Below are 144,179 nucleotides of genomic sequence, written 5' to 3' on the forward strand. Positions count from 1 at the left end.
TTGGGGGTATCAAAACCAAAGCAAAATATGATGAAAGTAAAAATAAAATAGATAAACCCCATAATTTTATTATACCATACCTGTTCATACTGAATATTCTGTGGATATATATTAAAAAAACCTTGTTAAACTTTGTGACATATTTCCATTCTATGGAAACTGAAACATAATTATCAAAGTATACTTATGCAGATAGATATGAAAAGTCTTTATTAAAGTTTGTGCCTATTTCCATTCTATGGGGGCCAGGCGTGAACGCAGACCCCACAATTTTATTATACCATCCCTATTTAAGTTAAAACATACTTATCAAAGTATTATTATGTACATCTATATCAAAAACACTTGTAAACTTTTTTTTTTTTCATTTATAAATATTTTATTTCCCATACTTTGTGGACCAGGCGCGAACACAGACCCCACAATTTTAATAAACCACTGTTCTGCCAAATCAAACATACCCATTTCTTTGTCTCGATACATCTTCTATCATTATATGTGATCAGTTTTCTATAACAGTTAACCATATAGGAGCCTATTCGTGACCAGACACACACACACACACACAAACACACACACACATATACATACACAGACATTCAGCTTTATATTATACTAGCGGGGGGTACCCAGCGTTTCCCAGGTATTTGGAGGTGTGTGTGGTTTTGGGTAAATCAAAACTCCGGGGAGGGGGGGGGGTAAAATAAAAAAAAAGTTTTGGTAGGTGAGTATGAGGATCGAACCCGAACCTTTGAGGCAAAGTTTGAAATTAAAGTTAGAAAAATACCAAGCGACATTAACCACTGGGCCACCGCAACATACAACGGAAACCCGTTTGAATTTATTTATTTAAGTATTGACAGGTGGCCGCAATAAAAGTAAACTCTGCTGCTTCTATGTGACCTAATTAATGAGGTCAAATAGAAGTCACACAGTTCCCCATCAGATGTTGGGGAGGGAGAAACCAGCTCCCCATTGTCCAGATTGAATAGCAATTGTCTGATATAAGAGGAGTTTCCCCCACATTGACCAAAGCTGATTGCTTCTGGACATTTCCCGGCGCGGTGCCGAGAACACCTCCGTTTGAATTTAGTTTCACTTCATTTATACTAAAAAGCAGGACAAACAGGCGACAGAGCGAAATAGCACGAATCTCATAAAAGTCGATGTAAATAAATGTAGAGGCGACCCACGTTCCCAAATCGTAGATATTATTATCTAGGGGCTATATAAACAGTTGTAAGCGATCGTAACGACTCCGGGAGCATGTGCGAAAGAAGCCTTTGCGAGACATACACGAAATTGTCACACACATTTTGCCTTTTATATATATATGCTAGCAGGGGTACCCAACGTTGGGTGTTTGGAGGTGTGTGTGCTCTTAAATAAAAAAGAAACCGGGGGGGGGGGGCGAACCTGAAGCCCTGAGGCGAAGTTTGAAAATAAAATGTGAAAAAAACATGAACCGTTCGGCTAGCCAGAATGAGTTACTGAAAGATGTTTGAGTTTATTTAAGTAAGAACCAAATTGACAGGTACCCTGACAGGTACCCGTACGGAAGTGTTACGATGATGACGACGATGACGTAAGCAATAGCTATTCAACAAATGAGGTCAATGACCAGATTTGTTTGTTATAAGCGAAGTAAAAAAAGAAAACTTAAAAACGAACGTTAAAACTTAAGCGGGGGGAGGGGGGTAATCAAAACATCGAAAAAACACAAAAAAACTAACATAAGGCAAACAAACGATGTTAAATGTAAAACTCGAAAAAACAAAAAAGAAAACAGAAAAACGAACGTTATAACCAAAAAAAAAAAAAACATGTGAAAAATGTCTTAAATAAGCCTGTTTCGATATTAAAATTTAAAAAATTGGTGCGTACGAAGTAAAACAAAAAACAGAAAAACGAACGTTACGTGAAAAATGGCTTAAATAACACTGGTTCAATATTTAAATTTAAAAAATCGAAAATAAAAAAAGACATCTCACACCACGATTTGAACCTAAAATGTTTAGATAACGAACCAACGCACTAACCAACTGAGCTAACGTGACGTACATGAAATTTAGTCAGTTCTTTAACTATTTAAAGTAAATCAGGTCATGACGTCATCTGACGCATGCGTAGAACCGGCCGTCGTCACGAGGGGACGGTTTTTGTTGACCCCCCCCCTGTCGAAAATTGTTGATTTCGGGGTGAAAAAATTAACGTTTTTGGCCAATTCTTTCGATATTTTTCGAGCGAAGGATGGGGCTTCAATATGATACCGAGTTTGTGAATTTTTGTCGTGTCTGTCGAAAGTTTTTAGCGGACACACAAACACACATACAAACATACAAACATACATACAAACTACATACACACATTTTTGCTTTTATATATATAGATATATAAGATATATATAATATATATATATATATATATATATATATATATATATATAACCTCGTTTGTGTGTGTGTGAAAAGTCCTTACCAAACTCCTTTCACAATATTTGGTCCACAGACTTGAAATTTGATATATAGGGTATTTGGACGAGTGGCTCACTTTCAATTTTGTTTTTCACCTGTAAAAATAGCTGTTTAGAAGTCAAAATGGAAAAAAAAAGTTAGCCTTTGGTGGGAGTAAATCGACTAACTTCAGAGCATGCGTACATACACATTTTTAACTAAAGTCGCTTAATTTTTAGCTTTTTTTGTCTATCTGGCGGAGGCTCAGCCAGTAACGATGGTGGCTGTAGTGTTAACTAATGACTAAGACTGGAGCACTGATTGTTTTTATTTCCATTCCAGATGAATGCATCAAAGTCAGTTTTTTTTTAACTTTTCAAATCATTACAATATATATTGGGTCTGATATAATAATCAGTAGAGGATTGCATACATTAAAATATCATATTTAAGTGTATTTACGACTGGGAAACGCCAGGTGGCCTGCTAGTATATATATAAAAATGAACATGTGTGTGTGTGTGTATGTGTGTGTGTGTGTGCGCGCGCGCGAGTGTGACTGTCTCTATCAAACTACTCTGTCAATTCTTGGTCTGCAGACTAGAAACTTGTTATATGGGCTATTCGGAGCTGTGGAACAATTTCTAGTTGGTTTTTAGCTGAAAAAAAAGCTGCTAAGTGATCAAAATCGAAGAATTGGAACTTGGCTTAAGTCGACTAGTTACTTCTATGCATGCGCAAATATACATTTATACTTTTAACAACATTATTTTTTAAAGTTTTTATATGTGTATGGATTTAGTTAAGATGCTAACCAATTATGCTGGAGAGCTATATGTTTTGGTTTTGATTCAATCTGATGGCATTGAAGTCATATATTTTTTTAAACTTTTGAAATCACTAGTATATAGTGGGCACAATATAATAATCAATAGAGAATTGGCTCTATAATAATAAATACAAAATCTGCATAAATTAAAATATCATATTTAAATGTATTTTATAACTGGGCACCACCAGGCGACCTGCTAGTATATATATATATATATATATATATATATACTCCTATAAGTTCGTTTGTCTTTTGTGTGTATTGATATTCATATTAAAAACCCTCTTTTCTATTCATTTAAAAAGAAAATACAATTTTCTTATATATGGGTTGTGGAATTGCATTCACTGGCAAAAGATCTAGCTAATTTGCATATTCTTTTAAACATTCATTTTAATTAATTCCCTATTAGTTGCTTCGGTTTTCTAATGGGATAATCATCTTTAGTTAACTATTACGTGTAATTATATTCATGCAGATATTCTACATGATTTATACTTGCATAATATTAGAATAGAAAGTTTATAGTAAACACAAAATTGTTTCCATATATATTTATGTATACGTATATATTTTTCTTTAACAATTTTTGCCTACCAAACTCCTCCTAGAGTTTTTGGTCTACAGACATGAAACTTCATATATAAGGTATTTGAATTCACGCAAAACATTATATTTGGGTTTTAGTCCAGAAAAATCGGTGCAAAAGTGTGAAAATTTTTTTAAAAAATGAAATTTTCCAGGTGTAGGTTGAACGAATACATAACGTAGTAGCTATTGGTTCATGTTTTAATATTTAGCCTTACAGTAAACATGTTTTCATAGACCAGTCATTTATGGCAGAGGCAAAATAAATCATGAGCTGAATGTTTTGTTTTTGATTCTCGATGGTGGCGCATGAGTCTTTTTTCTTATACTTTTTAAATCATTACTATATATTGCATCCAATCTATCTATCCATCTATCTATCTATCTATCTCTCTCTCTCTCCCTCTCTCTCTCTCTCTCTCTCTCTCTATATATATATATATATATATATATATATATATATATATAAAAGTGAAAATGTCTGTCTGTCTTTTCTCTATGGTGGTTAAGTAAGACTATCATACAGAAAGGTATTACTTTACATATTCACACTTTTTAATATATACATATGCACATAACTTTTTGAATTATACATAGGGCCCCCGCAAAGCCAGGCGGAATTGCTAGTATATATATATATATATGATTATTACTATAATATTTTTTAAATACCTACAGACAAAAGTGTTTCATCCTTTTGAAAATTATCAATGCAGGGTGTCACAATTACAGCCAGTCGGGAGATTCAAACCCCGGCCATGAAGCCATCTTTGACTCCATTAGCAAGGAACAAACCACATGGCCAATTTTAACCATGAGAGAAATACTGTTGAAATTTAAACATTGATTTTTAAATATCAAAACGTTGGTCCATAGTAATCTAATGATTATAACATCATGATCTGCATATGAAAGCTTAAGGGACAGACTTTCATTTCAACTTTGAAGAACTTAACAATAAGAGTCGAGTTTCTTAATGGGGCTGACATAATTATTACTATAATAATGTTTAATTACCTACAAACACTAGTGTTTCATCCTTTCGAAAATCATCAGTGCAGGGTGTCACGATTACAGCCAGTCAGGAGATTTAAACCCGGCTACAAAGCCATCTCTGACTCCATTAGCAAAACAAAAACAATCAACCAACCTTCATTATCACTATTCCTGGGTCTATTTTGACTTGACTAGGAGTTAAATTATGCAGGTAAATTACACTCTGCAATAAATTTTAGGTTAAAAATAAGTAAATGCCACATAAGACCTGTTTCGATGTAAAGAAAAATATCCTGGTACTAAATCTGACTTTTACTTTTCTTTTTTTCATGTACTATAAATCATATTTTATTATTATTCGTTATGAATGAAAAACAAAGAATTGTCAATTTAAACAACATTTGTCCTGTTAATCCTCATCCCCCTTTTTTATATTCAGCAATAGTCTGCTAACATACCAGGGTTCTATTTTTTTTTTTAAACGTTTCTCCATCATTCAAATATTCTGAAAGAATCTTTCACCATGTTCATCGCTCACATTACTAAGATTCTTTGCAAAATTTTGGAAAGTGACAATATTTAAAAAAAAAAACTGTACCAAATTTGACAAAATGTAGACTTCGATGCCATTATGCATATAAAAATGGCCACATATTAATGGGAACTATTAAAGGGGATGTCCCCATTAATTTACTCCATATCATTCGTAGACATTTATGCTGATAACACTACCATCTATGGTAGCGCATCTAAGACCGTAAACAACGAAGTTCTCTCTGATTCTCTCTCCTCTGATCTTGAACACGTGGTACAATGGGGAAAGGGTTACTTTTGATGTATCTAAAACCAAACTTTTATCTTTATATCATCAACGCTCTGATCAATTGAAATGAATGGCTTTCGTCTTGGGGAGGCCTCATGTCTTGACAAACTTCTGGGCTTGACATTTACTCCTGGTTTTAAATGGAACACATACCATCAAATCTGTTGCCAAGGACACTGGAAAAATGGTGGGATCCTTCCATCGATCCAGTAGATATCTCACTGCTGATGCAATTCTCTATCTATATAAGAGCCAGGTACGTCCAAGGATGGAGTACTGTTACCACATCTGGGCAGGAGCTGCTACAAAGGACTTGTCCTGCTTTGATAGAGTACAAAATGGACTTCGTAGCCTCGTAAGAGATGTCCTTTTCTCTTCCCTGCAACCTCTATCTTACAGAAGAGATGTTGCGAGTTTGTCTCTGCTTTATCGTTATTTTCATGACAAGTGCTTGACTGAGCTTCAATCTATGGTATCCCCTCGCCAAACTTTCACAAGAAACACTCGTCTAGCTGAAAACACTATCAATAATTCCCCCCACTCTTTAGCTGTGCCTAAACCTAAACAAAGCTTCTTTCTTAGAACTGCACACCTGTGGAACTGTCTTCCGTTTTCCTGCTTTCCAGCTGATTACAATCTAATTTTCTTCAAGTCCAAAGTAAACAAGTTCTTGATGAGCCGTTCCACTTAAGTTAACAAATTTACCAAATTTCCATTACTAACGATTACTATATTGTCCAATTGACTACTGTACACTCTTAACTCTTATCCTCGAGTGGTCTCTGGGCCTCGATAAGTGGTGATGCCTATGTAAAAAAAAATTCTAATCTAAATGTTCTCAAGGCCATTTTATCTTTGTATACCCATATAGTGTTATAATGCCATTTTTCTCCTCTTCGAAATGCTATTTTTCCATTTCTTATTGACTTGATGATTTAATAAAATTTTATGTGACTTTTATTCCTCATCATTTTAATTTAATTTAAGAATTGCTTCTCTTAATCGGGTAAAGTATCTTAATAGGTTTGCTTTATAATGAAAATATTTTTTAGCTCATTTATTTCTTAGCTCATATATATATATATATATATATATATATATATATATATATATATATATATATATATATATATATATAAACAGACATGCATAATAAAATGACCTAAAATGAAACATTGAGATAACAGAAGAGTCACCAGATAACAAGTGCTACCTAAAACATAAACAGAGTTTCGTAAATGCAACAATTGGGAAAAACGAAATTTGACAACAAAATATTTTTATACAATAGAATATAAAGTTATTTTCATGTTAGCAAATGTTTGTCAATATACTGCCTTCATTATCAAGTGTTGTCATCTTGAGGCGATGCAATTCATAGTACAATAAGATTTAACTGCACATGTTCATTGAGCTCTCCAGAAAACCATGACAAAACAAGCATTCTATGTGGTTTCCTATAACACAATATTAATTAGATTATGCCCATTAGAGGTCAAAGCTCGTCTTCAGAGTATAACAGTATAATATGATGAATGGGTCAATGGTATCCAGTCTCCATTATAATTAAAGTTAGTTGTGATAGAAAGTTCATTTGACTCCATAGATGAATATATAGACAACAACAGACGACATCAAAGGTTAATAGAAAAGAAACTAAAAGTCAATCTTTATGAAGAACTCTATGCACCTTGATAGAATTATCATATCATTGCTGCCGAGTTGTAAAAGCCAATGACGTATGACTTATTGATATATTTTGGCGGAGGGGAGGACTGGATCGCTTCAGCCAAGGCATGAAGAAACTTGATTTAAGGAGCCAAAAATGAAATACTACTTTAAGATCAAAATCTAATCAACAATGATTGTTAAATGGATAGATTCCGACCCAGCAAACAGCAAGTCTTCCCACTTTGTCACAAAGATCACTCATGAAGTTTAAATACTAAAAACAGATAAAATAAGGAAGGCAAGAGTTACAAGGCAGCTAAAAGTATATGGTCTCATTTTCTTCTACTCTCCTTTGTTTTAACCACAACTAATTAGGCAGAAAAACAGACTGCAATAAATTCTAGTGTTCCTATGCCACGACGTCTGATTGGTGGGTGGTAAACCTGACTATTTACATCAAAACGAAAATAGTACATTAAAATATGTAACAACAGTAAAATCGATGAGTGCATAAAAGAGCTGTCCTATTATATTACTGCAATGTCATACTCAAGGACAAGCTGTCCACACCTATCATTCATACCAGGTTGAAATGAAAAGAATTGACGTTGTCTCTCCCAGTCTGACTACAAATGAACACAGAGAAAGAGGCGTAGTCTGAGTAAAACTCAACATAGACATTGTGCATCAAATGTTAAAGTGGGTCATGTTACCAGGATAACCAGTTCACGGTTAGTAGTCACTGATTTCGGGTAAAGACTGCCAGCAAACAAAGGCAGGAATGCATCATCAGAGAGCAGGAGTCTCCAAAGGTTTTGAATGGAGGACCTTGTTGCTGACTTTTTAGAGCTACGCAGGTCAAAATAAAATACAGTGGGTATCCATTGTCTGTTGAGACTGAACGGAAGCATTGCATGTGTAAATTGATGCATGACCTCTTGATTTTGTGTATTTGGTATTTCATCAGTTTTTCTTTTTCCTTTTTTTTTTTTCGTGCGTTTTCATGGGCGTTTAGTTGTATGAACAAGCTGAACTGCAAAAAAAAATGATTCGTATCAGCCGAGCCATTGGAGCTGTAAAAAAAGAAAACCTTATCAAACAAGCCCTGGAATGTGGTTCTCAGTTGAATTACTGTGTCTAACTCTCGAAAGTCAAAACAATGAAAAGAATATGCTGTTGTCATAGCCCTAGTGATAAGTGCTATAATAGATATTCATACTTATAATATAAGAATGCTCACAGTTTCTGACCTGCAGAGCTGCTATTTGCAAATGGTCCAAGCTGCATACCAAACAAATCTAACCCCCTTTTCTCGTGTGTACATATAATTCTGTTTAGTTTTTATTTTTATTTCTCAGGCACATTCAAACCATTCTTACTTATTCTTAAAACAATTTCCTAAATTTTTTCTTTTTACCATGACGCATCGAGGTTGTGGGGGTGGGAAAATCCCTATAGATTATTTAGATGACAGAAACCTTTTTTTAATAAATCTTGACTCTCCATCCATGCATTGGAATTATGCATACTTACTCTCATTCAAATAGATTATTTTAAATATGAACTCGACCTCTTGAAATAAAAATCCCGAATCTTAACCATATGTCGCTTAAAGTGTTTGACTTGACCCTCGTAGTCAATAAAAAAAAGACGCATGGATTATCTAACTGGTAAATATTACAGCCATGAATTATTCTTGATTTCAGATTATGCATTGCTCCTAGACTTCCTTTTTAGCCTTATTTGCCATTACTCAGTTTGTTTTTTTTTTGTTTTTTTTTCTTTAATTTAATTCGTGCCTGGCTTAGCAATGTTGTAAAATCGAAATTTGTCGACGTTTAAAATCTTATCATTAAAATATATAAGCAGAATATAGGTTTCTTTAAAAAGAAGAGGAAACCTTTCACTGGACGACCTCAATCCCCTCTCCACCTTCCAATGACCTCTGTTAATAAGGATAGAATTTCTTAGCGTCATTTGGACGCTGACCGATGGAAAGCATGCCTCGAAGATATAACTTTAAGCTAAGTACATTTTTTATCCGCACTTTCTTAAAAAGTCAAACAAATCTAACCCCCTTTTCTGTTTAGTCTCACTTTATTTTTATTTCTCAGACACATTCTTACTTATTTTAAGACAATTTCCTAAATTTTTTCTTTTTACCATGACCATCGAGGTAGTGGGAGTGGGGAAATCCCTAGCTTATTTAGATGATAGAAAAACTGTATTTAAGTATGATACTTAATATAACCAGCAATGGTAAGACGCAAAAAAAAAAATTAATTAATAAATAAATAAAGATTAATAAAAATTAGAAAATTTATTAAATAAATAGAAAGTGCCCCTTCCCCTCGCACACTGCCATCTCCTTTCGAGACACCTATTCCGGGTGTGTATTTTCCAGTTATAAAGTCTATGCTTTTGATCCGTTCCTCATCGAAACACCAGAAAGAGGAGCTCCTATTACTCAGCAATTCGTCAATCTGTACAATTGTCTGTAAGCCGATATCATCAAAAATTAGATAAGTTCTTTCTATCGAAACAACCTTACACGCTTCTTTTCTTGTCAAATTAGCTAACTGCATTACAAGCGGATTTCCCTTCACGATAGAGGGTAGAACTTAAGCAGTATACTTAATATATACAATTCGTACATACTAAACTATAACCACCTTGTTACCTAGAACTAATCGCCTATACTGGACCCTCATCAGCTCACAACTTAATTTCAGTATCCTCGGACTGTTAATTTCTCAAATCTTATATCACTAAGACATTCTTCTGAATAGATTCAAAAATTTCTCCTGAGCAGTTTAACATCCAATGATTGTATATCTAATCCTCATTAAATTCCTTATATCACTAGAATTTTACTTTAAATCCTCATTTCTATCCCTAAGATCAACACCGTCTAATACTATATTTAACTTCTAAAAAATTAGATAGACACAATTGCAATATCAGAAACTCCTTTGAAGTGTTTTGTGCCTGACCTAGTCTATGGACTCGAACAATTAAACCACAACATTATGTACCGATAATTCCTCTTCAAACCGCAAAAAAAAAATACCGCTGTTAGTATACTACGTATAGGCATGCTTCTGATTATACTCTTATCCAAAAAGTAAACTTCTAAGTAAATACTTAATTGAGCATATATCTTATCTTTCAATCGTATTAAATACTCAGTCTCGGCACCAAATTTAAATTTCTGATATTAAGTAGATCATACTTTAACATACTATCCTATTCCTGGACTTACAAAACTACATCTAACCTTGCATAAACTCGTCTCTCAAACCAATGCTGTTGCAAATTTAGTGCTTCCACTGCATGAATTCCTACCTATCCCCTCTCGCAATAACAATGGAAAGTTTAGTAATGTCGTTTTAATCACTTCGAGGAGTAAAATTTTACAGTAGATGTCAACCTAAATAACCTTTTTTTCAGTAGATATTAACCTAATAAACCGATTAATATTAACCACCCATGTGGGGTCGCAGAAATACCTGGATTAGGGCCCAGGCGCAGGGTGAACCCTCTCGGTGCTGATGGAACCGTAAATCTTCCCAGGTTATCCGTCTAGGAGATGGAAAACTCTGAAGCCAAACCTAGGGGAGGGAGGCCTCTTCAGTCCTGGATGACAACCTTCCTAGAGCTGGTGATGCCAACAAATCACCGGTTGGCAAACCTAAACTGCTTAAGGAGGAGATAAGCTCTGTCTATCACCCGGCTTTCATACTCCTTCTTTGCCTATTAGCCAGGCATAGAGGTGCTATCACAGGGCTCATCAGAATCGCCCAGTGGTTGACCTTGTTTCCTGACTAGGGCAATGAACGCCGTTTTTTCCCCACTCCTGCCACATCCCATCCCCCCAAACTGGACACTGTGGGGGTGCTTCCATACCATATATGTCAGTACAGTGGACTGGGCTGACTTTGCCTTATGGATACCTGATTGACAGTTTCCTAGCTGCTGTTTCCGACTGATAGTATAGGAGCCCTAACTCTTTGGTAGTGCTTAGAACAGCTGCTCCATCAAAAGTTGTATAATATCGGGATGTTTGTAGTGCCATGTCGCGCATAGAAAGGGACCCTGCACACATCCCCGGTGGGCTTTCCTGAGGCCACAATCCTGTGGGTGAGGACAGCTAATGGTCTACTTGTGTTGCATGGCTGATATTCTGCACAACCACTTGTCCAACACCCCTCACTCCCTCACCCTAACCGAAACTTTTAAATTAAACAAAATGAAATGACACCTCAAGCAAAAGATACGTTTAAACCAGGACCAAACTCAAAGAAAACCAACCTACCTCCTCCCTTGAGCCTTGCATTTACGAATATCCGTGGGCTTAGAACTAACTTAGATGATGTTGAATCATATCTCCTTGTAAACACCCCGGATATCTTAGCATTAAGTGAAACTAGCCTTCACTCCTCCATTCCCTCTAACCACTTTAACATGCCTGGTTATCTCCCACTCTGCCGTAAGGATTCAGACAGACATATGCATGGGCTTGGAGTCTATATTCGTAACACACTCCTCCTGACTAGAGAAATAAAACTAGAAACAGACGACCAGGCCTTTATGTGCTTCAGACTAAATATGCAACATAATATAAGCTACTTGTATTTTCTCTACCTCAACCCAGGACTGTACTCTAATTAACAAAGTCTCTGACAGCATAGATATAGCACTCTCTCTCAATACTATCGCTGAAGTACATGTATTTGGTGACTTCAATGTCCACCACAGTAACTGGCTTGGATTCTCTAATTACACAGACGTAGCTGGTAGCACAACACATAGATTCGCTATATCTCATTCCCTATCTCAGACAGTTACATTCCCGACACGTTTCCCAGACCAGCAAGACGAACATGCCTCACTTCTAGATCTATTTCTGACAACAGTTCCCGATGATTGTACAACAAATGCCCACAGCCCACTCGGGAATGCTGATCACGCTGTGATAATGGTAGAAATCACCCTAAATTCTCACCCTAAAACTGGAGACCCACTACTCAAAACAACGAGGTATTACAAAAAGGCCGACTGGGTAGCCATCAGGGAACTCATCAGATATGCCCCATGGCAAAATATCTTTTCTCTCCCAGCTGAACAGTGTGCAAATGAGACCACTGAATGGTTAAAAACTGCAATTAAGGCACATGTTCCCACATGGAAATTCTATAGCAACCCCCACTCTCCTCAATGGTTTACCTCTGCTTATGTAGCTGCTATTGCTCAAAGGCAGCATGTGTTCCACAGATTCAACCGACGTAAGTCCAGTTCAAACAGACAGAAGTATATAGAAGCCAGAAATAATTGTAAGAGAGTAATAGCGACAGCTAAGACAGATTACACTGAAATGACCAGGAAACGCATTGAAGCACAGAAATTAGGAACCCGGGATTTTTGGAAAATCTACAACAGTGTAGTAAAAAATGGGCAGTCAACGATTCCCCCACTATCAAACAATCATGAGGTTGCTTGCACGGCAACCAACAAGGCAAATCTGCTTGCTAGTCGGTTTGCCTCAAACTCCACACTGGACCCGGCACACCACTCCCTCCCCAACTTTCCTTTGCAGACAGACGCCACACTAGATGATTTGAAAATCCTCCCTTCTCAGGTGCATGGTATCATAAAAAACCTAGACACCTTAAAAGCATGTGGACCAGATCTCATCCTGGCTGTGCTAATAAAAAGATGGTCTGCTGAGATTGCTCCAGTTCTCTCCAAACTATACAATAAATGCCTTAGCGAATCTTGCTTTCCCAACCGCTGGAAAACCGCTTCTGTGGTATCAGTCTTCAAGAACTCTGAAAGAACTGACTCACTAAATTATCGCCCCATTAGCCTCCTCCCACTTTTCGCCAAAATATTTGAGTCCTTAGTTAATCAAGCCCTAGTCCAACACCTAACAGCTGCTAAACTCCTGACCGACAAACAATATGGATTCAGGCAAGCCCGTTCAACAGCAGATATCTTAATTGTAGTCTCTGAACGTATATATCGTTCACTGGACAAAACAGGGGAGGGTAGAGCGGTAGCCCTTGATATATCTAAGGCTTTTGACAGGGTATGGCACGATGGTCTTCTAAGGAAAATTAGATCATATGGTATCACTGGAAGAATACATAATGTAATTAAATTCATCTTAAGTAAGGAAAAAATCCAGGTTGTCTTCGACGGTCGTACATCTAAACAATATGATATAAATGCGGGAGTACCTCAGGGGTCTATACTTGGACCTCTATTATTCCTGATATTCATAAATGACCTTCCTGGTAAAATTGTTTCGGAGATGGGTATATTTGCCAATGACACCACCCTCTATAACAGGCATGAGGGGAAAACAAATGAACACATATCCAAGGAAATGGCAGAAACACTAGAGGATGACCTCCAATCTGTAGTGGAATGGGGACAAAAATTGATGGTCACATTCAATGCTGCCAAGACTAAGCTTGTTTCCTTCAATAACTACAAGAAACCTTTTCTACCACCAATAGTAATGGCTAAGAATACACTGCCTGAAAGTACTTCTTCTAAACTCCTCGGCCTAACGTTTAGAGGGAACATGAACTGGAATAGATACATTGAGAGCATTGCCAAGGCTGCTGCAAAGAAGGTGGGCTCTCTCTATCATGCCAGAAAATTACTTACACCTGAAAGTATCCTGTACCTCTATAAGGCTACCATTCGCCCATGTATGGAGTATTGCTGTCACATTTGGGCTGGTGCATCTGCTGCTTGTCTCTCGCTCCTGGACAGGGTTCAAAAGAGAGTCGCCAACCTGATAGGTCCTGAACTGTCATCTAAGCTTTAGCCTCTGTCCCATCGACGAAATGTTGCATCCCTCTGCCTGTTCTACAAATACTTTAATGGTGGCTGCTCTGACGAACTGCAAGCACTTGTACCTCCTCGACGTGACTACCCCCAACAAACCCGACAGGCAACTAAGTCCCACCCCTTTACAGTAGAGATCCCTAGGTGTAAGAAAGCCTTTTACTCCAATAGTTTCTTCCCCAGAACTGCAAGTCTTTGGAACTCCCTTCCGGAATACTGCTTTCCCAACTGTACTGATATGCAGAAGTTCAAGTGTAATGTTAACAAACATCTTTCTACTCATCTCCCTTCATAATGCCCCCGCAAATTGTCCCCGATAGTAGCCCCCTACTTCAAAGTGGCACTTGCCTTGTTTGGGGTGAAGATTAAATAAAAAATTTAAAAAATACCTAGTATTGGGTTTTTTTGTGGGTGTCAATTATTTGTGTGTGACGACTGCAACATGTTTTAAAAGATTCTATATGATGACGGTGAAGATGATAAGAAAACCGGACGTTGCCAGAAGTAGACGTAAAGAAGGAAGGATTAAGAGCAAATGAATGTAAAGTGTAACAGATTTACCATGTTTTATTTCCACTCTGTTACAGCATACAGCCAGTAGTAGGGATGATAGTTTTTTTTAAAAAAGTGGATTTCATATAATTCAAAGCTCTTTCTTGGCAGAATCTATTGTCCTAGCTTGGTCTACCTACTTAAGTTATGAGTTTTGTTTTATGGAAGGTGGTTGTCTGGTAATATGTGACCAACCAAAAGTGTTTCTGATATGATCGTCCTAATTCTATGCAGTCTTTATTGATTTTAAATTGCTTTTTTTTTTCGATCAGTTACAGCTGTTATCTGTTATATGTACTCAACTATCGATTCCATTTCTCTTTATTCTTATGTGACTAATTTATCAGAAACCTCATTTTTTTCAATGTTATGTAGAGTTCTTTAATCTACAGGGTGGGTAAAAAGTCAGGTAACATTTTAAAGAAAAACGATATTAGCAATACACGTATATTTAAGTACCATACATTGAAATATAAAATGAAACAAACATGAAATATGTTTATTTTGTTAATTGTCGTCCATTTCTCTCTATCAATCGCTGGAAGCGATTAACCGCTGATTGTGTAACACGTGTAATTACCTGACTTTTTGACCACCCTGTATATATTATCAACTCATACGCATAGAAATCATCATCATCATCATCATCATCATCATCATCATCATCATCATCATCAGTTTAATGTCTGTTATACATATTACATAAGTTGGACTTTAAAAAATTGTCTTCTAAAATAATCTATCTCTGGCCAGGGCTTTACTTATCCCTACTTTCTCTCAGGTACATTTTTATCTCTTCCTCCCATGTTTTCCTTTGCCTTCTCCTGTGAACTGAGCCTACTACCTTAAGTGTTCTGCTTCTGCTAACCCAAGAACTCTTATCCATTCTTTCAACGTAGCCATATCATCGAAGTCTTCTGTTCTGCATATATCTACCTATACTGTCCGGATTTAATCTTCCTCTGAAGTCATCAGATCTATTTTTGTCTCAATCACTCAGATTACTCACATCCTTTAATAGCTATATGAACCACTTTCTTTAAACATATATATATATATATATATATATATGATGATTGCAACGTCTTGTCAGACGAGTGCCACTCCCTCAGACATTTAAAATCCATGAGCCCAAATGCCTGAGGGAGTATCTATACAAAGATGATGTTACAGAGTCTTAGCTTTGTACGACAGCTAAGTCTCTCTCTCAGTTCAAAATGTTGAGATCCAGCAAAAAGGTTGCCTTCACTACGGCTTACGGGAGCCCTCTCCACCCCAATACACATATACACACACACACATATACACGGTGCTAGTTGGTCGTTGACCCAGAAAAAGAGTTCATTCGCCCTTTGGAAGGTCTTGTTTTTAATCCTCCAGGGAGACTAGCCGCCCTCCTCACCAAACAAGTCTGGTGGGGGAATCAGTTTAGTTGCCGGTGACCCGACCATGAGGCAGGTAGTACTGGGTTACATGGTACCAGTAGCATATGACATGACCTGACACACATATATATATATATATATATATATATATATATATATATATATATATATATATATATATTGATATGTAGTTTGCTTGAAGCATTGTGCGGGATAGGTATGTAGTAGAGCTTTAGAAGGCTATCACAATGTGAGGAATGAGATATAGTCGGTGTTGATGAGAGAAAACGAAAACAAGTGGCGATTAACAAATCAATAAGTACACACATATATGTCTATATATACATATATTTATTGTATTAAGTATAAATGTCTTACTTGTTGTGTCTGTGACAATATCCATAATATATTTCGGGAAAAATTCCCCTTTTCAAATGGTGGATGTTACAGTTTGATTCAGAGCATGCCGGGTGGAACGAAAGGAATGGATTAAATGGCTGTGTGGGGTCTCGCAGCAAATTTAAGGAGGGGGAATTTAGATGTATAGCGTGTTTTAGGTGATTAGCATATTGTTGAACTTGTTAGATTTTTTCTTTTCTTTTCTTTTTGTTCTTTTTTACATGATCTGTATTTTATTTTGTATTTTATTTTGTATTTTATTTTGTATTTTATTTTGTATTTTTATTTTGTATTTTATTTTGTATTTTATTTTTTATTTTATTTTTATTTTATTTTTTATTTTATTTTGTATTTTATTCTTTATTTTATTTTGTATTTTATTTTGCATTTTATTTTGTATTTTATTTTGTATTTTATTTTGTATTTTATTTTTGATTTTATTTTGTATTTTATCTTGTATTTTATTTTGTATTTTATTTTGTATTTTATTTTTTATTTTATTTTGTATTCTATTTTTATTTTATTTTGTACGTTATTTTGTATTTTATTTTGTATGTTATTTTGTATTTTATTTTGTATTTTATTTTTGTATTTTATTTTGTATGTTATTTTGTATTTTATTTTGTATTTTAATTTTTATTTTATTTTGTATTTTATTTCTTATTTTATTTTGTATTTTATTTTGTATTTTATTTTGTATTTTTTTATTTTGTGTTTTATTTTGTATTTTATTTTGTATTTTATTTTGTATTTTATTTTGTATTTTTTTATTTTATTTTGTATTTATTTTGTATTTTATTTTTTATTTTATTTTGTATTTTATTTTGTATTTTATTTTTTATTTTATTTTGTATTTTATTTTGTATTTGTTTTTGTAATTTATTTTGCATTTTATTTTGCATTTTATTATTTATTTTATTTTGTATTTAATTTTGTATTTTATTTTGTATTTTATTTTGTATTTTATTTTGTATTTTATTTTGTATTTTATTTTTATTTTATTTTGTATATCATTTTGTATTTTATTTTGTATTTTATTTTTTATTTTGTATTTTTTTTATTTTATTTTGTATTTTATTTGGTATTTTATTTTGTATTTTTTTTTGTAATTTATTTTGTTTTTTTCATTTGATTTTTATTTCATTTTGTATTTCATTTTGTATTTTATTTTGTATTTTATTTTGTATTTTATTTTATATTTCATTTTTCATTTGATTTTTTATTTGATTTTGTATATTACTTTGTATTTTATTTTATTTTGTATTTTTATTTTGTATTTTATTTTGTATTTTATTTTGTATTTTATTTTTATTTTATTTTGTATTTTATTTTGTATTTTATTTTGTATTTTTTCTATTCAATTTTGTATTTATTTTGTATTTTATTTTGTATTTTATTTTGTATTTTATTTTGTATTTTATTTTTTTATTTAATTTTGTATTTTATTTTTTATTTTATTTTTTATTTTATTTTGTATTTTATTTTGTATTTTATTTTGCATTTTATTTTGCATTTTATTATTTATTTTATTTTGTATTTTATTTTGTATTTTATTTTGTATTTTATTTTTTATTTTATTTTGTATATCATTTTGTATTTTATTTTGTATTTTATTTTTTTATTTTTTTATTTTATTTTGTATTTTATTTGGTATTTTATTTTGTATCTTATTTTGTAATTTATTTTGTTTTTTTTATTTGTTTTTTTTATTTGATTTTGTATATTATTTTGTATTTTATTTTGTATTTTATTTTGTATTTTATTTCTCATTTTATTTTGTATTTTTTGTATTTTATTTTGTATTTTATTTTGTATTTCATTTTGTATTTTATTTTGTATGTTATTTTGTATTTTATTTTGTATTTTATTTTGTATTTTACTTTTTATTTTATTTTGTAGTTTATTCTTTATTTTATTTTGTATTTTATTTTGTATTTCATTTTGTATTTTATTTTGTATTTCATTTTGTAATATATTTTGTATTTTATTTTGTATTTTATTTTGTATTTTATTTTGTATTTTATTTTTTATTTTATTTTGTATTTTATTTTTTATTTTATTTTTTAGTTGATTTTGTATTATTTGTATTTCATTTTGTATTTTATTTTTTATTTCATTTTGTATTTTATTTTGTATTTTATTTTGTATTTTATTTTTTATTTTATTTTGTATTTTATTTTGTATTTTATTTTTTGTATTTTATTTTTTATTTTATTTTGTATTTTAATTTTATTTTATTTTGTATTTTTTTTTTTTTTGTATTTTATTTTGTATTTTATTTTGTATTTTATTTTGTATTTTTTTATTTTATTTTTTATTTTTTGTATTTTATTTTGTATTTTTTTATTTTATTTGGTATTTTATTTTGTATTTTATTTTGTATAGATAAGTGGTGACGCCTATGTAAAAAAAAATTGTTTATATATATTTGTTTATATATAGTGTTGGGATGATTAACTGGAATTGGAATCAGAAATTGGAAAAATCGGAAGATTTGAGGGTATCAGAATCAGTATGTGAATTGGAATAATTGATGCCTATTTTCTGATGCCAAAACGATTCTTTTGATTGTCTTTTTTTATTTGATTTTGTTTAAAACAAAATCTTCCATTGCTGATAATAATGATAAAATAATAAATATTTATTGATTTTAAAATACCAGTAAAGCTAAAATCGATAGATCATCCTCCACAAGTGTATTTTGACATATAGGAAAATATCTGCATATTTAACATGTATTTCACGTAAATTGGGAAAATAACAATCTTATAGTTGAATAATTAGAGATTCATAAGGAATCGGAATCGGTAATTGTATCGGAATCAGGAAAAATATTGGAATCGTCCCATTACTAATATATATATATATATATATATATATATATATATATATATGTATATATATTTAAAGTGATGGCTCTGTAGTTCCAACGAGAGAAAAAAATGTATATTTAAAAGAGTGTAGCCATCAACACTTGTGGGTTTTGCAACCTTTTATCATATTTTTATTTTAAAATGTTTTTATAACGCATTTCAATCTTTGTTTCGCTCTCTTCAGATATTTTCGTAAAAAGGTTTTTTTTTTAAATAAGAGTTTGAAATGTTATTTTTACATCTGCTGATACTAAATGCGTTTTTCAGAGTGATGTGGTCTAAGACATTCTGTCCCCAACAGTAAGTGTTGGTAGTGTCCAGTCAAAGTTAAGTTCAAAGAGGGGGCTTTTGGTCCATTTGGTGAAGATTTTTATTTTTTTTTATGACTTTCTTTCCCCATGTATAGCACACACTCACACACAATCACACACACATACATATACATACATTTTGTTCGATGAAAATTGGTTTTCTTTTTCTTTTCTTTTTTTTTTTTGTTGCAGACCATCTTTCAGTTGGTCAGTTGTGTACAAATCCCAAGAGCGATAGGAGTCTTCTATCATGTCTGAAAGTGGCACAATGTTCAATGAGCAAGATTGGAGATGTGTTGCTGTACAACTCATGCTCTCTACCGATCCAAGTTATGACAACAGGACCATTGCCAACACCCTCAAAATGCAAATCCGGATGATTCAATGCTTGCAAGCACAGTTCAATGAAGTTTCCAGACAGATTATGGTCTTTGGTATGATTTCAAGTGAAGGCCACATTATGCTACCTCACATCTTCAAAGTCGGCTAGAAAGTCTACGCCAAAGTGTACCTGGCAGACCCTGGGTGTGACAGTAGGACCCAGCGCCAGCACACAAGTTTAGAGAGACTCAGGCTTGGCTTCAGAAGGAGCGCTACAACTTTATTCCCTTCTCTCACTGAGCCTCTTCTTCCCCCCATCTGAACTGGTTGGACTGCTTCGTTTGGTCATACATCAAAAACATCACCAACATGACCTCCTACAGCACTAAAGCCAGTCTGATCCCTGCTATCTGCTGAGTATTCACCATGCTCCCACCAGTGGTTATGGAAAAGGCATACTCTTAATTTCATAATCATATCAAGGCGGTGATTCAGATTAAAGATAACTACATTGAATAGATGTTAGCTCTACTACATAATCAAGTTACCTGAATTGATTTTTTTCAATAAAAGCTTTAAAATAAAGCTGTAGTGTTGTTTTCTTTAGGGCGACAAATTTATCGTTCTACCCTGTACATTTTAAGCTATCAATACCTTGGTACATATTCTCAGTATTTGCAGCAATACCGTGTTAGGATATGAAACCCTGTTGAGTGTATTTCAGTGCTATTTCAGTGTTATTTTAGTGCTACTTCTGTATCTGTAGATGATAACCTTTATCAAAAAAGCTTCCAGTAGATCTCTCATCTAAAAACATAAATTTTGTCAAAAACGGTTTAATTTTAATCCATCAGCTCCAGAATTAGCTATCTGCAAATAAAAGATGAATATCTTCTGAGAGAATTCTTTGAATTCATCTCACCCCTGCATTCCCAAAGTACATCGCAAAACTGTCTATTTTTCCTTGCAAACACTGGCTTACGCAGTAATTCCACTGCCGGTGAAGCTTATTTCAGTTAGCAGGGTTCTTTAGTTGACCTTTGACAACTAAATATTTTCATTTACTAACCAAATAGAAAAGTTACAAGCCAAACCCACATTATTTTTTAAATATGACATCTTCATTCCGTGACGAGTAGGTACATCATAAAGATTTTTCTGTATTTTTTAAAAATAAGTGTAATTTTAAATTACAACAAATTTTATGTTGAGACTTGAAAGTATAAAAAATCGAATTTCTTCAGATGTTTTTTTTTAAATAGCCTTCATTAAAAAAAAATATTGTTCTATTAAACTTTTATTGTTTAAATAATTTGACTTTGATCATTTTATAAAAAAAAAAAATAAAGGTTGAAAAGACATTTTTCATTAAGTAATTGTCAGTGAAAAGAAAACCCCAATTGCTAAAAGATCAATATTGTATAATTTCTAGTCGCCACTTAAAAAAATCATTCACAAATGCAACTGTTTCACTCGCAATGTAAAGTCCTGGTTAGAATTTTCTGGTCAAATATTATACATGAATTCACTGGCAGGACCATTCCAATTTATTCTGCAAGTGTAAAGATACATACAAGCCCTACTTGGAACCTTAAATACTGTTGGTGATTTGACCTCAGCTGCATGAACTCTATTAAGGGCATTTTTTCTCTTTTCAGCAGTTGATGCTTCTGTTTTTAAACCAAAAAACATTTATCACTTTTTACTAAAAGAACATTTTACACAGTGCAACATAGAAAAGACATTTTCGATCAAACTGAACCATTCTTTGCTCTACCGTTGCACTCTCCGTGCTCTTTCAAATGTATTCTTATGCATTGCCTAAGCAGGAATACAATGTAGCAGATAAGAATTGAGTCCCGTGAGTGTGATCACACCTCGTACTGATGAAACGATCATCAAAGTGTCTCCAAAGATCATTGGATGATGATAAAACAAAGACTGTCGGACAATCGTAACTGAAATTTGGTGGCGTAGACTTACGTTTATTTATACTAAATACGGTTGTATTGCAGAAGGGGTTGTGGATTTTATTAAATGTACTATGGGTGGCATTTTATTTCATTTGTAATGAGTAGGGGAGCCTGTATAAAACGTTAAGTGAGCGCAGAAGGTAAGTGTTTAAAACACCACAATTATCAATATACTAAACATTTAGTGATTTTCTGTGAGAATACCTGATTCCATTGTGAGTCAGAGCGGGGGTGGGGGTAGAATGGCAAAGTAAAAATAAAAATAGGAAAAAACAGAACTTGCTGAGTAATAAGAGTTATGCCTTTGTTGTAGGTTGTTAGATCAAAATAGCGATATGGATTAACAGTTTTTTTTTTTTTTCTTTGATGAATTTTAGATAATTCAGAAGAAAAGAATAAGAAAGCAAGTCATGTTGAACGGCAAAATCAACTTTTGTGAGATAAAATGGTTGATAAAATTCAGCAAATTTTCTACAATGTTGTAAAGAAACTTCTATTTTTTTTGTTTTTTTTAAGGATCAATAAACAGGAATATCAAAATATGACTAGGTAGTAAATTTTTATGATAAATTTAGAGTTACATTTTTTTTTTTTCATGAAGTGTTACAAAAAAACAAAACAAAAACAAAAAATTAGGCACAAGGCCACTCAAAAATTGGAGGTGGGGGCTATCTTCATCCTCGTCATTGTACCTAGGGTAGGTAGTCTATGCTAATCCTAGCTAGAGTTCACATTCACCATAATACTGCAAACACACTGGAGGAACGGGGTCCCCCACCCCGAATCAAATCGTTTTTTTTATTAAATAAATCGTTTTTTTATGAAATAAATAAATAATAACAAGTTATTTCACGAACATTTCTTTTCATTTGTTTCTTTCTTTCTTTACTCATATTCACCAAACAAAACCTATTGTCACTTGGGTGTAAGGGGCTACTAATTGGAACCATGCCTAAGCAAGATTAACAAGATGTTGGTTTATGTTACATTTGAATTTCTGCATATCAGTACAGTTAAGGAAGCAGGTAGCAGGAAGGGAATTCCAAAATCTAACTGTTCGAATGAAAAAGGAGCTATTAGAGTAGAAAGCTTTCTGACATTTATGCATTAAATGAATCACCACTTATTAAGGCTCAAAAACGACTCGAGAACAAGGCATTGGTCAAGCGGACAGTGAGACAACATCTTGAAGATTGGTAGCGATGGTTGAAACTGGTCAGAACTTGATTATTTAAGAGAATGGATCAATAAGAATCTGTTAGCATTGAACTTGAAAACAACTATGTTGTAGTCAGCTGAAAAGCAACCTTGTGGTATTGTGTTCCACAGGTGTGCATTTCTTGGAAAGAAATTTTGCTCATGGAAGTTTTATTTAGTTTTAAGTTATGAAAGGCAAAAAAGATTATTAATTGGATAATCAGAAATCATACATATCTACTAGAGTACTAATTCTCGTCAAAAATAACAGCGACAAAATATGTTTAGCTAATGTTCACACCTACTGATAAAAAAAATCATTGAATGGTAATAAAACAAAGCCTGTTGTGCAATCATTCTTGAAATTTGGTGGCATAGACTAAAGTTTATATAAAAATACATTATTACATCATTAATTTAATTTTTCATTTATAAATTATTATCATTTCTTACTTGTATGACCTAAAGAAAAAAAAATCTATTAACTTTTTATTTAGAGTGGAAGATTTCTCTTCGAATTCATTTCAGATGGAGGAGGTTGTCTGATATGTTATTTGCTTTCAAATGTAATTCTTTCTAATGCTTTATTTCAATGGAGCAGAATTGAACTATAGCAAGTTGAAAAAACAAAAACACAAATCATTTCTGATAACTTTAAATATAAAAATACCAACCTTGACTTCGCCTTTTTTTTTTTTTCCTTGATTATTTGGAACAACATTATTTTTAATGTTAAAAGCATTAAAGACGTTCGTGGTTAAAATTGAAAGAGTATTCTCATAGCTCACTTCAAGAAATAAAAAAAAGAAAGAAAAAGAACACCCCATAATGACAAGTTAAAGAAAACGTATAAATTGGGATAGAAAGCTGAAAGAAAGAAAGAAAAGGATGTCTGATTATGAAAATCGATTTTCGTTCTCCCTTTGTTGAGACGGATATATATTTATAAAACACATTTCTCTTTATTATAGCGATGAATATTATTATACTAAAGCTGATTTAATCAATGTTAGTTTCTCTAAGGCTTTATATATATATATATATATATACACGAATTACCATTAGCGTATAAGTGACGCTCTTTGTGTAAACAAATCGAGCGGCGGTATTTCGGACGATGTCAAAACATCGTTAAATTCACTACTCGTTCAGTGGCCGCCAATAGCGTAATGGTTAGGAGCCTTGACTGCCATACAGACAGTCGGGTTTCAATCCTGGCTTGAGGTGGTTGCCTGTCTAGCCGCACTGATGAGCTGTGAAACAGCGAAACAGTACTGTATGTGGATGTATATATATATATATATATATATATGTGTTAATTTTATTTTTATTTCGGACTATTAGTCTCATCTTTATTAGTTGTTGTTTTTTGGATCTTTTTATTGGTTCACAATATTTTGGCCAACTTCCTCTGGCCTTCGTCAGGTGGTAACCGCGACGGATAGGAACTTCAAATCTCCTAACTGCATTTTCAGCCATCACTGCCATCCGTAGTTGTTGTCGTCTCACCACATTTTTGACCAATTACCTCTGGCACGCTTTGGGTGGGATTGAAACCGCTATCTTCAGACAATGTTCATCTGGAACCGTAGAGATTCAACGTCTCTATCAACTGCGCCACGGGCCCCGAAGGGCGATCAAGGTTGGATTCTTTGATCTTATAAATCCACGTTTATTTATTATCTGATCTTCCATAGTCGGGTCCGTACCGATTGGTATATATATATATTATTGCTTAATTGGAATTCATTTTTTGAGATGAGCATTATATGTTAATTTTATTTTTATTTCGGACTATTAGTCTCATCTTTATTAGTTGTTGTTTTTTTTTATCTTTTGGCCGAAACGTTGTGAACCAATAAAAAGATCCAAAAAAACAACAACTGATAAAGATGAGACTAATAGTCCGAAATAAAAATAAAATTAACATATAATGCTCATCTCAAAAAATGAATTCCAATTAAGGAATAATATATATATATATATATATATATATATATATATATATATATATATATATATATATATATACACCCAAAACTTCTGATCTTAATGGAGGGGAAAATAAAGGTTTGTTTGTTTTTGTTTTTTTTGCTTTTTTGCTTGGTTGTCTCCCCTGTGGTCTTGCCAGGCTACCAATAGATATACCACCATTTTTTGACAATTTTATCAGTTCCAAATCTCAGCAACTACTGATCACAATTTAACAAATGAGAGCTCGTTGGAAAGCTAATAACCTGAATGGTGTAGTGGACTATATGACATTTGCCCCTAAGGTCGCACATTAAGGGGATTATCCATCATCCATCGCCTATTTTTGGCATTTTTTTACAGCCAAAAAATGTTTCAATTATAGTCATTTGTTTTCCTAGTTTTTCATATGAATTACAAAATATCTGATATTTCCCCAAAACCTCTGGTCTTGATGGAGGGAAGACTAAAACTTGCTGCTATGGTTTCAAATGATCTCAAATAACAGAAAAGGGAGACTTCGTTTCAAATATTTCTCATATGTGCTATCTCCCCTCTTTGGTTTTCATACATAAAGTAAATTTCACAGTGTATAAGGATTATTTGATACTGTAGATATTCATAATCGTACTCTATTTCCAAAAGACAGGGGATATAATATATGAGGAATATTTGGAATCAAGTCTCCCCTTGCTGTTATTTCAGATCATTTGAAAGCATAGCAGCAAGTTTTAGTCTCCACTCCATCAAGGCTAGAAGTTTTGGGGAAATATATATATATATATATATATATATATATATATATATATATATATATATATATATATATATATATATATGCCATTCCGCATTTGGGAGTATCAAATTGGTAAAAGGGAAAATTATTTCCAACTCACATTTAGGTAAAAATGCAGCTATGTGTAAATAATTGAATTCATTCCTCTTAATCTCATGGCAATTGTCCGGTGGGTGGCAAATGCTTAACATCAGAAATAGTGTACAAATGTGAGATTAAGGCTGATAATATTAAGAAGGTATATCTTGGAGTCGTGGGGTGTGTCTTTAAGGAAAGATACAGAAACCATGTTGTATCCTTCAAAAATAAACCGGAGAATGTAACTAATAGAGAAGGTGTTAATGATGGAAGGGGGGGATGGTACAAGAATCAACATTAGAAATAAAAAGATGAACACAACTGCATTAGGTGATTGGATCAGGGAACTTCATAGAAACAAAAAAGATTTTGAATTGAAATGGTCAATAGTAGATAAGGGTTGTAAGTATAGACCTGGGAAATCAAAAAGGTGCAAACTGTGTTTACTGAAAGCGTGGAAGGATGACACGACCATCTACGGCAACACGTCAAAGGTTGTAAATGACAAAGTTCTCTCTGATTCTCTCTCCTCTGATCTCGAGCGCGTGGTTCAGTGGGGGAAGACGTGGCTGGTTACCTTTAATGTATCTAAAACCAAACGCCTATCCTTACATCATTAACGCTCTGATTCCCATCTGGCATCAATTGGGATGGATGGCTCTCGTCTGGGAGAGGCCCCGTGTTTTAACAAGCTTCTGGGTTTGACCTTTACTCCTGATCTGAAATGGAACACGTGCATCAAGTCTGTTGCCAGGGTCGCTGGAAAGATAGTAGGATCCTTCTACCGCTCCAGAAAATATCTCACTACTGATGCAATTCTCTATCTATATAAAAGCCAAGTGCATCCAAGGATGGAATACTGCTGCCACATCTGGGCAGTAGCTGCTAAAAACAGCCTATCCTGCCTTGACAGAATACAAAATAGACTTTGTGGCTTAGTGGGGGATGCCCTTTTCTCTACCTTGCAACCTCTCTCCCACAGAAGAGATGTTGCGAGCCTGTCCTTGTTTTATCGTTATTTCCATGGCAGGTGCTCGTCTGAACTCCAATCTCTGGTTCCCCCTCACTAATCTTTCACGAAAAACACCCGTCTAGCTGAATCCACTGTGAAAAATTTCCCCCACTCTTTATCTGTGCCTAAATCAAAACGTGGATTCCATGAACAAAGCTTCTTTCTTAGAACTGCACGCCTGTGGAACTCTGTTCCGTCTGCCTGCTTCCCACCGGACTACAACTTGGATGTCTTCAAGTCCAATGTTAACAACTTCCTAATGAACCGCCCCCTTAAGTAAACACTTCATCAAATCTCCACACTAACGTAATGTACATGCAATAACCCTTATCCCTGAGTGGCTTCCGGGCCTTGATAAGTGGTGACCAATGTGTAAAAAAAAAAAAAAAAAAATCCTTCTACATATTGCATTCTAAAGAAGAAATATTAAATAAAAGGCTGGATGCTATGTCTTCATATGAATAGATTTTTGCTATCACGTCTTAAATGTAGCTGAAAGAAGTACGAGACACACCAAAAAGACCTGCTGGTTCAGGAATAAGATATGTTACGAATGTGGGTTCAAAGGCCACAAGGGAACGTACTGTGACCAGAAGAAAAAACGAAAGACTGACAAAGTGAATGCGCTTCGCACAAGGAAAGAGAAAAGTTGCGAAAGGCGTAAGTATGTCAGTGTTCACATAAATGGACATCCTGTAACATTACTCCTGGATAGTGGTTCGGACATCAGCATCATAGATGAAGATATCTGGAGAAGGATCGGTCGACCCGAACTAATGGAAACCAGCAAGATGGCAAGGAGTGTGTGTGGCAAAAAGTTGGAATTTAAAGGAGAACTGAGGTGCAACGTGACATTTGATGGTCAGACACGCACGTCCAAAGTGTACGTGGTTCCAGGAAGGAACACAAGTCTGTTTGGAGTGGATTGGTTTGTCCTGTTTAACTTATGGGAGCGACCAGTTAATTCTTTTTGTAATAGGCTGAACACAGAGAAAGCAAACCAAGTGGAAGACTTTCTGGACGATGTAAAAGCAGAATTTCCAAGGGTTTTTGCTGAAGGACTTGGACATTGTGTGAAAGTAGAAGCCAAATTTGAAGTGAAGAAAAATGCCACCCCAGTGTTCAAACCTAAAAGAAATGTACCGTTTTCATCGATGGACGCAATCGAGAAGGAGTTGGAAAGACTTCAACAGTTAGAGGTTATTGAAAAAGTTGACCATACGGATTGGGCCAGCCCGACGGTATATGTGAAGAAAAAAAATAACAAAATCAGGGTCTGTGCGGACTTCTCAACAGGCCTTAATGACTGTTTAAAGGACCACAATTATCCCCTTCCGTCGGCAGAAGATCTATTCTCAAAACTAAACGGAGGAAAAATTTTTTCCAAGATAGACCTCTCAGACGCGTACTTGCAAATCAAGGTCAATGATGAATGTTCAAAGTACCTGTGCATTAATACGCACAAGGGTATCTTCAAGCTAAAGAGACTTCCTTTTGGCTTAAAGGTCACCCCTGCTTTGTTTCAACAGATAATGGATACGATGCTCGCAGGGTAGGAATTTGCGATGGCATACCTTGACGATATCTTGATAAAGAGCAGTAATTTGCAAGAACATAAGAAGCACGTCAGAGAAGTACTTAAGAGAATAGAGGGGTTTGGTTTCAGATTGAGTCCGGAGAAATGTGATTTCTTCATGAAAAGGATCAAATACCTGGGTCAAATAATTGACGAAGATGGACGAAAGCCAGATCCACAACGGACCGAAGCAATTGATAAGATGCCTGCCCCAGACTCAGTATCAAAACTACAGTCATTTCTGGGATTGGTACAATACTATGCGATATACATCCCTAATGTACATAATTTGAGAGCTCCTCTTAACGAGCTACTAACAAAGGCAGTAGATGGAATTGGACAAAGGAATGTGAATCTGCTTTCCAGAAAATTAAGAAATGTTTACAAGCAGATCTGGCATTAGCACATTTCGATCCAGAGAAAGAGATTGTACTAGCAACGGACGCCAGTGATTACGGAGTTGGTGCTGCATTACTCCACAAGTATGAGGATGGAACAACAAAAGCAATCTCTCACGCGTCAAGAACTTTGATTGCAGCTGAGAAAAACTACAGCCAGATTGAAAAGGAGGCTCTCTCAATAATATTTGGAGTCAAAAAGTTTAACCGTTTTCTCCATGGACAAAACTTCATATTACAGACAGATCATAAACCACTAATCATGATATTTGGATCGAAGAAAGGCATCCCTACGCATACTGCAAATCGACTACAGCGATGGGCTGTAACTCTCTTAAACTATCAGTTTAAGATGGAGCATGTGTCATCAAAAAAGTTAGGACACGCGGATGCACTGTCAAGGTTGATTCCAAAAAGAAATGAAAGTTTCGAAGAGACGGTAATTGCAGCTCTTAAAGATGAAAGCGAATGCTCAAATTCAATATGCAATATGATCCGTGAACTCCCGGTAACTCTAGAAGAGATTAAAAGAGAAGCTGCAAAAGACGTTTTTATAAAGCAAATGGAAAAAATCATTGGGTGGACGGTATTGTTAAGAAAAGAATTGGGAACATGGTCTATACTATTCAAGGTCCCAGTTTTGTCTGTAAAAGACATGTTAATCAAATCCGTTCCAGAATTTCGGAAAATACAGAGGAAATCCCAATGGAAACGTTGTGCGACACATTTGACATTCCGAAACCGGTGGGTATACATGGACCCATGAATGTATCTCCTGAACATACCGCACGGGCTGAACAGAATTCTTTACCAAAGGAAACTCTGACCAAAAGGAAGAGCACACGTAAAAGGAAAGTCGTCAGGCGTTTAAGTCCTGATCCTAAACGGAAGCGATATTAAAGCTAAAATCGGGAAGATTTCAGCTTCAGGGAGAGGTGTTATAAGGGACATAATTACGGATAGCACCGGATACGAAACGGTGTATAAAAGAGCGTCTTGCATTGTCTTGGAGTCAGTTCAGTGGTACGCACTAGCCCGACCGTCTCGCGTCTTACACTCTCCAAGTGTAGTCAGGATTAACCAAGCTCCCAGGACGAGCGTTCCGCTCACACACGTTAAGTTACCTTTTTCCTTTACCTTCATTTACGCGTATATCAACTTCAAGGCGAGCAGCCATTTTGTATTGTGTTTTATTTCGAAGTACGAATAAACCTTTTTGTTACGCATTCCACTCGGCGTATTTTGTCATGTTATTATATACCGTCAAAACGGGATATAACAATAAATAAATCATAAATGTATATTAGGAACTTACCAAATCTAGAAACATCGAACGGCTTGAGTTACTTTCCTTTCATCGTTATTAATACATATTAGGATTTTGGTAACTTATAAACTTTTAAAATTTCGAACATACAGAGTTATCTCCCTTTCTACTTCTAAAATATCCGATAATTGTAAATCTTAATAGGAAAGAACGAAATAAAAATAAAAAATAAAAAATAGATTGAAATTCTTAATTTTAGATGAAGAATGAGAATGAACTAAGTATAATGTTAAACTTTCTTTCCTTATTGAATAAGTTTCAAACAAAAATTTTTCTTAAATCACATAAATAAGTTAGCCAATATTTTTTGTAAATAAACAAAGCAAATTCCAGATACGAAACTAACATAGAATCGCAAAAATTTAACTTAGTTGACTAGTCTGGATTAAAAAATAATTTAAATTAAATAAAGAAATAAGGAAATTTAATTTAAGAAATCAATGAATAGTATTAATAAAACATATTAAATGGACATAGGTAATTAGTGGTAACGTTGTATGATATTTTGTTTTAATTTTTTTTTTATGGAGATACGAAAATAGGTAAATATATAAATCTTTAAAAAATACTTTGCAAGGATGCGATATAGGTAAAATACTTTCCCTTGTTTTCTTTTCCTTATAAGGGAAATATTTTCCATAATGTTTGATTGTTAAAGTGTTTTTTTATTCAATAAGTATTAAGAAAGGCTGTTCTTGTGAAAATTTTCAAACGACATGCTTGGATTTGTCTGAATTGTCTTGAAACAATTGTAACTAACGATGAAATACACTATTTGTTGCTATCAACCAATTCTTTGAAGTCTTGGCTTTTGTTAAAACAATATATATATATATATATATATATATATATATATATATATATATATATATATATATATTCAATTTTATTATTAGTTTGTTCCAGTTGGGGATGGAACATCCTACCAGTTTCCACACATTTATCCGCTATCTTATATATTCCAACTGAGATGTTTTTTAAGATTCTAACCGTCCCTTTAAATGCAATTGTCTGACTCTCTCTTGCACTTGGTTCATCGGGTATATTTGCCAGATAGCTTTTTAAATTCTTTTGCATGAGTCCAGTTGCTCCTATAATTACTTCCTAAAATTCCAGTTTCTTTCCATGTAGTAAATAAGATCTTGGTATCTTTTACCTCAAAGCATGGAATCATTTTTTTTTTTACCTCAATCCAGAATCATTGGCGGCACTAACTTCTACTATGGTTGCTTCTTTCTCCTTCTTGTCCCATATCATTATATCAGGTTTTATAGCTCCGTTTTCTAAGTAGGTAGCTGTAGGAATTGCACAGTCATAGTAATTACATGGTGTATGACTTATTTCTGACTATCACGTGCATGGCTAGTTGGTTAATGGCAGTGATTTTGTTTTTGTTTGTAAGCTCTGTTTTACAGATTTTCCTTACACAGCATATATAATCACTGTCAATTTTTTTTTCTCTCATCTTAATATGCTGAATTAAATCATTCTTTTCTATGCCAAAGTGTTTGTATTTTTCCTGCTCTCCTAGGTCCTTGATGTCAAAATCTTCATCAATCTGTATGTTTGCCATTTGGACATTCTTCCCAGCTTTGATGGAGCACTTGGCACATTTTTCCAAACCAAACTTCATTCCAACATCTCTGGAGAAGTTATGTACGACCTGCAAGAGTCGACTTAAGTCAGCATCTGAGCTGATGCATGAAGAGCAGGTGGTTGACTCTTTTGTTCAGGTCTTGCTTGCAGCCCTGGCTTAGATTGTAGGCACTATGGTTTTTATTTAATAGTTTGCTTAATATGTTACATCATAAGGGCTGTCCCCTTTTCATGTAAGTATAAAAATAGAGTGATTTAGTTAAAATGAAAATGAGATAGAATAGACGAAATTCGAACCTCATAATTTGGGTTTAGAAATAGATTACAAGAGAGAATTAGGAAATGGAATGTAAAAACAAACCATTGTTTAGCTTAGAGATAAAATAGTTTTAAGAAAAAGAATGTGCATTTGTCAATTCTGTTATGAAATTGAAGTGAAGAATGCAACTATAGGATAATTTAATAAGCATGTTTTTAACATATTGGAAATATAGGTTACTGGAAATATAGGTTAAAATTCCTTTTGTAAACAAAGGAAAAAGTTTTGGACACACATTTCCAGAACACATGAAAGAAGACACATGTTTTAACATGTGTATGACGTCATGGAAAATGGGAAGTTCTCGATATAGTTAGAAACTTGAGAGTTAAGCAGAGAGAGTCTGAGGACGAGAGACGACAGTCTGGAGTCCAGAGATGGACAGTCGAACGTCTGGAAGCGAGACGGTCACCTTTGAAACATAGAATGTAAAACTTTGAATTCTTGACTAAGAAAGCCACCGACCGGTCCATGGAAATAAACCCATCATGTGTTTTTATAAACGTCGTCTTTGTGTTGTAATTCTACCAAAAGGTAAAGTGAAATTGTCATTATATGTCTTATATATCCTGTGTTTTAAAATATCTTCACATACACAATGTCTCTACATCTCATATCTACAATGTGAACACTAAGACTGTCTCAACACTGTCTCCTCACTCTAAGAGCTTCTAATACACTTCTAAGTATGAACATTTTATATATATGAATCTCTTCATAACACGAACACAGAATGCAACATCTCTCTTAATAAGACTCTCTAAGACTCACTTTTAATAAGACTTCCTAACAATGAACAACAATAACACCAACAAAAAGAATAATCATAATAATAATAATGAACATATATAACAAATAGATCTATCGCCAGACAGAAGAGTAAAAGAGATAGGCTATCCTCTTGAAAGATTCCTCTTCTGAACAGTCTATCAAACAGACCGTAGCATTAGGGATTTTTACAGTTCCATTAGTGTGACTTAATGTTATTGTTGTTTGCCATATTTTTATATGTGCAACCATGGTCTCTTTGATTACTGGACGGATTTTACATAAATCTATGCACCACAGTTGCCATGTGTGAGGGCACTCTATCATATGCCTTTTGGTAACCAATCCACACCATACTTAGGTTTCTTTGTCTCTTCTTACAGTTCCCCAGAATGGTCTTATTGGTTAATAACTTGTCCTTGGTGTCTAAACACTTCCTCCTGTATCCTGATTCCAAATATACTCCAGAAGAGAGGTGTTGATAGATGCTGTTTGCAACTAGGCTAATGAAGAGAGCTTATAGGTAGTAGTGAGACAGCAGATGGGTCTGTACTTACTAGGGTGTTCTGTTTCACTAGTTTTCGGTATGAGGGTTGTATCAATTTTCAAAGTCATGCTGGTGTGGCCTCCTCACCTCTTAATATTTGAAGCAACGGCTATAATGACTATTCAGTGCTGTTAGTTGCTTAAGCCAGAAACTGGGTAGGTTAAAAGCCATGCTGGTGTGGCCTCTTCACCCCTCAGTGGTTTTTTGAAGCAACTGCTATAACGACTATGCAGTGCTGTTAGTTGCTTTTTGTAGTTCTGGACCTCATTCAGCTTTTGGTTTATCATACCAGTTGTTATCTCTGGCCCTGACATTTCTGGATTATTTTTGTTAGTTCTTCAATATCTATAATCCATTGGGCCTATTCATTGTATGTATCTTCATTTTCGAACAGAGGCTCCAATTATCCTCCAGCTTCTGCTTTTTGGGTGTCTTTTCTGTTGTTATTGTGTCCTTTATTAGTAGTAGCCACAGTAGAATAATCGTGCATTTTGCTTAAACCGGTCATTTTCAGTTTTTGCCCTATTCTTGTTTTCTTTTTTCTTTATTCTTTAGTAAGTTCTGAGATCCTGCCATCAAGTTCCCTCACTACGTTCTTCAACTCGCATCCTTTGTGCCATATTTTACACTGAGCCTACAAATGACATTCTTCAGGCATCCTTGCACTGCAGAAGCAACAAGGAATCGTTTTATTTGAAACAATTATTTTCTGCAAAGGTTCAGTTGATTTTGAAGCTTCCATTTCAAGCATGGTGTTTGATTTTTTTTTTTTTTTTTTTTTTTTTTTGTTCTGGACTCCCATTGTTTTTGCTGTTGGAAATTAGGGACTTTTTTTTTTTAACAGTGTAGAGTCCTGGTAGCATAAGATATCTTGTTCAGCTCCATGAAGGATCTTATATGGTACAAGTCTGTGGAGAGCAACATTCACTCTTTTTATTGCTGCCCTTGTAGTTCTTGTACATTCTACTTTCGACAGATTAGGTCTTTCCTGAAACTCCATCCTCTGGACTTCCTCAATGGTTTTGCATAGCTCATTCTCCAATACTAACTACTCATTATCCAGTTCTGGTAATTTCTGATGTATTGGTGTGTGTACAGATATTGGCAGTAGTAGACTTGTTGAAAAGAAGACCTAAGATTCAATAAGGGCCTGTTATGGCTTTTTACCTGCTGAAGGTAAGAGATAAATAGGGGAGTCATTCAATAAAATCGATCCTGGTGTTAAATTAGATCCAAGTTGAAGTGTCATGGGTACAGACAGTCCTGCTGTATCAACAGATGATGGTGGGTGGTTCTGGTTTTGCTTTTGAGGTAGTGTGTATTGATCAATGATGGGAATTGTTATGCAGTTTTCAAACGGATTCTGTTTTTTTTGTTGTTTTTTTCTAATGAAAACTTTTATGTATTTTATGTATTCCATCTCATCCTCATTAAAAACCTTTAGACTGTTGTGTTGCTGAGATGTTATTTTGGGGAGTGAAACATTTCTTTAGCCTGGACAGAAGTAGAAGAATATTTCCCTCCAGGTCTCCGTCCTTTGCTTTTGTTAGGCATGTTTTGCTCGATATCCGTAGCCCATACCAATGTCCACTTCCTTCCCTCTCCCATCTAGACTTTTGTCTCCTTATAGTTTTCTACTCCTTATAGTTTTCTACGCCTTATAGTTTTCTACTCCTTATAGTTTTCTACTCCTTGATAAGAAGGTAGTCACTTTCTGTCCCCTTTAGAGCAACATTCTTAATAAAAGTGATCTCTTCTTCTGTCATATATACTCCCATCTGGGAAACCAGAGATCTTAGTCAGGCAACCAGTGTGTTCTTTTTCTCTTCAGGGAGATCAGTTTCTTTTATTTTTTCAGACAGAATTTGATTTGATGTTTTAATCGACTTTTCAAACTTTGAGCAGAAAACAGAAAAACCTTTGCTTTTCAACAACACAACATGGCTGGGCATTTAAGCCTCTTATTTTTTAAAATGTTTTGCTACTAAAAGTGATGGAGATAGGGGGTCAGGACCTCTGTTATTAAGGCCTGATGGATGATGCTGGTTTCTTCTGTCATGGCTGGAGTGTCCCTTCAAGAGACAGGAAGATTTACACCATTGTTTGCCTGGTGCATAAACGGATTGAGGAGCCCTTTCTATCTTAGGTGGCGACCTGCCAGTACTTGTTTTTATTTTTCTTCATATTTGTTATATGATTTCTTCATTGTCAATGGCTTTTTATTTTTTTATTAAAAGCTACCGTCCATTAATGGGGGGGGGGGGCTCCACAACCTGGGCGACGTGCTGGATGGCCTGAGGAGACAGCACACCATTTTTTTTTTTTCAATATTTGATCAGAGTTTACCTCTAATAAGAAATATCCTCATGTCAGGATTTCTCACAAACCCGTATATAGAGACCGAAGACACCTAAGGATGGTGTCTAGCAGGCTTTCTCTAGTTCTGTAAGAACCAGGATTAGAAGGTAAGATTGAGAAGACAGGGCCCCCGAGGAGGGGCACTCTAACCTGCAAAGAGTGCCTGGGCAGCGCCGTCAGCATTCCCGGTGAGGGCGCCTCAGACGATTAGCACTAATCTAAACCTTCTCAAAGAGAGAAAGGAAAGCTTGGAAAGGTGGACCTCCTATAATTGCACAGAACTAAAACAGGGACCAAGGTTATTAAAGGAATAGCCTAATCTGTGGATTTGGGGGGCCCAGGATAAAAATCCCTAGCCGCGTAGGATGGTGTCTAGTAGACATTCAATTTCTCTGTAGTATATATATAATTGAAGAGAGAAATTGAATGTCTACTAGACACCATCCTACGCGGCTAGGGATTTTTATTTTTTATTTTTTATTTACGGGTGTCGATTCCATGGTCGAGTGGGAGAACTGCCGACTGTCAACACAACGGTTCTAGGTTCAATCCTTGGCTTGGGAGATGCTTAGTCTAGCGGCACTGATAAGTTGTGATACAACGAAACAGGACTGTATGTCGATGACTACAAATATATTATATATATATATATATATATATATATATATATATATATATATATATATATATATATATGCGTGTGTCCAATAATATCATATATGTGTGTATGTTATGACACACATAATCATATATCAGACACACACACACTAAGATACGCACCCAAATTCACGTTTAATTTTTGTATCTAACAAATTGTTTTCAACACACTACTACTACTACTACTACTACCCCCTCCTCCCGTTAATATAAATTAAAGAGTTTTCCGTTGTATATCTGTATATATATTTAAAAAATGTAAGCATAAAATTATTCACGACGATTTTTTCCCCCACAGCTTACAAAGTTGATTTTTACACAGGTTAATCAGGATTTCTTTGTCATTACTAGTTTTGGCTTCACAACTCCGGTCAGGGAACCCGGTCTTAAACGCCACCGGAAGTAAAACTCGGTCACGTGTCAATCGATGACAAGGTTTCATTGTGAATAGTACTAACACAGTTTTGATTGCTGGCGGACTTTGTAAGAATCTTTAAATTTTTTTATAACATACTAAATGTGTAGTAACGTGTACGTTTTAACCAAAAAAAATAAAAATTCGTAAAAAAAAAAAAAAAAAAAAGAACCTACTTTTTGAAAAACAAATATCAGTAACTTGTAAAGGAAAAACTGGCACCGAGTTATAATTTTAATTTAAGTATAGTAACCGACTCTTAAAGTTGCCGGCTACTAAGAAAAGCCCGGCTTTTGTGATAGTTGAAATTTACAAATGAAAAGATATATTCTTAAATTTTATTGACAATAATTAAAGTATGCGATTTTATAACATTCTACAAGTTTTTTTTCTCCTTTAAATTTTTTTATGTTTAATACCTCATGGCAACTGTCATTCCAATAATTCGTTTATTTGGTTATTTTATTTCATTTTCATTTTTTCAACACAGATCGTCGTCAAAAGAGATAAAAAAAAATTTAAAAATGCCGGAGAAACGATCATTCCAACATCTCCCCAAATCTGTCATCCCCGTGAATTACGCGCTGCAGTTTCATCCTGATCTTCAAACGTTCATCTTCACTGGTCATGGCGAAATCGAAGTTACTGTAAGTAAGACTTCACTGTAAGATGTGCAGTGTGCAGTGTTTCAGTTTTGTCTGAATTATTGCATCACTTTTCTGTACTTTTGCAGTTTACGGACCGTGCTGAAATAATAACGTTATTATTAAGAAAGTTCTTAACGGGGAGAAGGAAGTCCTGTTAACTATTCTGTACTTTCCCCCTAGCAAAATAAACGAAAGATACCGTAAAAACTGAATGTAACTCTAAAATCCTATCTATATAGAAAAAAAAACAAAAAAAAAAAACGCGGTCCGTAAACTTCAGTTAGGGTAACCTTCATTTGGTTGCCCTGTGGATATCCGACTCTTTAAAATTCTGAAAAACAATAGTGACACCTGAATGAAACCAGTAAAAAAATCATAACGGGGGCGGAGGTACAGCTTATCAAGGCTCGAAAGCCACTCGAGGATAAGAGTTAATAAATGTAATGTGCCAGTACTTACTTCACTACCACAATACCACGTTACTAATGTGGTAGTGAAGTTACTGAAGTAATCTTTAATGACGTAAATTGGGTGGAATTTGATTATTTATGAGGACGACTTAACAGGAATTTGTTTACAGTAGATTTGAAGGCTACCATGTTGTATTCAGCCGGGAAGCATACCAGCGGAACAGTGTTCTAAAGGCGGGCAGTTTTGGGAAAGAAGCTTTGTTCATAGATAGAATCTGCGTCTACATTTAGGCACAGATAGTGAGGAAAATCATATATAGTGGTTTTAGCTAGTCGAGTGTTGTTTTTTGGGGGGAGGAGGGGAGTTTGGCAAGGGTGGGGCCATAGTTTGGACTTCAGACGAACACTTACCATGAAAATAGTGGTAGAACAGAGAGGCTGGCAACGTCTCTTCTGTGGGAGAGAGGTTGCAGGTAAGAAAAAAGGGCGCACGCACGCCACGCAGTACGTACCTATTACTAGATAGATTTTCTTAAATATGTCGTTTTAAACGAAAACAATATTATGTACTTAATTGGTCATTCCGAAAATAGTAATATATCCAAAAATTACGAAAGATTATCGAGTAGAAAGTTATTTATAATTAAAAGTAATTTTTATTGAAAATTGGGTAAAATTGCAGTTTTCTTTTATAAAGTAGACAGTGAAGAGTTCACACAGGGGACATAACTAGGAACGAATATTTTAGATTACTTGTTCATGACGGCAATATTTGTTATCTGTAGCAGCGATATGGGCTATTTTTTTACTAAAAACGCAATCGCAGTTCTACTCGATGAAATTTCGTGATTTTTGGATATATTACTATTTTCGACATGATAATTAAGTACGTACGTAATATTGTTTTTGCTTAAAATGACATATTTAAAAAATCGATTTGGTGCTAATGCAAAGAGTGATCCGATCCGCGCTATTTTTTAAACCGTATTTCCACGTTTTATGATGTTTTTTTTTTTTATTATTATTATTATTCAATTGTAAAGTTAAAGTACAGAATATGTACAAAACACCCTTCCCTCCCCATGTTAAGAATGGCTTTTTAAATAATAACGTTATTATTTCAGCACGGATCACTCTCTGCATGAGCACCATCAATTTGTCGACAAACACCTTTTTATTTATTAAATTTTAAGGTGAAAGTACAAAATAGTTAAAAAAAAAAAAAAAAAAAAAAAAAAAAAAAACACCCACCTTTCCGGCGTGTTAAGAATGAGTTTCTAAATAATGTTAGTCAGCATAAGTACCAAACAATATATAAATAAAATAGGTAGTTCAAAATAATTTGGACATTCTTTTAAAACAACTTATCAGACTATCTTGCACGTTTGTCGCCTATACTTAACTTTGATAATATTACACATCGATTATTTCTTTGTAATCGAATTATTGAGGTAAAAAAAAAATTCGTTTACCTATTCATTTGTAGCATATTTGCGTAAAAAATATCTAGAATCGATGCTTTGCAGTTTAGTGTTTTTTTGTTTTTTTTTTGTTTTGTTTTTTTTGTTTGTTTTTTTTTCGAACTGATTTTAAAGTTAAATTCAACTTGCTACGATGTCATTCGTTTATTAAATTATTAGGAGAAAGTACAGAATAGTTAACAAACCCTCCCCCCACTCCATCTCCATATTAAGAATGAGTTTCTATAGTATTATTTCATTACGTTTCATAAACTGCATAAGTACCCTATCTCTTTAGTATGCTTAATGTCATCTCCCTTCATTTTTTTCTTTCTCCCCCCCCCCCCGCAGCATTCAAATCGTAAATTGCTTCGGGCATTTCGGTACTGACTTTTTAATTTTCCTTTATTACTTGGAATTAACTCCATAAGAACTGAAATCCTCTGTGTGTCCATTATTTACAAGTACCTAAATTTTTTATCCATATGCTAGTTAACCCAAAAAAGGGAATTGAAATTTAACTTTTTTAAGACGAGGGGGGGGGGGAGTATTAAACAGCCCGACAGTAAATTTTCCAAGTTTGATTAAAGTTTTTTTTTTTTTTTGTTTTTGGGTTTTTTTTATTCAATTGTAAGGTTAAATAAAGTACAGAATAGATACAAAACACTCTCCCCATGTTAACAATGGCTTTTTAAATAATGTTATTTCAGCACGGATCAATAAGTGCACTAGTACCGAATGGTTATTGTAGTAAGAATATAAATATTATATGCAATCAGTTAATGTGAAGTACTGTGTTTAGATGGATCTTTTTTAAATATAAATAATATGAATACGTAGATCAAGATCCAATTGTTGTCAACGTCAACCATAAACTCTGAAATTATCACGAAATTAAATAATCTGATAATTATTTGAACAACTCGAAATTGTTATAACGGTTACCAAGGCAACCAAAATAAAAACAATTGTCGGCTGTTGACGACGTACTCCTTGAAAATGCTTATTATTGGAATTTGTTTTTTATCGACGAAGCAATAAATCTTCAGATTATAAAAAAGAATATTTTTTAAAGAAATTGCTTTTTAGCAAGGAGTTCAGTTTTAAGTTTAGCGCATTCGGAATGCGCTAAACTTAAAACCGAATTTTTCGATTAATGTTTAACCAAAATAATCCCTTTTATAGGGCTTTCTTCGGAATTTCGACGATGATGGAAATCATATCTTCGAATAGCTTTTGGCCTTACTAAATATTGATTCATTAATATTTTTTTTAATTAAGCAAACTGAATCAGCATTTAAACATTAAGCAGCAAGTTATTTACTGTATAATAAAGAGAAATGTGTATTTGTGTTTATCCATTCCGTCATACAAAAATTACGATACAAGATTGCCTTAGAATTAAGGGAAAGAAAATCAGCCCCCTCCCCACTGCCTTCACTTTGTTTCCATGAGTCGTTTTCTTTTTTTTTCTTTTATATCGATTTATACGTTTTCCCTTTTTTTTTTTCTCTTATTTTCAGCAAACATCTCTTTTAACGCTATTGTCATTTGCTTTAATGTCTGGCTGTCAATTAAAATTCCTCGCTTAAGCAGGCTGTCCGGCATTGCCCTATCGTAAAATACATTTAAATATATTTTGATTAATGTATATATCGTATTTATTATACTAGCAGGACCCATTAACCAGCGTTGCCCTGTGGAAGCATGCCTCCTCCTCGTAAAATATTAAACTACAGTTGTTGTTAGTGGTGGCCAATCCCCAACGTCCTAATGTTAAGAACAGGTTTTGGAATAGACGCCCCTAACCTCCTCATGTTAAGAACGTTGTATGGAATAGACACGACCAACCTTGCCATGGTAAGAACGACTTTTGGAATAGACAACCCATTTTATGAGGAGAGGGAGACTGTCCAAGTACTTGCCCCAAGTTCAACCTTGATATATGTTGTCAGCATACCCACCCGTAAAGACTATAAACCAAAAAAAAAAAAAAAAAAATTGGGGGTGGGTGGCAGTGTCGTGCCGAGAGAAGTAAACTTTTTTATCACGCGTGCATAGAACACTGAATTACATGTCATTATATTTCAATAACTACTTGTTTCTGCCAAAGATAAAATACATTGTCTTATTCAGCATAGTTTAAAACCTATAGAAGTCGTCAGAGTAAAGGAAATAGTGAACTTTGTAAAAAAAAAAAAAAAAAAAGTTAATGTCTGAGCAGTGTGGAAAAGGAGTTCTGAAAAGAGAACTAAACAAAAAACAACTATAGTAAAGAAAAAAAAGCCAATATATAACCAATAAGTATATCTGTAGGCAATGTAATAAAGGGGAAATTTGTATTTTAGCGGCATAAATTATTTGACAGAAAGGGAAGTAAAAAAAAAAAAAAAAAACAATTTATGATTTTTATCATCGGGGATCAGTTTTTAATTATAATGCTCTACTGAATTGAACACGTACTTTGAGACCATCACCACAATATTTTTGTTGCATGTGTAATGGCATGTGTAACTTAACTAAATGTTATGGTTAATTTTTGTCAGTCTGTAAAAATAAAGGAAAAGCGACCATAGTAAAGTATAAATGATTTAAAACAATGCATGGCAATTGATCGGCTCTATTGAATAAGGACTGCAGTGTTTGTTTTTTTTTTTGTTTTTTTTTTGTATGTTTGTGTACACTCCGGAATAATAGTTTCATGGTTGCAGCCAATGAGAATAGGCGGAATGTTATTGGGGAGAAATCATTATTTTCAAATAGTGAAGAGCAACAGTAGTTGTAGGTATCTAAGTGTTTAATCCAGTTAATAAGGGTGTCAGGTCGATATAGATATATATTTACCCAGTCCTTACTGGGAGAGTGGAAGGACTTTGAAAGTAGAGAGGAAAATACAAACTATTTTGTCTATCGGTCTTGGCAATTGTGATCTTGTCACTCATAGGAAGTAAGATAGGATTTTATTATAATGGATAAATGTCTGTAACGGCATTCAAAAGTTACATAAGATGGTGGGTAAAAGTTTAGACATAATAAATTACCAAAACTTTTTTTTACCCCTTCCCCCAACACATGCCTACAAACACCCATGCAACGCTGGGTATATATAGACAGAAGTTTGTGTCTACTATAACCTTTTTACGCAAATATTATACAAGTATAAATCATGTAGAATATCTGCATGAATATAATTACATGTATTCTATAATATAAATCTCACCTGTCGGTTTAAATGTATGTTTGTATGTCTGCCTAAAATTTTCAACAGAGGTGACCGATTTTCACAAAATCGGTATCATTTTGAAGATCGACCCTTCGGACAACAAATATCGAAAAATTGGCTAAAAACATTGGGCACTTTTCTACAGGGAGGGGTCGCTTTTTTCGCCAATATTTTCGAAAGTTAACCCCCTGTTCAATTGACCAGCCTTAATTTAAACATTTGTCACTTCCGGTTTGGCAATGGGCACAACAGCAAAGACGTCACATTTTTTTTTTTTTTTTCATTTCCTCCATTGCGGTACGGGTTCGAGCCTGCCTTCCTACTAGAATTTCTTTTTTTTTTTGCTTTGCTCAACACACAGCTCTAAAAACTCTGGCAACACTGGGCACCCAGGCTAGTCTGTGATATAAATCTCATCTGTCTGTTTACATGTATGCATGTTTGCCTAAAACTTTCGACAGAGGCAACGGATTTTCACAAGATCGGTATCATTTTGAAGCTCGACTCCTCGGACGACAAATATTAAAAAATTGGCTAAAAACATTAATTCCTTCACCCTCAACTGGGCACTTTTCTACAAGGAGGGGTCGCTTTTTGCTGATATTTTCGAAAGTCATCCCTTCTTTTCGATTGACTAGCCTTAATTTAAACCTTCGCCACTTCCAGTTTGGCAATGGACACAACAGCAAAGACGTCACTTTTTTTTCTTTTTTTCACATTCTTTTCCTCCTTCATGGTACAGGTTTGAGCCTGCCTGCCTACTACCACTTTTTTTTTTGTTGTTGTTGTTTTTGCTCAAATCACGAATGTTTAAAAGAATATGCAAATTAGCTAGATCTCAAACCACATATAACAAAGTTGTATTTTCTTTTTAAATAAATAGAAAAAGACACATTTATGGGAGTAAATGTATACGTAGTATGAAAATATGCCTAATATTCATGTAAAATATTTTCTTTTTTAGACTTTCCTGTTTGAGATGTTTTATTTTGCTTTTTTTTTCACTATTTAATTTTACTAATTAAGACATTATTTTATATAAATATTAGTGTGAACACTGAATTTTTTTTTTTAATTTTTAATGGAGAATTTGCATACATGAATCTGATAAATTGGTGCTCAGTCAAAATGTTTCTTAAAACTAATCCCATTATAAACGAAGTGTGATTATTTTCTAAATAGTTCAATTTATAGTGCAAGTATCACAGTAGTCATACACTCAAAAAAAAAGAAATGTTTATTATATTCTTAATGTTGGGATGATTTATTGGAATGGGAAAAATAAGAAGTTTTGGTGGTATCAGAATCTGAAAAAAAATTGTGCCTATTTTCTGATGCCTAAATAATTCTGTTGTTTTGTTTTTTGTTTATTTTGTTTAAAACAAAATCTTCCACTGCTGGTAGTATTGATAAAATAATAAATATTTATTGATCTAAAACTATCAGTCAATCTAAAATCTATAAATCATCCCCACCCAAGTGTATTTTTATGTTTCAGAAAACATCTTCACATTTAACATGTTTTTTTTGTTTGTTTTTTATAGTAATCAGGAATAAATAATAACTCTATTATTAAATATTTAGAGATTTATAAAAAAAAAATAAAAAAAATCGGAATTGCATCATAATTGGGAATTTAGTATGGAATCAGTAATTGTATCAAAATTGAAAAATATTGGAAAGTCCCATCACTAATTCTTGGCATCACTTATACTAAGGATGAAACCTTTGACCTTCAGACACTGAAGGTTGAATCCACAGTAAAATATAATAAAACTTGAGACTTCTACTTGATGATGCATGATAGAACAACAATGCTTTCATTTTTTTTTTTAATCCAGAAACAGAATTCCACATAAATTGATTGAGCCACAACTTCTCAGGTGTTTGAACGAAATCCGCTTTTATTAGAAAAGGCTAATTTTCCCTCTTATGAACATCCTCTAAAACTTGAAAATGTTCATTTTTTGCTGCAGAGGCTAACATATTAGTACCTATGCAGTTTATGGACTATGCTGAAATAATGTTATTTAGAAAGCCATTCTTAATATAGGATTATTATAATAATTAATATAGGATTATTATACACTTTTTTAATAAACAAGATACCATAAAAATTGAATTTAACTTAAAAATCCTATCTAACAAAAAAACAATAGCATGGTGTGTGAACTGCAAAAAAAATATTTCAAGCAAGGAAGTAGGGGATTTAAACAACTTTTGTTTTATTAAAGAATGACTTTCTGTTCCTTCCCACATCTGCACTAGGTGTTTTTCTCTTAATTTTTTACTTTCATAGTTAAAACTCATTGGAGTTATTTAAGAAAAAGTTTTTTTTTTTTGTTTTTTTTACTGCGCTCTTTCATCACATACATTTTTCAGGAAGTGAAAGTCATCTCGATTTCAACTTTTTTTTTTTTTTTTTTTTTTAACCCATGGCTACTCTCGTTCCTGAAAAACAATAGCAGTAGTTTGAGCAATAAAATAATTCAAATTATCAATCCTCATCTGAAAATTTTTTAAACATAAAAAAAAGTAGTTTTTATGTTTCAATGGTATTATTTCATGTTTGTGTCTAGTTTATGATAGCACACAATGCTGATTTGTTTAATGTTTGGGTTCACAAATCACCTTAAACACCAAAGTAGTGAGCATTTTGTGCTGCTGTACTTTGAACATGACAACCCAACTTTATGTAATAAATAAACTGTTTAAATAAAACTAGGTCACCTGTGACCATGTTGGATCAGTAGCTACTTAAAGTCACCTACTTATATACGTTTTTATGTGTTTTTATATACAGGATGCGTTCTTAAACTGATTAACCAATCATTATGAATTTTGGTATAAGATTGAATAATGTGAGTTTTATTTAGTTTAATGTAGTGGTTTTTCTTTTGGGGGGGGGTACAAAGAGGCAGAGTGGAGGATGGCATCTTTCATGGAAATTCCAATTTTTGTGAAATTTTTAACAATAAGTATGAGACTTATATATAATATTATATTAATAAGTTAATTATTAATATATAATATATTAATAAATATTCCCAAAATTTCAGTTTCTTTTTTTTTTTTCTTTTTTTACATGGGGATCACCACTTATCAAGGCCCGAAGGCCACTCAGGGATAAGGGTTATTGCGTGTACAGTAATCAATGAGATAATATTGTAGTAATCATTAGTATAGTATTGTAGTAATCATTAGTATTGGAGGTTTGATAGTGTCTTGCTTAAGGGGGGCAGTTTGTCAGGAGTTTGTTTATGTTGGACTTGAAGACATCCAAGTTGTAGTCAGGTGGGAAACAGGCAAGCGGCAGAGTTTCACTGGCGTGCAGTTCTAAGAAACTTTTGAGTATTATAAAGATTTTTTAGGAGCGTAATATGGGTACAACCTTCCATTTTGAAAAATCAGATATTTCAGATTTGCATTAAATTGGATTCATAATCATTAGATACTTATTAAGCAAAATTCCCTGAATTGAAATTTTTTAAGATTTCTCAAGTTTAAGCCTTTTCTTGAATCTAATCATGTAATTGATTTTTATAAATATTAAATGTATAATTTCTTAACTTTGACATCGATTGATAAAGGAGAAACAGCTGCTAGCCGCTGTTATTTTCAAACAAATATGCAAATTCACAGGAATCATCATCTGTTATGATTCATAAAAGATGAATGGCTTTTGGCAATTACCATTCATGCTTATGACCTCATCAATTTTCAAATAAAATATATAAGAAAGAAAAGAAATTAAACCTAAATTAAAATTTGAGTAAATTTATTGTTGACAGAATACTCCAAAAACATATTTCTGTGGAAATGTTTTTTGTTGGGGTTTTTTTTTTTTTTCAATTCTATTTCACTTTTTATTATATCAATCAATGAATCCATTCTGCTTTTAATTCCTCAGAAGAAATAGCAACTGCCAATCCATCAAAAGAAAATAAAATGTATTTGTGCATGACTACAAAATCTGAAAATTGGAAGAGAAGTTGCAATTACCTTTTATCTTTTATGACGCCATTTTGAATTTTCAAGTAAAGTCACTAAAATTTAAATTTCCATATAATGAAAATATCTCTAACATTATACTCATCTTATGTGCCTAACCCACCCCTCATGGGGGAGGCAATAAAAACAAAGCCACAGAATTTTAGAACTATACTAGACCACCAGGTATCTAGACTGCTCATCTAGTAGACACTCGTGACTATTTATATCATCATGGGTCATGTACATTAAACATTATAAAGTATCTCCCTTCCCAATCTTTTTGGTTTGATTATTTTAGATTCTTTAGTTTTGTATTCCCACATTTCTTTCAGTAGATGACGTCACAAAACGATGACATCATCCAGTGTGCATGATGACAAGCAAACAAGACCGACAGTTTTAATAGTATAATATATAGACAGACAAAAGCAACTTATCTAATATATAAAATACTAAACATTTTAACCTCTTTAAAAACATACAAAAGTTATAATCCATTGAGTGCTTTATGCCAATGCCAAATTGACGGTTGAATATGAATATGGTTAAATTTGTGCTCATTCTTTGCATTAAATACTAATCCCTATTAATCCTTAACTGTGCATTGAAGAGATACCATAATACTTAGTATGCTAAAGGTCCATGCAAAATTTTAGGTAGATTAAACTGTAGTTTTAGAGAAAAAGTGGAAAGGACAGACAAACAATATAATATAGAAAATGACATTTTCTCCTATTTCCTGTAGTGCAGTATGTTAATATATAAACATACTGCACTACAGGAAATAGGAGAAAATGTCATTTAAAAAAAAAAATTGTCGTTTTTTTTTTTTTTTTTTTTTTTTTTGTTACCTTAAATTGGTTCGTGTTAGAAAACTTAAGTGACGTAAATAAATATTTCAGCTTTTTTTTTTTTTTTTTTTTTTTTTTTTCTCTCAATTATTATGAAGAAAAAGTCGCAGCGTTTTCACTCTTTCCGTAACATGTATGACTACCATCACCCATTGCACTCAGGTAATTTATTTTGCAAAGTTTTGCTATACCATTTTCTAACACTACAGATGTGCATAATACTAATAATCTGTCATATTTTTTAACATATTTATATATAGGACTCCCATTTATCAAGGCGCAAAAGCCACTCGAGGATAATGGTTAATAAGTTTACGATAGTTACTGAAACAAGTGTATTAATAGTTAGAAGAACTTGTTTACATTGGACTTGAAGACGGACCATATTGTAGTCAGCTGAAAAACAGGTCAGCAGAACAGTTCCACAGGTGGGCAGTTGTAGGAAAGAAGCTTTGTTAATGGAATTTGCGTTTAGATTTAGGCACAGATGGAGTGTGTGAAGCTGGATAGTTGTTGTAGCTAAACGAGTGCTTTTTGTTTGTGAAAGTTTGGCATTAAGATTTACTAGTTTTTGTGAAAAGTTCTCTGATTATTTAAGAAAATACTGAATAATTAGGTAGTGGTAATTTTCGCATTATTTACTTTCGTAATCTTCTAAAGTTTAGACTTTTAGTTTTATATATTATTATTTTACTCATTCGTGTCTCCATACATTTATTCGATCTTATCATAGAGAATTTGGGACGACAACATGAGATAAAAATGAAAACCTTCTTTTTCTATAGAAGGTGAGGCGTCTTCATCATTTCTCCTTTTGGCATTAAAAGAGCCGTTTACATTCAAGTTTAAAAATCCTTTCTTCGTTCCACTCTGCTTCGTTATTAGAGTGAAAATCGGAATATTGAATTTCAAGTAAAACCAATGATCTCCACTTAATTGTTACGTTGCAATAATGAACGTTTCCAAAAATTATGAAAAATAAGGTAGTAAATTAATTATTAATGAAAATATGGTATTTTTTTACGACCTGCCCCAGTGTAGTATAAAGACCCCCAACTACCTCATGTTAAGAACAGCTTTCGGAATAATCCCCTCACCAACCTCCTCGTGTTAAGAATGGCTACCGAGGTTGGGAGGTGTTTATTCCAAAAGCCATTTTTAACGTGGAGAGGTTGCGGTGTTTATAATACGCTGGGACACGTCATAAAAATTTACCAAAAATAGTTTTTGAAGAAAAGTAGCAAAAATTGAAAGTTTTTCTAAAGTATAAACGGAAGAGTTCATATTGTAATGGGGGGAGGTTATTTTCTGGAAACTTAAAAATTTTAGGTCAATTTTGGAGAAGTTTTCAAAATATTCTAAACTATGAATTACTTCCCTTGTTTTTTGTTTTTTTTTACATTCTGCACCCCAAAAATATAGCAAAGCATTTTTTTTTTTCGATAAAGGTTGAAAAGTTTTGTTTTATTTAATAATGCAGCAATATTGAACTAATTGAGGCATGACAATCATGTGGATATCATTGTTTTTCTTTTTTTTATTTTTACATGAAAGCTAATTTTTTTTTATTATTACTTCTGAATTTCATTCTAATAATAAAGAAGCACCCCTATTTTTTCTTTGTCTCCTTATCCTTTTTTTTTTTTTTTTTTTTTTTTTTTGTGTTGCAGCAAATTTTTTTTCTTTTCATCATCACCTATTTAAATCATTAAATGCCATATTGTAACGTAAACAGATTGGATAAAAAATCTCATTATATAAAATGTATTAAATGAGTCTTGATCAACTTGCATTGTATCTTTCTTTTTTTTTTTTTTTTTATGAATAAATTAATAACACATAAGATGTTGAAGATTTATACACTACGTTCGCTCATAAACTTTACGTGTGAATGTTTTTAGAGTCCAACATTCTTTTTCCAACTTCTTCTGATATAAAATAAACAATTAGTATTTGCAACATAAAAAAGAAAAATCTACAAAGTCGGAAAGCAAATTAATTGCCTTTATACGATTTGGAAAATTGGACAACTAGTCACTAAATTTTGAAAGCTAACCGTTTCAATATAACCCTTTATTTAATCAGGAGGAAAATACAAATTTTACACTCCTTAAAAAATAGTCTTCTAAGTCTGGAATCTGTACAGAACTTTATACAGAGCACCTTATTTAATCCACGGGCCTAGCAGCATGCTCTTGTTCCATCAGGCATGACCAGATAGAAGTCCTGAGTAATTTGTAATTGTATTCTTAGTATCACCTATGCTGAAGATGTAACCTTCAACCTCCAGAAGATTGTCATTTAGAATTGATTATTACAATATGTCACGGGTCCTTTATAAAATATGTATATATTTATATCTATGTGCATTGTAAACTACTGAACGGATTATGAATTTGGGAATGAAATATATTCTCGGCAACCTGATGTGTAACATGGGCCCATTATTTTTTCTAAATTTTACCAATTAGGGAGTGTGCATTCTGAAACTCTTAGGTATCCTTGAAAAACTTTTAAGATATCTTTGATAAAAAAATTGATGGAGAATAAGAATTGTTCTACATCAAATTTTGAGTTAATACATTTTTAAAAGAATTTGCATGCACGTGAACATCAATATTTGTGCTTGGTAAAATCATAAATTATTGAACTTCTTATGGAATATATATTCTAGACAACAGGAGGAGTAATCTGAGTGCATTATTTTATTATTTTTTTTTTTTTTTATGTCTATATATCTATAAAAGTTAGTGTGTGTGTGAGAGAGAGAGGACACTTTTCAACCTATATACTCAACAAATTTTTGATCTACCGGCTTGAAATTTGGTATATAGGGTATTCAGGCATGTAAAAAAAAATTTAATTGGTCTTCATCCGGAAAAAAGATATGCTAAAGAGTAAAAATTGAAAAGTTGGTACTTGTGGAGCATCGGATTTTTATCCGTCTGTCAACTGTTTTACAACTGCGCATGTACGAATTGTTCAAATTGTGTTAAGAATAAGTAGGTTTGAAAAAAATGTCAAGCTGGCCTAATGGTTATCGTACTTGACTGTCTTTAGGTTTTAGTTTCGATCTCAACTCGAGTATTTTTTTTTTTTTTTTTGCTTACAAGAAGTGAACTGTTTAGAAAAAACAATATTTACATACATAGTTTCTCTTTTTCTTTTTTTTTTCTTACTTCATTTTTTCTTTTTAAATAACCTTATGTTTAATCCGATGCAACACCGGGTACATATTCTAGTGTATACAACTTGGATCTTATTACCCAACTGCTGTAAAGAACGTCCAGCATGGATTTTACCACGCAATCTGGATCTACAATTTTCATATCCTTTTCTTCAAATCCTCTTGCTACAGGACTCCTGACTAATTAATTATTTTGACTTTGACTTTCCATGTCTCACTGACTTTAGCAAATAGGGTACATCTTTATAAATATTTGCTAATATTTTCTCTCCTCTGATGAGATGGTAGATATCGAAACCCTATAGGTTAAGGAGATTAATTTTCAAAAGTATTCTTTGTCTTGCTTAGAATAATAAAAATCTTTGATATGAAACTCAACCACTTCATTTCAATAAGGGTTTTTTGAAATTCATTGAATCACAATATAATTTATTTGCTCTATCTTGCATATCGAGCAGTTCTTATTTAGATGGTAAAACCTATAGAATATTACTGCCAGTAATATTTTGTAAATCTTATAATCACAGGTTTCCATACCAACTGATTGTTAAATAAAAAAAAAAATTTTTTTAATTATTCTGAAGTATATGTATATATAATTGGTGGAAGAAGCCCTAAAACGTTATCACGTTCCTAAAATAATCACCAATTTAATATTGGATTATTATAAGGATTTCAAAATGAGAACAATAATAAAGACCTCTACCTCAGCTTGTCATGACTTAGAAAGAGGTATTATTACAGGATGCACCATTTCTGCAACACTATTCTCATTATTAATGAACCTGCTAATAAAAACGGCAGAAAAGGAATGCCGTGGGCCAGTCACTAAAACTGGGTCGAGGCAGCTGCCAATACATGCACACATGAATGACATGACCATAACAGCAACTTCTGCGTTCGGGGCAAAGTGGCTGTTAAAAGGAATAAGTGAACTCATCGACTGGGCAAGGATGAGTTTCAACGCATCTAGATCGCTAATGTTGAAGAAAGGAAGACCGGATGAAAATGTATGCTTTAAGCTCTCTGGAGAATATATTTCTATGATAAAACAAAATCCAGTTAAGAGCTTAGGAAAGCGTTTTGATGCCATCCTAAAGGATTCAGTAGCAATAGAAAGGACCAAGTAGAATCTAGAAGGGTGGCTTATTGAAGCGGACAAGTCTGGGTTACCTGACCGTTATAAAACTTGGATTTATCAGCACGTTATTTTACCCAAGTTACTCTGGCCCTTAACAATATATGAATTTACAACCTCCATCGTGGAAACAATAGAGAGGAGAATTACAGCTCGTCTACACAGGTGGTTAGGTTTACCATGATCACTCTGCAGTGCAGTGCTATACGGAATCTCAAATAAATTACAACTTCCATTTAAAAGTGTTCTGGAGGAATATAAAGTCACAAAAGTGAGGTTGGCCATTCAGTATGAGTGCTCCAGAAACCCAAAAGTTGCTGAGGCAGGCATAGTGGTTTTCACAGGGAAAAAATGGAATGCTGCTAAGGAATTTAAGGATGCGAAAGAAAGGCTTCAAGAAAAGGCCTTAATAGGGACCGTGGCTATTGGACGCGCACGCCTTGGGTTCTTCCCATCAGAAAGTCGTCACACACTCCAAGGAAATAGGAAACCGTACCTGCTGCAAGAGGTTAGGAATAATGAAGAAGAAAGACGTGTGCCAGTCATAGTGGGGCTGAAGCAGCAAGGGGCATGGACAAAGTGGGAGTCTATGATGAACCGACAAATTAAGTGGTCGGAAATCTGGAATGGTGACTCCAGATTAAGATTCCTGATACGGGCAGTGTATGATACTTAATGATACTTTATCAAGTCCCGTTAACCTCAATCTCTGGACAAATTCTGAATCACCATAGCTAGATCCACATTACAGGGTAACATTTTCAATCCTGAATCGGGATTTATAAAATTCGTGAGAGCATTGCGTGAAGCTTATTGGAAAAATAAGCACAAACCCAATAGGGTTATCCCAATCAACAGACTGGGAATTAAGAGCTGACATAAACCACAGACTATTTTTTCTTTTTTTTAATTAGCTATTCGTTCTTTTTTTTTTTTTTTTTTTTTTTTTTACAAAGATGATTTGCCTATGTCTATCTGTGCATGTGTGGTTGATCGTATGCATATATATATATCCACCTTTATTATTATTGGGAAGGATTGGATTTATTTGTAATTCTTCTTCTTAGGTTGTCTTAAGTTTTTGTTTTTTTTCTTCCATTGCTATATTATTTGTATACTAAAACGCGCACAATTAGAATTCAGCCAATCCGAGAAGCCAGGAAGATTTTGTGTGGAGTACAGCCGCAATTTAAACAGTGTCTGAAAGCACACTTATGGAGAGTGGACTAGAGACCGATCACTTCTGGTCGGGTCATGTGCGGAGAGGAATGTCTGATGTTGAAAGACCCAAATCATTTCCATGATCCACGCCAAAACATCACTGACGACACATTCCAACGTTCCATTATGGGGACGTATAATTGAAATTGAACTATCTATATATATATATATATATATATATATATATATATATATATTGTAAATCTTAACATTTAGTGGGGTGCATCCAAAATCATACAATATATCCCCCCAATAAAAATTAAAACTTGAAACTATTCTGTATTTATTGCTTATCTCTAAACACAGTATTTTAATTTGTTAAATTTCAGGCATATTTCTCTGGAATTTCTTTTAAATAAGTATTTCTTGAGATAACAAATCTTTATAACTATTATAGTAAATACGGCTCTAATTTCATGCTGTTGCAAACCTTTAATCATTTAGAAAAATAATATTCCAAGTTTTAGTGAAAACATTTTTAAGTCTTTTTGCAAATCAAAGCTGGCATCTTGAACATTTTACTATGATTTCATCTGATAAAGTTATTGTAAATTACCACCTCCAAAAAATAAGGAAATTTGAAAATTACCCCCCAAAAATAATTACTTTTCTATGCAACAAATTTACTGAAGTTAGTGGAACTTTTTATCTTGAGACACACCTAAATCGTATGCATGCCCATTTTATTTCTCTTTTTTTTACCTGAAATTCTCATGACTGACTCTGTTCTTGAAAAGAAATAAACTCTGAAACTTCTTTCTTATGGAATCATACATTAGGTCCATTGCACTTTCTGCTTCTTGTAAAATTGGTTTCTCACACCTGAAGCCATTCTTTATCTCTACAAATCTACGATTAGACTTTATATTAAATATTGTGAGAAATAAATCTCACAAACTCAATACTCTCTGGCTGAGGAAAAAATAATTTCACAATTACAAAACCATACCTTTTAAACTCAAATTTTATTCAGTTATAACATCAAAGAAAGGTTATTGGTCCAGGTACAGTTGTTGCAAAACGGTGGGTCAGTTTTGCCTCCCAAATTGGGAGCCAGTAGTTGACTCCTTTCGTTGGAGTGGTAGCATGGTTTTCCTTTGAAAATGTCCATGATAATTCATGGTGTTCTCGGCAAGAGCTCTGGTGCCTTTAATTAGGCATAAATGGAGTCCCGCAGGACCCTAATTGAATTGAAAAAGTTCAAACATTTAGGTGATATAAACGTGAAAATGTTCAAACGATGCCATCCTTTAATTGGGATATCTTCGGCACAATATAAAGGTGTCTCAGCTTGTAGAGATTTCAAGTCCTTTTTCACCAAACATTTAGGTGATATAACATGAAGAAATTGTTGCGACTCCATTCTCGATAAGGCATTCTTCTCGGAGCTGACTATTGGTGAGTCTCGCTCTTGCCGGAGGTTTGGGTAGACTGAAAAACAAAATGGATGTTTACAAAAAAGGCGCCAAGTAATTATCTTGGCCCAAACAAATTAACCAATCACAAGGTGCCTACAAGAAATGTGCGTAGGCGGCTTAAAACATTGAAATGGCATTGTAACTGGAATTTCTCACAGTATTACTGTCATATTTGAGCTGGTGAATTTCTGTCCAGTTTGAGGATTCTTTATAAGAATCGGAAGCGTATCTATAATTTGATTAATCCCACTCTTTATTTTCTTTAGCAACCCCTCTTTCGCAGATATAATATTGCTAATCTTAGCTTTTTTATAAATAGTAATGATAATAAAAGAATTTAAAAATCCGCCAATATGAATTTAAAATTTTAAAATGGAAAGGGAGAAACAAAATGCTTGATGATTCGTCTGTTCCATGGGTTTTATTCAAGAATGAATATAATTTATTTTTATTTTTTATTTCTTTTTTAATAAAGGAGTCACCCTTTATCAAGTCCTGGAGGACACTCAAGGATAAGGGTTACTGAGTGTCAATGGGACAATATCATAATTGTAAGTTGTGGAAATTTGGTAAATTCGATTGCTTATGAGGACAACTCATCAAGAACTTGTTTTCAAATGTGAAGTGTTTCCTTTCAGAAATGTCCCACAATTAAAAACAGCTTACAAACTAACTTTTTATGAAATGAAAAAACTACAAAAAAAGAAATGACCAAAAGATACATATTTCTATCTTGATTATCCGACACTAACTGGAAGTCGGCTAAAAAAAAAAAAACATATTCAAATCTACAATCTCTGCGTAGACAAATCATTAAGCATTTTGTTTCTTGCTTTCTGTTTTGAATTCATAAATACCATTTAGACAAATGTTCTTCAGAATTGTCTGATCGAGTCCCTGCTTCTTTTGTTTCAGCTCATTTGACTTGTTAGTCTAGTGGTCTCCATCAATTTGCTGTTTTGATACCTCATTGTAGTACAGCTTCCTATTTCATTAGCTTCTTTTCAAGAACTGTAGACTTGCAAAACTCTCTTGCTGCTTATTGTTTTCCTCCTACCTATAACCTTTTAAAGACTAAGATCAATAGACGCCGCTTGTCATTGTGATAATCATCTTTTGTTCTTTTTAGCTTCTTACATCAAGTGGCTTTATGCCTTGTTTGGAGTGATTTTCAATAAAAAATTTATATCATGGTATACATTAAATCATGAAAATAACTTTGTTACAAAGTAAAACATGTTGAAAAAGTGTATACGAAAAGAAAGATTGCATGATTTACCTGCAAAATAATGGAATCAGAATTAAATATTTTTCTATTTACTACTTGGAGTTGCCTCGACGTTTTTTGTATTTTTTTACTTTGAAGTAGGATTTTGATAAGTAAATTTATGGACTTAATCCTTTCTTTTTTTTTTTTTTGCATGGTGCAGAACTCAAATTTACATATGTTAAGGCCTAAAATTGCACCGTTTGTTCAATTTCACCAGGATTTGATGTCCTAAATGGGGGGAGGGGTGCAAAGGCTGAACTTAGTCATTTTTTTTATGCCTCGTTCACTGTGCACTTAAGGAGGACCATGCATGCTTCACTTGTTCATGCTAGAAATGCCTTTCTATTCAATAATGTAAATGCTTCCAAATTCGTTTCAACTTTCAAAGGTCACAAAGCAATTTTTTTTTCTTCCATCTATTAAAAGATTAAAATTGCTGACTTGTTTACTTTTAAGGATTGAAAATAGATGCTGGTGGATTTAATTTTATAATTTGAATAGGGTTTTTTTTAATGTTTTTTTTTTATGCTATTAGAATTTTTTTTTATTTCAATATTTCATTAATCTATATAAAGTATTTAGCATTACATTTTTTCTTTTTAGATAATTGTTATTTTATCAACTTGCATTAAAAGAGCTATGTAAAAGATGCTTAAAACCGTTTGAATTATGATAATACCATCAGTAGTTCAAAAGTTATGAGAACTTTAAGTGCCAAAATTTATTTTTTTCCGTGGGCATTTTTTCTTTAGAAAAAGTAGGCTAAATTACGAACCTCAACATTTCAAGAAATTCGGTAATTTCACCACCATTTATTTATTTTTCAAGCTATTCTCATGAAACTCTGTACTCTTATATAAAATTGTGTGCTCTTTCAGATTATGCATTCAAATTTGATGTATCTCTTTACCATAAGCCGTAAATGACAAAGATCTCTCTGATTCTCTCTCCTCTGATCTTGAGCGTGTGGTACAGTGGGGGAAAAGATGGCTAGTTACCTTTAATGCATCTAAAACCAAGCTCTTATCTTTACATCCTCAATGCTCTGATCCTCATCTGGCATCAATTGAAATGGATGGCTCTCGTCTTGGGGATGCTCCATGTTTTGACAAGCTTCTGATTTTGACCTTTACTCCTGATCTGAAATGGAACACGTACATCAAGTCTGTTGCCCAGGTTGCTGGGAAAATGGTGGGATCCTTCTACCGCTCCAGAAGATATCTCAATATTGATGCAATTCTCTATATGTATAAAAGCCAAGTACATCCAAGGATGGAGTACTGCTGCCACATCTGGGATGGAGCTGCTAAAAACAGCCTATCCTGCCTTGACAGAATACAAAATAGACTTTGTGGCTTAGTGGGGGATGCCCTTTTCTCTTCCCTGCAACTTCTCTCCCACAAAAGAGACGTTGCGAGCCTGTCTTTGTTTTATTGTTATTTCCATGGCAAGTGTTCGTCCGAGCTCCAATCTCTGGCCCCCCCCTCACCAATCTTTCATGAAAAACACCCGTCTAGCTGAAACCACTGTTAGTAATTTTCCCCACTCTTCATCTGTGCCTAAATCAAAATGTAGATTTCATGAACAAAACTTCTTTCTTAGAAGTGCACGCCTGTGGAACTCTCTTCCGTTTGCCTGTTTCCCACCTGACTACAACTTGGATGTCTTCAAGTCCAACATAAACAAATTCCTGATGAATTGGGCCCCCCCCTTAAGTAAAACACTATCAAATTTCCAATACTAACGATTACTACGATACTATCCCATTGATTACTGAACACGCAATAACCCTTATCCCCGAGTGGCTTCCAGGCCTTGATAAGTGGTGACCCCCATGTAAAAAAAAAAAAAAAAATTATAAATTCAGATGTACAAATTTCAATTTTTTTAAAACTGGCACATGTTATCATACAGTGGGTGTCTATTCATGAACAAAACTAAGTATTATAGTGGTATTTAGCTTTATTGAGAATAGGCATTTTCTTGCCTCCTCACCAAAGGAGAGCCTAATCTTGGGTGTAGCCATCGAATGCCTAAAGAGTATTCATGACCGGTATTTACTACTCCCCTCACAGAAAAAAAAAGATGAAAATTCCCATGGTCGACCATGCATTTTGAGACCAGTCCAATTTTCAATTTTGTAAATCCTCTCTGACCCAAAATATACCCCTATTTTCTGAAATGCAACTATAAATCATACTCTACATGAATCCTTGATGTAGCTTTCACAGTACCAGGATACCAGAAATCTTGATAACAACTATATATTCACCAGTTGATGGTAATTTTTGTCATTTCTATTCTGTTGTTTTACAAAACGAAATAAAACAGTAATTTTTTACCTTGTTTCCACCTTAACATTTAAAATAATTATGTTTATATGTTTTAGGGTATGCTGAAAACGAATATCGCATTTAAATTTTCTACAAATAAGTAGTTTTCCAGATATCAAGCAATGTTATTTCTTATGTTATCATTGATGGCCATCTTGGTGTGCATGAGCACACAAACGTAACTCCGAGAAACTATGCGCAAACGCATGTACTAAGATGACCACCGGCAATAACATAAGAAATGACATTGCTTATTATCCAGAAAGCTACTTATTTGCAGAAAATTTAAATGCGATATTCGTTTTCAGCATATCTGAAAACCTTAAAAGATAGTTATTTTAAAGAAGAATGTTAAGGTGGAAACAAGATAAAAATTTACAAAATGCATCACAATGAAATTCTTTATTGAACCACCTAATTATTATTATTTAGATATCTTCAGTTAAAAAAAAAAAAACTGGTTTGTTTTACAGATTCAAAAAAATGGTCTTCAGAATGCCTTGACAAATACATTCAGGTTTCACAAATATATTTTATTTAATTGTTAGGTGAAAGTACAGAATAGTTAACAAAACACCCTTCCTTCCCCATGTTAAGAATGGGTTTCTAAATATTATTTCAGCATGGTAGCATGTGAACAAGTTCCTTTTATTTGTTATATATTTGGGTTTTTTTTTTACCACTAAAAACATTAAGTACATTTTGTTTTTTTAACGCTTTTAGTACATGTGTACTAAAAGCATTAAAAACAAAATATTGTTTGGAAATCAAATTTGAAATATTGATAATTTTTTTAAATTGACAAACTCAGAATAAAAGATGAAACTTTTTTTTCTGCTTTCGATTTGAAAGCAGAAAAAAAGTTTTCTATTTTTTAAGAGAATACAAACTCGTTAATATGCTGACAGCGATGGTTAGCGCATAGCAAGCTGTTTCCCTTTAAGCGGATTTGATTTTCTAAAAAAATAACATTTTAAAGAAATTTCCTCACAATTAATAATTATCAAATATTTACATATTATACATGAAAATAATTCTGAAACTATTATCTCTATGAAAATGGATGATATATACCGATTTATCTTATCAATTTTGAAATATTCTTCATCAACTTTGCTTGGTCGCAACTATGCATCCTGTGGTCGTAAAAATAAAAATCAAAATCCAGTAGAGATGGACTTCTATGCTTATATAGCCTGTAAAATTTCAACCATATCCAACCAAATTTGACCTCGCGCATTTGTATCCAAATGTAATGTATGAAATGTAAACATTGAAAAAACAGTTTCCCTTTTTGCTGTCATCATTTTTTACCGTTTTTTTTTTATTTTTAACTTGGAACATAAAAACATTGAACGCATAAAAGAAAAATAAATTAACATCATTGGAATGCTTATTCTATTCTTTTTTCATCAATGTAATTCTTTTAAAAATTGATGCACAAATAAAAAAGATATGACTTGTTGAAGCACATTAGGTATGTAATATTGCTGATGTCCACGAAAATACAGCATACACTTGTAATGCTATATATATATATATATATATATATATATATATATATATATATATATATAGTTCCGGTGTGTTCATGCTTTATGCCTATAATTGATGCATGTTTTCGGAAATTATCAGTCTATATTATCAACTTAATTTTCTTACATTAATGTCAACATGACTAACTCTCAAGTCTTATAAAGAGAAAATCTACCTAATTTTTACTCACACACAAACTACTATTACTACCATATCGGGGCCATATTCATGATTACTAAGGAGAGAGGGACACTTGACCTTTCCGATTTAAAAAAAAAAAAAAATATGCTTAAATATTTTTTAATTCATGCAGATTTTGTGTTTATTGATAGCGATTTTTTTTTTTTTTTTTTTTTTTCCGAATATTCAAATCACAACAAAAATATTAAAATATCATTTTAAAGTAAATTTTATTGTGAATCCAGTTATGTTTATTTTGATGAACGTAGGAGAAATGTACTTATTACTGATTTAAAAACTATACGTGTCAAAATAAGTAGTAGTGTGCGCCTTGTCCAGCGCTGAATGTTATGGTGTCTGGTATTACTATTTGAATAACTTAATAAGATCTAAAAAGGATTGACGCCATTTGCATGACTTTTTAAATTACAACATGTTCTCTTCAGTGCCAAATACTCAACTATCTCTTCTTCCAAATTCATTCTTCTAACTGTAGCTAATTCATTCTATATGCAAATAAATGCATTTCAAAGAACACGCCCCCATGATCCTAAAAAATTATTTCATGTCCAATCCCTACCCAGATTAGCACTTACATCTCCATCGTTTCTTACACGGCCTCAGGCACGGCTGGCTCTCGCCGCACGGCCCCAGGCACGGTTGGCTCTCACAACCCAGCCCCAGCCACGGCTGACTCTTAAAATCGTATTCATATTCTCCATAATATGACAACAATTTAAAAAATATTTGGCTCTCTGGATAACATCAACATTACTTTTTTTATGTCGAAATAGCTTTCAATCTAACAAGATCTAAAAAGGATTGACAGCATTCGCACAACTTCAATACGAACACTTAATTCTCTTCTCTCAAATTCATTCTTCTTAATAATTAATTCATTCATATTCAAAACCATGCATTTCAAACCACACATAGAATGTGTATAATATCACTAGAGTTCAAAATAAGATTTAATAGATGTTTCTGACTTGTTTAAAAAAAAATCTTTATTCATATAATTGTTTTTGCCCAGTTTCAAATAATGACTGATGACTAAAACTGTCCGCCTCCCTTGACAAATACAGGGTTTATTTCATATTTCAATTGTAGCTTAATTGGATATCATGCTTAGAATTGGAATTAAATATGATTTTCGCTCTGGGGTTCGAAACCTGTAACTGGTGTATATGGTCATCTCTGCACTGATGATTTCGCAAGGATGGATAATATTTAAATATTAATTAACTGGCATAATTGCATCAACACACTGGTTCACGTCAGATCACCAATGTTAAGCAACGTTTAACCTGGTTAGTACCAGTTAGGTGACCATTTGGGAATTCTAGGCGCTGTCTGTGTTCTCCACTTATCTCGGCATTTGTTTCCAGTCGTCCAGTTTCGATTACTGGTACAATAGACAGAAAAGCAGTTTGGATTTTTTCATTCTTATTACAGTAAAATCTAACGAGAATACATAGATGCTTTTGACTCGTTACATCAGTGGATTCATCCACAAGTAAAACATTTTTTGGTTTTCAAATCATTTTTTTAGTTCTTTTAGTGCAGCTGAAATCACATTTTTAATTATTGCAGTGCACTGAGATCTTTGCACGTTTATATTCTCTAGAACACTTTTTCACTATATTTTTTCACAATCTTGCCAATATGATCAATTGAACGGATTAAAGAATGGCAAGTTATAATTAAAGTAAGTTTTATATTTGCTTCCTTTTTTTGGTCATTTGATTTTGTACATATAAAATTGAGAATTTGGGGAAATATTCCTGTTTGGTGTTTTATCTTGATGCTTTTTTGTTTTTTCGTGTGCTGAAATATTGCTTTGCTTAGGTAAAACTGTCACATTGCACAACACACAGCAAGCTCGCTGACAATCACCAGCACTTTTGAGCCATGGATATGACTTTTCGCAATCTTTATTATATTTACACCCAGTTTCATAACTATTTTTTCACTTGCGCATTTTGAAGGGATAACCGAGAAAAAAATTATTTGTCCAATTCAAAGGCTAGACTTGATGAGTTGTGTGTGTGTATATATATATATATACTAGCAAAAGTACCAGTCATTGACTGGGTTCAAAAACAGCCTACAGAAAATGGACTTTGATTTATGAAAGTATGATAGGTTATGAAAAGGAAGGGTTTTAAAGAGACAGCTTCGAATTTGGGTGTATCAAAACCAAAGCAAAATATGATGAAAGTAAAAATAAAATAATAATATTTATTATACCATACCTGTTCACACTGAAACACTTATCACAATATTCTGTGGATCTATATTAAAAAACCTTGTTAAACTTTGTGACATATTTCCACTCTATGGAGGTCAGGCGCGAACGAACACCCCATAATTTTATTATACCATATTTTTTCAAACTGAAACATAATTATCAAAGTATACTTACGCAGATAGATATGAAAAATCTTTTATTAAAGTTTGTGCCTATTTTCATTCTATGGAGGCCAGGCTCGAACGTAGACCCCACAATTTTATCATACCATCCCTATTTAAGTTAAAACATACTTATCAAAGTATTATTATATACATCTATATCAAAAACACTTGTAAACGTTTTTTTTTTTTTTTTTTTGTTTTTTTAATTTTTTATTTCCATACTTTGTGGACCAGGCGCGTACGCAGATCCCACAATTTTAATGAATCATCATTATGCCAGATCAAACATACCCATTCCTGATACATCTATCATATGTGATCAGTTTTCTATAATAGTCAACCATATAGGAGCCTATTTGTGACTAGACACACACACAGACGTTCAAATTTATATATATATATATATATAATCATTTACTATTAATCAAATATTTACTGAAATAAAATAAATAAATAAAAGGGAAAATTAAAACTCAGTGACCTGACTGGACAAGGCCAAGGCGCCAATACTAAAAACAATGTTCCCAGAACGGTTTTATGTTGAACTGTGAACTCTGAGAGATTCCATATAAACGTTTAGTAAGTATGTGTGAAAATAAATTTAAACATTTAGGTGTGAGATTGCCTCAGTGCTGCCCTTTAGTCTTTAGAAAAAGATTTTTTTTCATGATATGAAAAATGTTAGTAGCTGTTGATTCCGGAGCTGTTTTCTCATGCAAATCCATGAATCGAAAAAAAAAAGCCAAAATGAAAAACAATCTACAAGTTTTGACATCCAAACTACTTTTTAAATTACTTAATTATGACTTTTTCTTTTAATAATTACTATTAAATAAATATTTCTATAAAATGATCAGAAAAAGGCCGAATTTGAAGCCAAATTTGAAAAAAGGCCAAACAAAAATTTTGAAGGCCAAAAAGTCAACCTGGCAACCCTGATTTATCTCCCTTTTTACGGAAAACCCCGAAAAGACCCGACTACTTCCGCCATGTGCATTTCCGTTTTCCGGTGTTCTTGACTGGATGACCCTCCTAAAATAAAAAATAAAAATTTAAAAAAAAAAAAGCAAATCTATTTATCGCATAACTAGTTCACCTCTGCTGTTTGTATTTTTTTTTTTTTTACTATAAAATTTAATTTATATGTCTATATGAATGTGTGCCCACGTTCTCCACACATACACACAGCAATCACATGCAGTGTGTTAACTTGTTAAAATGCCGGTTGGATGTCTTTTCCAACTGTCGAAGAACATTATTCTGTTACCGCCATCATAGACGGCGGCTGGAAATTCAACAACGTTCGGCCTGTTTTTCCACAACTGTAATCCCCATCACTCGTAACAACAAACATATTGAATTCCGTCAGTCTTTTGTTAAGAAGAGAGCGGATAGCGCTGTGGTTTCTTTATCGTCCAACTACCAACAACGCGCCCATTTCGTTACGATGCGAGAAAAACAACCATTTGAGCATTTACCGAAATCTGTGATCCCGGTTAATTATGATTTGAAATTCCTCCCGGATTTCGACACTTTCACCTTTGACGGAGGGGCACGTGTTCAAGTACAGGTATTGTCTTTTCCTCTCGCCCTCCCTTTACCAATTTTTTAACAATCAGATTATTATTCCAAATGTAGAATTACAGAAATTTAAATTTCGTTTCGTTTTAACTTTTTTTCTTTTCTTTTTATTGTGACCCCCCCCCCAAAAAAAAACAAAAATAATCGAAAGAATAATATTCAACAAGTGTACTTTTTTTTATATGAAAAACGAAAGATTTCTTTTGGTTCTCGTGACTTTTGCCTCCCAATTTTTCGTCTGCTAAAATTTTAATCGCGTAACGGCAATAAAATAAACTATTCATTAAAATGCCGCTTGTTATGGATTTAACTGAATACGAGGCACTTCTGCAATCTGCATGACAGTGACATGAGGCGAATATGTGTATTTTAGTTTTAAGAACGGCCGATAAGAGGGCGTATGTTAGCTGAACAGGGGTCGATAACTCGTACCTTTCTAAAAGTTCGTGCAAAAACAATTCCTTGGAAGGGGGTTTCTGAACAAATAAGGACTCTATCCCTTATAACTGTGCAAAAACACTATATTCCAAAAAGGTTTCAATGAAAATCACTCATTGAAAAAAAAAAAAAAAAAAAAAAAAAAACAATGTTACTTGTACAGTTTAATAAAGACATTAAAAAACTGAAACTATCGAAATAGGTCTAAATTGTACGTATCCGTTGTGGAATGAAATTCTCCGAAAAAAAAATTTCACTTAATTTCATTAAGTAGTTTTTTGTTTTTGTTTTTTTTGTTTTTTTTTGTTTTTTTTTCTTATTGTTTTTTTTTTTTTTGTTTTTTTTTCTTACAGCGAAAAAACAATTTGTTATGATACTGAGCAAAAAGTTCGGTTTTTAGGAAGAAAAGCTATTATTAAAGATGGGGGGGTGTCGGCGCTGTAACTGGAGTTATCTCCCCGTGGCGGCCTCCATAAATTTCATAATGGTTGACTTCAAGGCGCTCTCATAAAAACGTGTTTTTCCGCTGTTTGAAAAAAAAAAAAAAAAAAACTCGGAGATCTTTAGTCCAAAACGGATACGGACAATTTAAACCTTTTTCGATATTTTCATTTTTTAATGTCTTGATTAAACTGTACAAGTACCGAAACAATATTATTAAATTTTATAAATAAATAAAAACGGCGGACGTTGTTGATACCCCCCCCCCTCTAAATTCCACAATTTTCGCTTTTTTAAAACTTTTTTCCTGTTAATATCATCGACTACAGGGACATCTTGTAGTTAATTAAGCCCGGTAAACTCGAAAGTAAGTTCGACAACTCTAGAAAGGCCACGTCAGTATTTACACCGTCAAATCACGATATTACTAATTATTAAAGTTTTAAAAAATAAAAATAAAAAATATTTAATTAATATTTCATTAAAAAAATATTTAGAAAATTATTTAAATATTTTATTTTTATTTTCTTTTATTACGCACAGGCACAGCAAAGTTTCACAGTTTTTAAAAAAATATTTTAATATTTTGTTTTTTATTTAATTTGAGGGTAAAACCATCAAATCAGATATTACGAATTATTAAAGTTTTATCACGATATTACGAATTATTAATGTTTTAAAATATTTTATTTCAAGTTTTACGCTTTACACACGGCAAAGTTTAAGATTTTTTTTTATTATATTAAGACAATAATACACTTTCTAAAAATTGTTTCTTTTTTCTGTTAAATAGTTATAAACACCCTCCCCATATTAAGAGTGGCTTTTTAAATAATGTTATTATTTCAGCACGGATCAATACTGCATGAGTACCAAAAATGTATATTTCGTTCATTTACTTTATTTAATCAATCGAATTTCCAATTCGTTCAATATAATTTTCTTGATTATGGGGTCGATAACTTGTCTCTGTTGCTAATATGTCAATGTCATGCAGAAGTGCCAAATGCGATATTAAAAATCACTTTATTGGTACTTATGTTACTGGGCTGGCAGGTGTTTTGTAACTATTCTCTACTTTCATCTAACAATTTAATAAACAAAAAAGATATCGTGAAACTTGAATTTATATATACATAATCATTTTATTATATAAATATATATAGAGGGGGGCTTAGCCAGATAAAGGACCGTTTGAATAAATTCACAATGATTTAAATTTTTAATTGTAAAAAAATCATTTTGTTTTCAGTTGTGTGCACTTGTGTTACTGAACTGACGGGTGTATTCTAACTATTCTGTACTTTCACCTAACAATTTAATAAACAAAAAGATATTGTAAAACTTGAATTTAACTTGAAAATACTACTTAAAAAAATAGCACAACAACCATAAAACAGCACATCATTCGCAAGTTTTACCAATAAGGTACTTGTGCACTTTTGCCACCATGCTGAAATAATGTTATTTTGAAAGCCATTCTTAACATGGAGAAGGGAGGGTGTTTTGTAACTATTCTGTGCTTCCACCTAACAATTTAATATATATATATATATATATCTCGCAAAGCTATTTAACCTGAAAAAACTATCAGTTGAATTGTCCAGAAAAAGAAATTTCCTAAAAATTAATTTTTAAAAGATTAAAATGACTAAAATTCCATTATTTAAAAATGTTCTGCTATAACATAGATTTTTAGTTGTGCTTACATTTTTTTTTAATATTAAGTTATAATATAAACGTGACTTTTACCAGCTATTTTATTGCCAGATTAAAACGTATTGAAAAATATTATTGCACAAATAATAAACATTGTGTAGATCACTACCATATCTAGTTTGTATCTTTTTACTAAATAAAAGTATGGAAACCTGTAATTCACCAAATGAATAGTTTAGTAAAACCATATTTCATATTTAATATACAAATGTTTTGATATTATCAATCGTTAAACTGTGTAACTCCTTAAAACCTAACAAAATTATAACAAAGATTAATTAATTGCAGTTTAAAGAAGATAAACAAAGGTTTTAAAAAGATCATTAAGTCGCTTCAGCTTTTCCATACTTTGTACTGTTAACACAAGTCTGACGTCACGGGATCATGTGCTCCATTCTTCACAATCATTTGGCAGATCCTAGTTTTTGAGTATGCTGAAAATGAATATCGCATTTAAATTTTCTGCAAATAAGTAGTTTTTGGGATATTAAGCAATGTAATTTCTTGTGTTATTGCTGGTAGCCATTTTCATGGAAGCTTGTGCTCTTGTGTAAATGCAACCCCAAGAAACTACAGAGGGGCAGGGGTCACTATTGGAGAGCCTCATTCGCACAAGGGAGGGGGGGGCATTTCTTGCTTTTCTCTTTTTTTTTTTTTATCCTCATGTATAATTAAATTTTTGTTTTATTTGCCGGAGGGGGGGGGGTAAAATGAAATAAGCATAGAACATAAATATAGGATTAAATTAAATGGACCTATACAATGCTACTCTCTCCATGTATTTCTTTTTTGTCTTTTCTTCCAACAATTGGATAATAATCTACCATAGTAAAAAAAACTTGAAAATTCAATATTTGTAAGGGGTGCTCAGTTTCTAATACAGCGTCATAGTATATCGATCCCCCATGTTAAAAGCACTTGACGAGAACATGTACACCCTTCTTATAGAAAGGAATTTTCATTTTTATTAATCTTAATTGTTTTCGCATATGCATAACTTACTAAATGCATTAAAATTTTAAATTACTTTCAAGTTATTTATTTGTAAAATACTGAAACTGTTTTCAAGTTTATCTATTTCAAAATCTTTTTGTTTTGTTACTTTAAACTTGGATGTCTTCAAGTCCAATGTTAACAAATTCCTAATGAACCGCCCCCTTAAGTAAACACTTCATCAAATCTCCACACTAACGTAATGTACTTGCAATAACCCTTATCCCTGAGTGGCTTCCGGGCCTTGATAAGTGGTGATCACTGTGTAAAAAAAAAAAAAAATGCAAGTCAGTCAAAGATGAGGGTCTATTTTAAATTATTTTTCTGGAGTTAGTCGCTAACTTCAGACTCAAAAAATTTGTTACTACTAACCCTAAGTCTGAGGGTGATTGCCAGTCAAATTAGAGTAAGTTTTTTGTGTTTTTTTTATCGTCTTTTAAGTTTGAAATTGAATTGACTGACTTTTTTTGTTTTAGTTGTCTTTAGCTAAAATTTAATTCTGCTTCATTTTCGATAGGAAATTGTATTTTTTCTATGAGTTCTCAACTGTTAACTACTGTGGATATTTACTGTTTTTATTTTCATGCAATACACTGAAAATATTGGCAGAAGTAGATAGTAATTTTTTTTTTCTATTATGACAGAACAGGTAACCAATTATTTTGCTTCTCCAATATGGCTGCCATTCTCTTTTTCTCCCTAAATATTTGTTGTTCAGTTTTCAATGGACTATACAATTCATTCATAAGCAAACATAAAATGACTTTCCTCCTCCTCCTGTCTCTTGACACTCAAAATTCAGAAAAAGATGTTTTTAAAAAGAATTTTGGAGGCTAAAGAATGGTTAAAGAATTTTAAAAATTACGTTAAATTTGCATAGAAAATTCACTAGCTCCCAACCTGCTACAATTTAAACAATTATTTGAACTTACAATTTGGTATTTGATCAGTTCCTAAGATTTGCAAAGTGTTTTATATATTTTGCCTTTTTTTTTTCCAGGTTCAAGAATGTGTCAAATCAATTACCTTAAATTGTGCAGAAATTGAAGTAAAAAGTGTCGAGTTTAAAACAAAAGGTTAGTAATGTACATTTTTTTTTTTTTTTTTTAATGAAAGATTAATGGAGGCAAGTTGACATTTGCAAGATAAATTTTATTAGAAATCCTACATATTTTATTTTTTTTAAATTTTGTGCAGAGATGGTTGAAATCAGAAATAGAATGATAGATACACTGAGAGTCCTACAAAACATGTTTTAGTTTAATATAATCACAAGAGGGAAGAAAACATGAGCGAAATTTCATGAACTGTTGTTTTTATACACAAGTATTTTTTTATCTGGAAAAATGATTACAAATAAAAATGGTTTGCTAGGGGTCAGTCAGTTGTGTTCACTTTACTTATACTGTGATTTTGTTGTGTTAAGAATTCTCATTCAGAAGTCTGTTATTCAATAGAGAAAAACTAGCATTACTGTAACATCTAATAAATAAACATCTGTTAATTGTTTTAAAAAAGAGTTGCGATCTTGTTTTGAGTGGGAATTCCTGTTACGGCTGGCACTGCGACTAGTGTTGGAATTGAGCAACAACTTTAGATTGTAACAATGAGCAGACAATCATTGCCTATGTAGCAGTAACGCTTGCTTTTTAGTTTTGCTATGTCATATCTTGAAGACTAGTTTTTATTTTATTTTTACTCACATTCACCCCTAACATGAATATAAGAAATGATAAGGTTTCTTGCTAGTCTTAAAACAAAGTTGTACGACATTATCTGAGTTTTTTTTATTACCGGTTTCAGCACTGCTGTGCTATTTGTAAAATATACTAGAGGCCCAGCAGTATTTGACAATCAATTTGGTTTGCTGTAACATCATTATTAGAACACACAGATGGTGTCTTTAGTGCTAGGCAGCATATACTTAGTTTTAAGTACAGTTTTGTCAGTAAAATCAGTTAGATGGTTTCCGTTGGAACACTGGCCATCAACTATGTGTCAGTTAGTTGTCTCCCTTTCCCTTCACGTGTGAACTTTTATTAAACCAAGTATTTTTAATGTTTTTTTTTTTTAATTTATTAGATGATAATACACTTAAAGGAGAAATATCATACAATGAAGAAAATGAACATGTCACCTTCTCATTTCCTGAAGAACTACAGGTAAATTTTTAAAAATGTTTTTATTATTTATTTTTTTTATGCTAGAACATGTCAGGACAGGTAGAAGGAATATGTATTGCATTTTCCTTTCCATTTTATATTTTTTTATTTACATTTTTTCTTTTCCTTTACATTTTTTCTTTTCCTTTACATTTTTTTCTTTTCCTTTACATTTTTTCTTATTTTTTTTTACATTTCTTTTTTTTACATTTTTTCTTTTTTTTACATTTTTTTCTTTTTTTTTACATTTTTTTCTTTTTTTTTACATTTTTTTCTTTTTTTTACATTTTTTCTTTTTTTTTACATTTTTTCTTTTTTTTTACATTTTTTCTTTTTTTTTACATTTTTTCTTTTTTTTTACATTTTTTCTTTTTTTTTACATTTTTTCTTTTTTTTTTACATTTTTTCTTTTTTTTTACATTTTTTCTTTTCCTTTACATTTTTTCTTTTCCTTTACATTTTTTTTCTTTTCCTTTTTTACATTTTTTCTTTTCCTTTACATTTTTTCTTTTTTTTACCATTTTTTCTTTTTTTTTTTACATTTTTTCTTTTTTTTTTTACATTTTTTTTTTTTTTTTACATTTTTTCTTTTTTTTTTTACATTTTTTTTTTTTTTTTACATTTTTTCTTTTTTTTTTACATTTTTTCTTTTTTTTTTTTTACATTTTTTCTTTTCCTTTACATTTTTTCTTTTCCTTTACATTTTTTCTTTCCCTTTACATTTTTTCTTTCCCTTTATATTTTTTCTTTTTTTTACCATTTTTTCTTTTTCTTTTTCTTTAGATTTTTCTTTATATTTTTCTTTTTCTTTACATATTTTTCTTTTTCATTATATTTAATTTTTTTTATTTATTCCTAATTTTTTTCTTCATTTTTTTCTCTCGGTTTTATTTATTTATTTATTTTCAACTTTATCATATATGGTGAGAAAATTGTGATTAAATATGCTATGACTATAAACACAAAATTCAAAGTTTTATTTCATCTAAACAATAACTTTTAAAAAAAAAGTTAAATTTACAGAACCTTGAAAAACATGTCCTTCCTTTTCTATAACTAATATATAAATGATTACTAATGAAGATTCTTAGGAATTAGTTGACACTTTTAATATTTCAGGAGTTAAATGCCCGAGTTGCCAATTCAAAAAGTTTCAGAAAAAGAATTCATTTTTTTTTTTTTTTTTTTTTTTTTTTTTTCTGAGCTTTGATTTTGTTTATTTCTAATTGTCCATTTAATTTATCTATTATTTATTTATTTATTTATTTATTTAGCTTAACATTTCAAGCACAAAATTTACATTATTATTTTTATACAATATTCATAATTATTTAAATGTTAAAAAAAGGTTTGTAAATCCTATCAGACTTTGAAAAATGTCTCCTGAAATGTTTGGGTTTTGTTTTTTTGTTTTTTTAACAGTTTTATTTCTTTGTTAGGTTGGAAATGGAACTCTTACTATGGATTTCAAAGGAGAAATTAATGACCGGATGAAGGGATTTTACCGTAGTAAATATGCCAATCCAAAAAAAGAAGTTACACATTTGGCCGTGACACAGTTTGAGGTAATTTTTATATAAGAATACTGGTTCATATCCAGAATTTAATCTAATAAAACATGTTGTACATACATGTCATGGAACGAAAGTGTCATATTCCAAAAATCACATAAATTTGTCAAGAATTGTTTTATAAATAAAATCATTTTTTAATGAGTTTTAGAGTATACTGTAGACCTTACAATACTGTTTTTAAAATCTTGGTAGTTCAAACTGAGTTGTCTCCCTTTATTAAACATGGCAGATCAAAATGTTTTATTTCCTCATAAAATTTTATTTTCTTAGTTTAAAAAAACTTGATCAAACATTTTTTTTGATCCTCCAACAAAGGAGAGATTGGATCTAGTAATTCCGTTCGTCTGTTTGGAATTTTCTCAGTAACTACGCCTTGGATTTTTAAAAAAAATTTGCACAAACATTAGTCATGGTGAAAGTAAATTTTCACTCATGGAAGGGGACTTCGCATGTTCAGCTTGTTCAATTTAGAATTGTATTAGGAGCTTTTTATGGAAAATTCATAATTTATAGGAGTTTTTTGACAAGCTGCGGGTTGGGTCTGCTAGGAATGCTTCATGCTACCAGGAAACTGACCTTTTTGAAGATTTTTTTTTTTTTTTTTTTTAATTTATTTTCTGTTTAGTAAAATAAATCCAAATCGAATAAAATTTACAATTTTTGATTCTTCCTATCTCTGCGCGAGGGGTGCAAGGAGAATTCGACTGAAATTTTAAAAACATAAGTTGTTGTGTTGTCAGTGGTTGAGTCACAGTCGATTAGCCATCTTGTGCAACCTTGCTCAGGACCTCCACAGTTCAGGATGTGATACAAGCCAGGAAAGAATCTGGCTCGATCCAACTAAGAGCAACACAATTGCAACAACCGCAAGATTCGTTTTAACAATTATGAGAAACCTTCTCAGCCATTGATTGCCATGACAAGTAACATCCTACTTGAGAACATTCACAGGCAACATGAATTGGAACAAATACATTTAGGACATTGCCAAGGCTGCTGCAAAGAAGATGGACTCTCTCTACTGTGCTAGAAAATTACTCACGCCTGAGATTATGTCTAAAAAGCCACCATTCTCTTATGCATGGAGTATTGTTAGATATGAGCTGGTGCATCTACCGCTAGTATCTCCTCCTTATACAGGGTTCAAAAAATGTCTCGAAATCTAACAGGTCCTACACTCTTAGCCAAAGTCCAGCCTCTGTCTCATCTCGACAATGTTATATCCCTATACCTGTTTTACAAGTACTTAAATAAAATGTGCTCTAATGAACTCGTAACACTTGTATCCCCTTGGGGGCGTACATACTCCCGACAAACAGCAAAACCTCACCCCTTCACTGGGGTTCGTAGATGTTGGAAAGCCTTCTACTCTAATAGTTTGATTCCTTATATTGCTAGACTTTGGAATTCCCTCGCCACATCCAACTGTACTGACATGCAGAAGTTTTACTAGTCAACTCACCATAATTCCCTGTTCAACAGGATCCCAAAGAGTAGGCCCTTTTAATTCAAGTAGCAATATACCTTGTTTGGGGTGAAAAAGAGTTTTAAAAAAAAAAGTTTCTGTACGTACAAATGGTTCAGAAACCCAAATTTATATTTGCAAGTCTTGCTGTAGATATGACACCTGAGACCTTCCATTTTGTATATATTAATGCTCTTCCCTATATGATGTCCTTTATCAAATTAATGTTTTACATCCTCCTAGCGCAGGTTGAATGGTCATTGATATGTCAACAGTATGTGCTTCATGTCCTTGATGAATACAGGAGTATAAACCAGATGTACGATTCGTACAAAATAAGTCTGTCAAATAATGAATTTTCATCTTTGGAAAATCATATCATATCCAACTAAGAACAAAATTGTTGAAATTCAAGTTGGTCCAGAATGGGGAAGTCATAAATATTAACTACTTTGCTCTCTCTTCATTTGTCGCTTTCTTATGTCCAAGGATCAGACGTTTTTTATATTTTTCCTTTAGCAATTTTGTTCTATCCTAATTTAATATAAGGTTATTGTCCAAAATTCCCTTGATATTAAATTAAAAAAAAAAGAAAGAAAAATTTGTATAATGTACGTATCCATGATGTAATGAAAATATCATGGTCCATAAATTGATCAAGTAGCTTTATATTTTTATCAATTATTTTCAAATTATTAATAGGAATTTGTAAGCATTACATCATAACTCTTAAGTTTGAATTATCATTGAGTTATCTCCCTTTGTTGTTGTTTTGTTTGTTTTTTTTGTTTAAAGATGGTTTTCAAAATGGCGGAAGAGTCGGCTGCTCTCCATTTACTCAAATTTTGATTCTTATTTAAAAATAAAAGTACTTGGTTAATTTACATGATTTTTGGAATATATTTTTGTTTTGTGGGTACATACATCATACAGGTTTTTCCTTTGTTTTTTAATATAGATGTAATTCAAAACAAGAACGTAATAAAATAATACACTGTCACTTTTCACATGCATTCAAAAATAAAAATGAAATCACCTAATTAGTAAAGATAGTGATTGGTGGGTAAGTCTAATTTATTTTTTATTTTTTTTCTCTCATAAAATGTATATATATGTATATATGATATCTAATTTACATAAGGAAAACACGTTGCTCTCCCCCATCATTATATATAGCCCCAATCCTCCGACTCTCTCGTCAATGACCATCCCTCTTGAAGAAGCCCGCATAAATCGGGTGAAACGTTGAGTATCCAGGTCCTTCCACCTCCATTTTATTTCATATATATACACACACACACACACAAAATTGGTTGTATTTAAACCAACCAATTAGCCTTTATTCATTTTTAAATAGATTTAATGAAAATTTTCAGATGTAATTTGTTTATCTTAATTTCATTTTTATTCTCTTTATTTCATCTTTCCAGTCTACAGATGCTCGGCGTGCGTTTCCTTGTTGGGATGAACCTGCTTTCAAGGCCACATTTGATGTCACTTTAGTCATTCCAGAAGACACAATGGGTCTTTCAAACATGGTAAGTGTGTGTGAATGGGGAGTATGTGATACTATCAACACATTGTCCCCTATCCCCACGTGTTGGGAAGTTTAAAAAAAAAAAGAGTAGTATAGCAAAAGAGGAAATAGATTTATTAGTAGAACAAAGGTATAGGAAGTTGTTTGCCAACGCCTACAAAGGAGAGCTGAGATGGAGTTTTCATTAAGGTTTAGTGGTGAATGGGAATAAGAGAACCTGAGATATATTTAGAATTAATCTTAGGGACTGGTCAAGAGTTTTATGACAGCTTTACAACGTTTGGGGACTGTTTGCAAGAGTCTGGGTCTGCAACAGGTTTGGCCAGGTGGACACAATGGAAGCAAGATCATGACTTGAATCAGGCCAGGAGAGTTTTAGGAGACTGAGATCAGCTGACATTAACTGACAAATTCGGCCTCGACAGAAAAACAAAGATATTGATGTTAGCGTTTAGAAAATAGTTTCCCATGATGATTTCACACATATACCCAGAGTGCAACTAATATTTACAGAAAATGTCAGTGACTAGTGTTTTACTTTTGAGTTATTTTATTTTTATACTTGTGAGCTAGTGTGCGTTCCCCTACGACAGTCACTAATGTGAGAGAAAACAACACTGCCATAAGAAGAGATGATGAAAGAAAAGGAATTCACGGAAACAATGTTGGGGTCAGTGATGTTGTCAAACGGGGGACCATGTAATCTCACAATTATATTAAATCTGAGTTAATCAATGTTTGTTTCCTCTAAACTTCTCTCATCACCACCACCACCACCATATTTTAATGACGCATAATACATGTTCAAATATTCACCTGTTTTAAGATTGAAAAATGTTCATAAAAATTTCATTATAATCATTTTTATTAGCCGCGATTTGCAATTGACTTTTTATTTATTGCTCTCACTCTCTCTTACTATATGTCTGTTGATTCCCCTCCCACCTTTTTCTCTCTCTCCCTCTCTCTCTATTAACCAATTGGAAAAAACAAAATGATTGCAATCCTCATCATCTATGATTTAACATGTTTTACATGCTTGCATGTATATTATAGACAAGCAATATTAGTTAGCACATAGGAAAAGGAAGAGTATAATGAGCTGAAAAGTGCTAATTTTTGTTTTTATCTTTGTATTTGTTTATTTATTAAACTGGTTTTGAGAGTTCACTTTTCCTTGATTCCAACAATTTAATCCTCGCATATGTCTGTATAGTGTTACATAGTATTTTTATTTATTTAGCCAAACATTATTGGCTACAAATGTGCGTACATGTTTCTGCTGCATTTTCTTTAGAAAAGCAACAGCAGTGGATCATATCTTTACAATCAGGCCATTTTTTTTTAACCCCTTTCAAATAACGAATACATTGTATAAAAAAAATGACTATTTAAAATCTGGTTTCATTGTGAAGATCTGGTCCAATGATGCAGTTTTTCTAAAGGAATTGCAGTAGAAATATGTATGCACATATGTAGCCAATAATGTTTGTAAAATAAACATGCTTCTCATTGAGTATGCTTTGATAAACACTCGAGATTTACATCCAGGAAACTATGACATAATCATGTATATATGTTAAAGGAAATCAAGTTTAAATGTTTTCACTTTAGTTGTATCTTAAAGAGACAAAAAGATCTCACCTCAATCATATAATTAAGCATTCTAAATCTCTATGATAATATTGCAAATGTGATTTAGCTCAATGATAAAGACTCTTAAGTCCAACAGAGCTCATATATTATAACTCAACAGGATATATTTGACATAATTATGTAATCGTGCTGCCAAAATGTAACATCAATAAATATTTGTGTACATATATTTCGGAAATTTTTAATCGCTTCTTCAACACAAAACTTCATATCATTTTATTACAATTCCAGGTAATAATAGAATCATAAAATGATTGCAAACATTTATAAAATAAAAATACCCACCCAACTCCAGGAAAAATATTTTCTTTTTATTTATATATATAATGTTTTTTCCTATTTTTATGGTTGTCTATAATAATTGGGGTCTAATGAAAATATTTTTTTACAAAGGTGGAATCGCTCGATGCACATACATTTGTGATACATCTATCATTGAGGGAATATAATCAGTATGAATTAATCATATGAAATTAGACTGAATGCACAAAGTTATGACAAGTTTAATTGTACAAAGGTACAATGTAATAAGAGATTAGCAGTTGAATGTTTTTTGAATGCCAGAGTATCAAGATTAACTTACTCTCTCACATTGGTTACCGCTTTTTAGTATCTTTTATAAACAGAGTAATCCATTGTGAGGGAGTGTCAGGATCTTCCACTATATCAATTTGTATGTACAGGATTCACACCTACATTAATTAACCAGTCATTATCAATTTTATCAAAGGGAACAAAAAGCGGGTGAAAGTCCTTCACAAAAACTCAGATAACTACAATTTCTATTGTACACTCTTTAACCCTTATTCTCGAGTGATCTCTTGGCCTTGATAAGTGGTGATGCCTATGAAAAAAAAAAAAGTTCTTCACAAAAACTCGGATAACAACAATGTTAATGGAATTTTAACGATAAGTATTAGGCATCAATTAATACATATTAACCCAAATTCGATTTCTTTGGAATATTTTAAGTTTTTAAGAAACAAAACCTCTCATTCAAAAATCCAAATATGTCAGATTTGTATTAAATTTGATCCATGGTTATTAGATACTCATTAAGCAAGGATTTTTAAGTAGAATTTGAAATTCAGTTAATCTTGCTTAATATCTGCTGTGTATATGCATATTTTTTACATACATGGTCTTGCGTTCGCAAGACTATGTAAAAAAAAAACAAAAAAAAATGGAATGCCATTTTCTTTTTAGTTGGCGTCTGTTCTTTTCGGAAATATTCTTCCTCTTTATGTTGAATAAGATCTAATAATTAACAAGATGGACTCTTTGTATCAACTTGTTTTTCTAAAATGCACAAATGTTCAATAATATTGAGATTTGAGGCCTCTGGTGAACAGATAAGATTTTCAGTTTCTCTAAGATGTTCTTTGTGCCATTTAGTTGCAAATTTAGTTGTGTGAATTGGTGCATTATCATTTTTCTGTTTAATGGGAATCGCTCCAGACAAGCCATTTACTGTAAGGAGCTAAAAATAAACATTGCTTCAAAGTCAAAAACTTGCCAACAATAAGTGTTAGATGGATTAGATTCTGACGTAGAAAACAGCAGTTCTTTCCTCTTTGTGAGAAACATCACTCCTCAAACGTGAGGACTAAAGCACAAAATAAGGGAAGCAAGAGTTATGTAGCTGCTAAAAGTTGAACAATTGTATGAGGTGACACAAAAGAATGGGACTTTTTGAAGTGTGTATTGCCAGACATAAACAAGTGGATACACTGTGAGATAATGATCTTGAGCAAGTAAACATTTTGTCGTTTTCATAACCATGGATCATTCGTTTCAACAGGATAGAGCAACATCACACACTGCACAGCAGTCATTGAATAACCATGTGATCTCAGGATTTGATAATACCCCCCTCCCTACACACACCTAGATCACCAGATTTATCCGTTTGTGACGTTTTCTTTTTCTTGTGGGGCTATCTCAAGAGTAAAGTTTACCCAACTCGACCAAGAATTCTGGATGAATTAAAACAGAATTCAAGACGTTGTAGCAGTTAATGAGGAATCTCAGCAGCAGATTTAAAGAATGCATCCATACAGGAGAACGCCATCTATATGACATGATTTTTTTTTTTAGAAATGGAAATTCTATCACTGTTTCGTGTTTTAAGGTTTCAATTACAATAAAATATTCTTCTTCCATCACTCTTGGTTTTATTGGATTATTAAAAAGTTTCTATTTCCCCCTCACCTCCACACATCCCAGAAACATTTCTGCAACCATAATATGAATCTAATCTGATAAAATGAGTTAGTGTTAGAGTAAGTAAATGTTTTATTTTTTTAATTAGTTTTCAGCTTTAAAAATCAACCTCACCTTCACCAAAAACGTGCAGAATTTATCTTCATAGCAATAATTTATCTTGCTTGATGGCCATAAAAAAATAGAATAGTCTGTAAATGGGATCATTCTATGTTAAATTTCACATGGAGTCGAAGGTGATCAGATTGGGAAATTAACAGACTTTGGAAACTCAATTTTAGATGGTTTTTTTTTTTTTCATTGTTCACTGGTATCCTTGATGAAAGGAACTCATTGAGGCAACGTATATCCCAGTTTTTTTTTCCTATAATTGGAAACACATAGAAACAACTGTATTATAATCAAGAAAGGAGCTACTTTTGTTTTTACAGTTCACAGGTTTACTTCTTCCCTATCTCTTTGGCCAAAGAAGTCATAAAAATGTGTTTTCTCATGAAGTATTTCCAATTTTTCCACTTCCAAACTAGTTTAAGGGAAGAGAGAGAGAAACTAATCTGAGCTTTAAAAATATACCTCTACATCTGATTCTATCAGTCAAGCCAAAGAGATTGTGTTCCCTTCCTGCTTCTTTGTGCCACTTCTGGAGAGCAACTTTATTCCAGAGTGTTCTTTATTACTGCACTTTTGTTGAAATCCTATTTCAAACACCTTTTGTATTCTACCTCCCTCTGGTTTGCATTCTTCTTTATTTTTCTTGATTTAAATCAATTCTTTTGTTTTATGCTTTTTTTTTTTTTTTTTTTTTTTTTTTTCTCAGCCTCAAATTAAAGAAGTACCACATAAAACTGACCCTCAATTAAAATTAGTGACATTCCAAAGGACACCAAAGATGTCAACTTATTTGCTAGCATTTGTTGTCGGGCAATTTGATTATTTGGAGGCCAAAGATGCTGATGGGGTTGTTGTAAGAGTGTATACTCCACTTGGTAAAAAAGAACAAGGACAATTTGCCTTAGACGTGAGTACAATTTTCAACTTTTGAACTGAGATCTAAGTGTAGTATCTGCTTTTTACACTCTTTCAGTCAGGAGGAAAAATCCTCCAAGACTGACGTAGCAATTTTTATACGTAGTTATTACTGACCATGCATACCTTTTTGGGCATTCAGAAATGACATAAAAAGCTTTATTTAACAAAATGTTCAACATGATCATCTTTTGGGAATTCAATCTTTACTACAGGTGAAAATAAGAATGACATAAAATTCACACGTCTACCTAATCATGGCTGACAGGATGAGAACTAATCTAACGCTGCAGATGAAATAAAAGGTTCAGTTCTATTGCTTAGAACTGTTTATATACCCCCTAGATAATAATATCTATGATTTGGAAATGTGCGTCGCCTCTAGATTTATTCACGTCAACTTTTATGAGATTAGCGCTATTTCGCTCTGTCCCCTGTTTGTCCTGCTTTTTAATATAAATAAAGTGAAACTAAATTTGTTTTTTTGTTTCCTTTTATTGGGGGGGGGGGGTGTTTATTTGATTGTTTTAAAGAAGTTTTATATCCGTTCGCTATTTTATGTTTTTTTTTTTTTTTTTTCCGATTTTTTTTTTAAAGTTTAAAACGGGTTATTAATTAGCTTATTCTTTGTCCACCCCCACCCCCCGCCCTACATACACCTCCAAACACCCGGGCAACGCCGTCGTTTTTTTTTTTGGGGGGGGGGGTTCTGATTTTTTTTTTTTTTTAAGTTTTACATTCATTGGCTTTTTTTTTTCCCCATTTTTTTAAGTTCTTTTTTCATCTTTCATGGACAAATTTCTTTTTTTTCTTTTTTTTTTCCATCTTTCATGGACAAATTCCTTTTTTTTCTTTTTTTAGGTAACGGTAAAAACTCTGCCATTCTACAAAGAATATTTTCAGATTGCTTATCCACTGCCAAAAATTGACTTAATCGCCATTCCAGACTTTCTCTCTGGTGAGTAAATTTACTAGTGGGAGGGATGATTGAGAATATTAAAAAAAAAAAAAAAAAAAAAAAAAAAAAAAAAAAAAACGGATTTGGGTGCCATCTTATTGTGTTATTAAAAGAAGAAAGAAATGCCATTTGGTGAGTGCGCGTAAGAAAATTGAGAACTTTAAAAGATAGGAGAGAGAAAAAAAAGAATAAAAAAGTGTTGCGTGGTGGATGCAAACTTTCAACACTACTGATTGGACCAAGACGTCACCAATGCAAATTTATCTTTTTAAAATGAAGCAAATTGTCCGTTTGCATATACATGATTAACAAACAGTGTCAAAACTAAGATTTTTATCTGATCCACCCACTTTAAAACAAAATTACATTTCTACATGAAATAATTGAAAAATTTTTTTTCTAATTTTTCGATATTATGTGTCCAAGAGATGAGATCACTCTTTCTAATGGTACCTGATTGATACTCACTGTGTGCGGCAGATATTTGATTTGGATAATCTAAAACTAATCGTGGCTTAGTAATTAACTACAAAATCATTTCAAATAGCCTGTGTAAAAAAAAAAAAAAAAAAAAAAAAAAATCAACTTGGCACAGGGGTTAGGTGTGAGTTTGAAAGTGTTTTCCAATTGGTGTCGTTAACCGCTAAGAAAGTTGGTATATAAGCAGACTGGAATGTTCCATTAACAAAGCCATTTCTCACAGAATTGAAACTCCAATTCAAGTTTCATAAAATAATGAAGAGCAACCTTGAAATTTGGGGATTAAAATTGATCTTAGTTTTACACAAATGCTGTGTCAACATAAAATGAAAGTTATTTTTGATTCCCAATTTGCTGAAAACTTATTTCTGCACAGACATCCTTTTAAAAGCTTGTGTAGCATGGGTATAATTTAATTAATATTGCAAAGAAAATATGTTTTGGCTTTAAGTTATATCCAGTGGTCCCCATTTATGAGATTGGAATAATCCCATGGTTGCCATTATGTACAGGTTTTCTCTGACCCCCACCCACGAATACTCCCCCTGGCCTAAATAATACTAGATCTTTCAAGACATCCCAAAACTGAAATAAATACAGCCATCTATCATTTTTAACAAAAACAAAGAATCATCCTGCAATGGATGAAAAAAATGAGTCAAGTTACATGTATCAAGTTCTTGCTGATAAAAAAGTGTGGAAAAAGGCTTGGTGTATGTGGTCTCAATATACAGTGTTGAAATAGCTATTAATTTAGCACTGGATAAAACAAATAAAGCACATTAATCAGCTTAATCGTGATGTTAAAAATTGAAAATATTGAAGAAAAAGTTATATTGTACATACTTGGAATGAAGTTCTCCCAAAAAAAATTTCACTTAATTTGATCAAGTAGTTTTTTTTTTTTGTTTTTTTTTCTTTTACAGACAAAAATCAAATTTTAATGAGATCAATCATATCATCATCATTTGCCTATTTACAGGCACAAAGAGGGGATGCCTTTAAACGCAAAATTGATTAACAAAGGATAAAATGTAAAGGGATTAAAAATAAAAAAGGACATTTCAACTCTTTCAAAATAAGTGAAAAAAAAAAATGAAAAAAAAACTAAAATATTTATCTATGTATTTCTTCTGCCCATGTTTCAAAATAATCTCTTCAAATTTTGACAAACTTTAAGCGGTGATTGGAGTTATCTCCCTTGGCGCTCCCTCCTCGTCAGTGAAAAATCAAGATGAATGCTACCTGATCGATCACATTAAAATTTGATTTCTCTCTGCAAAAAAAAAAAAAAAAAAAAAAAAAAAACTACTTGATCAAATTAAGTGATTTTTTTTTTTTTGTATGAAACATTCATCATAATAAGAACTGAAACAAATACATTGAGAAGGCTGCTGTAAAGATGGTGGGTTCTCTCTATCGAGCTAGAAGACTACTCACACCTGAGAGTATTGTGTACCTTTGCAAGGCCACTATTCGCCCCTGTATGGAGTATTGTTTCCACATCTGGGCTGGTGCATCTATCACTAGCCTCTCCCTCTTGGATAGGGTCCACAAAAAAGTTTTCAATCTAATAGGTCCCACTTCATCGACTAAGCTCCAATCCCCTGTCCCATCGCCGCAATGTTGAATCTCTGTGCCTGTTTTACAAATATTTTAATGGCATGTGCTCTGATGAACTCATTGCACTTGTGCCCCCTTGACATACATATCCACGACAAACCTATTTGCAACAAAATCATACCTCTTCACTGTTGAAGTTCCTAAATGCCAGAAAGCTTTCTACTCTAATAGTTTCTTCCTTTAAAGAGACTTTGGAATTCCCTTCCTGCTACCTGCTTCCCTGACTGTACTAATATGTAGAAGTTTAAATGTAATGTAAACCAATATCTTGTTAATCTTTCCTAGACATGGTCCCAAATAGTAGCCCCTTATGTCCAAGTGGCGATATGTCTTAATAAATCTTGCTAATTTAATGTTAATTTATTCTAAAAGCAAAACCTAAAATTATTCTTTAACATGTCTAATTTTGACCATTTCTTACTTAGAATGCTATAATAGTCGGCATTTTTTCCGGTTTTTTTTTTTAAGGTGCCATGGAAAATTGGGGCCTCGTTACATATAGAGAGAATGCCCTACTTGTCGATCCAAAGAATTCTTCTGCTTCTTCACGCCAGTTGGTTGCACTTGTTGTTGGCCATGAGTTGGCGCACATGTGGTTCGGGAACCTTGTTACAATGGTAAGCAATTCACCATGTGATATATCACTAATATATATATATATATGTGCGTGTGTGTGTGTATATATATATATATATATATATATATATATATACAGATTATTTGTCTATTTTTAAAAAGATTTTATATTGAACTTACAGAATACTTGTCCCCGGATGAGAAAAATTGTTTGAATGAAACGGTTTTGCCCAACTTATCTGTTCCTCTTGTTAAATTGTGGAGTAGCCAAGAGAGGATAATATAAACGTGTAAATTGAGTCATGTTGTATAGCCACGTATCAAAGTGACGTCTTAACATGTTATACAGCAGGTTATCACACGGAGATATATTACAGTTCGTATTTACATAAAGGTATCATATTTTATGACCCCTTAGCATTTATTGTTTTGGGCTCAAATCAAATTATGAAGTTAGATCAATGTCCAAGTAACCTATATCTAAAATTTCAAGTGTTTAGACCCAAATTTGTTGGAGTTTGGTAGAGTTTTCAAAGGTCAAGTCATTGAACTTTGACCCCTTAACAGCCAAATTTCTGGCCGAAACCTAATTAAAAAGATTTTCTCAAATCTCAATACCCCGTATGTCAAATTTCGAGTCTGTAGACCGAACATTGACAGTTATTTGGTAGGGAAATGTACACAGACAGGCAGGCACACACACATACACGTACAGACATATCCACTTTTATAGATTAATTTTCTACTTTATTGTTTTTCATGATTTTTGGATATGTTCATTATCATGACCTGAAAATAAAGTAGATGCCATTGGTTTTACTTGAAATTTAATATTCCAAATTTTGCTATTAAAACGAAGTATCAAATTAAGATATGATTTTAAACCTTATGTCTAGAATCTTTATTACCAAATCAAGGAAACCATAGGAAAACAGAAACCAAACAAAAGAATGACCAGAAAGGAGGAAGTTATAAAAACAAGACTTCAAATAGGTCATACCTCTATAGCATACTCTTACCTACTCAAAAAAAGAAGCCCCAACTCTGCATACCCTGCCAGGAACCATACACAATAAATCACATATTAACAAGATGTGGAGACTTGAAAACAAACCGACTGAATCTATATAATGAAAACACTGTAAAGAACATATTCACTCATGTAGACTCAACTACCCTTCTCAAATATTTGAAGATAACAGGGTTACTCAACAAAATTAAAAAAAAAAAAAAAAAAGAAAAAAGAAAATACCTTATTTAACTATATAAACATACACTGAATACCAGATACATACATAAAACCTATAACTATTAATGTATAGAAAAAAAAAGAAAACTCTGGTATTAAATGACCACATAGGTTGATATGCCGTAAAACCAATCAATCATAAACCTTATGTCTAGAATTTTTATTTCAATTCATAATGAATTTTGATTCTAGACAATTTTTAAGGTTTAAGCTTAAGGGATTTTAGAAAGAAATTAAAAATTATCGAATTTTGCTTAATTGGTGTCGAATGACAATGTATCAAATTTTATGCAAATTTTATGCAGATTTGAAAAAAATGTTCAAATAGGAGGCTGTGCTCATATTATGCCTTGTAAAAAGCATTTAAAATACTCCAAAGAAACTGAAATTTGGAAAAAAATTTTCTCCCCTCCCCCCCTCCCCCCAAAAAAAATTAGAGGTGTCTGAATTTTTACAATGAATTTCCATCTCTTTTGACCCTTGCATTTGAAAGTGTTTATACATTTTTTTTTCAACCCTCCTTCAGGAATGGTGGACCCACTTGTGGCTCAATGAAGGTTTCGCTTCTTGGATTGAATATCTCTGTGTTGATAACTTGTTTCCAGATTTTGAGATTTGGACTCAATTTGTTAACACTGACCTTGCAGCAGCTTTAAAACTGGACGCTCTTCACACGAGTCATCCGATTGAGGTAATTACAATCTTTTGTCATCTAACTTTTGTTTTAGATGTGACTATAGGAATCTTAGCTTAAATCTTAGCTTAGCATTGTCTTTTAAACATGCAGTGCTTAGTTAGAATTACTCATTTAAAAAAAAATATATATATAGAAAAAAATCTTTATGTATGTACTAGTCATGAACTGAAGATGTCATATTTTAAAAACCTCATAAACTGATCTAGTGTTTTTTTGTTTTTTTTTAACTAAAAAAATCAAATATTATGACGAAGTGAGACTTAAGTGATTTGATTGGCTATGATGTATAAATAAAAGGGAAACAACTCAATACAAACTATGAAGATCAAAATCAGCCTTATAATTAGTATTAAAATTGCTAAAAAATTGTATATTTTGATTTTCTTAGTTAATAAAAAAACTACTTGATCAATTTACATTAGTTTTTGGATATGACATGTTGGTTCCACGATGAGTACATGCGTCATAAAGATTTTCTTGTATTTTTTTTAATTCTACTTAAGCACCAAACTTACTTTTACCAAGAATGTGAGTTCTGGGGGGGGGGGGGGGTTAATCCAGAAAAATAATATTTTTGCTTAAATTGCAATGTCCTCACTTTTTGGTAAAAATACACTTTTTTGTGCAAGGCCATGATTCAGCGTAAATAAAAGAAACAAAAGATATAGGAAAATCTTTGTACGTACCTGTCATGGAACGAAAATGTCATATTCCAAAAATTATGTAAGCTGATTACATAGCTGATCTCGCAAGTTTTAGTTAGTGTGAAGTTATCTGCTTTGCTTTTCTTTTCTTTTTTTCTTTTTTATTTTTACTTTTTTTTTTTTTTTAAGATGGCAATGCAATACTGTTGCTTTTTGCTTACTCATAACATTTGATTTTTTTAACTATTCAACTATTTGATCAAATGGGATATTTGGAATATGACATTTTCATTCTGTACATCATAAAAGTTTTTCTGTATTTTAGTTTTTCAAATAGGTTGAATTCTGGAGAATAGAACTTTTTTTTTTTTTTAATAAGAAAAAAACATTTTTACCAAATCACTGAAATTTACTTTTTTTTTTTTTTTTTTCATTCCTATCTGACAGGATTCTATTTTCCCCCCTCATTCTCTTTTTTCTGTATTTTACTTTTTCTTGTTTTATCTTAGTTTTTATCCAGAATTCATCCAATATTAAAAAAACAAAAATAAAGAAAATTTTGTATGATGTAGTACCCATAACGAAACAAAATATCATTCCAAAAATCACATAAATTGATCAAGTAGTTTTATTTTCAAATAAAATCAAAATTAAAATAACCTAAGATCGTCTCTCTTATCCTCCATTTTGAAAACGATTCTAAAAAATGAAATAAAGCAAAGGCGATTACTAAGTAATTCAAACTTGTAAGATATACATTTTAAAGCCTATGAATTCCCTTTTAATCGCTTAAAAATGATTTAAAAATAAAATCAATAAATCAATTTTTATTTTTGGAATATGTTTTCATTCTATTATGGGGACATGCATGTAATATTTTAATTTTTTTTTTAATATGGGGTAATTCTGTTTCGTTTTTTCTTTCTTTTTTTTTCTGTTTTTTCTTTCTTCCTCTTTATCTTTTCTTGCCGTTTTAATTCTTATGACTGTTCTCTTTGAAAACAGAAAATCTTAATTTTGCCGTGAACACTGGGACTTGCGTTACAAAAAAGTTTTTCATTATCCAAGAAACACACTTGATTCAAAGTTTGACGGTTTTCTTTTTGAAAATGAATAACAAATTTTTCGTTTCAGGTTCCGGTTGGTCATCCATCTGAAGTTGATGAAATCTTTGATGCCATTTCTTACTGTAAAGGAGCTTCGGTCATTCGTATGTTACACAACTATATTGAAGACGATGTAAGTGTAAATAGTGGCTTTCCATTTATTATCTCCCTTTGGGCGCCTCTTATTTTTATTTTGGTGCTTATGCATTATGATGGAATTTCAAAGAAAATGTACATTAGGTAAAAACACTATTGCATACTCATGTCAAAATCATAAACTATGTTATCATCACTAAAACTTTAAAAAAAAATGATCAAATAAAAGTTCTGTTAGAACTATTTTTACAAAGAAAAACATATCATCTGTCCACCATTTTCTATTTTGAAATGGCGGATTACAATTATTTTTTTTTATTTGTGTACTGTTATCCTCATCTTCATAGTTGTTATTTCACAACAACTATGAAGATGAGGAGGTGCATGTTATCATAAAAAGCCTACACACCTCAAAAGCATGTGAACCCAATCTCATCCCGGCTGTGCTATTAAAAAAATGCTCCGCTGAGGTTGCTCCAGTTCTCTACAAACTTTTCAACAAATGCCTTAACGAATCTTACTTTCCTAATTGCTGGAAAACCGCTTCTGTGGTACCAGTTTTCAAGAATTCTGGCGAAAGAACTGACCCCATTAGCCTCCTCTCACTTTTCGCCAAAATATTTGAGTCCTTAATTAATCAAGCTCTAGTCTAAACTCTTGACCGACAAACCATTTAGGCAAGCCCGTTCCACAGCAGATATCCTAACTGTAATCTTTGAATGTATATATTGTTCACTAGACAGAACAGGGGAGGGTAGAGCGGTAGCCCTCAATATATCGAAGGCTTTTGACAGGGTATGGCACGATGGTCTTCTAAGAAAAATTAGATAACATGGTATCACTGGAAGAATGCATAATGTAATTAAATCCTTAAGTAGAAGAAAAATCCAAGTTGTCCTCGACGGTTGTACATCTAAACAATATGATATAAATGCGGGAGTACCTCAGGGTTTATCCTTGAACCTTTATTATTCCTGATATTCATAAATGACCTCCCTGATGAAATTTTTTCTGAGATGGGTATATTTGCTGATGACACCACGCTCTATAACAGGCACGAAGGGAAAACAAATGAACACATATCTAAGGAAACAGCAGAAACTCTAGAGGATGACTTCCATTCTGTAGTGGAATGGGGACAAAAATGGATGGTCACATTCAATGCTGCCAAGACTAAGCTTGTTTCCTTCAATAATTACGAGAAACCTTCTCTACCACCAATAGCAATCGCCAAAGATTCATTATCTGAAAGTACTACTTTTAAACTCCTCGGCCTAACGTTCACAGGAAACAAGAGTTGGAACAATTACATTGAGAACATTGCCAGGACCGCTGCGAAGAAGGTAGGCTCTTTCTACCATGCTAGAAAACTACTTACACCTGAAAATATCCTGTACCTCTATAAGGCCACCATTCACCCCTGTATGGAGTACTGTTGTCACATTTGGGCTGGTGTATCTGTTACTTGTCTCTCACTCTTAGACAAGGTTCAAAAGAGAGTTGCCAACCTGATCGGTCCTGAACTGTCATCTAGGCTTCAGCCTCTGTCCCATCGATGAAATGTTGCATCCCTCTGCCTGTTCTATAAGTACTTTAATGGTGAATGCTCTGATGAACTACAAGCACTTGTACCCCCTCGACGTAAATACCCCCGACAAACAGCTAAACCCCACCTCTCCACACAGATCTCTAGGTGCAAGAAGGCCTTCTACTCCAATAGTTTCTTCCCCAGAACTACTAGACTTTGGAACTCCTTTCCAGGATTCTGCTTTCCCAACTGTACTGACATGCAGAAGTTCAAGTGTAATGTGAACAGACATCTTTCTACTCATCTCCCTTCATAATACCCCTGCAACTTATGTCCCTGATAGTAGCCCCCTACTTCAAAGTGGTACTGTGCCTTGTTGTGGGTGAAAATTGAATTAAAAAAAAATAAATAAAAACAGTCCATAAATAAATAAATATACAAATTATTCATCTCAAAGGATTAAAAATAAATAAATAGCAAATAAGAAAAATAATATATAATACAATTATTTTATCAAAATCATAGACTGCAGTTACCTCCCTTGACGTTTAAGAACTGTTTCATTTTCTTTGTAATTTTTACTTTATGTATATTATCACCTTCCTTTAGTTATAATTAAAACTTGTCTAGAATTCTTGGTAAAATTATTTATTACAAGAAGTGGAAGGTCATAGCAATAATTTCCTTTTTTTTTTTTCTTTTTTTTTACAAAGGAATCACCACTTATCAAGACCCAGAGGACATTCAAGGATAAGGATTAAAGAGTGTACAGTGGTCAAATGAGCAATATAGTAATTGTTAGAAGTGTAAATTAAAGGGAACGGCTCATCAAGAACTTGTTTACGTTAGCCTTGAAGACAGCCATATTGTTGTCAGCTGGAAAGCAGATAAACGGAAGAGAGTTCCACAGGTGTGCAGTTCTAAGAAAGAAGCTTTGTTCATGGAATCTATGTTTAGGTTTAGGCACAGATAAAAAGTGGGGGAAATTATTGATAGTGTTTTCAGCCAGATGAGTGTTTCTTGTGAATGTTTGGCGATGAGGAACCATAGATTGGAGCTCAAACAAGCACTTGCAATAAAACAGACTCGCAACATCTCTTCTGTGAGAAAGAGGTTGCAGGGAAGAGAAATAGGCATCCTTCACTAGGCTACAAAGGCTATTCTGAACTCTGTCAAGGCAAGATAAGTCTTCCTAGCAGCTCCTGCCCAGATGTAACAGCAATACTCTATCCTTGGACGTACCTGACTCCTATATAGATAGAGAATTACATCAGCAGGTAGATATCTATTGGATCGATAGAAGGATTCCACCATTTTCCCAGCGACCTTGGCAACAGATTTGATGTACATGTTCCATTTTAGATCAGGAGTAAAGGTCAAACCCAGAAGCTTGTCAAAACATGGAGTCTTCCTAAGACGAGAGCCATTCATTTCAATTGGTGTCAGATGAGGATCAGAGCATTGATGATGTAAAGATTAAAGCTTGGTTTTAGATGAATTAAAAGTAACCACTTACTCCCCCCCCCCCATTGTACCACATGCTCAAGATCAGAGGAGATAGAATCAGAGGGAACTTGATCATTTACGGTCTTTGATGTGCTGCCATAGATGGTTGTGTCATCAGCAAAAGTGTCTACGAATTAAACGACAGTCACTCGTGGGGGAGGGTGTGGCACACAAAATAACACACACAAGCGTATTAATATATATATATATAGAGAGAGAGAGAGAGAGAGATTTTTTTAAGTGAAATTCTAAATAAGAACCCCATTTTTTTACTCTCCATTTCAAGTTCAGTTCAAAAAGAGACCTGGTGGAAATTGGAGTACAACAGCCAAAACATGAAAATGGCAGCCATTGAAATGATGAACCTGTTATGCATAATTGTGAGCATCTCTTGGTATGGACGCCTCATACAGTAAGCAGTAGACTAGGAGCTGACAGTGGTCTAGTAGTTAACAACACAGACTAACAACCTGGGTCTCCCAAGTTTGAATTCAGTTTGTTCCACAAAAATCATTTTCACTTAGGATGTTGGCAACCTGCCTGTGGTCCCTCCCATAAGTACCCAATGTCTTTCTTGAAAGAATTCTAACTATAAAAGTATCAAGGAAACCAATGCCAAAAATAGAATTTTGGGATTCATATGATATAATGATGAGCAATAAACTATCCTCTTCTCAAATAGGCAAGAAGATAAAGCCTGGGAGGAAGGTGGACTTCTTAGAACTGCACAGGACTAAATCTTGTACTGATAGAAAACTAGATGCACCAGAATGCCCAAAACTGTCTTATTTTGGTATGAAACCACCAATGTGAATGTTGCTGAACCTTATCTATAGAATCCTTGTTCAAATTTTGATCAAAATCTATTAGATGATTTTGCTTTTAGAAAATGTCTAAAATTTAAGGCTTAAGCTTAAAGGATCTTAAGAAAAAATGGAAATTCAGGAAATCTAGGTTTTGGCATTTAATGACTATGTATCAAATTTAATACAAATCTGAAATATTTTAATTTTCAAATGAGAGATTGCATCAATATTATGTCTCCTAAAAACCTTTTAAAATAAAAATAAAAATCTCCAAAGAAACTGAAAATTAGAAATGTTAAAACTTCACAAAAATTGGATGTATCTGAATTTTCATGAAGGCTTTTCACACGCACACACACACACACCTTTTTTTTCTTTTTTTTGGCCTCCCTTGCATAAAGATAAATTAAACTAAATATAGCCCATATTATCCATCCTTATGCCTAGTAGCTGTGTTCCAAAAGTTGTAATGGTTGATTAAGTAGTTTAATTCTCCCACCCACTCTGTTTGTGCTTAAATCTAAATGCAGATTTTATAAACAAAGTTTTTTTTCTAGAACTGCCTGCTTGTGGAACTGTTCTGCTGTCCTGCTTTCCAGCTGACTACAACATGGTCATCTTCAAGTCAAATCTAAACAAATTATTGCTGAATTATCCCCTTAAATAATCAAACTATCAATCACTACACCGTTGTCTCACTTGTCGTCTTACACTCATTATCTCTTATCCTTGAGTGGCTTTCAGACCTTTATAAGTGTTAACTTTCTTGTATATACACACATATATCTAACTTTACATAAATAGATTAAATGTCACTTTCTGATTGGGTATTTTTAGGATTTCCGAAAAGGAATGCACCAATATTTAACCAAGTTTATGTACAAGAATGCAGCAACAGAAGATCTATGGAATTGTCTTGAAGCCGCCAGTGGGAAGCCTATTGAAGCCGTGATGAGTACTTGGACATCACAGATGGGATACCCGGTTGTAAATGTAAGATTTTTATATTGTTTTCCTTTCTTTTCTTTTATCGTTGTTCCTTAATAATTTAAATCAAGTTGGTCAGATTCTTAAAGTTAGACTTAAATAGCATTGCATTGTAACAAATCATTTTTTTTATTTACCTCAAACAAAGCATATTGCCACTGAATTGTAAGGACTACTGTGATAGGAGCCAGATATATAGGGGAGTGGGGCAACTTAAGTGAGTAGTTAAGCCGCAAGATATTTTGTATTATTTGGATTCTTCGGATTATTGTTTTCATCTTGAGTGTTATTTTCATGACGTTTTAGTCAATGTAACCTCCAACCTTCCTCAGGTGTATCTTGTCAAAATCAGGAATCTTTCTGTTGAACTTGGGAATCTGCACAGATTTTTAAACCCTTTATTTAATCCACAGGAGTAACATGCTCTCATTTCGTTAGCCATGACCGGATAGAAGTTCTAAGTAATTTGCAGTTGTATTTTTTTATGTTGCTTACACTGAGGATTGAACCTTCAACCTCCAGAATAGTATAACTTATCACTGAATTTAACTAAGTACTTTATCCATTATGCCATGGGTCCTTGCATTGTGAAAATAATACTCAAGATGAGAATAGTAGTCCGAAGAATTCAAATAATTAATCCCCATCTCAAACATTCAGAAGCAAGATGTCTGTTTTATATTAAAACTTTTACATCTTGGTATTGCTGGGAGAACATGTAGGAAATTCCCAAGATAAGCGATTCAAAAGTATTATTAGAATAAAAAATCTTTTTGTATTTAGGAACCTCTACATAGAAGGGGTGTGTGTGGTTTTTTGCTAATTTGGTGGATCAGGGATATTTGCATTAAAGGAGGGTGCAAGTGCTGTAAGTTCATTGGAGCATTTTTTTTTTTTTGTGGAAGTATTTGTAAAACAAACACAGGGATGCAACAGTGTGCTAGGGGCTGGAGTTTGGCAGCGAGTGAGGGACCTACTAGGTTAAAATTTCTTTTGCAGGCAAAGAGGGAGAAGGGTTAGGGTTGGTGCACCAACCCAGATGCAGCAACAATGCTCCATGCAAAAAATTTGGGTCTTCATCCAACTTTTCCAGTATTCAGTTCTTTACACATATGAGTCATTTCATTTCCTTTGTAAAAATACTTATTTTGGCTAAGAATACTATTATCAGGTTGACAAGAAAGTTCTTGCATTTTTTTACTTTTAAATTCAGATGAATATATCTCGGCTCAAACAAAAATTTATTGATCGAAATAAGCACCATCAGAATCAATTCACTTTTGCCAACGTAAAACAAGTGTATTTGTGTCAGTAACATAAAAAAATCTTGTGTTCTGGTGATGATGAAGTCATTGAAGACTTTTTGATATCACTTAGGTTTTTGAAGAATTTCTCAAGCAGAAAGTTGTTGAGCGCCGCCTTAAGGAGAAGTGCTTTCCGACTCCCTGGAAGACCTCATCAGTTTGCCCTGTATTTAAGAATTCAGGTGATAAGTCATCTCCCTCTCAGTACAGACCAATAAGTCTCCTGTGTGTTATGAGTAAGTTTCTGGAATCCATATTAAATAGAGAAATAGTCAACCACCTCAGCCGGAACAACCTTCTTAGTGACACAATATGGTTTCCGTTCTGCAAGATCTACCGCAGATGTGCTGACGGTTATATCCCACAGGAGTAGTGAATCTCTTGACAAAGGCTTCCTTTCTAGGGCAACTGCTCTTGACATATCAAAGGCCTTCGACAAAGTATGGCATAAGGGTCTACTTCACAAGATTTCCAGCTACGGTATAACTGGAAATGTTTTCTCAATCATTAAATCATTTCTCTCCGATAGGATCATAAGAGTAGTGGTTGATGGACAAAAATCGGAGGCCTGCAATATAAATGCTGGAGTCCCTCAGGGGTCAATCCTGGGCCCAACTCTCTTCCTGATTTACATCAATGACCTCCCTAAACACATACTTAAATCATTCGTTGACATCTATGCTGATAACACGACCATCTACGACAACACATCAAAGGCTGTAAATGACAGTTCTCTCTGATTCTCTCTCCTCTGATCTCGAGCGCGTGGTTCAGTGGGGGAAGATGTGGCTGGTTATCTTTAATGCATCCAAGACTAAACTCCTATCCTTATATCATCAACGCTCTGATCCCCATCTGGCATCAATTGTGATGGATGGCTCTCGTCTGGGTGAGGCCCCATGTTTTGACAAGCTTCTGGGTTTGACCTTTACTCTTGATCTGAAATGGAACACGTACATCAAGTCTGTTGCCAAGGTCGCTGGAAAGATGGTGGGATCCTTCTACCGCTCCAGAAGATATCTCACTACTGATGCAATTCTCTATCTATATAAAAGCCAAGTACATCCAAGGATGGAATACTGTTGCCATATCTGGGCAGGAGCTGCTAAAAACATCCTATCTTGCCTTGATAGAGTACAAAATAGACTTTGTAGCTTAGTGGGGGATGCCCTTTTCTCTACCCTGCAACCTCTCTCCCACAGAAGAGACGTTGCGAGCCTATCCTTGTTTTATCGTTATTTCCATGGCAGGTGCTCATCTGAATTCCAATCTCTAGTCCCCCCTCGCCTATCTTTCACGAAAAACACCCGTCTAGCTATATCCACTGTGAAAAATTTCCCCCACTCTATATCTGTGCCTAAATCAAAACGCGGATTCCATAAACAAAGCTTCTTTCTTAGAACTGCACGCCTGTGGAACTCTGTTCCGTCCGCCTGCTTCCCACCGGACTACAACTTGGATGTCTTCAAGTCCAACATTAACAAATTCCTAATGAACCGCCCCCTTAAGTAAACACTTCATCAAATCTCCACACTAACGTAATGTACTTGCAATAACCCTTATCCCTGAGTGGCTTCCGGGCCTTGATAAGTGGTGATCACTGTGTAAAAAAAAAAAAGATGCTTGAAAAAGTGGTAGTTGGTAGGTGAGAGGTCTGGAGAGTATAGCAGATGAGGCAGTTTTGTAGCCTAATTTGTTCAACTTCTGCAGAGTCGCTTTAGCAACGTGCAGTCGGGCATTGTCATGGGGGAGAATTGGACTTTTTAAAGAACTCGCTTTTCATCGCAAGTTACAACCTGGTCGAGAAATAGGCCCTTATTGCGTAAAAAGAAGGAGAGGTGACATTTTATAGCGGCATTTTTTTGGTTATCATTCAATTCATGAGGCACTCATTTATCAAGTTTTTTGCCTTTCCAATCTCTCTGAAGTGGTTGAAAATCGTCATATATGTTACATCTAATTCAGAAGCAAGTTCTCAAACAGTTGTGCATGAATTGGCTTCGACTAAAACTCTTAATTGATCAGTGTCAACATCCGATGGCCAATCACTACGCTCATCATCTTCAAGACTCTCATTGCCGCCACAAAATTTCTTAACCATCATTATGGTAGGTGTTCAGTAATGGTTCCTAGGCCAAACGCCACATTGATATCGCGAGCTGTTTCAACAGTTTTTCAGCCTAGTTTGAATTGAAAAAAGAAAATTATGCAAATTTGATTTTTTTTTTTCATCTGGTATTACACATTCTGGACAGAAGACAATAGTTCTAAAACGATTGTAATTTAAATGATTAGAGAGAGCAGCAAAACGCTCTTTAAAATGATATATAAAGTAAAGGTATTCTAATGAAAAATACATTATTTGAAACCAAAATTAAAAATTCCACAAAAACTTGCTTCTCAACCTAATTGATGTGGAGATAGTTTCCTTTAATCGTCTAAACAGAAACATAAGCCTCCAGACTTGATGAAAAAATTAGTTTTAACATTTCTCTTCTTCAGCAATCTATTTCTTAAAATTAATTGTTTATTATAATACTAGGTAATAAGCTTTTATTCAAACTTCTATGTACATGCTTTTTATTTATTTATTTATTTGGTACTTATACAGTTTAATCAAGACATTAAAAAATGAAAATATGGGGGGAAAAAAAAAGGTTATATTGTACGTATCCGTTATGGAACAAACTTCTCAAAAAAAATTTTCACTTAATTTCATCAAGTAGTTTTTTTTTTTTTTTTTTTTTTTTTTTTTTACAGTGAAAAAACAATTTGTTATGATACCGAGCAAAAGGGTTGATTTTTAGGAAGAAAAGTTAGTATTAAAGATGAGGAGGAAGTGTTGGCGCTTTACATTGTTATCGCCCCGTGGTGTGTTCAAAACATTCTATAATGGCTGACTTTAACGCGCTCTCATAATGTGTTTTTTCGCTGTAAAAAAAAAAAAAATTTTTTTTTTAAAACTACTCGATCAAATTAAGAAAATTTTTTTTTTTTTTGGAGATCCTCAGTTTAAAACGGATACGTATATTATAACCTTTTTTTTTTTTTTTTTTTTTTCGATATTTTCATTTTTTAATGTCTTGATTAAACTGTACAAGTACCTTTTTTTTTATTACATGCTAGAAGGTATAGATTATTTCTTAAAAATAAAGGAGACTTTTCACTCTTGAAGAACAAATAACCGTCACAATCTTACACTCTTATACAAGGTTCGAATTCAGGGGCACATTATCTAAATTGTAAATTTTACAACAACCATGATGATTAAGTAAATTAGAATAAGAGTTTACCTTGCACATATTGATGCTCACAATATATCATCTTTAATGATTAATGAATTTAACTATCAAAAAAAAATTCTGATGACTCTAGCAATCATCTCCCTTGAATATTAGCGCCATGAAAACCATTAAACTTTTCTTTTGTTGAAATTAAATATCCACTTAATACATTTTTGACAAATCGGGGCTCATCCACGACTCTTAGCTCTCCTTCATTATCTAACAGTTTAATTTATTTTGATATTGGATCTATATGATACATCCTATCCCCCTCTCACCCATTCTCGTATCAAGAATTTTCCAGGATAACTCTGGTTGCGTCAAAATCGTTCAGCCATTTGTTTATTCGCAATTTCCTCACTAAACAGTCCTTGGGTTTTTTTGGGTTTTTTTTTAATTTTGCACAAACATTAGTCATGGTGAAAGTAAATTTTTCACTTGTGGAAGGGGGACCCTGCATGCTTTTTTATCTTCTTCCTTTGATTATTGGGAAATTGTGGTGGTGGGGAGGGGTCTAAACATCAGGAAAAATGATGCTAAACTTAACACCAAAGAAGTTTGCAGAAGTGAAATGGTTTAATAAAGACATAGAAACCTTAAAAAGAAAACCTGTTCTTATTTAGAATTCGACTTAAAAAATACAGACAAAATTTTATGATGTACATACCCCTCATGGAATAAAGGTGCCATATTCCAAAAATTATGTAAATTGATCAAGTAGTTTGGTTTTTGGGGGGTTTTTTTAAGTAAGAAAATCAAATTTTATGATAAGCGAGATACGAGCCAGGAGTTGCCATATTGTTTTAAAATGTGTTAAAATTTAAGAACAACCGAATTTGATGATCAGGAATTTGGTTGCATTTGAAATAATTAATTGCTAAAAATTGTAAAGTTTGAATTTACATGATTTTTGGAATCTCTTCATTCCATGTCAGTTATGTATATCATTAAGACTTTTCTATATCTTTGTTTTTTTAAGTCAAATTCTAAATAAAAACCAAAAACTGATAAATTAGTATAGAAAGAGGGGGGGGGCTCATTATAGAAATAGATTTGCATTCTTTCTTATATTTACTGGACAAATAGTTTTGTAACAGGATTAATATTTATTTACAAATAGATGCACATTGTTCTTTATTATAGTGAAAAGTTCTTTTGAATGTTTTTCTTTCTTTCCAGGTGAGTGAAACAAAAGAGGGAAAGAAACGAATATTAAAATTGTCACAGAAAAAATTTTGTGCTGATGGCAAATCAGAAGGTAAGTTTTCAGATTCATTAAAACAATCGTACCATAAGGCATGTGATGTTCATGTGTATATTATCACCCTTCACCTCTTTTTTCTTTTAAGATGAAATCGCCTAATCCCTGAAGATGCAGTGCAAAAAAAAATGCAATTTGTTCTTGTCCAGAATTCCCCCATATTAAAAAACAAAGAAAAGTCTGTAAGATGTACATACCCTTGACCGAAACAAAAATATCATGCTCTAAATATCACGTGAATTGATCAAGTAATTTTATTTTTAAATTAAAAAAATCAAATTTTATGAGTAACTGAAGAGCAGCTGTCTCGTCCACTGTTTTGAAAAAGATTTTTTAAAACAATTCCAAACTTAAGATTAATTGTTTAAAAAAAAATTTTGCCTTGTTTTTTAAATAAAACTGCTTAATCAATTTACATAATTTTTGGAACATGATATTTTTGTTTATTGTGATTTTTCTTTTCGTTTTTAATATCTGGAGAATTTGGGACAAGAACCATGTAATTTTTTTAATTTCATCAGATGTTGCTGTGTTGAACATGAAACTCTAAATACTTTCTTGACATTCAAGCTAAGGTCAAAATCCTTCAAAATGCTGACTTTCCACTTTAAATTTTTTGTCCTCATCTTTTCCTTAAATTGCATTCATCTTGCAAACACCTAATTCCACCCCCAATTTCTTTTTCTTTTGTTCCCCAATTAGATCCCACTCCCATTTAAAGATTGACCTGCTTGTTATTGATTCTGAACAAACCAGAAAAACAATGGACAGTCTGTTATTTAGAAAAAAAGATGGAAGCATCTTATTGACTTTTTTTTTTTTTTTTTTACCACTCCCATTTTATTCTAATGAAATTTGTGTAATATTTTATATTTATGAGCAATAAAATTTCCAATCAGTTTGGGGATATCTTAAGTAGGACAGCCTCTGAGTATAAATGTGATATTGCGGTGACGGAGATGATATTATCGCTATAGGATAAGCAACGGCACTCATTTTTCCCCACACTTAATGGCACTGTGCCAAATTTATTTTAAATGTAAATTTTTGAAATATTTTCCCCCAAAGGTGGTACAATAATATTACGGAGTCTTCATTTGCACATAGAATGGAAATATGTTACAATTACTTCTTAAAGTTTTTGAGATCACCATAATCCACACACACACGCAAACAGATTTTGATGTATAACATACGCTTTTTTTTATAAATCAGAAAAAGCGAAATTGTTTTTTTTTTTTTTTTTTGTTTGATTCTTTTTCTCAACCAAAGACTGAGTTCGACTTAATCGGTAGAGCTTTATACCTTTATTGCTTCCTCATTTGTACTTTTCTTCTGATGTTGCCTGGGTGTTTGAAGGTGTGCGTGTTGTGGGGGGGGGTGTTAAAGAAGAAACTTAACCCTGTTTAAATATTTAAAAAAAAAAAACGATAAAATACAGCGATTTTAAAAATGAAAAAAAAAAGGGGGAGGGAGGGGCTTGGTGACAGGTAGGCTCGAACCTGGAGCCTTGAGGCCCATAGGCTAAGCCTGAACACCTGCACTTCGTCGACAGTAGCAATGTACGAGCGATTAAAAGTGAATGTCAAACGTTATTCAGCAATTTTTAATGAGGTCAAATCGTTTTACTGCGGGATAGTTGACGGTGACGTTTACATCCGGTTCGAATCCAGTTTCGCTGTTTTTATACTGAAGTGAAAGCAACATGCAGCGATCCGGAAATGTGGAATAGTTAGCTTTTCAGAGTCGGGCAAATTAAATAGACAGGCGACCCCTGTTGTTAACTCATAGATATTATCATTTAGACATGATATAAAAAGTTTTAAGAATGAGCGAGCCGAGTAAGAACAAAGCGAAAAAAAGCCTTTTGCGGACATACACAAAAAGCGAACATACACACACACACACATTTTGCCTTTTATATATATATATATATATATATATATATATATATAGATAGATAAGAGATGAGTATTGGCTGAAGAGAGCTTGATATGGATATCTAAAACGGTCCTAATTATCGGGCTTGAAACCGACAGTACCAATGACTTATCTCATCTAACAACTTTCTGTACACAAAATATATATATATATATATAGAGAGAGAGAGAGTTTTAGAAGTGACTGAGTTCTACGATGGTTGGGAGCAATTTGCGATGAACGATGACAGTTGCCAGTTGTGTAACGTGGCTGTTATGCTCGAATTGTGTTCAAACCTCTCTTAGACCCCTATGCCGTTTGGTACCATTGAAAAGGAACAAACAAAAATAAATCCGACTCAGCTTTTTTTTCTGTTTTAACAAAAGGCATTTATTACCATTACTTTCCAAACTTTTTCTTTTAACTGTTCATTTCATCTGCCATGAAATTAACAAAACCCTGCCATCTTGACACCAGCTTAAAAGTCTCTCGCCACCACTGCAGGGCCACATGTCCATCTCACTTGGCTAGCGTTTTTCTTTCTGCTCCTCCTCATGCTGGTCATAGCCAGCCATTTCTCATCTCCAACTTTACACATCCATCTTCTCTAGTGCAAACTTTTCTTCTCCTCAACCACATGGTGTCTTTTTTTTTTTTCTTCCTTGTAAAGCAAACCCGCACACGCTTCCTAATCTGCATATGTGCTTTTTCGGTTACTGCTGCTTACATCTTCACAGGCCAGCTACCCTACAGCTCCTGTAGATATTTTCCCCCATGCACTCATACACGCTGTTGCAGTTGGACACGGTCGAACTCAGGTCGTAGCTTGGAGGAGATGGGATAATGAATTGATCCACCAACTGATGGACACAGTTTCTAAAGAACATCACACGCACGCACACACACACTCATAGTGCAACTAATATTTCCAGAAAATGTTGAAATCTGTTTTCTTTTTGTTTCTTTCGTTTGATTTTATTTTTTATACTTGTGAACCCATCTCAACAGTCACACTTTTAAAAGTTGATTAAGAACAACTTTTCAGTATTGTTTTGTTTTAATAACGCAACCTAAATTATTCAAAACTGACAGATGTAACCTTTGCCTTTCACAAGATATGACACCTCAAAGTGTTTTTGTACTAATATTTTTGTCACCATTTGACTGCAATTTATGTAAGACATAGACTACCTTTAATGGCTTTATATATATATTTTTTAATATTTGATTTAATAGATTTTTAAACAAAAAAAAACATTTTATTTCTAGGTACATCACAATGGATGATTCCAATTGACATTTCCACATCATCAAGTGGAAATAAACCGAGCAAGAAAATATTGATGGATAAAGAAAGCATGGAAGTTATTTTGGAAGACGTGGAACCAAATGATTGGGTTTTGGTGAGTTCTTAATGCAATTATTAAACTTGCTGTGAAATCTTTTATTTTAATGCTGCACAATGTAATATTTTTAAATTGCCTTTAATTGTGAAAATAATTGTTAAACTACGATGAATCATCATCATCATCGGATTGATGTCTGCTTTACATACTGGCATATGTTGGACGACTTTTAGAAATTGACTTGCAAACAAACCCCAATTATCTATTTATATATAAAGATGAGAATGTGTGTGTGTGTGAGGACAACCTCAACCTATAAACTCGACAATTTTTTGATCTAGAGGTTTGAAATTTGGTATATAGGGTATTCAAACGTGTGGAAAACTTTTTAATCAGTTTTCATTCAGAAAAAATGGATGCTAAGCGGTAAAACTTTAAAAATGGGTGCGTGGGAGTCATTGAATTTTTATCTGTTTGTCAATTATTCCAAGACTGCGCATGAATGAATCCATCACATGACAGCTTCCTTATGTTAAGAATAAGTAGGTTTGAAAACACTTTTTAAAGATTGTGGCAAGCTGGCCTAATGGTTATCGTACTTGATTCACTTTTATTAGTCTTTGATCTCAGCTCAAGTAATTTTTTTTTTTTTTTTACCTACAAGAAATGAACTGTTTAGAAAAAACAATATTCACATGCACAGGTCTGTTTCTTTTTTTTTTTTTTTTTATTATTATTTTTATTATTTTTTTTTTTTTAACGGGAATTTAATGTTATGTTTAATACCAGGTAACACAAGGTACATCTGTTAGTTATTTATAAAATAAGGAAAATAGTTTTTCAATTTATATACCATTAAAAAGTTGCAATGTTTTTTGGGGGGCGGGGGGAGTTTGTCTTCGTATGTAAATAGAAATATTTGATTGGTTTTGACGGAAAAGGAATAGGCAGAGTACACATACTAATGCAGTAGTTTTTAACCTGTCAATATTCGAGTTTGAATGCAAGTCGAAAGAATTCTTTTTAAAATGTTTTTTTTTTATTATTTAAAGAAATCAACATAATGGCATTAAAAAAAATTTTCTTTAAACTAAATGACTTTTTTTTTTCTAATAATCCCCAAAAGAGGTAGATATAAAATGCATTCATCCAAACTTAATTATTTTACTTAAAACATAATTCCCAATGTTTTTCACTAATAAATACATTAAACATAGTTACTTGCTCTTTCGTGCAAATTCATACAAAAGTTCACAGCACTTTTGCAGTAGACAGATGGCGGCAATGTTAGGGGGCGATAACTCCAATTTCTTCTTAGTCAAATACCACAGCAAATAAGTAACAAACAAGACTTTTTTAAAAACCAAAGCATTTATTGGATAAAAATGTAATGTAATTGTAAAAACATTTATTGGATAAAAATGTAATATAATTGTAAAAACATTTATTGGATAAAAATGTAATATAATTGTAAAAACATTTATTGGATAAAAATGTAATATAATTGTAAAAACATTTATTGGATAAAAATGTAATATAATTGTAAAAACATTTATTGGATAAAAATATAATATAATTGTAAAAACATTTATTGGATAAAAATGTAATATAATTGTAAAAACATTTATTGGATAAAAATATAATTGTAAAAACATTTATTGGATAAAAATATAATTGTAAAAACATTTATTGGATAAAAATGTAATATAATTGTAAAAACATTTATTGGATAAAAATGTAATATAATTGTAAAAACATTTATTGGATAAAAATGTAATATAATTGTAAAAACATTTATTGGATAAAAATATAATATAATTGTAAAAACATTTATTGGATAAAAATGTAATATAATTGTAAAAACATTTATTGGATAAAAATGTAATTGTAAAAACATTTATTGGATAAAAATGTAATATAATTGTAAAAACATTTATTGGATAAAAATGTAATATAATTGTAAAAACATTTATTGGATAAAAATGTAATTGTAAAAACATTTATTGGATAAAAATGTAATATAATTGTAAAAACATTTATTGGATAAAAATGTAATATAATTGTAAAAACATTTATTGGATAAAAATGTAATATAATTGTAAAAACATTTATTGGATAAAAATGTAATATAATTGTAAAAACATTTATTGGATAAAAATGTAATTGTAAAAACATTTATTGGATAAAAATGTAATTGTAAAAACATTTATTGGATAAAAATGTAATATAATTGTAAAAACATTTATTGGATAAAAATGTAATATAATTGTAAAAACATTTATTGGATAAAAATGTAATATAATTGTAAAAACATTTATTGGATAAAAATGTAATATAATTGTAAAAACATTTATTGGATAAAAATGTAATATAATTGTAAAAACATTTATTGGATAAAAATGTAATATAATTGTAAAAACATTTATTGGATAAAAATGTAATATAATTGTAAAAACATTTATTGGATAAAAATGTAATTGTAAAAACATTTATTGGATAAAAATGTAATTGTAAAAACATTTATTGGATAAAAATGTAATATAATTGTAAAAACATTTATTGGATAAAAATGTAATATAATTGTAAAAACATTTATTGGATAAAAATGTAATATAATTGTAAAAACATTTATTGGATAAAAATGTAATATAATTGTAAAAACATTTATTGGATAAAAATGTAATATAATTGTAAAAACATTTATTGGATAAAAATGTAATATAATTGTAAAAACATTTATTGGATAAAAATGTAATATAATTGTAAAAACATTTATTGGATAAAAATGTAATATAATTGTAAAAACATTTATTGGATAAAAATGTAATATAATTGTAAAAACATTTATTGGATAAAAATGTAATATAATTGTAAAAACATTTATTGGATAAAAATGTAATATAATTGTATAAACATTTATTGGATAAAAATGTAATATAATTGTAAAAACATTTATTGGATAAAAATGTAATATAATTGTAAAAACATTTATTGGATAAAAATGTAATAATTGTAAAAACATTTATTGAAAAGTCTGAGTGAGAAAATATAATTTTAATAAAACAATTTTGTAATGAAAGCAACATTGGATTTTTATAAACTAGGATTGTTTTTTTTTTTTTTTTTTTTTTTTTTCAAACAAATTAAAAATTTTAATAAACCATTTTTGAAGTAAAGCAACGTTGAAGGATCAACAACAATTTAATAATTTAAATGGAACATTTTTCGAATTAAAGCAACATCTCCAGCAAAATCCGTCACTACTACTGTTGTTGGTTTGCAATGCTATACTTTGTTCACATTGACACTGCTCCGTCACCGACAACAATCTATTAGTCTGCAAAAAGTCAATTGTTTCCCGGGTGTCTGACATCAACAATACAATATCACGCATATTTAGGGAATTCACATCCATTTTAAGATAAATTTTCTGAAGAATTTCCTAAAAACTATGAGTTATCGTTCCCCTGTTCTTTGACCAAGAAGCACCACCTAGCGATAGTTCAATGAAACACACCAAAATAAAAAAAATGGCTGCCGTCCATATACTGCAGAAGTGCCAAATTCACAATTTTTTTTTTTTTCTAGCTATAAAGCAATAGAAGGTAAAAAGGTAGAAATTGACATACACACGAACTGTATTAACATTGCTCAAAAACTATTTAACTATTTAAAATTATTTTGTTTTTCCCCAGTTAAACTGTGGCTCAATTGGAGTGTATCGCATTCAGTACAGTTCGGAGATGCTCAAGTCACTTTTATCGGGGATCAAAGATAAGAGCCTTCCACCTACTGACAGATTATCACTAGAAAGTGACCTCTTTGCTTTGGTAAGAATTTTATTTTTCATTTTTTTTTTTCTTTTTTTTTTTTTTTTTTTTTTTTTTACACAGTGATCACCACTTATCAAGGCCCGGAAGCCACTCAGGGATAAGGGTTATTGCAAGTACATCACGTTAGTGAGGAGATTTTATGAAGTGTTTAATTAGGGGGGGCGGTTCATAAGGAATTTGTTAACATTAGACTTAAAGACATCCAAGTTGTAGTCCGGAGGGAAGCAGGCAGACGGAACAGAGTTCCACAGGCGTGCAGTTCTAAGAAAGAAGCTTTGCTCATGAAATCCGCGTTTTGATTTAGGCACAGATATAGAGTGGGGGAAATTTTTCACAGTGGATTCAGCTAGACGGGTGATTTTCGTGAAAGTTTGGCGAGGGGGGACCAGAGATTGGAGTTCAGACGAGCACCTGCCATGAAAATAACGATAAAACAAGGATAGGCTCGCAACGTCTCTTCTGTGGGAGAGGGGTTGCAGGGTAGAGAAAAGGGCATCCCCCACTAAACCACGAAGTCTATTTTGTACTCTGTCAAGGCATGATAGGCTGTTTTTGGCAGCTCCTGCCCAGATATGGCAACAGTATTCCATCCTTGGCCGTACTTGGCTTTAATATAGATAGAGAATTGCATCAGTAGTGAGATATCTTCTGGAGCGGTAGAAGGATCCCACCATCTTTCCTGCGACCTTGGCAACAGACTTGATGTACGTGTTCCATTTCAGATCAGGAGTAAAGGTCAAACCCAGAAGCTTGTCAAAACACGGGGCCTCACCCAGACGAGAGCCATCCATCACAATTGATGCCAGCTGGGGATCAGAGCGTTGATGATGTAAGGATAGGAGTTTGGTTTTAGATGCATTAAAGGTAACTAGCCACATCTTCCCCCATTGAACCACGCGCTCGAGATCAGAGGAGAGAGAATTTTAGTTTGTTAATAGACTTGTGCATTTTAGTTTGTTAATAGACTTGTGCATTTTATTCTCTGCATTAACATATAAAATTTCTGGGAATTTCTTTGCCACCCATCCACTCATATCTTTGCATATAGAATTTTTTTTGTGTTGCCATCTATATGTCCGGTCCAAGACATTTTGAGTGATGTGTTAAAAAAAAAAAAAAATTTTTTTTTTTTTTTTTTTTTTTACCCCAATTTTTATAACCGAACTTCATTTTGCTGTGTAATCTTAACAAAAAATTATCTCTATCACATCTCCCATCTGCTTAAAATTCCAAAATGGCATTTGTAAACTGGATTAGTTAGCGAAACACTGGTTGAAAAATTTGATAATAGGGGACTGTTTTGATTGATATGCTTATCAGCTCGGCTTGGCATTAACATCTGTCGTTGAAGGCAGGTGATTGAACAGCTTGTTAAAATGTTCTTTCCACTGTACAAAACACTACCAGATTAGTGATCGCTGTACCATCCTGGATATGAAGCATCTCACTGCCCCTAGAGTGAGGTGGAGGGGGGGGGACATAATCCCCTCTATTTATCTGCCATGTAAATTAATCAAATAGTTTGTTTTTTATCATAAAATTGATTTTTCTTAAATAAAAAACAAACTACTTGATTAATTTACATGATTTTTGGAATATAACATCTTTGTTACATAATGACTATGTACACCATAAAAAATTTTCAGTTTTTTTTTTTTTTTTTTTTTTTTTTTTTAATCAGTGTAATTCTAAATATGCACCCTTTTTTTTTTTTTAATTTCCTTTAGTCACGTGCGGGAATGGTACCTACAGTTGAAGTCTTGAAGCTGGTGCATGCCTATATTAACGAGGACAATTATACAGTATGGAACGACCTTGCGAGGAACCTTTCCAACATTGCTTTGTTGTTACAATACACAGACTATTATGAAGAATATAAAGCTTTTGCACGTACACTGTTTGAAAAAATTGTCAACAAAGTTGGTTGGAATGCCACAAAAGATGAAAGTAAGTTCTGTCTGGTATCGTTTTAGTAATTGTTGGTTACTTTTATTTTGCATCTGAACCTTTCCGTGGTGTTGGCTGGATTGGTCATCTAAGTTTTTGTCCTTTTTATGTTTGAATATGAGCAGTACTGAATTTTTTTTCATGTTTTTCAATTCTGCAAAAGCTTTCTGTTGCGACTATTGATTTATTTCTCTTGTACTGCGAGAAACGTGACACTAGGGTCGGTCAGTGGAACTGAAAAGTCAGCATTCCTGAGGAGGAACAATCTGGTCCTGCAAAAGATGCCTGGGTAACCCCCTCAGCAGTTCCTCCAGTAGAGACACCTCATGATTAGCAATAAACTAACCTCTTCTCAAAGAAAGAAGGCAAAACTTGAGAGGATGGACCTCCTAGAACTGCACAGAATAAACTTTACACCACAATCAGCAGGGAAAAAGTCATTACAAGAATGGTCTAAACTGTTGATTTTAGGGTTGAGGACTTGTTTTGAGATAAGGTGTTCCATATTGCTTGTCATTTGGATGTGATATTTTCCCTTTTAGAATCTGATATTTTGATATTATTTTTGATAAAATGGCCAAACAAGGATTAACATGTAAAACGCAATTAACAAAATGTGAAGATATGTGCAAAAGTCAAAATTTATAATATTCTGTTCATTTTTTTTTTTAAGGAGGTAGGATGGTCCATCCTTAGCTTCAACAAAATAAAAAAATAAAAAAAAAGTGTAAAAAATTAAAATTCTTTGTGGTGCAGCTATGCTTTAAAATTAGAAATCCATTCAAAAGAACAATTTGATTACTTTATGAATTTTTTGTCCTTTTTGTTTTATTCCATGCTTGTTTTCTGTTATCTTTTTACGTTTGATGTATTTTCAGATCATTTAACAACTCTCTTAAGAGATCTCGTCTTGTGTCGTATGGGTCGTTATGGTGATGAAACTGTCCTGAAAGAAGCACGCGAAAGATTCAAACTGCATTTATCTGGAGAAAAGCTTCTTCCGGCTGATTTGAAAACTCCAGTAAGTTTCTATTTCAAACTCTTTGTTTGGATAGCCTGATTGTGGGGGATTGTCAGTGTTTAGTTAGTCAAAATATTTTGATAACAAAAAGAAATGTTTGAATAACAGACTGTTATCAAAGGTATTTATAATAAAACAATATTTATGCTAAATATTTTACAATAAATAGAAATGTTAACTTGATGGAAGTGGAATTTTTAGTTAACTGAATCAGAAATTTTAGCTGACGGAAATGATAAATAGATTACATGATAAAGCATCAGGTGATGATTTTTTTTAGATATGTGAGTAATGATGTAATTGTAAAGGGAGTTATTTTTATATACACGTAGACTTTAGTCTATAGGAAAGTTGACTTTTAGAGGAACAGATGAGTTGGCAACATGTCGTAATGAATAACTCTGAACTCTGAGAAAGCTGTTGGGACAATGTCGAATGTAGAACTTAGGACAAGCATGCAACATTCCACGTGAGGAAACATTCTGGAAATAAAAGTTACTGAAAATACAACCCGAAACTTCTAGTCGATTCTTTGAGATGAATCTTTATTTAGCTTCCAAGATCCATCAAAACAAGACAAAAGATGGACAAGATATGTTTCTCCAGAGAACTGCGTTTTGTCGGTTTGTATTGTCCGTGTTTATGTATGTCCTTAAAAACATGTTATGACCACATCAAAAATATCATGAAACATTATGGACTTGACGATCACAAACACTCTCGCATATATGAACACTTATGAACACCAACAGCAAACTGTAGATAAACGCAACAAACATTACTAGACGATCAATAGAGATGCTGTCATACACGTTATGCACATTCAAAGACATGAAAATACATGAATGTTAGACGACACAACTAAACCGTTATAACTCATTACATAGACAACTATATAACACATTTGTTTATATATAAACCCCCACTAATCACAATTTTCAGCTTGTTCGGTTGTTTAAAGAAAAACTTGAACTTTGGTGTCATCAGCCAGAAGCGAAACCGAAAACAAAATTTTTTAAAGAAAAAGAAATGACGCGTGCCGGGCGCGAACTCGCAAAGCATAAGACCATAAGTGAGCACACTATCCATAGGACTAAGATGCGAACAATGTTATCACATTGCAAATTTATCTATTTAAAAAGAAAGTTAGAAACTTGCATGTGTGTTTAACACTCAGTATCGAAGATTATTACATAATAAAACATTTCTGCATGAAATGATCATTTTTTTTTTCTAATTTTTTGATATTACTTGTCTGAGAGATAGCTCTTTCTTACAATACCATGGTCATGCTGCAACAATACAACTGATGAAAGTTTTTAGCTGACATACAAACACACACACACAGATGTTTGAGATTTATTTAGTAGATGATGATGGCCATGATTAATGTCTCAACACCTTTTTGTTCTTTTTTTTTTTTTTTTTTTTTTCCAGGACCAGGGAGATAATTCCAAATAATTAAATCTTTTACATTGCTGTGGGGAGAGGATATTAAAAAACGTCAAATTTGCTTTAAAACGATTTTCTCGATAAAAATAAAACTGCTTGACCAATTTACATGAATTTTTGAATATATTTTTGTTTCATCATGGATATGTACATTGTAATGTATGTTTTTTTTTGTGTTTTTTTTTAAGACGGGAGAGGGGTTATAGGTATGGACAAGCATTGTATTTTCTGAGGACATAAGGAGCCATCTCTTATTCTTTAAGGCTGGGGAGAAAAAGAACCTTTGTATCACGATGCTTATGTGCTTTAGACTGCTTCATCAGAGCTGATTCTTTCAGCTTCATTCTTTCCTTCTGCACTCAGGAATTCCTTTTCCGTTTTAAATCAGAAAAACCTGATTTCTGCCAAATTTCTAGAACCTTACCTCCTAATGTTTGTCACTTGAGGATGAAGATATGGCACATTTTGAACACATAAGATTTATAATTATGCTGGATTGTCTACCTGTCAGTGCATTGTTCCTCATGCTTTTTGCGAGAGTACTTACTGTTATCGCTGAGGTATGAGAGTCCTTTTGGTGATTGACATGATTGAACCACCTTGACATAGTGAATCGTTTCCAATAATGATTCTGTTTCATTATTAAATTAAAAGATGTTGTAATGCCATGAAATAACTTTCACCTAATTTTTTACCATTTGATATTACTTTTTTAATTTTACTTTTTCTTTTCAGGTTTATCTGACGGTTCTTAGTCATGGAGATGAAGATGTTTTGAAATCCATGTTAGATGTAAGATTTCTGTTTTACTTGATTTAAAAAAAAAAAAAAAATTATCCACTTTTTAGTTGAATTCTTAGTTTTGTTTTTTAGCTGATGCTTTATGTTGCAGTAAAATCTGTTAGCGTCTTGTCTCCTCACATCCCCCATATAAAGAATCCAAGAGGTTTGCAGTCAAACGAACTGATAGGTGAAATGTGATTGACAAAATATTTTGACATCCAAACATGTTTTTTTCAGCTTGATGTCTAGGCATTGAGTCTTACTGCTCAACTTATCTATGTGAAGCTACCTGGTTGATCCAGGGTTTGACTACCTACTCAAAACGCAGATGTATTGATCAACATGTGACTCTCAGTGAAGGAGTGGGTTGGTGTGATGTCACCTTCAACGACAAATTGTTTATCATGCATTTTTCTTTCTGATATCACTTCGTAGTCAAATTCTGAATCTTTCAATTTCTACCATCCTCGTGCGTGCACAGAAAAAGTCTGGAAACTTGTATGTATCTTTAGTGAAGATTCCAAGTTGAACTCTGCATTTCTTTTATAGAGTTTCATTTATTCTTAAAACATTAAAAAGAATGGAAATGTTGCAACTGTTTTCATGAAGACTTTCATGACAATGAAAGTAATAAAAAAAGATATGCATCAACCATTTAAAATTTCAAGCTAATAATTGTCAGCACTCTGTAATAAAAGAAAAGAATGTGGTAAAAAAAAAACTGTTTTACTTGATGGCAGCTATTCCAAATTTATCAGTGTACACCTGAGTTATCTCCCTTTGGTTTTGTAGAGCGTTACATAGGTTATCAACATACATTGATTTATAATCTCAAAATAATGGGTTCTTGTACAGCAATCCCCTGTATTAAAAAATCAGAAATAAAGAAAAGTTTTTATGATGTATGTATCCATGACGAAATGAAATTATCATATTCCAAAAGCCACAAATTGATCGAGTAATTTTATTTTTATAAAAAAAATCATTTTTAAGTTGTTAATGGGAATTTGTAGGCATTACAACATAAATCTAGCAAACACGAATTATTGTTGAGTTATCTTCCTATATTTCTTGACATGTTTTTTCAGAATGGCAGGGAAAATATTAACTCTACTCATAAAATTTTATTTTTTTTTATATATATATAAAAAATAAAAATACTTGCTCAATTTTACCTGATTTTTGAAATATGATATTTTCGTCACGGATATGTACATCATGCAGAGTTCTGTTTATTTCTTTTTTTTTTTTTTCTTTTTTTTTTAAATATATGGGGAATTCTGGATAAGAACCAAGCAATTTTTTAAATTATATTGAACTGTATTTTAAAAGAAATGTTTACTTTCCTTTCGACCATCTTTTATTTTCAACATAATTGCATAATCAACAGAAAACATTTCTATTTAGGTGAAAAATAATTGTTTTGAAATGAAGATAGAAATTGTAAAAACAAAAAAAAAAAATTTATTTTATATAAACAATAGTTTGATGATGCTATCATCTACAGTGACTGAAGACTTTTTGAACCCATATCCATAGAGGCTGTGCTTAAATTATTGGACTAAAATAAAACCGTAGTAAGTTGTATTATTTTAAGTAAAACTCATTATTAGACCTAAAGACTTAAATGAAATCATAAAAAGCTTGATTATTATTATTTAAAAATATATATTCTTAATAATTAAATATTTTCAATTATCTTTTTTTTTTTTATTTACGTGCCTTAAATCCACATTTATCGGAGGCTGTTATCGTGAGAAACTCTCTGAATAAAAGGGAGATAACTCGAGCATATGGTCGTGAATTTGGAATAGTCGCCATAAAGTAAGTTGTAAGTTACCCTTCTGGAGGTTGATGGTTCAATCCTCAGGGCGGGGTGACACTCAAAGTACAATTATGAATTACGTATGACTTCTACCCAGTCATGGCTGACAGAATGAGAGCTTGTGAATTAAATAAAGGATTCCATTGAAAATTCTGTGCAGATTTCAGAGTTTGACAAGATACATCTGAAGAAGGTTGGCAATTAGATCGTCCGGACAGTTGTGGAAATAGCACTGAAGATGAGAACAGTAGTTTGACGAATCGAAATACGAATAAAGTTTCGCTTTTCACCAGACATATTTATTTGTGCAATTATTTAATAGGATTTTTTTTTAAGTTATTCATTTCAATGAATTAATGCTAAGAATAAAAATAAAATAAATATATGTTACATAGAAGGGAGAAACCGAGACACACGAACCATACCTGGCATATAATTTTAATAATTGTACATGATCTTTTAGCACAATGCATATGTAATTATTAGGGCTATGACAACAGCATATTCTTTTCATTTTTTTTTTACTCTTTCGTGAGTATCCGTTGATATCTTATATGCTTTTATATAGTGTGATGTGGTTCTCGGTTGATTAACTGTGCCTAATTGTTTCATATATATACTCGAGAGTCAAAGTAATGAAAAGAATATGCTGTTGTCATAGCGCTACTTTTTTTTTTTTTCACTCCAAACAAGGCACATTGCCACTTTGCTGTAGGGGGCTACTATCAGGGACATAAGCTACAGGGGTACTATGTGGGGAGTTGGGCAGCAAGATGTTGGTTCACATTACACTTGAACTTCTGCATGTCAGTACAGTTGCAGAAGCAGGAACTCAGAAGGGAATTCCAAAGTCCAGCGGTTCTGGGGAAGAAACTACTGGAGTAAAAGGCTCTCTTACATCTAGGGATCTCTACTGTGAAGGGATGAGACTTACTAGCTTGTCGGGGGTACTTACGTCGAGGGGGCACAAGTGCTTGCAGTTCGTCAGAGCATTCACTGTTAAAGTACTTGTAGAACAGGCAGAGGGATGCAACGTTTCATCGATGGGACTGAGGCTGAAGTTTAGATGACAGTTCAGGACCTACCAGATTGGTGACTCTCTTTTGAACCTTGTTTAGGAGCAAGAGACTAGTGGCAGATGCACCAGCCCAAATATGACAATAATGCTCCATACATGGGCGAATGATGGCCTTATAGAGGTATAGGATACTTTCAAGCGTTAGTATCTTTCTAGCACAGTAGAGAGAACCCACCTTCTTCCCAGCACTCCTGGCGATACTCTCAATGTAATTGTTCCAACTCATATTACCTGTGAGCGTTAGGCCGAGGAGTTTAAAAGATGTACTTTCAGATAAAGCGTTTTTGGCCATTGCTATTGGTGGTAGAGAAGGTTTCTTATAGTTATTGAAGGAAACAAGCTTAGTCTTGGCAGCATTGAATGTGACCATCCATTTTTGTCCCCATTCCACTACAGATTGGAGGTCATCCTCTAGTGTTCTTGCCATTTCTCTAGATATGTGTTCATTTGTTTTCCTGTCGTGTCTGTTATAGAGTGTGGTGTCATCAGCATATATACTCATCTCACAGACAATTTTGTCAGAGAAGTCATTTATGAATATTATGAATAATAGAGGTTCAAGGATAGACCCATGGGGCACTCCCGCATTTATATCATATTGTTTAGATGTACGACCATCGATGACAACCTGGATTTTTCTCTTATCTAAGAAGGAGTTAATTATGTTAAAGATTTTTCCAGTGATACCGTATGATCTGATTTTCCTGAGAAGACCTTCATGCCATACCCTGTCAAAAGCCTTAGATATATCTAGAGCTACCGCTCTACCCTCCCCTGCTTTGTCCAGTGAATGGTATATACGCTCAGATATTACAGTTAGGATGTCAGCCGTAGAACGGGTTTGCCTAAATCCATATTGTTGGTTGGTCAGAAGTTTAGCATCTGTAAGGTGATGGACTAGAGCTTGGTTAATAATAGACTCAAATATTTTGGCAAAAAGTAAGAGGAGGCTAATGGGACAGTAATTTACTGGGTCAGTTCTTTCACCAGAATTCTTGCAAACTGGTACCACAGAAGCAGTTTTCCAGCAGGCAGGAAAGGAAGATTCATTAAGGTATTTGTTGTAAAATTTGGAGAGAACAGGCGCTACTTCAACAGAGCACATTTTTAATAGCACAGCCGGGATGAGATCAAGTCCACATGCTTTTGAAGTGTCAAGATTTTTTATGATAGCATGCACCTGAGAAGGGGTAATTTCCAGATCGTCTAATGTGGCGTCTGTCCGCAAAGGAAAGTCAGGGAGGGGGTGGTTTACAGGGTCCAGTGTGGAGTTGGAGGCGAACCGACTGGCAAGCATGTTAGCCTTCTCGGTTGCTGAGCAAACAATCTCATGATTGTTGGATAGTGGGGGAATTGTTGAGTGCCCATTATTTACTACACTGTTGTAGATTTTCCAGAAGTCACGGGTTCCTAATTTCTGTGCTTCGATGCATTTTTTGGTGGTTTCAGTAAATTCTCTCTTAGCTGTCACTATTTCTTTCTTACTGTTATTTCTGGCCTCTATATACTTCTGCCTGTTTGAACTGGACTTATGTCGGTTAAATCTGCGGTACGCATGCAGCCTTTGAGCAATGGCAGCTGCACAAGTAGAAGTAAACCATTGGGGAGAGTGGGGCTGGCTATAAAACTTCCGCGTGGGAACATGTGCTTCAATTGCTGTTTTGAACCACTCAGTGGTTTCATGTGTGCACTGTTCGGCAGGAAGTGAGAAGATATTTCGCTATGGAGAGTCTCTGATGAGATCCCTGATAGCTTCCCAATCAGCCTTTTTATAATATCTCATTGTTTTGAGTAATGGCTCTTCCGTTTTGGCTCTAAAGTTTAGTGTGATTTCAACTATGGTCACTATTATGGCATAATTCACACTGATGCACTGGTTCCAGTTAGATTACTGAAGTTAAGCAATGTTGAGTTTGGTCAGCACTAAAATGGGTGACCACTTGGAAATTCCAGGTGCTGTATGTGCTCTTTCTTTATCTCAACATTGTTTCTCCGCATCTAGCATTTCTCCTTGCCACTAGACTCCGAGAGGTGTGGTTAGGGATTGCGCAACCTTGCCTCACAATTACACGCACAGCTACCCTTACAGTAGGTATCCATTGTCTGTTGAACGGAAGCATTGCATGTGTAAATTGCTGCATGACCTCTTGATTTTGTGTATTTTGTATTTTATCAGTTTTTCTTTTTCCTTTTTTTTTTTTTTTCGTGCGTTTTCATGGGCATTTAGTTGTATGAACAAGCTGAACTGCAAGAAGAAATGATTCGTATCAGCCGAGCCATTGGAGCTGTAAGAAAAGAAAACCTTATCAAACAAGTCCTGGAATTTGCCATTTCCGTAAGTTTAAGCATTTTACAACTTGTAATATTTTGTTCTGTTCACTAACTGATTAAATTGATTCAACAATTTATCCTTTTATTTTTCTTTCTCTTTCTTGCCACCTATTATTTTTTTAAATTGTAACTCTGTCTCCAACATTTTTTTCCCCATTGGCTTTTGTGTATTCAGGATTAGCACAAGTTTGAGTTTTGTCTTGAAATGGCCTCATTTCTATTATTACCTTAAAAAATCCTTGAAATTTGGAAAATGTCTTGAAAGGGCCTTGAAAATCATTATGTCCAGTAAAATTTGTTGAAATATCAAAAAAAAAATTGAAATAAATGATATTCAATTATTTTTTAAATATTAATAAAAATAAAACTGAAATACATTTTCTAAAATTGCATCATATTATTTGGGATATAAGAGTTACGTCCCTTTATCATGAAATTACCTGATATTTTTCTTATAACATCGGTTTCATGCTAATATGTATACACAATACTGGAAATTTAAAAGTAAAATGATTATAGTATAGACCCATCTACAATGGGGAAAATAACATTTAATCGTGCTTGGTTGGCCAAATATAAATGGGTCAGTAAATGTAAATATGATTGTCAACAGGCATATTGATTGTTGTGTAGTAGGTAAAAGGACATTTGTTTTGAGCAAAATGTGGAAAAGTACTTTGAAATCACACATGGCTGGCACTAAACACAAGACAAACAAAAGCTATAAATAGTTGACACGTTTTATTGTGCATTAAAGAATTTCATTTAAATAACTGTGTAAACTTAAAAATTAATTCATGAAATAAAGAGATGGATGAAAATGACTTTTCCCCGTTAAGTTTTTTGGTTTATTATGTAATTATTTATATATCATTTTGTTTTGGAAATTTTAATTTTGTCTGGGGAAAGTCTTTAAAAACTTTGAAAATGAAAATCTGTACGAACCCTGGTATTTGAAGTTATACACTATACTAAAACATGGATTTTTTTCTCTCCTTTGCAACTTTTTTTTTTTATATATATATATTTATATTTTCATAACATTTCAAGAGTGATGGTCCTATTTATAACTTATATCCTTTTTTTACTTTTTCTAACTTCTCTATTTTTTTTATTTATTTATTTTTTTTTTTTCTTTTAACTTTTCTGAGGGCTGGAGGGCTGGGGAGATGTCCTGTTTGTAACTTGGGGGCGGGGGTTATAATTTTTTTTTTTTTTTTTTTTTTAATTTCTTGGTGCTTGTTAAGATAGTCGACAGATAAGTTTTTAAATGTCTTCATAACAAAAAAATATTACTACATTGCCATGTCCAAAATAGTAATATATTCAAATATTACAAAAATTTTATCAAGTAGAAAAACTGCTATTGTGTTTTTAGTAAAAAAAAGTTAAATATTCTACTTGATGAATTTTCATAGTATTTAGATATATTACTATTTTCGACATAATTTAGTAATATTATTTTTACTTACAAGAATATATTTAAAAAATCAATCTGTCGACCATTTTAGCAAGCACTAGTCTTTTTTGCTGACTGCATTTTTATTAGTGCAAAATTGTTATTTATTTTATGCAAGAGAAAGTATCAAATAAATTCTTCCTTAAATTCAACAGAAACTGTTTTCATTGTATTGTTTTTATATTTTAAACTACTTAATGTTGTCTTTAAAAATGGAAATATCAACTACAAAGACAGTGTTCTATGTTATTTTTTATACTGATTCAATGATTCAGAACCTGACCTAAGATCACGATTATATCTGCTAGTTTACGGTATGTTGCTGGAAAAAACCGATGCAATTAGCCGATCATCTGTTTTTTTTTAATAAGGGAAAAAAAGACCCTCATCTGATATTCTTGAAAAAAATTGGCTTTTATCATAGTTGTTTCCATGAAAAAAAAAAATTGTTTTCGTCGTTTAAAAAAAAAAAATTAGATTCTTTTTTTTTTTTTTTTTTTTTCATGAAAAAAAGAAAAAAAAATTTAATATTTACAGTTTCCATGTTTTCGACTTTAAAAAAAAAAGACTTTTTCTTTGAAACATTTGTTGGAAAAAATTTTATACTTTTCTTGAAAAGAAAAATTTTTTTTAATATACTTGAAACAGAATTTTTTAATATACTCTTCTTGAAAAGCAATTTCTTTCATATAATTCAACTTACAGTAAGTCTTGTGTTAAAGTTTTTTTTTGTTTTTTTTTTTAAATTTATTGTCTGCCAGTTTTTGTATCAGCTTTTTCCAGCTGCTTACCATAAACTGACATTTAACCTTTTACATTTATGTCTTAAAAAAATATGGTTTATTTCATCAGAATTGGTATATTTTTAATCTCTCTTTCTTTAATGTTCAGGACAAAGTTCGCTCACAAGATACAGTCTTTGTGGTGGCAGGTGTGACAGGCACTGTCAAAGGTCGTGAAATGGCCTGGAATTTTGTTAAGGAACATTGGGACTTGTTTTACCAACGTTACCAAGGAGGTGCTTTGATTGCACGGCTACTTAAGGTAAATTCAATCTTTCTAATCAAACAGAAATTATACTGGTCTTTTATTGTTTTCTTATGTTAATGTTACATTGCTATAGTAAACTGTTTAGTGGGCATATAAATTCTATACAGATAATTGATGAAAATATATAGCAATTCGGCTACTCAGAATCTTGTTTTATCCCCATGGGAAATCTTCAGGCTAGAATGCTTATTGGAATGGATTACTTTTAAATACGCAAACTTAGATAAATGAAGGTGCGAAACTTTATAAGAATTAAAACAGACAAAAATAAATTTTATTTAAAACCAGTGACGTCATTCTAACAAACAATGTGATTTTGAGAAAGTATAAATTATATTTTGCCCATCTATTTGAATATCAAAAAAACTTTTTGCTAAAGCTGACAAATCGTTCACAAATTTTGGATGAATTTTATTTTTATTTTCAATTACATTTCATGTCTTTTTCTACGAAATGACATATTTCATTTTAAACTTTTCAGTTTAAGATGTTTTTTATTTCTTAACTTCACTAGAAACTGAGCCCTCCTACAAATATTTAAATATTGATTTTTTTATAATCTGGTAGATCTCTATTGAACAAAAAAGTCTCTAATTGATTCCACACTGTTAACCAAGCTCCAACCTCTATCCCATCGTCACAATATTGCATCCCTGTGCATTTGATTGAATGTGCTCTGATAAACTCTCACCACTGGTGCCCTCTCACCATAAATACCCCTCAACACGACTAACTAGACAAGCAGCAAAGTCCCACCCCTTCACTGCTAGAGTCTTCTATTCTGAAAGTTTTTTCATTCATATTGTTAAACTTTGGAATTACCTTCTTATGACCTCCTTCCCTGACTGTATGAACATGCAGAAATTTAACTGTAATGTGAATGGACATCTTGCTACTCAACTTCCTACTTAGAATGTCATGTAGACATGTTCTCTAATTCACAGTAGCTCTTCATGTCTCTATGGTAACCTGCCTTGTTTGGAGTGAACCTGATTTTTTTAAAAAGAAAATCTTTTCATTCAGGTTGTACCTGCTATTAATTTCTTTTTTTTTTTTTTTTTTTTTTTTTTTTTTTTGTAGCTAACAACTGAAAATTTTGTGACAGAAGAAATGGCGAAAGAAGTTGAAGTAAGCATTTTTTTTAATTAATTAAAATATTGGTTAATGTTGCAGCATTTTCTTTTTTTTTTTTACACCAACATAAACTTTACTTTTAATAAAAAAAAAAAAAAAAATTGTCATATGGCTTCCAGAACATTATGTAAAATTCCACAAACAAAATTTCTTTCCTAGAACTACTTGTTTGTTGAACACAATATCGCATGGCTGCTTCCCAGCTGACTATAACAGTCATTTTGTAACCTAATGTAAATATTGTCTTGTTGATCCATTCTATTAAATAATTAAATCCTACCAAAGTTCCACCATTACCAATCATGGTGTTGTCTCACCAGCAATCTGACACTCCTTAACCCCCTTAAGTTGCGTTTGGGCCTTGATAAGTAGTGACCCCCCACCCCACCCCCGCCCCAGTTTTAAAAAAATCAAGTTTGTGTCTGTCTGTAACCAAAAGTATGTCATTACTAAAATCACAATTCCTCCAATTATCTTTTCTTTTTTTTTAATTTTTTTTTTGTTAACTTGTATTTCAGATAATTTTGTGTTCAAATTTTAATCAAGAAATAATGTTTTAATCTTTACTGCCTTTTTTTTTTTTTTTTTTTTTTTTTTTTTCTAGGAATTTTTTGCCGCTCATCCAGCTGCTTCAGCCACTCGTAACATCCAACAATCGTGTGAAAATATCAGGCTTAACTGTAAATGGATGGAGACTGAAGCAAAGGAAGTTGGGGAGTTTTTAAAATCACAAGTTCAGCAACAGCAGTAGTGGTGTTGATACTGGTGGTATAAATCTGATGACTGCTTCTAACCCAACTGCCACATTTTGGATATAATAAAAGCAAGTGATCAAAAAACATCTGCCCAGTGTAAAAACTTGTGTTTTTTTCTTTCCTATTCTCTCTCGTTTAATGTTTGTCGGTTTTTGCGTATTGTTATTTGATTGAAGGTGTCTCTTCATTTAAAGGTTTTCAGTTCGATACCAACTACTAAGATGGACAAAAAAAATTGAAGAAAAAAATTATATGGTTCTTGTCAAGAATTTCTTCTATGTTGAAAGAATAAAAAAAAAAAAAACTATGCTTTATGTAACCCTTGACGAAACAAAAAATATATTCCAAAAATCATGTAAATTGATCAAATAGTTTAATTTTTATAAAGAAAATTAAATTTTGAGTAATCAAGAAGCAGCTGTTTTTCCTGAAAACAATCTCAAGAAACAAAAACTTGATCAATTCATGTAATTTTTTAAATATATTTTCATTTCATCCTGAGTACATATATCAGACATATTTTTCTTTAATTTTGTTTTTTTTTAATATAGGTGTCGCAATATTCTTCATCCACTCTTCGTCTGATGAAATTAATTGTTTAATTCTTTTTTAAAACTATTACATGATTTTTATTGAGCAAATTTAATTTTTTCTGTATTTTCTTCCAACGGAAACACACAGCTCATTAAAAATATTTCCATGAATTTTAATTCATCGACCATATTGTTTTTGGGGTTTATTTTTTATTACTTTTGTTTTTTTTTTGTTTTTTCTACCCGTCATGGAACAAAGATGTCATACTCCAAAATTCACATAAATTGATCAAGTATTTTTTTTTTTTTTTTTTTTACTTAGAGAATCAAATTTTATGATTAACAAAACAGGAGCTGCAGCAACTCAATTCGACTACAGAGATTTTGTTTGCATTCAAAATAATTAAACTTTTTAATCACTAAAAAATGTAATTTTTGATTTTCTTGATTAAAATTTAAAAAAAAAACTACTTGATCAATTAATGCAATTTTCGGAATATAACATCTTTTAAATGTGATGGGGACATACATCAAAAAGACGTGTTTTTTAATTAAGTCGAATAAGAATCAATTCTCTCGATTTTTTATAATATGCAATTAACTAAAAAAAAATGTGAATTTATTATAATCATAAACAATACAAAAATAAAACAATGGTTTTTTTTCTTCTGTGTCTTTTTTTTTTTTTTACTTTTTTAAAATAACTAATCAGTGTAACAGTGACCTTTCTTCTGTTGATCTGATCTTATTCAGTCCTAAGAGATCCTTCATCCCAGACTTTATCTTCTCTCTTTAAGGAGGGGTTAGCTTATTGCTAATCACTTAAGGTGCCCCCCCCCCCCCGAGAATGCCAATAGAGCATTTTTTATAGTTCAGAATGCACTTCTAGTGCATCAGTTTTTCAAAACTTCACCTGATCTTGTGTCTATCTTGCAGAATAGACCAACTGTTTTTTTTTTTTGTTTGTTTTTTTTATGCAAGGCTCAGAAGCCACTCAAGGATAAGGGTTAATGTGTGTACAGTAGTGATGGGGACTATAGTGTAGTAATCATTAGTAATAAAATTCGCTCGCAGCAGGAATTTGGTATTAGATTATTCAAGAACAATAAGAACATGTTTACGTTGGACTTGAAGATGGCAATATTGATGTTAGAAAGCAGACCAGCAGAATAGTTTGACTGGCAGACTAGGAAAAAAGTTTCATGAAATCCATGTTTAGGTTTAGGCATTGATAGAGAGTGGGGGAAATTTTTATATTGATTTTTGGCTAGACAAGTGTTTTTTATGAAAGATGGGTAAGGGGGAACTAGATTGGAGCTCAGTCAAACACTTGCCATGAAAATAACAATAGAGCAGAGACAAGCTGTGGAAAGAGAGGTTTCAGAGAAGAGAGAAGGGCATCACATATTTTCGCTTCGTCATGGGTGTTTTTTTAATATAGGGAGAATTCTGGACAAGAACTCAACATTTTTATGGTCGTGTTGAATATCACTTAGAATATAATTCACTAATGGGACCATTGTCCTGGTGTTGCTCAGGAAAAATTGAAGAAACCAAGTATGACAAATTAAAGTAAATTGATCTGAAAGATTCTTTTCATTCCAAAATATTCAGCCTATAAAAGAAATGGTTAGAACTACATCTGATGCAGCATTCACTCCAGTGTGGAAGTTTCTATGGAATATTAAATTCAAAAAAGTTTTTTAGTTACATGTACCTCTCAACAAAGAGATGACAACAATAGGTTTTGCCCATATAGCACTTTCGGGCATTTTGCAGTATAGTTAACAAAACAAAAAAGTAAAAAGAACATAAATGTTAAAGGCAAGATAAGTTACTATTATACAAGGGCTTGACAATATTTTCTGAACACTTTAGTATTCGACTTTCCGAGTACCATAGAGTGAAAAAATCCCTTCAATAGAATAGCATAAACATATAAAGAAAATACCTGTAATAAAAATGGGAGAAAATCGATCAGGTAAAGAAAAATATTTCATTTTCATCATTTTTTTACAAAACACACACAACATTATTTTTCGGACATCGTTGAAAAACTGATAATAGTCTGTAATTTTTCTTTCTTAATAACTTTTAGTAATCTCTCTTTGTAATGATCAAACATGCACAATAACATCTCTACGTGTTTCTATTAGTTGTTTTATGGCATCTAGTATTTGTTCCCATAGTTGAGCCTTTTTTGTTATTTAAGGTCCATCATAGACAAGTTGCGCAAGCATTTCCCAAACATTTTCTATTCAATTTAGATCTGGGCTTTTTGCAGGCCATTCCAAAGTAGTCGTATTCACTTTAACCATCCATTCTTTCATAAGTTTTGACACATGGATGACAAAATCATTCCCCATCTCTCTTCTTATCCTTGGTAGGGCTTTCCCGTCCAGTAACTGTTTGTAGCTTTCACTATTCTGTCGTCCTTTCAGCCATTCCAACCATATATTTCCAAACCATAACTCCATCTGTTATTTGTTCAGTACAACAGGCTCACCCCTTCTCGACTAAGTACACCATCCATTGGGACATCAAACTTGAAACGCTTCTCATCAGTAAATATAACTTTCTTAAAGTCCACATGCTTTGTTAACCACCTACTAGCACTCTCCAGTTTTGCAAATTGACTGCCGGCCAAAGCTATCTAGTTTTAAACACTAACAACCAACAAGGGATAACTATTGATTGTCTATGCCATCTCAATTATCTTCTTTTTTTTTTTTTTTTTTTTTTTTTTTTTTTTTTTTTTTTTTTTTTCCCACAATATTATTTAATGTTCATGAAAATGCAAAAAAATTACCAGAACTGTGGTCTTAATTTCTGAAAATAATCTGGCCCAGACTTTTTTTTTTTACATAGGAATCATCACTTATCAAGGCCCGGAGGCCACTCAAGGGTAAGGGTTATTGAGTGTATAGTAGTCAATGGGATAATATAGTAATTGTTAGTCATGGAAATTTGATAAATTGGATTACTTAAGGGGACAGTTCATCAAGAATTTGTTTACATTGGACTTGAAGACTACCAAATTATACTCAGCTGGAAAGTAGGCAAATGGAAGAGTTCCACAGGCATGCAGTTCTAAGAAAGTTTTGTTCATGGAATCTACGTTTAGGTTTGGGCACAGATAAAGAGTGGGGGAAATTATTGATAGTGGTTTCAGCTAAACGAGTGTTTTTTGTGAAAGTCTGGCGATTGATTGGAGCTCAGACAAGCATTTGCCATGAAAATAACAATAAAGCAGAGACAGGCTAGCAATATGTCTTCTGTAGGAAAGAGAAAAGGGCATCTCCCACTGGGCTACAAAGTCTATTTTGTCAAAGCAGGATAAGGTCTTTCTAGCAACTCCTACCAAGATGTGGCAGCAGTACTCCATCCTTGAACGTACTTGACTTTTATATAAATAGAGAATTGCATTAGCAGTGAGATATTCAATGAAGCAGTAGAAGGATCCCACCATTTTTCCAGCGACCTTGGCAACAGATTTGATGTATATGTCCCATTTCAGATCAGGAGTAAAAGTTAAAGCTTGTCAAAACATGAAGCCTCCCCAAGATGAGAGTCATTAATTTCAATTGATGATAGATAGGGATCAGAACGTTGATGATTTAAAGATAGAAGCTGGATTTTAGCTGCATTAAAAGTAACCAGCCACCTCTTTCCCCATTGTACCACGTGCTCAAGGCTCAAGATCAGAGGAAAGAGAAGCAGAGAGAATTTTTATACTCACTAAGGATGTCACCACAACAAGTTTATTGCTCGCTAGGTAAGCTTCTCCTGATGGCATCCTTAGCAAATATAAAAATTCTGACTTGTGAGAAATCGGCTTGGGTTATAGCTGGTCGCGATGATCACATTTTTTGTTCAAGACGAAGTAGGTTCTTTCCACGGTCGGATTTCACCACGGTTCGTTTGATCTGTACAAGTTAACAGATTTTTTTGTGTGTGGCATGTTTGCTCAGTTGGTAGAGTGCTCGCCTCGAATGCAAGAGGCTCTGGTTTCAAATCTCGAGTTCAGATGTGTCTAACTGATGAGGGCGAAACTCGAGCCTTGAACTTCCTGTTTGTTGGCTGTCATGGCTCTTGTGAGCTGTGACATTGTCTGGCTGTGGAAATAAATATATATTCTCTCACATTGTGAAGGTTCTATTGCGTATTGCTTGCTAGGTAAGCTTGTCATGATGACATCCTTAGTGAGTATAAAACTCCTATTTGTGAGGCATTAACTTTGGTTATAGCTGGCCCCGATGATCACATCAGTTGTTCGAAGCAAAGTAGATCTGTTCCACTGTCGGATTTGCTTGATCTGTATTAGCTAATAGACTTTCTTGAATGTGGCGCGTTTGCTCAGTTAGTAGACTGCTTGCCTTGCATGTAAAAGGTTCGGGTTTTGAATCCTGAGTTCGGATGTGTCTAACTGATGAGCCCACATAAGGACGAAACTCAAGTCTTGGACTTTCAGTTTGTTGGCTGTCATGGCTCTTGTAAGCTGCGATGTTATCTGGCTGTGGAAATAATTATATATTCTCTTACATTCTGAAGGTTAAATATATGTGTGTGTGTGTGTGTGCGCGCGCAAGAGTATTGTCTATTTTTGTTTATACTTCACATCACTCCAACACTCGGTTTCTTGCATTGTTATAGCCTTCTTATACTCTTACATATTTTTTGCCAGCAATGCTTCAAGCAAACTACCTTTCCCTTTTATATATATAAATATATATATATATTTATATATATATATTAATTTCATTTCAAGTAGACCACACAGCAAGCTTACTTTAAAAAGATAAGCTGTATTTTCACTGGACATAAAAACTTACTGACCAGGAGCGCCCACCATATGAGATGTACATAACTTTTGTAAAGTTTCAAGTCACTCCCAATCAGAGCATGGAGCCTTGTATCGAAAACGACATTAGTATTTCAGAGGGACACCCTATTTCTTGTGTGGTCTCTCTTCTGTTAGCAAAATATTTCATCCGTTGCAGGCCTACTGTCTGCAGCATGCGTCTATGCAAACACATGCAGCCTTTCACAGGTTCACACAAGTTGAACTCCCAACAAATCTAATTTTTAAATTGTACTGATATTGGACGTAGGTGTGTATAAGAAAAAAATCTTGAAAACAGAAATTTCCACATAAAGTTAGAATAAGTTTAAAAAAAAAAAAAAAGGAATTTTCCATTAGAGAGTTAAATTAGGATTTAGGGTAATGTGTACATGAATTCGTGTCATGGAAACTGTTAGGAAGTAGGGAAGAAAGAGAAAAAAAGGTCTGTCAAAAAAAAGAAGGAAATAGGTTTACCAGGAGAACAATGGAGAGGAAGTTGTCCACCAAGGAACACAAAGGAAAGCTAAAATGAAATTGTTAATCAAGGTGGGTTTTGCAACAGTTTACTATGGTTGAGCAAATCTTGGATTTGTGATGGTTGATGACAATTGCAAGTTTGACACAGTTGAAGATCTTTAGGAGGACGACAAAGAGGTCTTGATAGATATTTCCCACGATGGTGTCACACACACACACACCGAGGGCCCAAGTGATATCCACAGAATATGTTTTTTATTAAAATGTTTTATTTTTGTTTTATTTTATACGTGTGAGCTAGTGCACCCTGTTGGCAGTTGCCAAAGTATAAGAGATAACGGCGTGGTCAGAATGAGAAGGAAAGATGAAGGTTGGTTGGTTGGTTGATTGGTTGGTTGTTTTTGTTTTACGGCATATCAACCCTTTTCGGGTTATTTAACGCCGAATCCAAAGATTTTGAAAAAAAAAATTTTTAATAGAATATATTTGTTGTTTTCACGTCGGTTTCTATTTAACCCATAGTTGGGACCCTAACAGGTACTACCACTCCAGGTTATAGTGGACCTGGGAGCAATGGTAATTAAAGGGTGGCTCCACACTCCCCAAAGCCCACAAGCTGGGGCCTCACCACTGGATATAGTTTAAGGTCATATCCAGGACCCCCATTGAGGGACTTTTACCCTCTGCAGGGAGGCAGTCGGCGTATTCTAATGCCCCACCGACAGGGCCGGAAAGATGAAGGAGAAGAAATCCATAGCACACAACATTGGCATCCGCGATCGTTGATAAGCAAGGTAACACCTGATATTACATATATATCAAACGTGAACAAAATTTGAGAGAAAATAATGAGGTTATTTGTTGTTTCCTTTTATTTGTTACTTTATTACAAGAATAAAAAAAAAAGGAAGACAATAATAAGTAAATCTATAATTAAAGTTTTATTTGTATAAAAATATTATAGCTACACATCCAAGACATGTTTTAACCGTAGTTTTGATGAAATGTCTGTCTCAATGATTTAATATTGAAAAGTCGAATAAAATTTCAATATGTAAAACACGAGTAAAGGCGAACGGATATCTGTTTTCAAGGCTTTTCCACCACAGCACAAGGAAGATGTAGTTTCTCTACATGTTCTTTCTGTAAGTTGTCAAAAGAAAACCAAATCCCCAGAGCAAACAATGGAGTTATTATTGTTCTTTATAACTGCTTCCATTTTGGTGGTCTTTTAGATGTCGAACTGCGGCATCCATTCTAGAGGTTCACCCTCCCAGGCTTTGCCTTCAGGTGGAGCAAGTTTATTGCTTGTTTTCTGAGGTCCTCTTACGAGGAAGTGCCAACAGGGCTACTCGGGCATATTTTGCAGGACTAGAGTGTCTGTTCGATTCTTCTCACTTTCTGAGTTTGTGTCATATCATCTCACCGCAGCAGAAAGAGATAAATACCTACCATCTTGTAAGAGAGTCAAAAGGATTCTTCTATCAGACACGACAAATAACATTACAAAATTAATAGTAAAACAACTCTTATATTATTTGGATGTTTTGAACTACTGTTCTCATTGATTGAGATTGTCAGACTGACTTCCTCATCTTGTTTGTTAATGTCACAACGTTTCGGCCGTTTTGCCCTCCGGCCTTCATCAGGTGTTTTGTATCGAACTGGGGAACCGTTTGTTAGGAGTCTCGAACCCAACCCTTTATTATTATTACGGGGGTACCGTGTTTGGACTCCAGCTAGGCTCTGGGATATAGTTGCTGATTCTCTGTTTTGAATGTTACTTTTTCACTGCCTTCGTTCAGGATTGAACTCAGCACCTTTGGGTAACTGTAAACTTTGATACAACATCTAGTTGTGACGTTAACAAACAAGATGAGGAAGCCAGTCCGACAATCTCAATCAATGAAAACATCTCATCTCAAAAATACAGACAATTACTGTTCTCATCTTGAGTTTTATTTTGACTGATGAACTCTTCAACCTCTTTCAGATGTATCTCATCAAACTCAGAGAATCTACAGAATTTTGAACAGAACTCTTTATTTAATCCACGGGAGTAGCTTACTCTTATTCCATCAGCAAGGACTTATGGTGCAACAGGTAAAAGTGCTAAGCAATAATCAGTGACAATCTTCTAGAGGTTGAAGGTTCAATCCTCAGTACAAGCAATACTAAGAATACAATTGCAAATTACTTAAGACTTCTACCAGTCATGACTAATAGAACAAAAGCAAGTTACCACATGGATCAAATAAAAGCTTATGTTCAAAAATCCATGTAGATTCCAAAGAAAATGCACCTGAAGACAGAAGTTATATCGGGCGAAGTGTTGTGAAAATAACATCCGCAATGAGAACAGTAGTCCAAATAATCGAAATTATCAATCCTCATCTAAAAAAATCCCGATACTCACTATCTTTTATTTGATAATTTCTTTAGAAGGGAGAGGGGTCCAATAGATAAAGGGGAGAGGTCTGATAAGTAAAGGTACATCGATTGAACCAGAGTTTCTTACTTTGTTCAACTTTTTTGTTCTCTTTTAATTCTACTCTTCAGTGGTCTTCTTTTTTTCACCCTGGAATATTTTAAATTGCATGAATCGATAGTTCATCTTCAGTCGAAGTTCAAGGTACATTATTGACAAAAAATATATTTGGTTTGATTTTTAGAAAAGTTTCTTTGAATTTAAACAGAAAATATGCTATCGATTTATGCAATTTAAATATCCTCTAACATCAAAATAAGAGAAAAATCTAAATATATATAACCTACTCATCATAGCTAGGAATTCATTAAAATTACTGTAATTTTCATTAAAATGTTTTAAGTTATATGTACGTCGATAAGGGATGAAAAAAATGTTCATATTCCAAGGCAGATAACTTTCAGTCAAAAAGAGGAATTCTCTCTTAGATTTTTAGCCTTTTAGGACATCATTTAAAAATTATCTCCATTGCAAGAATAATTATTTTCCAAAGAAAACTGAAGTGAATTAGACTTTTTTTAGTGTAAAGAACGTGTTGCAAATATAAAAAGGAATAGATCATTCTCTTTTAACTTTCTTTTGATTACAAAAGATTAAATTACAAAATTATGAACACATTTTTATATCCCTACAAGGAAGGTTCTATTTAACATTTAAGCTTAAGAGGTGCTCAGAGGAAATTGAAATTCAGGGAATTTTGCTTAACTGATGTCTAATCACTATAAATCAAATTTTATGCAAATCTGAAATATTTGAATTATTAAATTAGAGACTTTGCCCCTACTACGCCTTCTAAAATAACTTTTAAGTATTCCAAAGAAACTAAAATTTGAAGAATATTTATTAATTGATCTCTGTTTCTTATTGTTACTTTTGCAAAAATCAAAGATATCTGACTTTTCATAAAAGACTTCAACCTCCTCTCTTTACCCCCTTTTACATGAAATTAAATTGAATTACATACAGCCAACATAGTAACCCCTTACACCTAGCAGATATGTTGCAAAATTCATAATGATTTGTAAATTAGTTTAAGAGACAATCCTATGCATACACAAATACATAAAAATATACAAGTATTTAACTTTATATAAACCAAGATAACTAAGTTGAAAAAATGTTCAGTCTGCACTTTTTGTAGTCTTCCAATATTTGTCTTCAGGTTTTGGCATATGTTAGAGCCCTAATGACAAAATCTGGAATTAATTAATAGGTTTTCTTCTTTATAGACTGTAAATATTTCAAATACAGAATAATCTGGCAGCCATATTGGAAGAACGGCCGCCATATTGGAAATTTGCATATATTGATGACTGTCTTTGATTTATGATAATATTGTTAATGTACAACAAAATTTTCTCTTTGCGTGTATCACAATTTGCACATTTTTCTCGTTATTTCCACTAAAGCCACAACTTGTTTATAAATTAGTAAAGACATTTCTTTATAAATTATGCAGGTTATGTAATATCATCACTAATTTGTATTCGTTCTTTCCATTGATTATTATAACATCTAATTGTAGTAAAAGTATTGCAAGTACACACGCACACAAAGACAACTCCTTTTTATAGATTCCTCAAGGAAAGAATCAGCACAAGGGAATTAATTAACTCCGTGATTTAAAAAGAACAGCATTACTTCCCCTTAAGTAGTACATATAATCTGGTTGGAAAACTGATCCCTTACCGTGTTGGTTTAGGTTCAGAAAATGAATGTTTTTTTTTAATTTTTAGATATTATTGATCCAAAATAACGCTAATAAAAAAAATACTAACTTTTTCTCTGTGTGTGTGTGTGTGTGTGTGTGTGTGTGTGTGTGGGTGGGTTTTTTTTTTTTGTCTTTTTTTAGCTAGACATATAAACATAAAGCCTACTGGAAAGGATTGGAAAGCCTACTAGACACAGACCTCATGTGACTTTGGTCCTTCTGCAAAGAGGTTTATTGATATATCACGGCATGTCCCTGCAAAGGGTGTGTTGAGATGTACAACTATGAGGATGCTTATTAAAGAAAGGAAACCCTGACCAAATTTTCCAAAAAACATTATGAATAAGAAAGTACAGAAAAATAAACACTGGTAGGGTGGCACCCAGGATAGAAAGGTCCCCTCGTCATGAGTCAAATGTGGAAAATAACAGTGCAAATTTTCACAGTGATACCACTTTAGGTAGTAGCACTAAGCTGGACAATCCGCCAGACCTTATCCGCCTGTCCGCCTGATCCTGGACTCCAACAAAACCCGACAAGGACTACCAAAAAACGAAATCACAAAATAATTGGGTGGCCTGTTGAGGAAAAGAAAAAGATCCTTCACTGCTTCAAATACACAAGGTATGAAAAATGGGGCAGATGTAAGAACAAAATATTCGAGGAGGAAATTAAAAAGACAAACTTAACAATCATTCCAGCTATTAGAAGAGCAACTGAACTCATGAAAATAATTTCAAAAACCACCTTGCAAATATACCCAGTGAACCAAGTGCAAGAAAGATTCAAACAATTGCATGCCCAGGAACGGTCAAAATCTTAAAAAGATCTCTCAGTTGGTATATCTGAATTAGCAGGTAAATGTTTGGCATCTGGTAGGATGCTCCATCCCCATCTTGAACAAACTGATAAGAAAAATTAGAAAAAAGAGAAACAACTGGCCTTTATATTATAGATGGCACAAAATACATGCTAAAATATTCCTTAGTTCTGGGATGGAGTTATGTTTTAAGTAAAATCTACTTTAATTCTTCTAATTAGCCATAATGTGTCATTAACTGAACAAGTCATCTATGTCTCACATAGCTATCCGTGTATTTCTCTCAGCCTCTCACTGTGAGTTGATGCAATAATTGGGATGTGTCTACTGTTTACAGATAACTGACTGAAATCAACTTAAAACACCTGCAGAAGATTTGTTTTTTTTGTTTTTTTTATTCAATTTTCACCCCAAACAAGGCACAGTGCCACTTTGAAGCAGGGGGTTACTATCAGGGACTTAATTAGCGGGGTCATTATGAAGGGAGATGAGTAGAAAGATGTTTGTTAACATTACACTTGAACTTCTGCATATCAGTGCAGTTGGGAAAGCAGAATCCCAGAAGGGAGTTCCAAAGACCCGCAGTTCTGGGGAAGAAACTATTGGAGTAAAAGGCTTTCTTGCACCTAGGGATCTCTACTGTAAAGGGATGAGACTTAGTAGCTTGTCGGGTTTGTCGGGGGTAGTTACGTCGGGGAGGTACAAGTGTTTGCAGTTCGTCAGAGCATTCACCATTAAAGTATTTGTAGAACAGGCAGAGGGATGCAACATCTTATCGATGGGACAGAGGCTAAAGCCTAGATGACAGTTCAGGACCTATCAGGTTGGCGACTCTCTTTTGAACCCTGTCCAGGAGCGAGAGACAAGCAGCAGATGCACCAGCCCAGATGTGACAACAGTACTCCATACATGGGCGAATGGTGGCCTTATAGAGGTATAGGATACTGTCAGGCGTAAGTAGTTTTCTAGCACGGTAGAGGGAGCCAACCTTCCTTGCAGCAGCCTTGGCAATGCTCTCAATGTATCTATTCCAGTTCATATTCCCTGTAAACGTTAGGCCGGGGAGTCTAAAAGAAGTACTTTCAGGCAATGTGTTGTTGGCCATTGCTATTGGTAGTAGAGAAGGTTTCTTGTAGTTATTGAAGGAAACAAGCTTAGTCTTAGCAGCATTGAATGTGACCAACCATTTTTGCCCCCCATTCCACTACAGATTGGAGGTCATCCTCTAGTGTTTCTACCATTTCCTTGGATATGTGTTCATTTGTTTTCCCCTCATATCTGTTATAGAGAGTGGTGTCATCGGCAAATATACCCATCTCCAAAACAATTTTATCAGGGAGGTCATTTATGAATATCAGGAATAATAGAGGTCCAAGGATAGACCCCTGAGGTACTCCCGCATTTATGTCATATTGTTTGGATGTACGACCGTCGAGGACAACTTTGATTTTTCTATTACTTAAGAAGGATTTAATTACATTATGAATTCTTCTAGTGATTCCATATGATCTAATTTTGCTTAGAAGACCATCGTGCCATACCCTGTCAAAAGCCTTAGATATATCAAGGGCCACCGCTCTACCCTCCTCTGTTTTGTCCAATGAACGGTATATATGTTCAGAAACTACAGTTAAGATATCTGCTGTTGAACGGGCTTGCCTGAATCCATATTGTTTGTCAGTCAGGAGTTTAGCAGCTGTTAGGTACTGGACTAGGGCTTGATTAACTAAGGACTCAAATATTTTGGCGAAAAGCGGGAGGAGGCTAATGGGGCGATAATTTAGTGGGTCAGTTCTTTCACCAGAATTCTTGAAGACTGGTACCACAGAGGCGGTTTTCCAGCAGTCGGGAAAGCAAGATTCGTTAAGGCATTTATTGTAAAGTTTGGAGAGAACTGGAGCAACCTCGGCAGAGCATTTTTTTAATAGCACAGCCGGGATGAGATCTGGTCCACATGCTTTTGAGGTGTCTAGGTTTTTTATAATAGCATGTACCTGAGAAGGGGTGATTTTCAAATCGTCTAGTGTGGTGTCTGTTCGTAGAGGAAAGTCAGGGAGGGAGTGGTGTACCGAGTTCAGTGTGGAGTTTGAGGCAAACTGACTGGCAAACAGATTAGCCTTGTCAGTTTATCTGTTTTTTTTTACAGCATATCAGTTTCTTTTTTATTTTTTTATTTGGTGTTGAACTACAATATTTATTGTAAATGATTCATTGAACACAAGTCACTATTTTATCCGTAGTTGGCAAGTGATGTTCATACTTTTTATTTCGGTGCTATCACAGCATAAGTAAATGCAGTGTATTTAACTGATACATTGCATTGTTTATTAATCTAATCCCCTACTCAGTGACAGACCTAGAATTAAGCTTAAGTTTTAGATCCACCGACATTAAAGGGGCGTCTTGATTCTCGATTACCTTTATTTTTTTCAATGAGATTATTTTAAGGGCTTGATCTTAAATAGTGATATTTAAATAAAATCACGTTTGACAAAACAATGTTATTTAAATTGACTATTATTAAAATAATATCTTTTAAATTGACAATTATTAAAATAATATCTTTTAAATTGACGGCTATTAAAATAAGTTTGTTTAAATTGACTCTTAATAAAATAATGCTGTTTAGATATACTGTTATTTATATAATTCTTTTTTTAATCTGCTGTAATTAAAATTAAATTTATTTTAATTGAATGTTGTTAAAAAAATGCTCTTTCAATTAATTACCGTTAAAATGTTATTTAAATTTACTGTTATTAAAATAATTCTTTTTACAAGACCTGTTAAATGTGTTTAATGGAATGTTATTAAAATATATTTTTAATTGAATGGGTTTTTTTAAAAATATTTTTAATTGAATGTTATCTAAATAAATTTATTTAAATTAAATCTTGTAGGTATAGATCACTTCATACCCTCCAAAAATTTCCAGCAAAAACTTAACAGCCAGTCGTGGTTCTCCCCAGAATGTGTTGCTGCCATTGCGTAGAGAAATCATTTTTTTTTCCATTGCTTTTAACATAATAGATGTACTCAGACTATAGCCACTTTCAGGACTGTCAGCAACCACTGTAAAAGAGTAATAAAGAACGCAAGAGAGTTGTATTCTCAGTATGTTAAGTCCAAAGTAGGTGAGCAGCGACTTGGTTTCCACTGGTTTTGGCAAATAGCAAATTGTGTCCTGAACAGAAGTGTTGTTCTATCCCAACCATCATCAATGGACCTGAAATAATCTTGCCAGCATCAGACAAATTGTCCCCTTAAGTAATCCAATTTACCCAATTTCTACGACTAACGATTACTACAATATTATCCCTTTGACTACTGTACACTCAATGACCCTTATCCTCGAGTGGCTTCTGGGCCTTGATAAACAGTGATTCCTATATAAAAAAAAATCTCATTAAAACAATGCTATTTAAATTGTCTATGGTATAAAAATTTAAATTCAAAGAGAACAATTCAAAATTGACTATTGCCAAAATAAGACTCTTTAAAACTCCTTAAAATAATTTTATGTACTGTTATACCACTAAATTTATTTCGATTGAATATTATTAGAATACATTTTTTTTTTTTCAGATTATACTATTTAAATTGACTGTTATTAAAATAAATAAATTTTATCAATGGAATTATAAACCAACAGGTTATAAGTGCTCAATGTTTCTTTAGTATTCACTTTATGTATTTTCAAAATGTCCCTGTAATTAATCAAATTTCAAACGTTTCTTGCCTTTCAATGGCTGAACCCTCAGCTGTACATTTTTTTGATAGAAACTGTCTGCTTATAAGTAAATAACTGTCCTTGAGTTAGACTTGTGTGAAATTCCTCTTTTACTTCAGCTACCTGCAAGGGCAACTGTACCATACCAGCCATTTGCATCTTGGTGCCATCGACCTGACTGATCAACAGATTTGGTGGACACAACTTTCTTTTCCCTGCCAACGTTCGATATACCTTTGTAGCTATCAAGAAGATCGATGTTCCAGTGTCAATCAATGCCTTCACATGCGTGGTTTCTACTAACATATTACAGGTGAGTTCTCTCTCTACAGTAAGCAGAGCTCTTCTTCTTTCCCATTTCAGGATTCTTTCATGGTATCTCACCACTGTGGCCATTGGAGCCCCCTCAGATCCATCTGTCTAACCTCTCTTTCTCTATGGGTTTGCTTTGGGGGTATGGTTCGGTTCAAACTCCTTCCCTTTGGAGTGGCGTTTTCTTTGGTTAGGGCAGTGCGTCTTATGTGACTAATCTCTTTACAATGCCAGCTCTTTCAGAACTGGTAATTGATGAAGGATTGGTTGCTTTTGCCATACGGTCAGCACGCTTTGGGTCTAGTTTTTATTGTGGCCACCCTGCTTTTCATATTCTGTGGGGGTGACTCGTTGGTGCTTTCCCAGCTCTCCCTAGTGGCCTTGGGTGGTGTGTAAATGTTCTGTGTCCTAACCCCTAATCTCTGATTCCCTGCTAATCTACACAATTGGCTCTCATGGCTGAACTGTCCGTATTTGGTATAGTTGGAGCCAAATGAGTGAATGACTTCCTATAATTAGTAGGACACTCTCTTGCCCAATACCCCTCACATTTATAGGTCCAGCATATCGGTCCTTCCCTGCCTGGGGTGGGCCCATGGAATCTATATACAAAGACATGCCCTTCTCTGGGATCAGCCTCTGCCTACCAATCTTCCCCACCCTTGATTCTAGGTTTTACCTTTGGACTCCCCCTACTCCCCACATTTCCTTCTCCACTTCAGGCACTCGTTTCTCATTCACTCTTGAATATTCGCTCTTGTAATCAAACATGGTTCCTTGCCAGCTTATGAGCTTCCTCTAAAGAACATGGGTTATTTCTTAAAATCTTGGTTGCTCTATCCTGCAGCATATCTATCAAGGTATCAATCAGAATGACATCCATCTTGTGGTGCTCTGGTTTTTGGTATACAAGGACCGCTAACCCCTGTATGTGCTGGACAAGCTCATCAATGCTCTCCCTGTTGACCATTCTTAATCGGTACAGCTCCTGTTCGGCCTCTACGGTAGTCTTTTCGCCAACATATTCCTTTTCTAACCACCTACAAAGTTCAAGCCAGATTATTCTTGGATTATTTTTATAAAGAAGCTGATTTTCTCAACTGGCTTCAACAGATCAGGCATTTTCTGTAAAGTGACGTTAGGGAACTTCTTTACTATATGTTCCCATAACCCTAGCCATTCACTCACATTAGTTTGAATTAATTGCAAGAATGATTCTTCAGTTTCAAACGTTTCCTCAACTTGATAATAATTCAGACTTTTTTGTTGTTTTCAATCCTTATGATTTTTATTGTAATCCCTGTCAGGGAGGTTATATTTTCAGTCAAGTTTGAAATATTTATTTGCCTGTCTAAAGTCATCGCTTGACCAATCGTCACTAATCTTTGTCAAAATATCGATCATGATCTAACTTTTCTCGGTCAAAAGTTAAAGTCATAAAAAAAGTGAAAGAGACGCTTTTAGCGATAACTTCAGGTATGTTCATAATAGAGACTCACTACTTAGCCCATATTGTAGCCAATGAAGTTTTGCATTTATATGACCTTGATCTTAAAAATTTTCAGTCGTGGTCGAAATTTTGATGAAATTTCAACTTCCGATTTTTCCAAATTTGATGTATGGATCCGATACTCTTCAATAATATTAACTACTATGCGAAATTATAACCTGAACAGATGAATAGTTTTTGAGTTATCAGCATTTTCATGACATAACATCGAGAATACTTCATACATTATATTCTAACTTCTTCAGATATCTTTATGAAACAATGTTTTCAATAATGTAACCAATCCCTTCTGTTCAAAAAAGCACTAACCACATGAAACACATCTGATTTGGACTTTACTTTTCAAAACAAGAACGGACATACATTTTGTTTTATCTATGAGCGGGCTACTGCTCGTGGTAAATAGCAGCAAAATTTCTAAAATCGAATACTATGAATTTTACCAAAGAGACTATCCCAAATCTTTACCTTTAGCCATAAAAATACCCCCTCAATTTATGGCTGGAATCGACATATCTGAAACAATATACCTTTTTTTAATTCATTTATTGTGTTTGCTACAAGGACAATGTTGAGTAGCCTTGCTAATCTATATAAATAAAATAGTAGACGTATGTATGTATGTTTTTGTTTTTTTTTAACTCATGTTCACCCCTTACAAAGCATATCGCCACTTGGACGTAAGGGGCTACAATTTAGGGTTATGTCTAGGAAAGATTAACAAGATATTTCTCTATGTTACATTTAAACTTCTGCATATCAGTACAGCCAGGGAAGCAGGCAGCAGGAAGGGAATTCCAAAGTCTAGCTGTTCGAGGAAAGAAACTATCAGAATAGAAAGCTTTCTGGCATTTAGGGACAACAACAGTGAAAGGGTGAGATCTTATTGCTAAGCAGGTTTGTCGGGATATGTATGTCGAGGGGGTACAAGTGAAACAAGTTCATCAGAACACATTCCATTAAAATATTTGTAAAACAGGCACAGTGATGCAACATTGCGGCGATGGGACAGGGGCTTAATTGATAAAGTGGAACCGATTAGATGACAACTCTTTTTTGGACCCTGTCTAAGAGGGAGAGACTAGTGGTAGATGCACCATCCCAGATGTGGCAACAATACTCCATGCATTGGCGAATGGTAGCCTTGTGAAGGTACAGGATACTCTCAGGCGTGAGTAGTCTTCTAGCTCGATAGAGGGAACTCACCTTCTTTGCAGCAGCCTTTGCAATGTCCTCTATGTATTTGTTCTAGTTCATATTGCCCGCAAATGTTAGGCTGAGGAGTTTGAAGGTAGAATTCTCAGGTAGGGTGCTATTTGTCATGGATATAGGGGGTTGGAGAGACGTCTTCTAATTATTAAAGGAGAACAGCTTAGTCTTACTAACATTAAATTTTACCATCTATTTGCGGCCCCATTCCACTATAGTCTAAAGGTCATTTTTTAACAATTCTACCATTGTCTTAGATTTATGTACATCCGTTCTTCTTTCGTGCATGTTATAGAGTGCTGTATCATCAGCAAATATACCCATCTCAAACACAATATTATCAGGGAGGTCGTTTATGAATATCAGGAATAATAATGGCCCAAGGATCGACCCCTGAGGCACTCCCACATTAATGTTATGCTGCTTGGATGTACATCCGTCGATGACAACCTGTATGCTTCTATTGTCTAAGAAGGATCTAATTATATTTAGCATACGTCCAGTTATACCATACAATTTAATTTTTATTAGCAGCCCTTTGTGCCAGATTTTGTCAAAGGCCTTGGATATCAAGGGCTACAGCCCTGGCTTCGCCCACCTTATCCAGTACATGGTAAATGCGTTCAGAGATGACTGTTAAATATCTTCAGTCAAATAAAATTTCCTGAATCCATACTGTTTGTCAGAGAGGTTTGCTTTTGCGAGGTGGTGAACTAGTGCTTGATTAATTAAGGTCTCAAAGATTTTAGCGAAGAGTTGGAGGAGACTAAAGGGGTGATAATTGAGAGAGTCTGTTTTTTCACCAGAATTCTTGTACACTGGTACCACAGAGGCCATTTTCCAGCTATTAGAGAAGAAGATTCAGCAAGACATTTATTGTAGAGCTTGGAAAGTATGGGGGCTAGCTCGGCTAGCCCCCATACTTTCCCCTATTTTTTAATTAGTAATGCAGTGATGAGATCAGGCCCACACGCCTTTGAGGTGCCTAAGTTTTTTATGATATTATGGCTTCAGTCTGCATAGGAAAATTTGGGAGGGAGTTGTTTGTTGGCTCTAAGGTGGTGTTGGGGGAGTTCTGCTTTCTCCATTGCTGTGCATGCAACCTTCTGGTTGTTGCTCAGTGGGGGAATTACTGATTGTCCTTTATTCACTTCGCTATTATAGATTTCCCAGAAATTACGAGTTCCTATCTTTTGTGATTCAATGCGTTCCCTGATTATTTCAGCATGCTTTTTCACTCTTACAACGATTTCAAACATCTACGAATTTTTGCCTATTTGTATTTGACTTATGATGTACAAACCGGTATGTATGTATGTATGTATGTATGTATGTATGTATGTGTGTGTGTGTGTGTCTGTGTAAAACTATCTAACTGATAAACTACTCAACTACTGGTCACATAACACTGAAATTAACAAGAAATAGTAATCATACACCAAGGATGGTTTGTAACAAGTTAAATCTTTGTTTGGATGGATAATGTGCAGAAATATGTGGGCAAGTTGAAATGCAAACTGTTTATATGAGGTTGCCAACGTATTTCTATTACTTCTGCACCTGTACAAATTCAAAGGTAGTTTGAAATGGTTTAATTTTATATCTTTCTTAGCTATCTGTTGTTAGCTCAAACAGTAGGGAACATGACTGGAGTGCTAAATGTTTTGGTTTCAATTCCAACTGATGGCACCCAATTCATTTTTTTTAACTTTTGAAATCAGTACTATTTATATATGTATAATATTCAACAGAGAATTGGTTCTGTAGAAATAAATATGAAATCTGCATGAATTAAAATATATTTAAGCGTATTTTAAGACACGGCAAGGCTGGGCATGCTAATAAAGAAATAAATGACAAGTTTTTATCCAAAATTCAGAAAACTTTTATTCCATTTTTCATCTTTTTATTTAAACTCTGCGAATATCATTTGATGCAACATTCCTGAAATTCCTAATTACCAAATTCTTTAAAAAATTGAACGTTCCATAATTGCGTCCGATAATTTTCTTTGAAAGCATCAAACCAATTTGCCAAACACCGTTAGCAACCATGATTAACACATTAAAAAAAAAATAATAATAAAACAAATATAAGAATAAAAACATTTTTTTTTTTTTCTAATATGAAAAGAATTTTTAACCAATTTTAAACTATAATCTCATGGCAGTGGTGAGTCATTAATTAAATAATGGAAGAAACGCTGATGAAGTGGTTACTGGCGTGGAATTTGGACATGCTATGTAGTGATCGAATTCTGTCAGTGCCACCGCCATCACCATCATTATCACCATCATCACCATCATCATTGGTTTAACGTCCATTTTATATGTTTGTATGCTTTGAACGGCTTTCAAAATTTTTATTCCAAACTAACATTTCTGTCCAGATCTTTTTTTATTATTATTATTATTCTTTATCTCTCTCGCCCATTTTATTACTTTCTTTCATGTTTTCCTCGACCTTCCACTGTAAACTGAAATTGCTACCTCAACTTTTCTACATCTACTAAGAACCCTCATCCAATGTGGCCATACCATCAAAGTCTACTCTTCTGCACCTATCTCCTTATACTGTTGATATTTAATCTAACTCTGAAGTCATCAGAACTAAGCCTGCCTTTAAGACTCACATTACACATCCATTATATGATTTTCATATTTCGTTCCCTGAAACACACGTCTTCAACCCTCATTGGCCAGGTTTCACTTTTTTTTTTTTTTTCCTTTGAAGATTGTAATGCTGGGTATGAGGCAGCCAAACCAGCTGCCAACATTGCCCCGCTTTTTATTGAAACCAACCGAAAGCTCTTTTTAGTATCCTCGCTGTTCCCTTAAGTTAGTATGGGCGTGGTGGTGATGGTATGGGCCCTCTGATTATGAGCCATATGTCATATTCTTAAATAAGGATGTTTATGCCTGTTTTACATAACATTATTTCTTTCCAACAATCCAACCACCATTATCATTATTGCCATCACCAGCAGCAGTAGCAGCAGTAGTAGTAGTAGTAGTAGTAGTAGGGTTCACGGCAATTGAATTTTAAAAGTAACTTTTCTTGACACTGAACTGAACTTCTAGTGATGAGTTTGGATAGGGATAAGAGGAGTGATACATATAGCCTCAAGTAATTGAGAGGGTTAAATTTTGAGCCAGGTGAAAGAGAGAGAGAGAGAGAGAGAGAGAGAGAGAGGATCGAGAATGATAACGAGAAACAGAAAAACAGCAAAATAAACAAGAATTATGAGAGAGAGAGAGAGAGAGAGAGAATAAGAGGGAGAGAGAAAGAGACGGAGAAAAGAGAATTCGGGAGAGATAGCGATAGAGATAGATAAGCAGACAGAGAATGAAAAAGACACGGAGAAAAAGAGAGAAAGTGACAATAAAAGGAAAATAAAGCATGAATACAAGAGAAAAAGAGAGATAAAAACGGAAGAAATAAAGAGGAGACAGAAATTGTGAGAGGATGGGGGGGGGGGCAGAAAGATACATCCTTCACCTTATTTATAGATAACAAACTTAAAAAATACAAATTAATGAGTGATTATCTTCCATGAAAAGATTAGTTACCAACTGATGCAATTGATTTAAATATCAGTAAAAAAACCTTGTGTTGCCCAGAAGCGATGACGTCAGACTTAAAAATCAGGTGCAATTTTTATCAAATCTTTCTTAATTTCTTTAACTTTTTTTTTTTTTTGCATTTTATTGTTCAGACTCCTATTGCAAAGTTATCTTTACTTTTTTAACTTCAAAGATTTCTTTTATATAAAAAAAAAACAAAACAAAAACAAATCATGATCTCTAAGCCAGGTCACATTGACAAAAAATGTCGGTTATAAAGTCAAGAAAGAACTTTTAACCATTGATTTTTTTTTTAATTCAGTAATCTTAATATATAAAATAATCATTACACCCAACCTCTCAATAAATAAATATATATATATATATATATATATATATATATATATATATATATATATATATATATATATATATATATATATATATATATATATGCGATAAAGTAATTTTCAGATCGTAAACTGCTTCAGCCATATCCAGGACTAACTCCACATATCCCCCCTCTTAAAAATATACATGAAATAAAGTAAATTTTAGATCGTAAACTGCATCAGATTATTTTTTCATCTGGGTGCTATACTGAAGAAGCACCTTATTTCTTATTTAAAAGTCATACTACTCACATATATCTCTTTGTAGTTAATAGATTTTTTCACTGGAATCTATTTGATCTCTAGATTCCATAGAGGTCATCTTTCTTTCACTCTCCTTCATTTCTATATCTCTTCATCTCTCTCTTTCTCTTGCATTCATTTATGCTTTATTTCTCTTTCATCCTCTAATTACTTTAACATGACTGGATATCTCCCACTCTGCCGTAAGGACTCTGACAGACATATGCACGAACTTGGAGTCTATATTCGTAATACCCTCCCCCTGACTAGAGAAACAAACCTAGAATCAGACGATCAAGCCTATATGTGCTTTAGACTTAACATGCAATATAACATTAGCTACTTTTATTTTCTCTACCGCTATCCCTCAACCCAGGACTGCACCATAATAAACAAAGTCTCTGACAGCATAGATACAGCACTCTCTCTCGACACTAGTGCACAAGTACATGTATTTGATGACTTCAATGTCCACCACAGCAACTTGGATTCTCTACTTACACAGACGCAGCTGGTAACACAACACATAGCGTCTCTATATCTCACTCCCTATCAAAGATGGTTACATTTTCAACCTGATTCCCAGACTCGCAAGAACAACATGTTTCACTTCTTGATCTGTTTCTGACCACAGTTCCCAATAATTGTATAACGAATGCCGACAGCCCACTTGGGAACGCTGATCATGCAGTGATAATGGTTGAAATCGCCCTAAACCCTAGAGCCAAAACTGAAGAGCCATTGCTCAAAATAATGAGATATTATGAAAAGGCTGACTGGGAAGCCATCAGGGATCTCATCAGAGATGCCTCATGGAGAAATATCTTTTCTCTTCCTGCTGAACACTGCACAAATGAGACCACTGAATAGTTCAAAACGGCAATTGAAGCACATGTTCCCACGCGGAAATTTTATAGCAAGCCACACTCTCCCCAATGGTTTACTTCGACTTGTGTAACTGCCATTGCGCAAAGGCAGCATGCGTACCGCAGATTTAACCAACATAAGTTCAGTTCAAACAGACAGAAGTATATAGAAGCTAGAAGTAACTGTAAGAAAGAAATAGCGACAGCTAAGAGAAAATTTACTGAAACCACCAAAAACCGCATTCGAGCACAAAGATTAGGCACCTGTGACTTCTGGAAAATCTACAACAGTGTAGTAAATAATGGGCAATCAACAATTCCCCCATTAACTAACAATCATGAGGTTGTTTGCTCAGCAACCGAGAAAGTTAACATGCTTGCCAGTCGGTTTGCCTCCAACTCCACACTGGACCCTGCTAACCACCCCCTTCCTGACTTTCCTTTGCAGACAGACGCCACGCTAGTTGAAAATCACCCCTGCTCAGGTGCATGCTATCATAAAAAATCTTGACATTTCAAAAGCATGTGGACCTGATCTTATCCTGGCTATGCTATTAAAAAATGCTCCGCCGAAGTAGCTCCAGTTCTCTCCAAACTTTACAAAAAATGCCTTAATGAATCTTACTTTCCTGCCTGCTGGATAACTGTTCTGTGGTACGAGATTTCAAGAATTCTGTTGAAAGAACTGACTCATTAAATTATCACCCCATTAGCCTCCTCCCACTTTTCGCCAAAATATTTGAGTCCGTAATTAACCATCACCTTACAGATGCTAAATTTCTGACCAACCAACAATATGGATTTAGGCAAGCCCGTTCCACAGCAGATATCCTAACTGTAATCTCTGAACGTATACACCATTCACTGGACAAAGCAGGGGAGGGTAGAGCGGTAGCTCTAGATATATCTAAGGCTTTTGACAGGGTATGGCATGAAGGTCTTTTCAGGAAAATCAGATCATATTGTATCGCTAGACGAATACTAAACATAATTAAATCCTTCTTAGATAAGAGAAAAATCCAGGTTGTTCTTTACGGTCGTACATCTAAACAATATGATATAAATGTGGGAGTGCCCCAGGGGTCTATCCTTGGACCTTTATTATTCCTAATATTCATAAATGACCTCCCCAACAAAATTGCCTCTGAGATGGGTATATTTGCCGATGACACCACGCTCTATAACAGGCACGACAGGAAAAGGAAATCAAATAAACACATATCTAATGAAATGGCAGAAACACTAGAGGATGACTTCCAATCTGTAATGGAATGAGGACAAAAATGGATGGTCACATTCAATGCTGCCAAGACTAAACTTGTTTTCTCTACCACCAATAGCAATGGCCAAAGATTCATTATCTGAAAGTATTTCTTTTAAACTCCTCGGCCTAACGTTCACAGGAAACATGAGTTGGAACAATTACATTGAGAGCATTGCCAGGACTGCTGCGAAGAAGGTAGGCTCTCTCTACCATGCTAGAAAGCTACTAACGCCCGAAAATATCCTGTACCTTTATAAGGCTTCCATTCGCTCATGTATGGAGTATCGTTGTCACATTTGGGTTGGTGTATCTGCTACTAGTCTCTTGCTCCTAGACAAGGTCCAAAAGAGAGTCTCCGACCTGATAGATCCTGAACTGTCATCTAAGCTTCAGTCTCTGTCTCACTGACGAAGTGTTGCATCCCTCTGCCTGTTCTATAAGTATTTTAATGGTGAATGCTCTGACAAACTGCAAGCACTTGTGCCCCCATGACGTAAATACCCTCGACAAACCCGACAAGTAGCTAAATCCCACCCCTACACAGTGGAGATCCTTAGATGTAGGAGAGCTTTCTACTCCAGTAGTTTCTTCTCCAGAATTGCTAGACTTTGGAATTCCATTCTGGCTCCCTGCTTCCCCAACTGTACTGACATGCAGAAGTTCAAGTGTAACGTGAACCGACATCTTACTGCCCAACTCCCTACTCCTTAGTACCCCAGTAGCTTATGTCCCTGATAGTAGCCCCCTACACCAAAGTGGCAATGTGCGTTGTTTGGGATGAAAATGTAATAAAAAAATTTTTTTTTTTTTATTTCTCACTTTCTCTCTTTCTTCCTCTGTGTCTATTTTTTTTTCTCACTTTTTTAATTTTCTGTCTGCTTATCTGTCTCTATCATTATCTTTTTATTTAATTTTTTTTCTTACATAGGAGTCACCACTTATCAAGGCCCAGAAACCACTCGAGGATAAGGGTTAAAGAGTGTACAGTAGTCAAAGAGACAATATCATAGAAATCGTTAGTAGTGTAAATTT

At 33.3% G+C, this 144,179-nt stretch overlaps 1 protein-coding gene across 2 annotated transcripts; it reads left to right on the plus strand.

The window, feature by feature from the left end:
* Positions 1 to 36,841: 36,841 nt before the first annotated feature.
* LOC145303570 (puromycin-sensitive aminopeptidase-like) lies at positions 36,842 to 119,289 on the plus strand. Of its 2 annotated transcripts, XM_080145083.1 has the most exons (22): positions 36,842 to 37,118; positions 37,541 to 37,697; positions 68,505 to 68,580; positions 69,587 to 69,666; positions 71,106 to 71,231; positions 74,136 to 74,243; positions 78,939 to 79,139; positions 80,009 to 80,105; positions 82,677 to 82,825; positions 84,560 to 84,724; positions 86,509 to 86,613; positions 91,254 to 91,409; positions 97,171 to 97,249; positions 100,442 to 100,575; positions 104,214 to 104,348; positions 106,079 to 106,298; positions 107,177 to 107,319; positions 109,507 to 109,563; positions 114,685 to 114,792; positions 117,139 to 117,291; positions 118,378 to 118,425; positions 119,036 to 119,289. In XM_080145083.1, the coding sequence occupies exons 2-22, from the start codon at positions 37,575 to 37,577 to the stop codon at positions 119,180 to 119,182; spliced, it is 2,610 nt and encodes an 869-aa protein (XP_080001209.1). In that variant the 5' UTR covers positions 36,842 to 37,118; positions 37,541 to 37,574; the 3' UTR covers positions 119,183 to 119,289. The 2 variants fall into 2 exon arrangements, with proteins under 2 accessions (XP_080001209.1, XP_080001210.1); XM_080145084.1 differs by lacking the exons at positions 36,842 to 37,118; positions 37,541 to 37,697 and adding an exon at positions 63,309 to 63,902.
* The last annotated feature ends 24,890 nt before the right edge of the window (positions 119,290 to 144,179 follow it).

Source organism: Euprymna scolopes, chromosome 19 (assembly GCF_053919585.1).
Source record: "Euprymna scolopes isolate OS-2025 chromosome 19, ASM5391958v1, whole genome shotgun sequence".
NCBI classification, from domain to species: Eukaryota; Metazoa; Mollusca; class Cephalopoda; order Sepiida; family Sepiolidae; genus Euprymna; species Euprymna scolopes.

Coding starts and splice junctions, on each gene's coding strand:
- LOC145303570 (XM_080145084.1), top strand. CDS start 63,528: ATGCAGTGTGTTAACTTGTTAAAATGCCGGTTGGATGTCTTTTCCAAC. Junction 97,250..100,441: donor TGCTGATGGCAAATCAGAAG/GTAAGTTTTCAG, acceptor TTTTATTTCTAG/GTACATCACAATGGATGATT. Junction 109,564..114,684: donor TTTTGAAATCCATGTTAGAT/GTAAGATTTCTG, acceptor ATGGGCATTTAG/TTGTATGAACAAGCTGAACT.